The sequence below is a fragment of the Pongo abelii genome, chromosome 1 (assembly GCF_028885655.2).
Source record: "Pongo abelii isolate AG06213 chromosome 1, NHGRI_mPonAbe1-v2.0_pri, whole genome shotgun sequence".
Classification (NCBI taxonomy): domain Eukaryota; kingdom Metazoa; phylum Chordata; class Mammalia; order Primates; family Hominidae; genus Pongo; species Pongo abelii.
Genome location: NC_071985.2, coordinates 162,727,211 through 162,854,626, shown reverse-complemented (window position 1 = coordinate 162,854,626; position 127,416 = coordinate 162,727,211). Strand labels below are relative to the sequence as shown.

Genomic DNA, 127,416 nt, shown 5'->3' with positions numbered 1-127,416 from the left:
CCAGGTTGGGTAACAGCAAGACCCCATCTGTATCTGTAAAACAGTAATTTTTAAAATGTAGCCTTTGGTGCCTGGGACATTAAATGATAGCTGCTATTTGATTATGGGGCCCTTAAAAGTTATGTAACTAATAATTTGTGTAGGGGGTAATGTTAAAAGCACGAAATAAATTGCATACCTTTTATTGAAAAGGCCGTGTTGCCCTTACTGTTTTCATGAAGATGGATCTTAGGTAAGTTTCTTAGTGGCAATTCTATACATGGAAGACAAAAATGTAAATAGGCACTTGGGAAAAGGAATAAAAGGAAGGAGAGGATAAAAATTATTGTTAACCTTGGAGCTACATCTTAAAACTGAGTCAGGTTCTGGAGTGTGCATTATACAGCTTATGTCATGCAGATTACAGTATTAATACATCAAATTTATCTCTAGCAAAATGATCACTTTCAATTGGGCACTAGATGAAGGGTTGGATCCATGCATGCTGTTTGTAGATTGATACACATCTTTTCAAATGGAATTGAGATTTCTTTTCCCTCAGTCTGTCTCAAAACCAGCTAATGCATTTCATCCCTGTGCTTAAACTATTTTTTCTAATCAAGTACATGTGGTTGTGTTTTAATTAAATATGGGTGTAATGGAATTGTTACTCGTACTTTTAAAAGCATTCAGAATGTCTATTAAGGTTTTATTAGCAGAAGCAGTAATTATACCTTTCTAAATTTCTCAATGAGACAATATTTGGAGTGGTAGATATTTCAAATTTCAACCTGTTTTACTCAGTTTCTATTCCCATTTTCATTTTATGTCAAAGTATATGTGAAATTTATTTAGACATTCTTAGCAAAATATCTTAGGTGAGTACCATGACAATTCTTTTATCAGTGGTAATATTCTTTAGAATATACTTAAGGTTTATCATAGAAGATGGTTAGCAGTCTTGTGTGTGTGTGTGTGTGTGTGTGTGTGTGTGTGTGTGTGTGTGTGTGTGAGACGGAGTTTCGTTCCGTCATGGTCGTTGCCAGGCTGGAGTGCAGTGGTGCAATCTTGGCTCACTGAAACCTCCGCCTCCCGGGTTCAAGCAACTCTCCTGCCTCAGCCTCCCGAGTAGCTGGGACTACAGGCATGCACCACCATGCCCAGCTAATTTTTGTAATTTTACTCGAGACGGGGTTTCACTATGTTGACCAGGATGGTCTCCGTCTCCTGACCTCGTGATCCGCCTCCCAAAGTGCTGGGATTACAGGCATGAGCCACCGTGCCCGGCCGATGTTTAGCAGTCTTAAGACAATTTACAGAGTCTGATATGACTAATATTTTTAGGTGACCAATAAAATGTTCTTAAAAAATAATGGAAGTGACACATTCACATTCTCAGATTTCTCAATTTATTAAAGGTTATTTTTGCAATGCACTGTCACTAAAATTAGTACCATGATGTCTTCTTTTAAAAAAAGCTAGTTAGGGCTGTGTGCGGTGGCTCACGCCTGTAATCCCAGCACTTTGGGAGGCTGAGGTGGGTGGATCTCTTGAGGTAAGGAGTTCAAGACCATCCTGGCCAACATGGTGAAACCATCTCTACTAAAAATACAAAATTAGCCGGGTGTGGTTGTGCATACCTGTAATCCCAGCTATTTGGGAGACTGAGGCAGGAGAATCGCTTGCACTCAGGAGGCGGAAGTTGCAGTGAGCCAAGATCACGCCACCCTACTCCACTGCACTCCAGCCTGGGCGACAGAGCGAGATTCTGTCTCAAAAAGTAAATAAAAATAAAAAGCTAGTTTGCTAAAATATGGTTTGCCCATGAGAAATTGAAGGTCTAGGGTCACAAAGAATAGAATGTTCCAAATGATGTTTAATATCATTCACATTCAGTTATCCCAAAATGTAATTTAAAAAATTACTTTCTAGCAGGGCGCGGTGGCTCACGCCTGTAATCCCAGTACTTTGGGAGGCCGAGGCCGGCAGATCACGAGGTTGGGAGATCGAGACCATCCTGGCTAACACGGTGAAACCCCGTCTCTACTAAAAAGACAAAAAATTAGCCAGGCATGGTCTCGGGCGCCTGTAGTCCCAGCACTTGGGAGGCTGAGGCAGGAGAATGGCGTGAACCCAGGAGGCAGAGCTTGCAGTGAGCCAATATCGCGCCACTGCACTCCAGCCTGGACGACAGAGCGAAACTCCATCTCAAAAAAATTATTTTATGATGGGCATGGTACCTCACACCTGTAATCCCAGCATTTTGGAAGGCCCAGGCAGGCAGATTGCTTGAGCCCAGGAATTCAAGACCAGCCTGGACAACACAGTAAAACCCTGTGTCTTAAAAAAATACGAAAATTAGCCAGGCATTGTGTTACGGACTTGTACTCCCAGCTACCTGGGAGGTTGCAGTGGGAGGATTGCTTGAGCCCGGGAAGCGGAGGTTGCAGTGACCCAAGATTGCACCACTGCACTCCAGGCAAAGCGACAGACTGTCTCAAAAAAAAAAAAAAAAAAAAAAAAAAAAAAAAAAAAATTGGTTGAGCTTTCTGCAAATATACTAAATGTAATTTTGACGTTATATTAAATGTAAAAACTGCTTTTTTTATTTACTAAGTTGACAAAGTTAAAATGTGTTCATTTAGGCCGGGCACGATGGCTCACGCCTGTAATCCCAGCACTTTGGGAGGCTGAAGCGGGTGGATCACGAGGTCAGGAGATCGAGACCATCCTGACTAACACGGTGAAACCGGTCTCTACTAAAAATACAAAAAAATTAGCCAGGGTGGTGGCGGGCGCCTGTAGTCCCAGCTACTAGGGAGGCTGAGGCAGGAGAATGGCGTGAACCCGGGAGGCGGAGCTTGCAGTGAGCCGAGATCACGCCACTGCACTCCAGCATGGTGGACAGAGCGAGACTCCGTCTCAAAAAAAAAAAAAAATTGTTCATTTAAATACCAAATTTTGGAAGACAAGTATCAAGTAGATTAAGAACATTTTTATCTTTCCACAAAATTAATATATCAGTCAGGATTCAGAGAAGCAGAACCACTAGAAGATATACTTTTTAACAGATATGACATCAACAATAGTGAGACCTAGTTAAGCAGTTTGTAAGGCTTCATCTTTGCATCTGATGCTGGAGGTTGAAGTTCATTTTAGGCAGTTGGAAAGCAAAGGTGAATGATTGAGGGAGGGATGGTGGCACTAGGAGGAATAAGCTGGAACCAGCCACAAGCACAAGCTAGAACCACAAACATGGACTGACACTCTGGTCAGATCTCGCTGCTTCTGACCTTGGTGGCATGGATGTCCTTCCAAAGCCAGGACACTTCATCATGCAGCAAAATATAGCTGGCCCATGAGTCTGAGAAGCTGAAGGAGGATCTGGGGACAGTGGAACAACTGCAGGCCCAACTGCAGCCTCATCCCAAAGGAGCAGCAGATAAGCCACAATGTGTATGAGCTACAAAATTTATTTCACTTCAGCCCTCCAAAACTCCTACGTTATCCATATTCATTAGTCATGCACTGCATAATGTTGCCTCATTTTGGTCGACAATCGACTGCATATTGGATTGCGGTCTCATAAGATTATAATGGAGCTGAAAAATTCCTGTTACCTAGAGACATCGTAGCCATTGTAACATCCTAGCCCAGTGCATTATGTGTTTGTGGTGATGCTGGTGTTATACAAACATACTCTGCTGCCAGTTGTATAAAAGTATAGTACATACGGTCGGGCGCGGTGGCTCACGCCTGTAGTCCCAGCACTTTGGGAGGCTGAGGTGGGCAGATCACGAGGTCAGGAGATCGAGACCAACCTGGCTAGCACGGTGAAACCCTGTCTCTACTAAAAATAGAAAAAATTAGCCAGGAGTGGTGGCCGGTGCCTGTAGTCCCAGCTACTTGGGAGGCTGAGGCAGGAGAATGGCATGAACCCGGGAGGCAGAGCTTGCAGTGAGCCAAGATCGCGCCACTGCACTCCAGCCTTGGCGACAGAGCGAGACTCCGTCTCAAAAAAAAAAAAAAAAAAAAAAAGTATAGTACATACAGTTATGTACCATACATAATACTTGGTAATAAATTATTACTGGTTTATGTATTTAGTATTTGTTGCAGTATGTGTGTTCTGCTGATTAAAAAAGTTATCTGAAAAACAACCCCAGGCAGGTCCTGCAGGAGGCATTCCAGGAGGTATTGTCATCACAGCAGATGACAGCTCCATGCATGTTATTGCCCCTTAAGACCTTCCGGTGGGACAAGATGTGGAGGTGGAAGACAGTGACATTGATGATTCCTACCCTGTGTAAGTCTAGCATAATGTGTGTGTGTGTTTTAGTTTTTTTTAAAAAAAGGTTAAAAAGTAAGGCCAGGCCCGGTGGCTCATGCCTGTAATCTGAGCACTGGGAGTCCGAGGCCAGCGGATCATGAGGTCAAGAGATGATTGACACCATCCTGGCCAACATGGTGAAACCCCGTCTCTACTAAAAATACAAAAATTAGCTGGGCATGGTGGCATGCACCTATAGTCCCAGCTACTCGGGAGGCTGAGGCAGGAGAATCACTTGAACACAGGAGGCAGAGGTTGCAGTGAGCCGAGATCACACCATTGCACTACAGCGAGAGACTGTCTCAAAAAAACAAACAAAAAGGTTAAAAAGTAAAAACAAATTTTATCAAATAGAAAAAAGCTCACAGAATAAGGATATGAAGAAAGAATATTTGTGTATAGCTGTACAATGTGTTTTAAGTGAAGTGTTATTACAAGAGTCAGTTTAAAAATTTAAAGCACTTTGGGAGGCTGAGGCGGGTGGATCACCTGAGGTCCAGGAGTTCAAGACCAGCCTGACCAACAAGGTGAAGCCCCCGTCTCTCCTAAAAATACAAAAATTAGCCAGGCGTGGTGACAGGTGCCTGTAGTCCCAGCTACTTGGGAGGCTGAGAGAGGAGGATTGCTTAAACCCGGGAGGTGGAGGTTGCAGTGAGCCGAGATTGCGCCACTGCACTCCAGCCTGGGTGATGAAGAAAGACTCCGTCTCAAAAAATGTATATAAAATAAATAAATTAATTAAAAAACTTATAAATTAAGAAGTTATAGTAAGCTAAGATTAATTTATTATTAAAAGAAATTTTAAAAATATATTTAGCGTAGCTTAACTGTATGTTTATGAAGTCTACAGGAGTGTACAGTAATGTCCTAGGCCTTCACATTCACTCACTACTCTCTGATTGGCTCACCTAGAGCAATTTCCAGTCCTGCAAGTTCCATTTATGCTAAGTGCCCTATACAAGTATACCATTTTTTATCTTTCTATATCATATTCTTACTGTAGTTTTTCTATGTCTAGATACACAAATACATTATAAGTATAATTTGTGTAATGCACAAATTGTGTTAGAATTGCCCACAGTACTCAGTACAATAATATGCTGAACAGTAATATGCTGAACCGGCTTGTGGCCTCGGAGCAACAGGCTTTATCGTATAGTCTAGGTGAGTGGTATGCTCTAACACCTAGGTTTGTGTAAGTACACCCAACATGGTTCTCACAATGACAAAATCACCTGATGCATTCCACAGAACATGTACCTATCATTAAGTGACACACAACTGTATTTAGAACATCCCAATTACTGTCATCCTTCTTTAGTCACCAAGAACTCTATATATGGGAGGTACAGGTAAATAAGTGGTGGGTTTTCTTTTTGGTTTTATGTTAGACAATGTTTCTACTCTAACCTAATTAAAGTCATTTTCACTGCAAAACATGATGAAAACCAAGAATGATTAACAAGCGCCTTTCTTAGAAGGTCTTAAGATTTTGCTTCAATATTTTTCAGTGTGTGGAAAAAGCAAAATTGTAATTCTATGTACCATAGGTACCATTATGACTGAAAGTATTACTCTTCTAAAATGAACTATAACAATTAAAAAGCTCATCACAAGGTAAGTTCACTCCGTAAGGATGGTTTGTATGATGTAAAAAATGTGATACTTAACATGTTATGAAATTTTTAGGTGGCAACCAGAGTTACTATTGCCTCAGATTTCTGACATAAAATGCTTTGCAAGAGTAGTTTTGGCTAATTTACAGTATACAAACAATCATGGGCTTTTACCAAGCTTAGTTCTGCTATCTTTACAAGTGACTTAATACCTCCTGTCCATTTCTCTAATGGGGGCAAGTTTTACACCAGTTGTTTTTCTCTAGCATGTTTGTAAATATGGGTAATATCAATGAGCAGAAGAAAGCACCTTTAATTCAGCAGTTAAACAACACAGGTTTGGACTGCACGGGTCCACTTACATGCAGATTTTCAACCGAACCCCTAACCTCCATGTTGTTCAAGGGTCAACTGTACTTATTTACAATATTTACTTCAGTCCTTTCATGGCCTGGAAACAAGATCTTTGTCTTCTGCAGACTTAGGGAAAACTAGGAAGAGGGCTCATTAAATAATCATTATTCATCGCCCTCCCCCAGGGTGTGAATAATAAACTGTATGTGAATACTACTATAAAAACCCATTTTTATTAGCATGAGTGGGGCTTAATTCCAGTTCTGAGCAGAAGGAAACAGTTTTTCATCTACTAACATGTATCAGCAGACAGATGTGACAGTTTCCAAACCATCATATGTACTTATACTCACAAAAATCAGGGCATCTACTTCGTACTACCCTTTTATGAAGTTTGGCAATTCTCTGTATGTGAATGTCTACAGAGGGCAAATTGTCTCATCAGAGAAATTATTTTCTCAAAGATGGAAACCATATCTTCTCTGGATACCATACCAGTGGACAAGAATATTAACCATTTCTAAACGGCCATTGAAGCTGACTATATGATGGTCCCCCTACCCAATTTAAACAGTTTCAAAATCACAAATGGAGAAGAACATAAAGAATTTTGTGTACCTATATTGCAAAATCTTGATTTTTCATGTGGTATTTTGAAAACATATGGTGTTTTGACTTATTCATTGGAAACACTGCATATAGCTTCATTCATTAACTGGATTAAAAGGCACATTTCGAAAAATCTTCATTAAAAGTAATACTGTGAAAAGTTTATTTGCATCGATTAATTCCTTTTTTCACCATCATAAGAGATATTGACATTTGTTTGCTCTTTGTGATCAGAGAAAAGACATTTTGGAATGGATAATCTGTTTCTACCATTCTTTAAAGAAAAAAGCTTTAAAAACAAAATTCAAGTGCAAAAATTTCCAGTAGTCTTCCTACCTCCAGTGTACCCCAGCAAAATATTCATAGCTGTGCTGTTAGGAAATTAATCAACCACAAGCTTCGATTACCCACGTTTTTTTCCTCCCTAAGGTGTCTATACTTATGAAAACATATATAGCACATTCCTGAAAGTATACCATATTCCTACAAAGGGAGCCTAGAAGCAACAGTGATCACTGCCTTTCAGTGTCTCCAACCCCACGTAACCACTGATAGGATAATTCAGTCTCTAAGTCATTTGATCTACCCATTTCCTAAATAACAGGGATCAACTTCTATTCAAGAAAGCTAGTCTGGGTTTACTAACACGCTCCCCCAAAATTCAATAGGTCCATGTAAGGTAGTAATTAGGTCTTTCAATTTTTAACTATGATTATTTTTCTTCATTATAAAATGTATTTAATGTCAACATATGCAATGCATGTATCAGTATGGAAGATGCAGCTTTAAAGATGTTTATTTAAAATTTTTCTTACGGTTTATGCTTTGGATTTTTAAATCTTATTTTCAATAAGGGTCTCTAAACTCCTTTCAAATTACCTAAAATCCTGGAAAAAGTTTAAGCTACTGGTCGGTCTAAAAAACTTGACAGATGCATTCTTGAGACATTCATCAGGATACATTTTAAAAACATCAATCTAAGTAAGCTCTTTAATACAACATGATACTTTATAACTGTTATACATTAATCCCCCTAATTTATTTTCATACTTGGACCTTCAAACTATCTTGGAATAAATAAGAAAAATTTTAAGTGCAAAAATGAGTAATACATGATTTTATCACTTTGGGGACAATGAAATCAATATTTTCCTGTGATTTAAAAAAAATAATAGGAGTAATCAATCTTGTGTATACTTCTGGACTTTAACTTGTAACAAATATATTCTGTTAGCATATAAAATGTTTTTATCTTATTTTGAAAAGATTAAATATGTAGGGTTGTCCAAAATATGTGTATTGTTTTTTAAAACTGACACCAATGCATCCATATTCTACTAAAAACAAAATAATCAGACTGATGTGCACTTATTAGGAAGCAAGTTTAAAAATTTGGAATTTTTTTTAAAGTGCTGAGATTTGGAAGAGGAATATCTTTAAACATGCTAACCATTACCTTATGATGAACATAACAAGGACTCAAACTCAAGTTTAGAAAAAAAAAATAGAGGTTCTATGAAAGGAAGATTAGTAACAAACATTCAGGTAAAAACAAATAGCACCACAATGAATTGCACTAAGGTGCTAAAGGAGGTACCTTATTCCCTGCAGAGTGAACGCTCCTTCTGAAATGTATTGCAACGTATAAATGCAATTGTTTAATGGTTACCATTTGGTTCATTCATCTACAGAAAATTGCATTCCTTCTAGTTCATTATATTGAACAAACATTCAAATTACTGAACTATACATAATGTTACATAGTTTACATTTTATGAAAACAAAGCTCGAAGGAATATTTATAAATGTCACCTTGCATAAAGATGACAAGTTTAAAAGGGCTCCATATCTCTTAAGACATTTAATTTACGTTAATGGTCCAGGAGTGTTTTAGATATAGATATAGATATAGATATATTTATATGCATATATATTTCAACAAGAAGTGTAAAAATTTTTAAAAACAAATCACAGCACTCATAGCTGCTTTACATACGAAGGTCTTAGGGTCATTAATGTGTCAAACTATTACATTTATAATATGTATATTTTTAAAAAGACCAAAAATGGCACATCAGAAAACTCGCTGAAATTCTTATTAGAGGCCCATTTTACTGTATCGTATTACTGATGTGTCGATTCAATGTGTAATTCCCTTTTCTTCACTGAAAGCATTTGTCCCTTCTATTTGGATCCACTTCTAGAGTCTCTGTATTTTCTTTCCTTGGTTAGACGGCATCCTTTTCCACGTCAGTTAAAGATCAGGAAAACGGCTTGGGTCTTCCTTGTAGTCATCAGGTATAGTAAAGATGGAGCCATCAAATTCATCGTATCGAAACTCCTGAAAAGTCACAGTGGCTGTGATTGTGGGAAACACAGGTATATCTACAGAGAGAACATCAATGATAACATTGTAAAATCAAATGTTAATATTCATAGACTACAAAATACTATTGGAGATGTCCATATTCCTTAAAATGTAAAAAAAAAAAAAAAAAATACTCAAGAACCAGAAGAATTCAAATATATGTAGTACTGAGTGTGTGTTTCAGGGAGAGTTCTGGGTATTGATTAGTGAGGAGAAAAAGACATTCAGGCATCCAGCATTATATTGAAAACTCAAGATCCCATGCCTTCCTAGTCTTAAGAATATAATGCCAGATTCTACCGGTCTTTTTTTCTTTTTCTTGGGGCAGAGGGACAGCTACTTTTGTACTTTTTGCATTCTGACTTTTTTCTCTTCAGATTATAGTATATTTACTATTCTCACTCTTTGAGCTGATTTATTTTCATTCTTACTAGCCCAAGTAAAATACTCTAATCCTTTTTTGTTTTAAAACATTAAAAACAACGCATCACTTAAATATGTGGAATAAAAACAGTCTCATCAGAAATGGAAAAATATCATACCACTACAGCCTAATCTTCCAAATGAAATATATTTCTAGCTGAAATTGTTAAGTAAAATCTAGCAATTAAAATGAGCAAGTTAATGATTACATAAGAATCAGAGTAAAATAAATAAAATGAACAAATACATTAAATTAAATGTTTAATTTTATTCCTCATATGAGTTACTGACATGAGTACAAATCATAAAGCCTGGATTCAGATTCCTATAAATCATTTTACTCATGAGCCTCAGGGATTTCATATGTAAAATAAAGAAACTCTGAAATTCCCTTAAAACTCTGAAATGAGGTTGGGTGTGGTGGCTCACACCTATAATCCCAATACTTTGGGAGGCCAAGGCAGGAGGATCACTTGAGTCCAGGAGTTCAAAACCAGCATGGGCAACATAGGGAGACCCTGTCTCTATTTAAAATAATAATAATAAATCATTTTAAAAAAAACTCTGAAATCAGTATATGAAAGCTAATTCAAGTGTCTACCTAGGGTAAGGACACAAAGTAAATTAAGTCTAACTGATATAAGCTAGTATTCTATTGCAGAAAGTTATGTTCTTATGTAAAAAGGAAAACAAAATACCTTAATTAGATTTAAACACAATAATCAACATAACAATTATAGAGTTTCTAGTTATTTCTGGGGGAAGAAATTATTCCTTTGTACCTACTATATGCAGATGCTATCCTAATCCAGGGGTCTGTACACTAAGTCCTATTGCCAGGCCTGTTTTGGTAGGGCCCATAAGCTAAGAAAGTATTTTACATTTTTAAATGTTTAGGGAAAAAAAAGAATAGTATTTCATGAAGTGAAAATTAGGCTGGGCGTGGTGGCTCACACCTGTAATCCCAGCACTTTGGGAGGCTGAGACAGGTGGATCACTTGAGGTCAGGAGTTCGAGACCAGCCTGGCCAACATGGTGAAACCCCATCTCTAACAAAAATACAAAAATTAGCTGGGTGTGGTGGCGGGTGCCTATAATCCCAGCTACTCAGAAGGCTGAGGCAGGAGAATCGCTTGAACCCAGAAGGCGGAGGTTGCAGTGAGCCAAGATTGTGCCACTACACTAGAGCCTAGGGAACAGAGCAAGACTCTATCTCAAAAAAAAAAAAAAAAAAAAATTACATGAAAGTCAAACTTCAGTGTCTGTAAATAGCTTTTTTGGAACACAACACGCCCACTCATTTACTTACTATCTATGGCTGCTCTCATTCTCCAAAAAGAGTAGTTGTGACAGAAACTATGGAGCCCACAAAGCCTAAGATTTTTTATCTTTCAGACAAAGTTTGCTGACCCCATTCTAGGTTTTGGATACACATCACTAAATAAGAAACAAAATTCATGCAATTATAGAGATTACACTGGTTGGGAGGGGCAGACAACAAATAAATGATGATGAGTATCTAGAAAAAAATAAAGCATGACAGCAGAATAGGGAGTCTCAGTGTTGGGGGTACGAGCTGTTGAATAGGGTGGCCAAAGGAAAACCTCAATGAAGGGACTTTTCAGTAAAGACCTGAGATAAGAACAAACCATGCAGTTGCCTGGAGGACGAAAATTCCAAATAGAAGAACACAAAGTACAAAAGCCCTAAAAGGAGGTATCTGGTTTAATCTCAGAACAGCCAGGAGGCCAATGTGGCTGCAGCCAAATGAATGAGAGGAAGATTAGCAGACGATGAGGTCAGAGGGGAAATAGGCTGCCAGATCAGGTGGGGTTTAGGCCAAAAAAAAGACTTCAGCTTTTACTCTGGATCAGGTGGAAAGCCAATGGAAGGGTGTGACCGGGGTAGTACTATAACTGGAGTTTTGGCAGATGTAATGAGAATATAATACAAGGTGACAAGAGCGAAGAGGGAGATGTGCTCCAGAAGGAGCAGCCAGAGAGGGAGGAAGAAAACCAAGAGAGAGCCTATCAAAGAAGTCAGAGGAAAATGCAATAACTTGTCTCAGTTACTCACTGAGCCAAGGACTTCAAAATAAGAAAAGTCAAATCTTGAAGAGATTAATATAAAAACAGAAAAGTTTCTGCTACATCTAACAATAAGGATCAATAATAAATAAACAGGAAGAGAGAATCTGTAATGAACTAAGGAAGTGAGTATGCTTCTTATTTTGAGACAATTACAGATTCACAAGCAATTTTAAGAAACAATACAGGCCAGGCACAGTGGCTGACACCTGTAATCCCAGTACTTTGGGAGGCCAAGGTGGACAAATCACTTGAACTCAGGAGTTTGAGACCAGCCTGGGCAACAAAGTGATGAGACCCCATCTGTACAACAAATACAAAAATTAACTGGGTATGGTGGCTCATATCTGTGGTCTCAGCTACTTGGGAGGCTGAGGTGGGAGGATGGCTTGAGACTGGGAAGCGGAAGTTGCAGTGAGCCGAGATCATGCCACTGCATTCTAGCCTGGGCAACAGCGTCAGACCCTGCCTCAAAAAAAAAAAAAAAAAAAAGAAAAGAAAAGAAAAAGAAAGGAAGGAAGGAAGGAAGGGAGGGAGGGGAAAGAGGATGGAAGGAAGGAGAGAGGGAGGCAGGGAAGAAGGAAGGAAGGAAGGAGCAAGCAAGGGAGATTTCCTGTAGCCTTTATTCAATTTTATCCAATTTCCCCCAATGGTAACATCTTACAAATAATATAATATAAAAATCAGGATATTGACAGTATAGTAAAACATGATGAATATTTCCATAACCACATGTTGTCCTCATGTTGGATCCCACAGTGTTGTCCTTTTATAGCCACAATTGCTTCTCTTATGCCTCACCCCTTCTATAGTCCCCGGCATCCACTCAACTGTTCACTGCCACAGTTGTTTTCACTTCGAATACTTTACATAAATGGAATCATACAGTATATAATTTTTGGGATTGGCTTTTTTCTACTCAGTATAATTCTCAAGCAATTCATCTAGGTTGTTTCATGTATTAACAGTTCATTCTTTTTATTGGTGAATAGTATATCCCATGGTATAGGTGTATCATTGTTCATTTACCTGTTGAAAATTGTAGTTTTGGGCTATTACAAATAAAGCTGATATAGAATAAACATTTGTGTACTTTTTTTGTGTGTGTGAACATACTCTTCATTTGTCTGATCTAAATGCCTAGCAAACTAACACAGCTATTCTAGCTTCTTTGCCTTTCCATCCAAATTTTAAAATAATCTTGCCTATGTCTATAAAAATATCTTGTTGGGATTTGTCTCTCAGTACTGCTTTATCTATGTTCCACAAATTTTGATATGTTGCAATTTCATTTTCATTCAGTTTAATTTATTGTTTTATTTCCTTTGAGACTTCCCTTTGACATATAGATTATTTAGAAGAGTGCTCTTTAAGTTTCCAAGTGTTTGGACATTCTCTTGTTATTTTTCTAATATTAATTCCTAGTTTAATTCCATTGTAATCAGAGAACATACTTGGTATGATTTTCGGTTCTTTTATATATATTCAGGTTTGTTTATAGCCAACATGGTCTACCTTGGTATATGTTCCATGGGCACTTGAAATGTATGTGTATTCTGCTGTTATTGGGTGGAGTATTCCATAAATGCCAATTAAATCCTTTGGCTTATGATGTTGTTGATTGTTCTACATCCTTGCAAATTTTCTGTCTGTTGTTATATCAACTGTGGAGAGAAGGGTGTTGAGTCTCCAGTTATAATTGTGGATCTATTTTTCCTTTCCATTCTTTCAATTTTTGTTTCATCTATCTTGCAACTGTTACTTGGTATATATACATCTAGAATGGTTACATCTTCTTCATAGATTGACCCTTTTATCGCTAAATAATATCCCTCTCTGTCTCTAATAATTTTCTTTGCTCTGATATCTGCCTTGATTTTAATATGGCCAATCCTGTTTTCCTTTGATTAGTGTTTGCATGATATATCTTTTTCCACTCTTTCACTTCTAATCTGCCTATATCATTATATTTCAAGTGAGTTTACTGAAAATAGCAGACAATTGGATCATGGTTTTTTTTTTTTTTTTTTTTTTTTTATTGAAACAATCCTGCTCTGTCACCCAGGCTGGAGTGAGTGCAGTGGCGTGATCTTGGCTCACTGCAACTTCCGTCAGCCTCCTAGGTTTAAGCAATTCTCCCACCTCAGCCTCCCAAGTAGCTGGGATTACAGGGATGAGCCACTGCATCCAGCCTGGATCATGTTTTTTAATCCACTTTACCAATCACTATCTTTTAATTGGTATATTTAGACCATTTACATTTAATGGCATTATTAATATGTTAGGGCTTAGGTCTGCTATTTTATTTTTTGTTTTCTGTTCATTCTCTCTGTTCTTCATTTCTCTGTTTTCTTTTTCCTGCCATTCTTAGGTTACCTATTTTTTAGAATTTAATTTTAATTTATCTATGGTGTTTTTGAGTTATCTCTTCTTACAGCTTCTATAGTGGCTGCTCTAGGTATACATTATTGTGTGTATGTGTGTGTGTGTCTGTATCACAATTTCCCGGTGTCATAATTTTACCAACTCAAGTGAAGTAAACTTATCTCCCTTTATGTCCCTATACCTTCCCCCCATTTAAAATATAATTGTAAATAGAAAGTAAGAATAGAGAGATAAAAGTAGGCTTTCAAATAGCTTGGCTGTGAAAAGCAAAGATTAAAGCAAGTGCTGGTGGAATTACAGGTGTTTTTTTTGTTTGTTTTTGTTTTTTAGTTTTTTTGTTTGATTTTAAAAGGGGAGAGACCTGAGCAACCCTAACAACTGAGAGGAAAAATGCAGTAGAGACAGGTAGAAGGAAAACGAGAAATATGAAGTGACTCATGCAGCTAGCTTTTTTTGTTTTTCCCCTTGAGACAGAGTCTTGCTCTGGTTGCCCAGGCTGGAGTGCAATGGCGTGATCTTGGCTCACTGTAACCTCTGCCTCCTGGGTTCAAGTGATTCTCCTGCCTCAGCCTCCTGAATAGCTGGGATTACAAGCACCCGCCACCACACCTGGCTAATTTTTAGTAAAGACAGAGTTTCACCAAGTTGGCCAGGCTGGTCTCGAACTCCTGACCTCAAGTGATCCACCTGCCTTGGCCTCCCAAAGTGCGAGATTACAGGCGTCAGCCACCGTGCCTGGCGATACAGCTAGCTTTTTAAAAGAGCTGGGAGGAGAATAGATCCATAATACAAATGAAGACATTACTCAAGCTAAGAAGAGGGGCGCCACTTCCAGTGAGATAGGAAGATGAAAGAAAAGGTTGGGCTCGGGGCAGAAAAATCTTTATGGGGTGTTGGAAGTAGTGAGGGAGGTCCCATTTCTGATATTCTCTTTTTGTATCCAAGGAAGTAAAAATCATCTGCGCTTAGGTTGTAGAAGGAAGTGGTGGGGGAGGATGAAGATTTGATGATGAAAGAGGGTCAAATTTAGTCTTTGAGCAAAATGACAGAAGAAGCCAATCAGAGAAAAGACCATTCATAATCAGCACTTAAAGCTCTGGCTGATTCTGAAAACATGTAATTGTGTTAACAATAATTTCCAAATTTTTATAATTTATCCTAGTTGTGTTTTTTATCCTAAACGTAGAAAAAGAAATGGTGAAAGATTAAACATACACAGGAGGAAGTTTTACAGGGTTGGTTCAAAAGAAGGACAGAGAAACAAAAGAGAAATAGTTAAATAAATACGCCATAACTTTAAGTATACAAGCAAAAGATTATTCCTTGTTAAAAATGTGGTTCTACATCAAAGAAATGCCTGCAAAAAAAGGATTGCAGATTTTTTTCTTCTCATATAATGAAAATATTTCCTTTGCATAAAAATAAATGTATTGTGGGGTTTGATTTGGGTTTAGAACTTAAAAATAGATGTGAATACAGAGATAGTTTGAAATTCTCATCTGTTTAACTCCTGTTCTCTATTCTGGTTTGTCATGGGTCTCTTAACAGTACCTAGAAGGGAGTCTAAAACTTGAAATATTTACCTCACCATAGAAAATGGCAATGGAGTTTTAAACTTCTGCAGAAATGCTAACACAAAGATCCCTTATGGCTATGGCACACAGCTCTGAATTGCATTAGTTTTCTAACCATTTCTGCCTAAGATCTTATCACTGATTTCTCCAAGTAGACACTGGATTCCTAGTGCTTTTGAATTGCAAAGGGCAACTAGAGTGACATTTTGAAAATCATTTATTTAAAAGTCATTTTTCATCTAGAAAATGTTTATTTCCAGGTGTGCAAAATTGTGAAGATCAGGTTTAATTTTTAGCAATGAAAACATTTTGGCCTAAGTATTCTGAGATGTGGTTTTAAAAATATTGAATAAAACAAGATACATCTGAAGAATTATAGCACTCATTAAATACTGAGTGGCTGAATTGATGGATAGTGTTAAAGGATCTCCTGAAGCTTGAATTAATGCTAAATCTAAATCTAAACACCCAAAACACCTTTTAATAGTGTCTTCTTCCTTGGTTTCTCATACGTTAGAAAACTATATGCAAAAATGAGTGTACTATTTCTAAAGATCATTGCTTAAGATGAAATTAAACATTTAGGGCTGAAAAATAAAACGTATGAGTATTACTTTATCCATCAACAGTAACTGCTTACTCCAGAAACATTCCCACTACACAGAAACTCGAAGCATAGCTAAAAATCTGGGCTAATATCTAGTCTCCCTATTTCACATGAAAAACAATATTACAGTACATCATTAGTTTACCCACACTTATCTTGTGTGAAATAGATCCCTTACATTTAATTTAAATCAAATAGAGTAAGAATTCTCATCAGGCACTTTAAATATTTGACAAAACATAAATAAATGCATATAATTACTGAAAAACTTTACAAAAATGTAAGCAACTAGGACATCTATTTTCCTTTAAAACAGCAGCCCCCAACCTTTTTGGCACGAGGGATCTGTTTCGTGAAAGATAATTTTTCCACAGACTGGTGGGGGTCGGGGAAGGCTTTGGAATGAAACTGTTCCATCTCAGATCAGGCATTAGATTTCATAAGGAGCATGCAGCCTAGATCCCTCACATGTGCAGTTCACAATAGGGTTCATGTTCCTACAAGAATCTAATGCCACGACTGATCTGACAGGAGGCAGAGCTCAGGTGGCAATGCTCACTAGCCTGCCGCTCAGCTCATCTCCTGCTGTGCATCCCACTCCTAAAAGGTCACGAACCAGCAGAGGTGTTGGGGACCCCTGCTTTAAAAGAAATTGCTTATTAAATGTTAATAAACAGCTCCATATTCCTAATGGACACTAAAATTACATCTAATTTTTTCTCTTACCTAATTTTACAGGAAAGCCTGGAGGAAGCTTCATCTGAACAAATTCTCTAAGCTTGTTAAAGTGCTTGAAGGGAGCTACTACTTCTAAAACATTCAATAATCTGAAAAATGGAAGAAGAAAAAAATGTTTTCATTGTTCAAATTGCCTTGTGTCCTTACGCTTTTTAACTACATGCTTCAAACTTGGACAGTAGTATTGACTTCCAGATACTAAGGATGAGTAAATTACAGACTTTATTCCTCCTTTTTACTCTATAATGGTTTATAACTTTTGATTGTGCAGGCATAATTTTCACAATTGTTTGATTTCAGGTCCATATTTAGATAGACTCAAAACTAATAACTAGATTCACTGTTTGGGTGGCTGATTTCCACTGCCAATTTATTGTGTGTGTAAAAGGCTCTTATGTGCTTAATATTCCTTGATTTCCTGAATATTTGATAAATGATTGCTTCTTATCTTTATATTTAAAGGGAAACTTGACTCACATAAAATTTCAGGTTGTACTATCTTTCCCTCTGAACTATAATTTCATAATATCTCTTAGCATTCTATATCATATTAGTCATTATGCTATAATTTCTTTCATCTTTTGGTTGGATGGATTTCTTTTTTAAGTAGTAGTAGTTTTCTTTGAAAAAAATCCTACTACTGCTATGTTTCTTGAATTCTTTTGTGCTTGAGAATATCTTCAGTTGCCTCCATACATAAATGAAAGTTAGAAATACTGACAGATCACACTTTTGTTACTTCAGAAAAGTAAAGATATATGAAAAAATGTAAGGCCAGGCTGATTTTACCCCTTTTCTGCCCGGATGCCTTTGGATTTCTTTATCAACAACTGAAGCCCAATAGTTTGATCAGGATAATTTTTGTTACTAATCATTCTGTATCAATTTTTCGTGGAACCTAATGTCGTCCTATAGATTTAGTTCTTCATTACAGAGAAATTTTCTTCTATCATATTTTGAATATTATTTTGGTTATACTTGGAGGCCTTTTAAGTAAAACATGAATGACTCATATTGAACCATTTTTGTCCTCCATATCTACTGCTTGTGTAATTTCTTTAATCTCTTCTACTGAATTCACCAAGAGTTGTCAAAATTTAATTTTCAGTTACATCTATTCTGTTCATTATTGTTTCTATTGTATTTGTTTTGTAATAGTGCCATTTAGTGCTCAATTTATTTCCTCAGCTTTACAATCTCCTTTTCATTTCATTTTACTGTCTTATATTCTCATCTCAGAAAGATCTACTTTACTGATTTCGTGTTCTTTCTTGTTTTCTATGGCATTTATAGGTAATTTTCTTTTCTTTTTTTTTTTTTTTTTGACCTTTTAGAACAAATTATTTGTCTGGCATTTGTATGCTGTGTTCTGTATTTCTTTTTTTTTTTTTTTGAGATGGAGTTTCGCTCTTATTGCCCAGGCTGGAGTGCAATGGCGTGATGTTGGCTCAACGCAAACTCTGCCTCCTGGGTTCAAGCGATTGTCTCAGCCTCCTGAGCAGCTGGGATTACAGGTATGCACCACCACACCCGGCCAATTTTGTATTTTTAATAGAGACGGTGTTTCTTCATGTTGGTCAGGCTGGTCTCAAACTCCCGACCTCAGGTGATCCACCCACCTCAGCCTCCCAAAGTGCCGGGATTACAGGCGTGTGCCACCGTGCCCGGCTCCTTATTTCATTTTCTCTTTCAAGAGTAGTGGTTATAACTGCCACATTTTATAAATTCTAAGATATTCTTTTTTTTTCATGTAACATATATGAAATTAGGATAACTCCTAAAATTGATGACATCTTAATATTAGCTGCAGTTTTCTTCTTTATTAGCAAGTAGAATATAAAATTGGTGAATCTTTGGCCAGGTGTGGTGGCTCACATCTGTAATCCCAGCACTTTAAGAGGCCCAGGTGGACAAATCACCTGAGGTCAGGAGTTTGAGACCAGCCTGGCCAACATGGTGAACCCCATCTCTACTAAAAATACAGAAATTATCCAGGAGTGGTAGCACATGCCTGTAGTCCCAGCTAGTTGGGAGGCTGAGGTGGGAGGATCACTTGAACCTGGGAGGCAGAGGTTGCAGTGAGCCGAGATTGTGCCACTGCACTCCAGCCTTGGCAACAGAGTGAGACTCTGTCTCAAAAAATAAATAAATAAATAAAATAATAAAATAAAATTGGTGCATCATTGAGTCAACTGGGTCCTAGATATGACAAATTTTGGCAGATGTGTATGTGTGGCTAACTCTCCACATTTTCTGAGACTTATCTCTCTCTGACATAACTTGAGGGCTGTATAGAACAATCTATCTACTTATCTAAAGCCTAGATATGGGTAAAGCTCAGGTATGTATGTACTTTTTTAAAAAATATGCACCCTGCTCTCTTCTCCGATCATTTTTAAAAAATGTATTAGTCCGTTAAAAAAAATTAATGCATTAGGCCAGATTTGAAAGGGAAGGAACTAGTAAGAGAAAATCGCCCAGTGCTTCATCTCCTCCCTCCCACTTTAGTGAGGAGCCTAAAACCATAGTTGTATCAGTCAGCTCTTGCTACCCATCTCTCATTCCAGCCATCTCTCCAAATTGAGTATTTTTAAAAAGGAGCATCCAATGAGTACATGTTTGAGAGGATATATTCAATATGTTTACCATAATATTGTTGAAAATGGTGACAAACTACAAATAACCAAAATGTTTATCAGTAGATGAATGATAAAATAAACAACAGTATATCAACACTACAAAATAACAAGGAAAAAGAATAGACGAAAATATAATCACTGTAAAACTTCAAGACACACTCATTTTTTCTTTTCTTTTCTTTTTTTTTTGAGATGGAATCCCCAGGCTGGAGTGCGGTGGCACGATCTTGACTCACTGCAACCTCTGCCTCCTTGGTTCAAGCGATTCTCCTGCCTCAGCCTCCCTAGTTGCTGGGATTACAGGCATGCGCCATATGCCCAGCTAGTTTTTGTATTTTTAGTAGAGATAGGGTTTCACCATGTTGGGCAGGCAGATCTCAAACTCCTGACCTCAGGTGATCCGCCCACCTTGGCCTCCCAAAGTACTGGGATTACAGGCATGAGCCACCACGCCCAGCCAAGATACACTCACTTTTAAATGAAAACAAGGAACACACAGAAGAAAACGTGAACCATTCCCCCATTTTTATTTTAAAAAATGCAAAAACATGGATAACTCTAGACAAAAATACAACAAATAGTCATTAACTATTGATGTGTTAAAATATCACATTTTATTCTGTACATTTCCATACTTTTGGATTTTTTTAAAACAAGCATGTATTCACGTATTACTTTTTATAATTTAAAAACCTACTCGGCTGGGCGTGGTGGCTCACGCCTGTAATCCCAGCACTTTGGGAGGCTGAGGTGGGTGGATCACCTGAGGTCAGGAGTTTGAGGCCAGCCTGGCCAACATGGCAAAACCTCATCTCTACTAAAAATACAAAAATTAGCCAGGCATGGTGGCAAGCACCTATAATCCCAGCTATTCGGGAGGCTGAGGCAGGAGAATCGCTTGAACCTGGGAGGTGGAGGTTGTGGTGAGCCGAGATCGCGCCACTGCACTCCAGCCTGGGCGACAGAGCAAGACTCCATCTCAAAAAAAAAAAAAAAATTCTACTCAAAAATTTATCTGGTGAAAGTAGTAAAAATCAATACTTTTGCGAACCAGAAAATTTCTAGAACAGTACACACACTATCAAGGCAATGGCTATTTGCTTTTCATTTCAAAGGTCTCAAATGCACCACTGGGGTGCAAATATTATTACAGCCTTTAGGGTTTAATAGTTTCATTCATAAACATTTGTAGTTAGTAACAAACTTACAACTCTATCCCTAAGGGAAATTCCTGGCTCATGGCTATCGTAGCTTTAAACGTTTTCTTACTCTCTTTGCACACCAATTCTCTACCCAGATGAGGAGCTCTAAAATGGGAGGAAAACAAAATGTTAGGAAACGTTTTCCATAGTCTATCACCTTCCTAAGAAGCATCTGTCATCTTTCAATGACATTCATTAATATTTCAATTTTTCTTACTCTGTCTACAGAAATAAAATCATGCTAAAAGGGAATAAGATATGTATAAGAAATTAAGACAAGGGCAATAAAAAAGAATAGCAAAGAGTAAAAGTTCAGAAATTATCAGATCTCAGCTAATTTCACATTGCATAGAATTTTAATAACCACTATTTTTAGGAATAAAGAAAATCATTAGTAAAAAAATTTTTAAGGTATCACTGTATATCTTTAAAGTCACTTATTCAATTCAATCTTCCTTACTGTCTATTACAGCCTCTGCATTGATCAATAAGAAATATTGTGAAGAATAAGGAATTCTATATTAACTATTATCAAAAGAAAATTATCAATTTAGCATAAAGATCTAATTGGCTTTTATTTGCAATTCTAGCACAGGACAATACCTAATTCTGTAAAATAGAATGCGCGTTCCAATAAGCTGAAAAGAGGAGGTTAGCTTTATAGACTGAAAAGGCTGAAGTGGAAACAGTGGGGAAAAAAGGTGATCTGGTTATTTCAAAGTTGCTTTCCTTATACAGTTAAAAAAACAGAAGACTTAGTTACTATGTTGACTCAGGTTGCCTGGAACGTTCTTTTCTTTTCATTTTAAACTGGCCTATTTCAAAGTTCAGTTTAATTATGTAGTACTTAGCAGAAGTAACTACATTCTGGTTTGGTATGGTCTGCTGGTGCCTAGTGCATGCAGGAGGCTAATCTAATACAATAATACCCTCATAAATTGTGTTTAACACCATAAAATGTTAAGGTCAGGCGCAGTGGCTCATAGCTGTAATCCCAGCATTTGGGAGGCCGAGGCAGGTGGATCATTTGAGCCCATAAGTTTGAGACCAGCCTGGCCAATATGGTGAAACCCTGTCTCTACTAAAAATACAAAAATTAGCTGGGCATGGTGGAGCGCACCTGTATTCCCAGCCACTCAGGAGGCTGAGGTGAGAAAATGGCTTGAACCTGGGAGGCGGAGGTTGCCGTGAGCTGAAATCACGCCCACTGCACTCCAGCCTGGGCGACAGAGCAAGACTCCGTCTCAAAAAAAAAAAAAAAAAAAAACTATAAAAATATTAAGATGGAAACATCTTGGAGAATTTAGAAAAATACAACAAAACTTTCAATAAGAAAAAAAAATGACAACTTCTTCCTAAACAGGAGCAGGAAAGTAATATTTTATATTTTATTCTCCACCAAAAGGAAATAATGGTTGGCCAGGATACGCTTTTTACTTATCTATTTATTAAAAATAAACTCTGTATTCATTCATCATTCTTTTAGTCAATAAATATAAACTGAGTATGAGCTATGTGGTAGGCACTCTACTGTTAGTAATATTACATCAGCAAAAGTCCTATGGAAGGACAGTGAGAAGTAGTCTAGCATAGGTTGAAACTAAAGGATAATGACAGGTGAGGAACTTGGAAAGGCAAAAAGAAGATAAATAATGAATGGCCTTGCACACTATGCTAAAAAATCAGGATAATCACAAAATAGAAAAGCTCATCATACAATGGGAAATCTCAAGTAAGCAACTGTCCTGTGCAATTTCCTACATCATATTTCCTTAGAACAGTGTCCTTTAGTTTTTTAGGTGTGTATAAATTGACAGGAGGGATACAGAAAGATCTACAATCATTTGCAAAGAGGGTACATAATTTGGGACACTTTGCCCTTATCATATTTAATCCATATTTTTAAAAGGTAGAAGAATTGCTTCAGTCAAAGATATACCAATAATTCTCTCCAAAATAATTTACACCAAAATATTCACATACTCAGTTTTTACAAATTATTCTTTCTAAAAACCAAATAACACATAAACAAGAAAAAAACTTACTTTCCATTTTCAGCAGATATATATTCTTCCCATGTAATAGTGTTCTGAGGAGGAGGTGTAAGAGACTGTCTTCGAATCGGCTGCCAAAAAAAAAAAAGAAAGAAAGAAAGAGGGGTGGGGGAGAAAGAAAAATGTTATTTTTTAAATATAAGATTAAAATACATCGTAAACTATTAAAACTAACAATCTACTTAATCTCTTCAATATAATACTTGAAAAGGTTCCTTCCAAGATCATTCCATGGTGATTTAAGCTCTATTGGTAATATTTATTATCAATTTTTTTTAAATCCCAAAAAGACAAATATCAAAATAATAACACCCATTCATTCAATGTTTCAATCATCTAAAATGTTCCTGGCATTATACTAGCTGCTGAACATGGAACTAAAAAGAAGTGTAAAAACTAACTCTGGGCCAGGCATAGTGGCTCATGCTGGTAATCCCAGCACTTTGGGAGGCCAAGGCGGGTGGATCAGGAAGTCAGGAGTTCAAGATCAGCTTGGCCAAGATGGTGAAACCCTGTCTTTACTAAAAATGCAAAAGAATTAGCCGGGCGTGATGGTGAGTGCCTGTATCCCAGCTACTCAGGAGGCTGAGGCAGAGAATTGCTTGAAATTAGGAGGTGGAGGTTGCAGTGAGCCGAGATTGTGCCACTGTACTCCAGCCTGGGCGACAGAGGGAGCTCTGCCTCAAAAAAAAAAAAAAACAAAAACTCTGATTCAAGGAATTTACAATTCAGTTGGAAAGAAAAAAAAAAATACAGACATGAACAGTTAACCAGAAATATAAAAGAGCATATTATTAAAGGCCAAATGAGATGATAGAAAATAGAAAATATATCAGAAAAGATAGCACTCTTCTGTGGGTAATGATCAAGACTATGCAATTGGACTTCAGATTTAAATGAAGATGAAACAGAGAAAATTAAAGGTAAAACACACAAGAAGACTGATTTAAACTCAGATGGGAAGTTCAAAATGGAGATCAACAGTAGATGGTAAAAACTGCAAAGGTCATATTTTAAAACTTTCACCCTATCTTTGCTAAATATGAATTTCAATCACTGTAAGATGAACTGGCAATAAGGAACTAAACTCTGGAGCAGAAAAGGAAATTGGAAATTCCTGGGCCAGGTGCAGTGGCTCATGCCTGTAATCCCAACACTTTGGGAGACAAAGACAGGAGAATCACTTGAGCCCACGAGTTTGAGATCAGCCTAAGCAACATAATGAGGCTCTGTTTCTTAAAAAAAAAAAAAAAAAAAAAAATTAGCTGAGTGTTGTGGTGCGTGCCTGTGGTCTCAGCTACTTGAAAAGCTGAGGCGGGAGGATCACTTGAGCCCAGGAAGTTGATGCTGCAGTAAGCCATGATTATGCCACTGCACTCCAGCCTGGGTAACAGAGTAAGACCCTGCCTCACAGGAAAAAAAAAAAAAAAAAGAACTGGCCAGGTATGGTGGCTCATGCCTATAATCCTAGCACTTCGGGAGGTCAAGGCAGGTGGATCACTTGAGGTGAGGGGTTCAAGACCAGCCTGGCCTATATGGTGAAACCCCATCTCTACTAAAAATACAAAAATTAGCCAGGTGTAGTGGCTCGCACCTGTAAACCTAGCCACTCGGGAAGCTGAGGCAGGAGAATCACTTGAACCCAGGAGGCAGAGATTGCAGTGACCTGAGATCACGCCACTGCACTCCAGCCTGGGAAACAGAGCGACTCTCTGTCTCAAGAAAACAAAACAAAAATAAACCTCGTAAATAAAAAAAAAATTTTTTTTTCAATTGCTAATGAAAACCTAACAGGACTATGGAGCAAAAAGACAATAAGTGAAAGACTAATACAAATAATGAGATGTTAATAACATTGAGAGGGTCTCATTCAAGAAACGTGGTTTTACATATAATTAGTGTAAGATGTTAATGAGCTGTATATTAGAGTTGTTAAAATCAAGGATTGTTAAAACATAAAATTGAGTTAGAATCCCAGCTCCAATACCTGGTAGTTGTGTGAATTTGGGCAAGTTACTTTCTATTATGTCAACTTAACTCACTTGCAAAATGGGAATTGGGCCACTAACTCATAGTTAAAAATTAATGGAGATAACGTATGTAAAAATCTTAGTGCAGGTCAGGTGTGGTTGCTCATGCCTATAATCCTGGCACTTTGGGAGGCCAAGGCAGGTTGATCCCTTGAGTTCAGGAGTTCAAGACAAGCCTGGGCAGCATGGCAAAACCCCATCTCTACAAAAAATACAAAAAAAAAAAGTAGCCAGGCATGGTGGCGCACACCTGTGGTCCCAGCTACTTGAAGGGCCGAGGTGGGAGGATTGCTTGAGCCCAGGACATGGAGGCTGCAGTGAGCTGAGATCATGCCACTGCACTCCAGCCTGTAGGACAGAACATGACTCTGTCTCAAGAAAAATAAAAAAAGAGAGAGAGAGAAGCAGTAAATGGAGGAAAAGCTTTTTCTCTACCCTCCGTTTTCTGCCTAACTCCAGAGTATAAATTTTGCTTCACTGGAGATAACTCTATACTCTTACTAGCCCAGTGACAGCACCAGAGGAATTTGCAAACAAACCTTACTCCTTTCCTGTCCTTGGAAACCTAAAATCACTTACATTTGTCCTGTCATTTCTCTACAAATTTATTGTTCTTTGTTGAAGATGCTATATAAGTAGAGTTCTAAGCCACTATTTTGAGCTACTTTTTTTTTTTTTTTTTTTTTTTTTTGAGACATAGTCTCGCTCTGTTACCCAGGCTGGAGTGCAGTGGCACAATCTTGGTTCACTGCAACCTCCACCTCCCAGGTTCAAGCAATACTTCTGCCTCAGCCTCCTGCGTTGGGATTACAGGTGTGCATCATCAAGCCCAGCTAATTTTTGTATTTTTAATAGAGATGAGGTTTCATAATGTTGGCCAGGCTGGTCTCAAACTCCTGGCCTCAAGTGATCTACCCAACTCAGCCTTCCAAAGTGCTGGGATTACAGGCATGAGCCACTGTGCCCAGCCCTTGAGTTACTTTTCATTGGGTTTCTTGTGTGGTGTACAGCACGCATTAATAAACTTGTTTGCTTTTCTCTTATAAATCTGTCTTTTGGTATGAGAGTCCATCTCAGCTAAGAACTAAGTTTGGAAGAGGTAAAGTTTAGTTTCCCTTACAGTATAATGGAGGCCAAAAGAAAAGACTGCTTCAATATCACACTACAGAGACTTTGAGGAGAAAGAAGCCTGAAAAAGCCATAAATTTTGATGGTTAGAAGTCATTGATGATCTCTGAGTAGCAGCCGAGGGATGTGGAAAGAAAGGAAACAGAGTTTTTTAGTATCAGACAAGATGAAAGACAATGTTCTTTCCTTGAGAAGCTTATCAAGAGACACAAAAAGTAAATACTTACAATTGAGGGTGACAGGGGCTATGATATAATTGAGGATGACAGGGGCTATGATATAACTGAGGGTGACAGGAGCCACAGAATGATATAAACATGCACAGAAGAGGTTTATGACAGACTAGGGTAGCCAAAAGACGTGGACTGGTTGACTCCTGAGTTGAGGAGTCTAAAAGAGAACAAAAGAACTGGTTGAAGGAACTGGGGAAAGCAGAATGGTGAGAAAGCATGACATACTGGGAAATTGCAAGTGTAGTGTGTCTAGTTGTACGAGTAGTATACATGAAGATTAGTAGTAAGAGACAGAAGTGGCCAGACACAGAAGAGAAAAAGTAGCCTGAAAGGGTTTTACGTATGAAGTAGATCACATTTTACTCAGGAAGCAATGGACAAATATTTTGAGCAATACAATATAGTAGCTAAAACACCAATTGTGGAGCCAGAGTGATCCAATTCTGGCTTCGACAATGACTAGCTGACTTCGAACAAATTATTCAACCTCTTTTGCCTCAGTTCAGTCAACTATATAACCTCAGAGGGTTTACTGTGATGATAAAAATGGGCTGTTAAATGCAAAGTGCTTAAAACAGTGCCTCACGCATAGCAAGTACTGTATACATTTTAGTCACTGAGCATAGCCATTACATGATTCAATCTATTTTCAGGGTGATTACTCTGGTAGCAGTGTATTTAGGAAGCTATTTCAGTAATCCAAATGAGAAATGATAAGGGCATGTTGTTTAAAAATGGAAGGACAGAAAATAGACTAAATAGACCCAAGAGATCCTTAGGATTTTGTGATTGATCAGATATAGAAATAACAGGAAAGCTAAGAAGTCTAAGAAATTTCAGGTTGCCGGCTGGGGTAAATAAGGAAATAATGGTGTTACTACCTAAGACACAGAAAAGAGGAAGGAGGAAAGAAAGCATTATCTGATTTAGACACACTAAATTTTAGACATCTATGTTTATCCAAGTAGAGGTAGGCAAAAGCACTATAGATGTGGTGATATGAAGGAAGACTAGAGTTAAAGGTATATATCTGGTTGACAGTTACAAGTGTTTATGTACTCACTGATGAGATGTCAGAGATTGCTAGTTGTCTCCCCAGTATCTGTTGTCCCATTAGTCTTTGTAAAAGAACCTGTCTTCCAAATTTTTGGATGAGCACATGACTTCCTAGAATAGACTTCTTTTCTAGAAATCCTTGCAGCTAGGTGTTATCATGTGACTAAATTCTTTTTCTTTTTTTTTGAGACAGGGTCTTGCTCTGTCACCTACACTGGAGTGCAGTAACTCAGTCACACCAAACTGCAGCCATGACCTCCTGGACTCAAGTGATCCTCCCACCCCAGCCTCCTGAGGAGCTGGGACTACAGATGCATGCCACCATGTTCAGCTTGTTTTTACTTTTTTTTTGTAGAGACAGAGTCTCACTATGTTGCCCAGGCTGGTCTTGAACTCCTGAGCTCAAGCAATCCTCCCACCTTGGCCTCCCAAAGTGCTGGGATTACAGGCATGAGTCACCATGCCCGGGCTAAATTTTAACCAGTGGGATGTGAGCAGAGTGATGTGTACAACTTCAGAATGGGTTCTCAAACAGAATAGGAATGCCTTCTCCTTTCTAATTAGCACTTTGGGAGGCCAAGGCGGGCAGATCACCTGAGGTCAGGAGTTCGACACCAGCTTGGCCAACACGGTGAAACCCTGTCTCTACTAACTACTCAAGAGGCTGAGGCAGGAGAATCGCTTGAACCCAGGAGGCAGAGGTTGCAGTGAGCTGAGGTCATGCTGCTGCACTCCAGTATTGGGCAACAGAGGGAGACTCCATCTCAAAAAAAAAAAAAAAAAAAAAAAAAAAAAGAATTACTATTCCTGTTGGCTGGAATATGAAACTGGTACGTATCGTTTTTTTTGAGATGGAGTCTTGCTCTGTCACCCAGGTTGGAGTGCGGTGGCGCAATCTCGGCTCACTGCAAGCTCTGCCTCCCAGGTTCATGCCATTCTCCTGCCTCAGCCTCCTGACTAGCTGGGACTACAGGTGTCTGCCACTACGCCCAGCTAATTTTTTTTATTTTTTAGTAGGGACGGGGTTTCACCATGTTAGCCAGGCTGGTCTCAATCTCCTGACCTCGTGATTTGCCCGCCTCAGCCTCCCAAAGTGCTGGGATTACAGGCATGAGCCACTGTGCCCGGCAATATAAATCATCTTATACCATGTGGATGGAAGGCCACATCCTAGGAATGGCAGAGAAAACAAAAGAAAAAAAGCTGTCTGAGCAGAGCAGAGAAAAACCACACAAACTCAGATTTTTACATGAGAGAAAAATAATCTTTTATCTTGTTTAAGTCACTGTTCTTTTGAGATTTCTTATAAGCGCCAAATTTATATCACAACCAATACTAAATTCCAAATTTACAGGGGGAGATTATACATAATACTATGACATGTAGCAATGGCTTATCAGTAGAATGACGAAGAGGCTTAAAAGCTAGTTAATGACCCTCACAAATGCTGTGGCAAAACATTAGGTAAAATAGTATCTAGTGATATGCTAGAAAGCAGAGAGACATGCGTTAATAGAACCTTTAATTTTAGGGGAAACCGTTGGAAACGTTTAAGATTGCTGCTCCAACCTATAACCACAGCAAAGACTAATCCCATACCCAATGAAATCTCTCTATATTAATATTTTTAATATTATATATATAACATTTTCATGGTAAAGACATATTTGTCACATGATTAGATAACATGGCATGTCACATCATTATATTTTTTCAGGTAATAACTTTTCCAAATAAGTTTCTACCATTTCCAAATAAATTCTTTCTAAACAGTACATTATACATTCCCCATCTTAGTAAAAACTGTAATCAATGTAATTTAACCTTTTATTGAGCACTTTATCTCATCATTATAAATATCAATTATCATATTCTAAAAATGTCTTTCTAGTTTAAGTTTATTCTAATTAGTCCTTTATTTTTTTTTCAAGGAATCCCAAGTAGATTCAAAGTCCTTTATTATATACTGACACTTCTAGCTGAATCCTTCAGTGCCTCCTCTATACTGATGCCATGGCTATCTAATGAAACAGGAAGACATAAAGGTTGGTGCGATACCAGATAACTCTTTAATGTTATTTTGCCAAATCAATCGGCTCTGTAATTGAAATGCCTTCAAGCCTTTCCCTCATAATTAAATGTAAAACTTCTGATGACTATTTTCCTTGAAGCATATAGGAAATACTTTATTTCTAGGTTTGTTATTATTCTAATATTTTATATGGCAAAGCTTTCTGAAAGTTTAAGATATTCATGTATTTTATTATGTATTCCTATTTAGATTTTTAAATAAAGAAAAAAAATCCATGCCAGGTGCGGTGACTCATGCCTGTAATCCCAGCACTTTAGGAGGTCAAGGCGGGTGGATACTGAGGTCAGGAGTTTGAGACCAGCCTGACCAATATAATGAAACCCCGTCTCTACTAAAAATACAAAAATTAGCCGGGTGTGGTGCCCGTAATCCCAGCTACTCAGGAGGCTGAGGCAGGAGAATTGCTTGGAGCCGGGAGACGGAGGTTGCAGTGAGGTGAGATCACGCCATTGCACTCCAGCCTGTGCAACAGAACAAGAGCGAGACTCCGTCTCAAAAAAGAAAAAAAAAAATCCATAATCATGAATAGGGCTTAACTCAATATTCTGAACATATAGTTGGCACAGTATAAGTGCTTTTATCAATGACTCCGACTAAGGTATAAACGGAGCATTGTTCCCTACTCCAATGATAACTGGTTACAACAAGGAGCTAAAAATACGAGAGCAAGTACCCATGATTTAAGAATTTCTGAGCACTTAAATTTTGCTATCAAAAATTTTGTCAAAAATATATACTAAACACTAGAACCACATCTGGGAAGGAAGAGAAAAAAAAGCAGAAGAGGCACAGTAAAAGTAGTCAAATGGCAAATAATTCCTTCTAAATACTACCTATAAGCCATTTCTTGCAGAAATCGAAATAAAATTTTGGCTGGGGATCGGGGACAAGAAGAAACCCAAAAGCTATTTATTTATAATAAAGCATATAAATTCATTCCAAAAAGGAGTAGACATTTATTTTTAAGAATGGAAATTCTACTAAAACATGGCTTTAAAATATATAATTTTAATGTATTTTGAAAAAATAATAAATCATATATTTTCTAGATTTTTGAAACTTTTAATAATTCTCCAAAATCAAAAATATATTTTTTACTATTATGTGCTCTACTAGTTTTTACTACATTTACCAATAACATATTCCCAGGATCATTTCTTAAGGTTTTCCCCACTCTTTCCCGACTTCAACTTCCCAGTATTTTGAAAGAATTGCTAAGACATGTTAATACCTGGATACACAGAAAGAAGAAACTATAACAAAGACAGACTAAGAAGCGAAGAACTTACAGCAAGAACAGGCTTGCAGTCAGGTTCCTAACATAAAAGCCCATCTCTGCTTCTCTATCTTCGTAACTCAGACAAATTAACTTACTTAAACCTCAATTTCTTTTTTATAAAATGGGCAATGGCACTCACTTCTTTAGGTCATTACAATAACTAAACCAGATAATATATGGAAAGTACTTAGTACAAGGCCCATGCTAACAACTTCAATGTTTTAAGCCAATATCAATAAGAAAGAAAACTTTGTTGAGGTGTATATGAATTCAGTTTTTGTTGCTGTTGTTTTCTTTTTTTAGCCAGCTATGAAAGACATCCAATAAATGTCATTTTTAACCTGCAGAAGCTGAAATTGAGCTCATGGCACTCAACTCAGAATAGGCCACTGGAGAATCCTTCATTACTCTCTGATAAAATATAATGCTTTCCACACAACTGTCATTAATTAAATACATCCGAGTTACTAACATACAATTCACCATGACTTGACAATTAATACAGCATATGTCTATTTCTACACTTGATTTGTTCTTATATTGTCAGCTGTGACCTTGAAAGTGTCAATTTTCAATACTGATTTATAATGTCTTTTTTTTTTTGACATGGAGTCTCACTCTGTTGCCCAGGCTGGAGTGCAGTAGCATGATCTCGGCTCACTGCAACCTCTGCCCCTGGGTTCAAGCAATTCTCCTGCCTCAGCCTCCCGAGTAGCTGGGATTACAGGCACGCACCACCATGCCCACGAATTTTATTTGTATATTTAATTGACATGGGGTTTCACCATGTTGGCCAGGCTGGTCTCGAATTCCTGACCTTAAATGAGCTGGTCGCCTCAGCCTCACAAAGTGCTGGGATTACAGGTGTAAGCCACTGCACCCAGCTATAAGGTCTTTTAAAACTTTAAATTTTTAAATCTAGTTCACCATTAAAATGGGAATGTCTCTTGAATTTATTTGATAGGTCTCTCCTCTTTCACCCCCTATTGTTTAACCTCACATTAAATAATAGAGTTAAACACTTTTTTTTTTTTTGAGACACAGTCTCGCTCTGTCGCCCAGGCTGGAGTGGGGTGGAGTGATCTCAGCTCACTGCAACCTCCGCCTCCCAGGCTCAAGCAATTCTGCCTCAGCCTCCAGAGTAGCTGGAATTACAGCGTGCCACCACGCCCAGGTAATTTTTGTATTTTCAGTAGAGACAGGGTTTCAGCATGTTGGCTAAGCTGGTCTCGAACTCCTGACCTCAAGTGATCTGCCTGCCACGGCCGTGCCGGCCAAGTTAAACTTATATATACCTTTCTTAAAAAGCTTATTATGTAGGCTTAAAAGAACTGTACTCCTAAAATTATAAGCAAAATGCATACAAACATTTATTTTCTTCTTTAATGCCCACTGTTACATATATATAAACTGCTAACAGTTCCATGCTGCTTTCCAGGTGTTAAATTCTGTGTCTCTGTCTAAGAGAAAAAACAACACACAGCTACCGGTATCTTTCTATAATTAGACCTATCAATTCTATTTTGTTGTTCTTGCATCCTATACCTTACCTAATTAAACCAAATCAAATTATATGTATTGATGAATATCTGATAGAATTACTATTAATATTTTCTTTAAATTTCTTCTAAAAAGATTTATAATTGAACTCTGAGAAGATTCTCAAATGCAATTCTTCGATTCCTCCTTATCAAAAGTCCAAATAACATATAACAAGGCACATTTTCTTTATTCTAAAAAAAATTAAAATATAATCTTAAAAGGATTACTATGCTGACAAATAACAACAAAATCTTGGTTCCTAGTAATTATTAAATGACTTAAGTCAGGTTGAAAAATAAGAGTAATTTTTTTTTAATTATTTTTTTTTAATTTTTTTAAAATTATTTTTAAAATTAATTTTTTTAAAAAAATTAATGTTAGTATAAAAAGTCCCTTCTAAGATCAAGAAAAAGCCATGTGCACCTGCTCATACCATTTTTATTCACTATTATACTGGTCTTACTTCCCAGTACAGTGAGGTAAGAAAAACAAATAAAAGAAATACGAACAGGCAAGGGAAAAGTAAAACTATCTTAATTATCTGATGACATAAGCATTTGTAGAAAATCTTAAGTAATATACAAAAGACTACAGAATAGGCCAGGCACGGTGGCTCATGCCTATAATCCCAGCACTTTAGGAGGTCGAGGCAGGCAGATCACCTGAGGTCAGGAGTTCTAGACCAGCCTGGCCAACATGGCGAAACCCCGTCTCTACTAAAAATACAAAAACTAGCCGAGCGTGCTGGTGGGTACCTGTAATCTCAGCTACTCCGGAGGCTGAGGCGGGAGAATCGCTTGAACATGGCAGGCAGAGTTGCAGTGAGCTGAGATTGTGCCACTGCACTCCAGCCTGGGGGACAGAACAAGACTCTGTCTCCAAGAAAACAAAAAATAAAAATAAAATAAAGACTATAGAATATATAAATGCAGAAATATAAAAATTACATTTATTTCTATGTATAAAAACAAACTGGGAAATGAAATTTAAAGACAATCTTTTATGATAGCCTCAAAAATATTAAAAATTTACCAGATAAATTTAATAAAATATATGTAAGATTTATACACTGAACACTTCTGAGAGAAATTACAGAGAATCTAAATAAATGAAGAGATACACCATGTTCATCAAACAGAAGATTCAATATTGTTAAGATATCAAGTCTCCCCACATTGATCTATAGATTCAACACCATCCCTATACAAATCTCAGCAGACAATACAATGGAGGAGGAACAGACTTCTCAAAAAATGATGCTGGAGCAACTGGGCATCCAAGGCAAAAAAAATAAATAAACCTTTGACCTAAACCTCATACTTTCCACAAAATTAATTCAAAATGGTCATTTCCTTAAATGTAAAATATAAAGATATAAAACTTTTAGAAAAAAAACACAGGAGAAAATTCTAGGAACCTGGTGCTAGGCAAAAAGTTCTCAGATTTGGCATGTGACATAAGATAAAAAATGATATATTGGATGTCATCAAAATGATAAACTTTTTTTCAATGAAAGCCCACTTTGAGAAGATGAAAAGACAAGCTACGGAGTGAGAGGAAATATTTGCAAAACACCTATCTGATGAAGAATTAACATCTGGAAAATATAAAGAACTTTGGGCCAGGCATAATGGCTCATGCCTATAATCCCAGCACTTTGGGAAGCTGAGGTAGGAGGATCCCTTGAGCCCAGGAGTTTGAGACCAGTCTGGGCAACACGGTGAGACCTTGTCTCTACAAAAAAATAAAAAATAAAAATAAAAAGTTAACTGGGCTTGGTGATGCATGCATGTAATCTCAGCTACTTAGGAGACTGAGTGGGAGGATTATTTGAGTTGAGGCGGTCAAGGCTGCAGTGAACCAAGATCGTGCCACTGCACCCCCGGTCTGACCAAAACAGTGAGACCCTGTCTCGGAAACAACAACTTTGAAAACTCAACAGTAATGAAAAAAAGAAAATCCAATTAGGAAAAGAGCAAAAGGCATGAAGAGACATGCTACAGAAGAGGATATACAGATAGCAAATAAGCCATGAAGAGATGGCCATTCAATATCATTAGCCATTAGGAAAATGCAATTAAATCAAAATGGGATTGCATTGAACACTACAGAATGAGTAACATAGAAAATAATGACAGTACCAAAAGCTGGCCAGGATGTAGAAAAACTGGATCATTCATACACTGCTGATAGGAATGTAAAATGAAAAACACTTTGGCAGTCTCTTACAAAACTAAACATTCAACTAACTACCACATGACATAGAAACAACACTCTTGGGCATTTATCCTAGAGAAATGAAGACTTATATTACATTCATACAAAAACCTATATGTGAATGTTTTTTGCAGCTTAATTCATTATGGCCCAAAACAACCCAGATGTTCTTCAACATGTGAATGGTTAAACAAACTGTGACTAATACCATGAAATACTACTCAACAAAAAAAAGAACAAACTATTGATACATACAACTTAGATAAATCACCAGGGAATTATGCTAAGTGAAAAAAAAAAAGCCAATTTCAAAAGGCTAAGTACTATATGATTCCATTTATAGAACATCCTTGAAACAGCAACACTAAAGAAATGGAAGAACAGATTAGTGATTGCCAGGCATAAAGGACAGAGAGAGGCTAAGGGGCAGCAAATGTGCCTATAAAAGAGGAACATGAGGGACTGTATGGTGGCAGACATCTTCTGTGTCTTGAATACAAATGCCAATATCCTTGCCATGATACTGTTCTACACTTTGGTAAGACATTATCATTGGGGGAAACTGGGTGAGGCATACATGGAATCCCTGTATGATTTCATACAACTGTATGTGAATTTACAATATTTCAAAATAAAAAGCTTAATTTAAAAAAATTCAAACAGGCTTTTATGTTGAAATTGATTTATCTACAGATTCAACATTATCCCAATCAAAATCCCACCACGTTTTTTATCTTCTGTAGAAACTGACAAATTGAATTTAAATATTCATCAACTATAAAGTTCAAAATCCTATGGTTCATATGGGAAGTGTTTCCTTTAATTTCTGATTAGAAGTTGAAAGCTTAATTATTTAATTTAATATTAATTTGTTTCCATTATGTAGCTATCTGGCATTAAACTATGTTTTAATTTCAACTTGCAAAGTACAGCTGCTTAAAATGTTACTTAAAGACCTCTTTAACTATCCAAATACATCCGGTTACAACCTCTGCCCTTAAGAAAATCAAGTTGTCTATCGTAAGTTTAAATGTACATAAATCAGACCAGAAGAGGCAACTGGCAAACAGTCCATGAAACAGCATTCTATAAAGTCTTATTTCCATATCTTATCCCAGATTAGTTTGTTGCCCAAATTATTATTATTATTTTTTTGAGACAGTCTTGCTCTGTCACCCAGGCTGGAGTGCAGTGGCACGATCTCGGCTCACTGCAAGCTCTGCCTCCCGGGGGTTCATGCCATTCTTCTGCCTCAGCCTCCTGAGTAGCTGGGACTACAGGCGCCCGCCACCACGCCCAGCTTTTTTTTTTTTTGTATTTTTAGTAGAGATGGGGTTTCACCATGTTAGCCAGGATGGTCTCGATCTCCTGACCTCATGATCCACCCACCTCAGCTTCCCAAAGTGCTGGGATTATAGGCCTGAGCCACCTCGCCCAGCCTGTGTTGCCCAAATTTTTAAAAAAGTAGCAATAACCACCAACACAACAAAATCACTTTTTTCAAAAGAACTTTAATAAAATTTAAATCACAATATAAGTCCAAAGAGATGGGCTTTTGTCTGGTCAACAATGGGAGAAGATAGCAGCCCTGTCAAAGACTGAGCTCAGCATTCCCGCTATTAATTCATCTCCACTTCTATTTCCCGACTGCATTTTATCCAGTATTTCCTACTGACCAAGAGATCAGTAAATACTAGCAGGTCCTGGAAAAATGAAGTCTGGTGAAGCTTTATCCCAAAGTCAGAAGAAAAATGAGGAGCACAAATGAGATGTGGCAGGAAGGGGATAAGATCACACTAAAGTGGCATGATCACAATTTTAAACATTTTACATAATGTACTCAACTAAACTATGGCTGATTCACTCAATATATGATCTTTCTAAATATTAAAATGTTTTACTGACAAACATAGTATTACCATGAATTAGTTGAAATCTGCCATACTATTCTGGAAACTCTGATCACCACTAAAACATAGAATCCAGGACAATACTATAGGGAAAGGACTAAACATTCCAGCAACTCAAGCCTCTTTGTAGTATGTAGTAGCCTTTTAACCTTTTTATAACTGTGACTCACAATTTATATTACAATCCGGCACTCACACATGTGCATGTTTATACAACACACACACTCTTGAAACTATTGTTTCATGAAGTAGTAATGACTCTCATTATGTGTAATGTGCTCTGATTTTTCTTTCTTTTTTTTTTTTTTTGTGACAGGATCTCACTGTGTCATCCAAGCTGGAATGCAGTGGCAGTGGCATGATTATAGCTCATTGTAGCCTCAGTCTCCTGGGCTCAAGTGATCGTCCTGCCTCAGCCTCCCAAGTAGTTGGAACTACAGACTCATGCCACTGTGCACAGCTGATTTTTAATTTTTTTAATTTTTATTTTTTTGGTAGAGGCAGGGTCTTGCTCTGTTGCCCAGGCTGGTTTCCACCTCCTGGACTCAAGCAATCCTCCCACTTTGGCCTCCCAAAGTGCTGGGATTCCAGGTGTGAGCCACTGTGCCTGGCCTACCATTTTTATTTAGATACTAATTTTTTTAAGTATTGCCAACAACTGAGGGGAGAAAAGGAAAAAAAAGTAGTCATGGACCACTAAATTAATTTCTTATAACCTACTAAAGGATCCCTATATTGCAGTTTGAAAAACAGTGCTATACAAATGGCAGTAAAATGTTAACATCTGGGAAATTTTTTCTTTTTTTTGAGATGGAGTTTCGCTCTTGTTGCCCAGGATGGAGCACAATGGCGCAATCTCGGCTCCACAACCTCCACCTCCCAGTTTCAAGTGATTCTCCTGCCTCAGCCTCCTGAGTAGCTGGGATTACAAGCATGTGTCACCATGCCTAGCTAATTTTGTAGAGGCGGGATTTCACCATGTTGGCCAAGCTGGTCTTGAACTCCTGACCTCAGGTGATCTGCCCACCTTGGCCTCCCAAAGTGCTGGGATTACAGGTGTGAGCCACCGCACCCAGGCCCATCTGGGAAATCTTGATGAAGGTGTCCAAGAATTCTTTGTATGACTCTAGTATTTTTTTGGAATTATAAAATTATACAAATAAAAAATAAATTTAAGAATGCATCTAATTCACTTCACAGAGGAATAAGATTTAAGAAGCAATTACCATGTCTCATACATCTTTTATTTCCTAATTTCTCCTCCCCTTTCCTTACTGTCACACAATTCTTTGCATATAGCATGCTTTCAGTAAACATATGCTAAACAACAAATATATGGGAAGGTATAAGTCAGAGATGACACCATGAAGTAGGTGGATCTTTAGCTGGGCCTTCAAAGCAGCGGATTTTGATTAGCAAAGCAGAAAGAATTAAGCACCTGTAATCCCAGCTACTTGCGAGTCTGAGGCAGGAGAATCACTTGAACCCAGGAGGCGGAAGTTGCAGTGAGCCAAGATCTTGCCACTGCACTCCAGCCTGGGCGACAGAGGGAGACTCCGTCTCTAAATAAATAAATAAATAAATAACACTAGGGGCCAGGCACAGTGGCTCACATCTGTAATCCTAGCACTTTGGGAGGCTGAGGCAGGAAGATCACTTGAGGTCAGGAGTTTGAGACCAGCCTGGCCAACATGGTAAAACCCTGTCTCTACCAAAAATACAAAAATTAGCCAGGCCTGGTGGCAGCGCCTGTAATCCCAGCTACCTGGGGGGGATGAGGCAGGAGAATCACTTGAACCCAGGAGGCAGAGGTTGCAGTGAGCCGAGATCGAGCCACTGCACTCCAGCCTGGGCAACACAGCAAGAATCTGTCTCAAAACAATAATAATAACATTAGGTTTCACGCTTTTAATCTATTTATTAATGAAGACTCAAAGATAAAGTACAGATTCACAAAAAAATCCCAAAAGACATTTTTTTCTTTTTCGTCGTCTTCATAATAATGACATCAACGAAATGAAGATTCACAGAAAAAGGAAACACATAGTAAATAAAAGCTGTGAGTATATTTATATACTCACCAAGAGTGAATGCCACCAAGAATGAAATCTATCCCCCCTCTTCTTAGAAAAACTACAAATTAGGAGAATTAAAAATTATACCTCAAAATTCTGTTCCATTATGTTTCCACCTTTACTCAAACTCTCCATGATGGCCTTATTTCGAAGAATATCCTCTTCACTGAGATGTTCTCTTCTTTTCCTTGATTCTAAAACAAGTCCATTCACCAGATAAAAGTCTGCCAAAAAGTTTCCTACTCTTTCCTAAAACAAAAGCAAATATTTAAAAGTAAAATTTTTAGGTTAAAAAAAGTGTCAAGGTAATATATTTTCCATAAATATGTAACATGTAGGTGAAAATCAATATTCCTTTGGTACTTGAAATTATCAAATTATTTTACATTTTCTAGGTTTATACAATATATACATCTAAGTTATTCAATAAGTTAAAAAATACACAAAAGCATACACTTCAAATCAGTAAAGAGAAATTTAAAATACACAAAAATGTATGGTAGTTAATTTGCAAATGATTTTAAATAAAATTGCCATATAGCATTTCTTTAGATCCTACTCCCAAGTAGCACAAAGCTATCTCAAAACTATTGAGCTGGCAGTCAAATATCACGAGTAACAAGGAGGGGTCAGGGATAACACTGTTCCCATTTTATAGATAGAAAAAAAGTGGAATAAAAAGAAATAAATAGTCCACGTCACATAAGAATCTCTAGTACAACCAGAATTAATGACCTATTCAAATTCTCTATTCTCTAACAGGCACCAAACTTCAAGTTACAGCTGCTTGTTTTCAACAAAGAAAAGAGTACCCTTGCTCACCAATACAATTAAAGTGTTTTAGGGAAACTCAAGTGGTATAAAGGACATCAAGAAAAGTCATTACTTTCTTTCAATAAAGTCCTCTTAAACCTTCAACATTAACTTTTACCTTTTTCAGACCCACAGGTATTCAGAGTTTGACATACCTTCCTTAAAAAAAACAAAAAAAAGATAAATAACTTACTGAAAACAAGCTTCCCATTTCTATCTGCATGTAAATCACATGTCTCCACCCTGCTGCTGTTTACTGACATTCCAAAACTACATGTTCAGAGTTGTGTTCCAGTCCACCTTGCAAAAAAAGCAAAGCATTCTGCACCTGTTTCTACCTACAAAATGGGAACCATAAGTATTAACTGACTCCCTCCTTACCTGTCAAAGATTTAAGAAGATCACCTAGATGCTTCAAGAGCTTTGAGCTGCTTAGCAGTAGTACTAGATGATTAGCAGTTTCAATTTTTATCTTCTCTTGAAGTGATCCATCTAATGCTGCCCAGAAGAACAAAGTACAAACAAATAAGACTTTAAAGCCAACAAATGGACTGCAATGTAGGACCTCACAACTGAGAATGCTATAATGCCATTAGGCTTAGAGAGGAAAATCAGTGAGCTTAGATTTCCTAACAGATTTCTGTGGCTGGGAAATAACCAGGTGGTAATTATCAGTTTTTGAAACCGTATAATGAAAAACCACTTAGTAAATGTAAATTATCATATCAACAAAATGTTAAGTGTGTATTCCCCATTATCCAGCCACTTAATTTCTTGCTACTTATAATAGGCAAAGGCATGTAAAAGGATGATAAACACGTCATTTATAATAGCAGAAAACTGGACACAAATATGTGTCTATTCATTTAAATGTCCAAAAACAAGACTGAATAAGTTACAGTATATCCATCATATAGAATACTATGCAATTGCTAAAAAGAGTGAACTAGCACTACATGTACTGATAAGAGAAGACTTCTACAACATACTAAAGAATGAGGAAAAAAAGCTAGCTGCAAAACAGTAGATGCGATATGACATGACACTTTATGAACAAGTAAGCATCAACAACAAAAGACTATTATTATGAGCTCATATTTATGTATGGAGACCATAAAAAAGGTCTGGAGGATATAATAACTGGTGACATTCTGCAAGGGGATGTGGGATGTGGGCAGTGGTCAAGGAGGGCTTTTTAGCTTTATGTATAAAGTTACATGATAATTTTATGTGTCAGCGTGGCTATGCTATGATGCCAGGTGTTTGGTCAAACACCAGTCTAGATGTTGCTGTGAAGGTATGTTTTAGATGTGATTAACAATCAATGGACTTTAAGTAGAGCTAATTACTCTGCATAATGTGGGTGGGCCTAATCTAATCAGTTTGAAGGCCTTAAGAACAAAAACTGAGGTTTCCAGGAAAAAAAAAGCAATTCTCCCTCAAAACTGCAACACAGAAACCCTGCTTGAGTTTCCAGCCTGCAGATTTCTTTTTCTCTCTTTTTTTTTTTTTGGACAGAGGTTCACTCTGTCACCCGGGCTAGAGTGCAGTAGTGTGATCACTCACTGTGGCCTCAACCTTCTGGGCTCAAGTAATCGTCTCACCTCATCCTTCCAAGTACCTGCGACTATAGGCTTGTGCCACCTCAGCCATCTACTTTTTAAATTTTTTGTAGAGTCAGGGTCTTGCTATGTTGCCCAGGAGGCCAAGCCTGAACATTTCTAACTCAAGAGCACAATATCCACTCTTCACTAAATTTCCAGCCTGCTAGATTGCTCTACATTTCAGATTTGCCAACTCCTACAATTTCATGAACCACTCCTCAAAATAAATCAATTTCTCCCTCCTTCTCCTCTCCCCCTTACTCTTTTTTTCTTCCTCTCTCCACTCCCCTTCTCTCTATCTATTGGTTTTGTTTCTCAGAGAACCCTAATAATGCTATTTTTCTTATTTCTCCAGCGAGAATATATTCATTTCACTGTGTATAATAAAAATAAATATAATTTTTAACAGAAGTCAATCTTGAACCTGACTTGATGTGGTCACTTACTGCTAAATTTAAAATTTTATGAACATGCTTCTTCATACAGCTCATTCAATTTTTTTTAATTTTTTCATTTTTTTTTTTGAGACGGAGTCTCACTCTGTCTCAGGCTGGAGAGCAGTGGTGCCATCTCAGCTCACTGCAACCTCCATCTCCTGGGTTCAAGCGATTCTCCTGCCTCAGCCTTCCGAGTAGCTGGGATTACAGGTATGCACCACCACGCCCGAGTAATTTTTGTATTTTTAGTAGAGACAGGTTTTCACCGTGTTGGCCAGGCTGGTCTCGAACTCCTGACCTCATGATCTGCCGGCCTTGGCCTCCCAAAGTGCCGGGATTACATGCATGAGCCACCACGCCTAGCCTCAAAATTTTTCGAATATATATTTGAATAGTCTTATATAACCTCTTGCTGACAGATACAATGGGAATTATGGAAATAATTTACACTAATGGGGGAACTTCCACTGAGATTTGATTTAACATTTCTACAGTGTTGCAGAAATGTAAGGTTATTTAATCTTAGTCATATGTATAGAATACAAGAAACAAATATTAAGTCAATGAGAAGTCTAAAGTAGGGAGAAAAACAGGTTCAGGGAAATAGAGTCAAGTTTATCCCTTTTTGTAGTCTTCTTATCGAATAAAGCACTAGAAATAGAATGGAATCATGTGAAAACATTGTTCCCTGTATAGTAACAAGACAGCTAGCAATAAGAGTCCTTCCTGACACAGAATTCAAATGAGCTCAGCTTTCTTTCCTGAATTCTCCAAGGACACATTCTGACTCTAACCATCCATTATAATTCCTTATCGGGATTCAAGGAAGAGAGAAAAAAACTACTTGGAGACAATTCTGTTAAGCTACTTCTTGCATTTCCATCACATTATTTTGGAAATATTAAATACCGAACAATGCTTAAAGTTTAAAAATCTAGATTTACACATACTGTTTTATCTTCCCGAAAAAGCCATCCTGTCTGGGCACGCGTGAAAGAAATTGATTTTGTTGATAAAGTTGCAGAGTAAATATCACTGCTCATTAAAATATCCACCTCTTCTTCTGTTTCCATCTCTGATTCCTGGGATGGGAGCAAAAGTTAAATATAAAAATCTAGGTTTTTCAAAAGTTCGTAGTGCTACATATTAAAATATCAACAATTATAATGTTACCAATTTTTAAAGACAAAAAGGATAGTTTCTAAATAATGTGAAGTGTTACTTACTCTAAAAAGAATTAATGTTTAAATTGTACATATTAATATCTTCTCTAAGTTAGTATTATGACTAATTATGAATCTATAAAAGCAGGACACATGAAATACAGTACTATTACCCTGTTACAGATATGTAACGGAAGCAGTACTAGATCACCCATTATAAAACTGTATAGTCCATAGAGCAATTTTTAAAAACAACTTTAAGAATTAAGTTGACAGATCTGAGAAAAAAGCCCAGATAAAGGATATTTTTCTTTCAACATAGATTAATCTTACTTTAGTTCTTTTTAATGCAAAGATCCATCACTGTCATTTGAGCCTTTCTTTCCCAATAAATTGTAAGTGGAAGAAGGGAAGGAGAGAACAGAAGGGAGGGATAGAAGAAGGGAAGCAGCAGAGAGAGAAGGAAGGAAAAGAAGTAAGAAGGGATCTTTTCTGTATTCCTTATAAAATGGAAAGGAATCCATAAATATCAACCGTGATTTCTAAACTTAATGAGTAGTCATGCTTCAGGTTTTATCCTGTACATATTCCCTAGTGCTGGTATATAATAATTGAGCAATAATTATTTTTTATATGAGAAAAAAGGAAAGTTTTGTGCTTGCTTCAGGGACAGAAGACTAAACGATCAAGTATAGAAGAGTAAGTGAGCAGGTATAAGATGAGATTCTATTCCATAATACTCCAAGAGAGATACCCTAACTAATATTTAAGACGTTATAAGGAAGAAAAAAGGCAAAACCTAGGGAGTTGTCTGGAGAATAATAACTGTCCCTAGGGTTTACAATAGTTAGAGGCTCCATTCTCCAAACCTCCTTATTTCTAGGTTCCCAAGAGGCCCATTTTCTATTCTTCACCATCTAACTTTAACCTACATAGAGTCCCTTTCTGTTTTTTTGTTGTGGTTGTTGTTTTTTGAGACGGAGTCCTGCTTTGTCGCCCAGGCTGGAGTGCAGTGCCACAATCTCGGCTCACTGCAAGCTCCTCCTTCCGGGTTCACACCATTCTCCTGCCTCAGCCTCCCGAGTAGCTGGGACTACAGGTGCCCACCACCATGCCCGGCTAATTTTTTTATTTTTAGCAGAGACGGGGTTTCACCGTGTTAGCCAGGATGGTCTCAATCTCCTGACCTCATGATCCACCCACCTCGGCCTTCCAAAGTGCTGGGATTACAGGCATGAGCCACCGCGCCCGGCCCTTTCTGAATTTCCAAAAACAATACCATTGGCGACCGGGCTAAGTGGCTCATGCCTGTAATCCCAGCACTTTGGGAGGCAGAGGCAGGCAGATCACGAGGTCAGAAGATAGAAACCATTCTGGCTAACATGGTGAAACCCTGTCTCTGCTAAAAATACAAAAAAATAGCCGGGCATGGTGGCACACGCCTGTAGTCCCAGCTACTCGGGAGGCTGAGGCAGGAGAATCACTTGAACCCGGGAGGTGGAGGTTGCAGTGAGCCGACATCAATCACGTCACTGCACTCCAGCCTGGAGACAGAGAGAGACTCCGTCTCAAAAAAACAAAAAACAAACAAACAAAAAAATAGCAATGGCTTGGGCCTGGGACAGTACCATTTCCTCTACCCCTACAAGTAAAGAATGCAAAATCTTGGTGTTACTGCTAAAGCCGTAATAGGTGAAAATGTATTCCTGGTAACCCAAATTAATTCTGAACACAATTTTCTTTAAAAAAAAGTTAGGTTGCAGTAGTTAAACAGAACTGTTAAACACTATACTTCAAATATATTATGAATCAACTAGAATTTTATATATTAGCTTGGAAACTGAACACTGTATAACCCATTGTCTATGAGCAAATTTGCCTTACATTTCAAACATCCTATTTTCAATAAACTTTTGGAACAGAATTCTTATATAAATCATAGACTATCTCTTAACCACATCACTGAAAAAGATCTGCTGTTTTAATTAATTACATTGCTTCAACATTTAATGAAGTTATTACTTATACATACATACATATTAGGATAAACAACAAGTATTCTCTGCCCTAAGGAATACTGCTCAAAATCTATCTTTCCTGTATTGTAGGCATTATAAAATACATAATACATATATGTATGTATACATACATACCTTAATACCAGTACATACATACCTTAATACCTTAAAACTGGTACCCTTAATACCAGTTCTTTGGTAATACTATGACATTCACAAATACTTATGGACTACTAGCCTTAACTTCTAGCTTCTCTTTCAAGACCCTATTTCCAATTCACTTATTGCCTAGTTGGCTAACCTGTTGTCATTTCATAAGTAAGAGGTCAAATTATTTAATAAATATCTGAGAGTCTCACATATGAGTAAGCAAACTATAATCAGCTGCCTATTTTTATGAATAAAATCATAATGGAATATACTCATTTATTTACATATTGTCTGTGGCTGCTTTTAACAACAGCAGAGTTGAGTAGTTGTGACAGAGGCCATATGGCCCACAAATATATTTTAATATCTAAAAATATTTATTATCCCTTCCTTCACAGAAAGAGTTTAGCAACCTATAGCGTAGAATGTACTGATGCTGTATTAGATACCAGGGAATACAACAAAAAGAACCCCATGCCCTTGAGGAGCTTAGACCAATAGAAGGGAAAAAAGCCATGTCAGTAAATGTAACATTAGAAGCTTTATGGTTCCAGATTTAATAGGAGCATAAGGACAACAAAAGTCATTTGGTGGGAGAGAAAGTAACACCAAGTGCATGCCCTACAGGTGTGAGGGTGCAAAAAGAAAAGCATTCCAGGAAGTGGAAAGAACATGAACAAAGGAATAAAGCCCCAAATAGCCTGGCACATCTGACAAACTGCCAAGAGTGCAGTATGAGGGTATCTAAAATAGCAAGGTAAGAAAAAGGCTAGAAAGGTGAGCAAAACTCAGGTGACAAAAGGAACCATGCCATGCTAAGGAGATTAGATTTCACTCTTTAGGTAATGGGGAACTTTTTAAGTATCTCTAAGTAAGTAAGGTTTCATAAATGTGTTTCTAAAGTTTAATGTATCTCCAACATGTAGGATAATTTAGAAGCAGATGAGAAGGGAGCCAGGAAGATCATTTATAAGACTTTCCAATGGTCCAGTTGAGAAATAATGAATATTTAAATTACAGTAGTGACAGTGTGAATAACAGAGGAATAATAATGAGACATTAAGGAGAAAAAAATGACCAGATATGTGCTCTGATGAGAAAACATAGAGTACAAGAAAAGATATCAAAAATAACTCCTAGGTTTCTGACTGAATAGAGAATGACATCATTCTTCAAAAGAGGAAAAACAGGAAAAAGAGCAGGTTTGGAGGAAAAGTAGTAAGGTTAGTTTTAAATAAGGTGAATTTTGAGGTACCTGGGAGACACACATGATATCCATTAGGCATTTAAACAGATAAGCCTCTACTCAGAACTGTACGGACACAAACATGTATTTGTAAATCATCAACCTATAGGACTGTGGGAATGGAAGGGATTATTCTGGCAGTTTGTAAAAATGAGAACCACATCAAGGGCATATCAATGGTTTTTTTAACACAAAGATATGGCATGAGAGAAGGAAAATCATGTCATACTCGAAGAGGGAAAGGACAGAGAAAGGAAAGGCAGCCAAAGAGTTAGGAAAAGTAAGACTGCAGACAGAGCCAAAAGAAGTATTCATATTAAGGAGATAAAATGAAGATGGTCAACAACATTAAAAGAAGGTAAGATAAAAAGATAATACATGGTAAAGGTCCAGCACAGGTTCAACAAATGAAAAGAAGCTGGAGTTCATTGATCTAGGAGATAATCAGTTGAATTCTCAGCAGCCTCAATGGACTGGTCAAGATGGAGACCAGAGGATAGAAATATAAAAAATGAAAACAGGCCAGGCACAGTGGCTCACGCCTGTAATCCCAGCTCTTTGGGAGGCCGAGGTGGGTGGATCATTTGAGGTCAGGAGTTTGAGACCAACCTAGCCAACATGGTGAAACCAAGCCTCTACTAAAAATACAAATACAAAAATTAGCCGGGCTTGGTGGCGGGCGCTGGTAGTCTCAGCTACCCTGGAGGCTGAGGCTGAAGAATTGCTTGAACCTGGGAGGCAGAGGTTGCAGTGAGCGTAGATCACGCCACTGCATTTCAGCCTGGGTGACAGAGCAAGACTCCAGTCTCAAAAAAAAAAAAAAAGAAAGAAAGAAAAAGAAGAAAGAAAAGAAAGCTAGTGGTCAGGAAACTATAGCTTTAGGAACAAACCATCTCAATTACACCTTAAGCTTTTAAGCAAATTATACTGAGGTTTGGCTAAAAACCTATACTTTTTTTTTTAACGATTTAAAGGAATATTGATAAGACAACATGCTCACCTCATGATGTATTCGCTGATAAACTTTTTGTTCATTGTCTAATACTACAAAAGACTCAGAGGGCGCCGCATCCCCATTGAAAATGAAGCTTAGATCCCCTCGTTGGCACTTCATGTCAGTAAAGTCTATGAGAGTTGTGTCAAGCCTGTGAAACGTGGGTAGATGAGAAACTCTGACAAATATAATTTTGATAAAACTTCACTAATAATTAAATAAGCTGTTCCTTTTAAACTCAAACCAAGATGCTAATACCATATTGCAAAGTCAAATTTATAGATAAAAACAAATTTATAGATAAAAACTAAACTTAAAATATTCTATTAAAAAACAAAACTACTTAAAGATATAATCCATTTTAGCTATATTTCACTTTTCTGAATATATATATATTTTCTGAACATATATATATACACACATATATCTATATATCTATATATATATACACACATATATCTATCTATATATATATATATACACACACACACATACACACACATATTTCACTGACCCAGAAAAAAAGATGTTTCCCCATATTTGGGGTATTTCCCTTTCTGCTCCCTTGTTTCCTACCATTTCCCTTACTGTAGCTACTCAATAAAAGTGAACAGGGAAGGAAGAAAAGGAATGCAGACCTGTCTGACATTATTCGATCCCTTTAAGACCAGGTTGCTAGCTCAGCAGAGTATTTAAGACCAGACAGCAATGGATGGACCACATTCTTGGAATTGAGAACTCCTCTTTTGATATACACCCATACGTTATGCCTAACCATCTGATACCAAACCTTGCTTTATCCTTCAACTTGATAAACCATTTAAATTCTTGGCCTCTGTATTTGACTTCTCAGATTTGGACTAATACTCTCTTTCCCAGCCAATATCTCCACACCCTGGAAACCTTACAGATCATTCTGTATCTAATACTCATGGATTCACACATTTGTGTGTTTACTGTGCTCTTTAGTAACCTGGACCTGTCATGGTCTAGCCTAATGCGCTGGTCTCAAACAGTATTCCACAAAGCACTACTTGCCGAAATTAGGAAAAATACTGAAAATAAAAAGTTTACAATACACTGACGTGCTTCAATCTTGCACATGGCTTTATAAATCACCAGATCAGGATCACCCCAGCTAATGGCTGCTCAAAACACACAGTCCTAAAGCCAAGAAACTGGTTGGCCCTGCAGTCAAGAGATGCTGATCACATCCCCAGGAAGATCCTTTAAGGCTCCGTGAAAAATCCACCCTGGCTACTGAATTTCTAATGCAACTGTAAGAATTCATTACTCTGTAGGTTTTTCAGTTCTCATCACAGACAAGGCAAAGTGAGTTGGTACTCTTGGTTTCCCTAGACAGGAAAAACAGAAATAAAACATGCCTCACATGCTGCATGAAAATAACTAGGGTTACATAGAATTTATCATCAAAATAAATAAATCTAAGAATGAAAGTGACTCTATTGATAATTCTGCCAGGAAAACAGGGGTGAGCCAGAGCAAAGAGGGAAGTATGGTTGCCTTATGTATCAAGAAGCCCTAAAAAAGTAACTCATCAACTCACATGGGGGTGGCACGGGGGGGGGGCCTGCCTGTTGCTTTATAGCTGAATTCTAGATTTTAGTCCACTCCCAGAAGCTAGAATTCAGCTTTACTATTAAATAACACCTATCATTGCTTGAGCATGTGTCCTAAAAGAAAACAGTATTAAAAGGGACTCTTCCCCTATCTCTATAAGATGTGGGCTCCTGATAATACCAAAAAGGAACAGATCATTTTATATGTAAGTGCACTATTTTGGCTCCAAGCTTCAGCTATCAGGGAATGTTATGCTCTACATAAAAGAAGAAATGGGCTAAAATAGTCTTCTGCCTCCATTCCCTGCTTGCCCATCGTAGGTGAAAGTGGTAGTGGGTTGCCAAGAGTGGGGATGAAAAGGTGAGTAAAGAGATGCACAGAAAGACAGACAAAGAAAGACAAAGACAGACTGACATGGTGACCTTTGAGATTTTAGGTCTAGCGATATGTAAAATTAGTTATAGAAACTTCCCAGTTATATAAATTGATACAGCCTATTTTTATTTCATCTGTGTTTCTACAATTTTGCAATAAAAACGGTAATACATTTTCTGTATATCCCTGATATATTAGATGACCTGGTAAGCTGCATCACATATGCCTCAATAAATAATGTTAATTATCACAATGACATTTTAAAGTCCTCACTAGTCCTTGGCTTTAAGCCTATGAACCTAAATATTTTTAATTTTTCCCATGTAATTAGCCATGAAGAACAATAAGTTCTTCATACAAATGCAAAGATTTGAATAGAAAGTATTATTTTTAAGAAGAAAGCCTGAAAAAATGCCAAATAACACTGAAAAAAGGAACTAAAGGCTTCACTTCAAACAAGAAAATCCTGAAGTAAGACAAAGTGTGCAAATATACTTTCAATCGGTGATTACAGATTACCTCTTAATTATTTGTATTTATGGTCAAAATCTTTGTTAGTACTCTCAAGAATAATGTTGCTCACACTTTCCTATTTCTACTAAAGTATTAGTTTCTCTTTGATACCAGAGAAGACATTTCAAATGATTACATGGCTGCCATGAAATAAAAGTCAACTTAAAGATTTCTCTTTGAATATATTTTAAAATTTAGCTTTATTAAAATGGTGTTAAAAAATTGTCTTATGACATTTAAAATACCAAGTTTTTATTTAATGTTAACAGATTTTTTCCTTTAGATTTTTATCACCTAGGCAAAAAACCTTTTGTCATACATCCTAAAAGCTATCCTCTCCATTAATCTGGTAAGCCTTGTTTGACGAGAGCTTTAGAACCTATCACATTTGTCCTTCATCCTTAGTTACTAGTAAGCCCCATGTCTAGTATCTTGCTAAGTTACTAACTTCCCCTTAACCTACAATCTTTCTCACAATTTTTCTCAACCAGGCTTTTCCCTCATGTTCCTGTTTTAACTTTTGTGTGTGTGTGACAGGGACTCACTCTGTCACCCAGGTTGGAATACAGTGGCACAATCTCGGCTCACTGCAGCCTCAACCTGCCGGGCTCAGGTGATCCTCCCACCTCAGCCTCCTGAGGAGCAGGGACTACAAGTGCGTGCCACCATGCCCAGCTAATATTTTGTATTTTTTGTATCGACAAGATTTCATCATATTGCCCAGGTTGTGTTTTAACCTTTTTGGTTTTATTACCTATAGTTATTATATAATGTGTACTAAAACATTTACTTTAAAAAGTCATATATAAATGTGAAACAATTTTTTTCAAAGAGATTGCTTCTTGCCTTAACCTAGGACTCAAACAGAATAAAAACTTTATTTTTTCTGAGACAAGATCTTACTCTGTTGCCCAGGCTAAAGTGCAGTGTCGTGATTACGGCTCACTGCAGCCTCAACTTCCTGGGGTCAGGTGATTCTCCCACCTCAGCCTCCCAGGTAGCTGGGACTATAGGCACGTGTCACCATGCCCAGCTAATTTTTAATATTTTTTTGTAAAGACGGGGTTTTGCCATGTTGCCCAGGCTGGTCTCGAACTCCAGGACTCAAGTGATCTACCTGCCTCAACCTCCCAAAGTGCTGGGATTACAGGCATGAGTTACCACACCCGGCCTAAAACTAACTTTTTAAACTATCACATGGAAGATAATAGTATCCTCCAAAATTGCCTACCATCTTTGGCAAGCACCTATATTAAAAATGTCTAAGTTAATGAAACCATAATAATTGCTAACAAAAGGCTGCTGAATTAAATCCACATCAAAAATCCTTTCCTACTTAATTTTTCTTCTATTTTTCTGTATTTTCCAAGTTTTCTGTAATGACAATGCATTTAAGGTACATGAGCACTTTTATAATTAAAACACCTGAGGAGGTTTTTTTTAAAAAACACACTGGGTGTGATGGCTCACACTGTAATCTCAGCACTTTGTGAGGCCAAAGTGGAAGAATCACTTGAGCCTGTATGTTCAAGACCAGCCTGGGCAATATAGTGAGACCCTATCTTTATTATCTAAAAAAAGAAAAAAAAAAAAAAACCGAAACATCTACCTTAACCAAATTCTATTGCTTAAGGATAATTACCCTAGAACTTACTTCCAACTAAAAGTTATTGCTTCACTAATTCAAAATACTAAACAATGAATTTCTCAGAAATAGCTGATTTTTTAAAACTTCTGCTTTGTGTCATGGTGAGAAGAACAACGAACAAGAAGTCAGAAGTCCTGGTTCAGCCATTAATTTGTAAAATGCTCTTGCAAAAAAAAAATCACTTAACTTCTCTGAGCTTTCTCATCTCTAAATGAAGACTTTATATGAGATAATCCTTCAAGTTATTTCTAGTTCTAGACCCTTAAACATTCAAATTAATATTCTGGAGATATACAGACACACACATACACAAAATTATATATATATACATGTATACTATTTATAAATATACCAATATATGCACATATATATAAAAGTTGGCATATTAACTAGCATTATATATACTCTACAAATAGATAATTTATAAATATGGCTATATTATTATAAAGCAAAATAAAGAATGATAAATGTAAAATTCTCATGTAAGTTAAATAGATGTATTTTCCATCAGATTCAAACATTAATCTTAGTTATAAAAGGAACAGAATAGAAGGAAATTAAAATTAGCCTCAAAGTATTCACTGGAATGGATAGATCAATGAATGAACAGATGAACGGATGCACGGATGAGTAAACAGGGGAAGGAAAGATATGAAAGAGATGGAGAAAAAGGCAAGAATTGGGTCTTCCTTATGTGTCCCTTATTCCTTAATAAATCCAGGATCAGGAAGGTAACCACTGTAAATCTTCTTAATATTACATCAAGATCCTCACTGTTTGCCTTCTAGATAGTCTGTAGTTAAATAAGAATAGTATCTATGCTTTATTCAAGATTTTATGTATTTTCCACTTTGAGTTTGTTCTCTAAGTAATAAAAAAATAAAAAAAGGTTCTATGTATTTGGTTTTTTATCTATTATGTCTCAAACGAGATAAAATATTATGACTCTGTTACAGCATTTTAACATCATAAAACACATGTAAATTATGATTAAAGGGGAAAAAATCTTCCTCTAAATCTCAACTTTCTTTTACTGAGAAAAAAATCAAATCACCTTACCTGATATTGATACCTTGTTTGTATATTTTACATGCATCAGAAGGCAGAATTCGGGAAAGTAAAGGCACTGTATTTTTAAAAACAAAAGGTAAAAAATAACTACTAAATTTTGAGATATTTACAAACTTTTAAATTAAAAGAGTAATGTGACATTGTTATCAAATTATAATAATTTCCTTTCAAATAGTATTTTTCCATTTAAAAATAAAAAAATACAAAAGGCAATTTTGAGCAACTTCAAATATCTACTATTTACTTGTAATTTCTGTATAGTTTACTATACTCCCATCCCACCCACAAACAAGGGTAGCAGAGTCAATATGGTGCCACTCAGGTACAGATTGCATATTATAGATGAGTAAACAATACCCTATAGTAACTAAACCCTCCTGAATGGGTAACCAGATAGACCTGAACCTTATCTAATTTTGTAAATATAATTTGCAAAAATTGCAGTAAAGTAATGTGTATAATAGAAAGAGACATCTTTGAAGTGAGACAGTTAAATTTGAGTTTGAATCCCAAATATGTGCCTAGGTTATTTAGACTCAATGTACCTGAGTTTCAAAATCTGTAAAATGGGAATCATACTATTTATCTATAGATTTCTACATTCCTACGTTGCTATCTATAGCTCATATACATGCCACAAGCCATATTCTGATAGTTTTTTATTATTTATTATCTGCTATTTTGGGGAGATAGGAGTTATTCTATGGATAAATAAAGCTGCATAACAGGCTATAATAAACTACCATGTACAAAGAAATTAAAAAAATGTGAAGCTCAAAATTCTTGAAATTAAGACCATATCAGAGGTACATGTGTACATAAGTGTGTGTGTATCTGTCTGTGTGTAAGATATAGCAGATATATCTTACAAAATTTAGTGTTTTTAAAATGGGCGATAAATTAACCTGAGTTAGAAACAAAGATTGTAGAGAAAATTAAAGGCTAATTTCTTAGTTAATTTTTTCAAAAGCATCAACATTTTCTAATTAACATTAAAGATAAATATCTAATGCAGGCCCGGTATGGTAGCTCACACCTGTAATCCCAGCACTTTCAGAGGCCAAAGCAGATAAATTGCTTGAGCCCAGGAGTTCAAGACCGGCCTGGGCAACATGGCGAAACCCCATCTCTATCAAACATACAAAAATTAGCCAGTCTCATAAACCAGTCTCAAAAAAATAAATAAATAAATAAAATTTTTAAATAAAAAAAAAATTTAAATGCTGTAAAAGAAAAAAGTACCTAATGCTTCATGACTCCTTTAGATCCTTAGAAACCATTTAATCCAAAATGACTTCCAGCACTGAAAACTGTTTTCTGAATTTTAGTGCAAAAATAAGAAAAGTTTATTGTCCAGAGAGAATATCAACGAGTTGTTGCCCTAGTGAAAGAATATAAGAAATCTTCTTCTGACAAAGATTTTCCTTTCTCAGCTGGGCACGGTTTGGCTATAACTGCAGCCATATGGGAGGCCAAGGCAGGAGGACTGCTTGAGCCCAGGAGCTTGAGGCTAGCCTGGGCAACATAGCAAGACCCTGTCTCTACAAAAATAAAAATAGAAAAATTAGCCAGGTGTGGTGGCAGGTACCTGTAGTCCTAGCTACCTGGGAGACTGAAGCAGGAGGATCACCTGAGGCCAGGAGTTGAAGGCTGAAGTGGGCTATGATCGTGCCACTGCACTCCAGCCCAGGTGACACAGCAAAACCCTATCTCTTTGAAAAAAAAAAGAAAGAAAGAAAAAACTTTTTTGAAACAAAAATTGAGAAGAGCAATAATAGTGTAATTCTATAAATGATCAAAGTTCTTTCATGCTCATTAATTGAGATCCATCCTGAATTAAGTATTTGGTGTAGCATGAACCAAAGATGATTAAAAGTAGATAGCACTCCAACTTAAGTTAATTTAACTTCATTAGATCTCATTATTTATTTTTTTTTTTAAAGACGGGGTCTCCCTATATTGGCCACGTTGGTCTTGAACTCCTAGCCTCAAGCGATCCTCCCACCTCAGCCTCCCAAAGTGCTAGGATTACATGCACAAGCCACCATACCCAGCCAACTTTATTATATCTTTTGAAGTAATTATAACACCCTACAAAAACAGAATTTAATATCATACACTAATACTTTTATTAAAAATCAGGAAAGGAGGAAAACGGTAAGGCAGAGAGAAAACAAGTTGAGGACTGAGAGCAAAAGCTAAGAAAAAAAAAGAAAAGGGCCAGGCGCGGTGGCTCAGAGGCCTGTAATCCCAGCACTTTGGGAGGCCGAGGCGGGCAGATCACGAGGTCAGGAGATGAAGACCGTCCTGGCTAACACGGTGAAACCCCGTCTCTACTAAAAATAGAAAAAATTAGCCGGGCGTGGTGGCGGGCGCCTGTAGTCCCAGCTACTCGGGAGGCTGAGGCAGGAGAATGGCGTGAACCCAGGAGGCGGAGCTTGCAGTGAGCCGAGATTGCGCCACTGTGCTCCAGCATGGGCGACAGAGCGAGACTCCGTCTCAAAAAAAAGAAAAAAAAAAATTAAAGAAGTTAAATTATTGAGAAAAAAAAAAAAGATTTCTGATAGATTTTAATGCATTCCAAAACATAGCGATTTATATTTTCCCAAGTCTGAAATAACTCTTTTTCTTCCCCACGTAAGTTAAACAACCAACCTATTTCCTAAGTTACCTCAGTATAAGTTTAAGCACAGTATTCCAAGAGTAGCATAATTCACTAAACAGAAAATAAAAAGAGAGTTTTTAAATTTAAATTTTCATTTGGCTACCACTTACTCCCCAATTTTTTTTTTTTTTTTTTTTGAGACAGAGCCTCGCTCTGTCACCCAGGCTGGAGTGCAGTGGCGCAATCTCAGCTTACTGCAAACTCCGCCTCCCAGGTTCAAGTGATTCTCATGCCTCAGCCTCCTGAGTAGCTGGGATTACAGGCGCCCGCCACCACGCCCAGCTAATTTTTGTATTTTTAGCAGAGACGGGGTTTCACCATGTTGGCCAGGTTGGTCTCAAACTCCTGACCTAAGGTGATCCACCCTCCTCGGCCTCCCAAAGTGCCGGGATTACAGGCGTGAGCCACTGCGCCCAAACTACTCCACAATTTTCATAAGAGTTTCTAAGCTTAATGTTTTCTATCTATAATATACAAATAATAGGCCGGGCGGATCGCGAGGTCAGGAGATCGAGACCATCCTGGCTAACACGGTGAAACCCCATCTCTACTAAAAAAAAAAAAAATACAAAAAATTAGCCGGGCGTGGTGGCGGGCGCCTGTAGTCCCAGCTACTCGGAAGGCTGAGGCAGGAGAATGGGGTGAACCCAGGAGGTGGAGCTTGCAGTGAGCGGAGATCCCGCCACTGCACTCCAGCCTGGGCGACAGAGCCAGACTCCGTCTAAAAAAAAATAAAATAAAATAATAATAATAATATAATAATATACAAATAGTCTCAAATGCAGGATAGATTGATTCTGTAGACAACAAATAAAAATAGAAAATTAGTTTTTTAGTTAAAATGTGATATATGCATAATGCAAAATTTAAAGTAGTGATCATATTATAAATTATTTGACACTTTATAGTATACAAAGGCCTTTCTTCAAAAAAATGATTTTATTTCATATACACCAAAAGAAAGTTTGCAACAGGTGGGGTAGTTAGTATTATCCTCATTTTAAAAATGAAGAATCAAGCTCAGAAAACATATAAAATATGTGATTTGCAATGTCAAATACTTAGGGGCCGGTATTTCTGATTCTAATTCAAAGCTTTTCTATACCTAAAAACCCAGGCTGGAATATTTCAGTTACCTTCAAACTTGTTACTAAGTCTGTGGCTATTTTCTCTGAAGTCTGAATATAAGTAACAGCATAAAAAAGAGTGTGCTCTACTATCTCAAAAGTAAACTCACCCTGATTTCAGTATTTCTTGGCTTCCCCTTATTTTTCGCTTGCCTTTTTAAAAAATATTCTGTGTTTTGACAAGGGAAAGAAATATGCCAAAACTCTAATTAAAGTTTGATCATAAAATCTAATAAAGGATCTAGGCTATCTATAAGCCAATGGGTTTTGTTTTAGAATTATACGTGACATCTAATCATCACGTATTAATAGCTGTGACTTTAAATCAGTATAATCCTTTATTAGCAATGAAACAGATGTGCTGACTTTTTGCATCAAAGTCAAGTTCTCAAAGAAGAAATACTTTGGACAACTGTCTCAGTGGTTACTTGAGGAACTCAATTATGCAACATTTATAATGTATTGTTTATAACTGTAGATATATACACAATTTTAGAAGTGATTGCATGTATTTATATTTTAGCATAATTAAAATATCACTTTTAAAATATTTTATAACATTTTGTTCAGCAATATACATTGACTATTTTAGAATTCAAACCACTAATGATTACTAAGAGAATCAGTTAAAGAGCCAAAATACTCAAGGGACAACCCAGTTTAGGAACACAAAGCAGCACTGGGGTCTCCCCAGATGGGAAAAAAATGGGGTAAAAAAGATAGTGTTCAGGTTTTAGACCAATCTAACTTGGAGCTCCTTTACTACACAAGTCTACTATAAACCTGTTTTTCTATGTGTTCTAGGACACCAGGACTCCTGAATGATATATAAGGCATAAAAGCAAGATGGGACTATTAGAGTAACAAGACTCCATAATCTTTAATAGAGACAAACTAGCCTGATGAGCTAGAGTTATAAAAATGTGAGAAAAAACTGATTAAATTTAGAATTTAAAATTCTCTATACAAGGATTAAACACACTAGAAAAACCTTAATCATCCATGCCATAAAGTATTATGCAGCTGTTAAAATTAGTGAAGTATTTCCACCTGAAATATGGTAAGATGCTTACTATGGGTTGAATAAAAATGATGGCTGGGTGTAGTAGCTCACGCCTGTAATCCCTATACTTTGGGAGGCCGAGGCGGGTGGATCATCAGAGGTCAGGAGTTCGACACCAGCCTGGCCAACACGGTGAAACCCTGTTTCTACTAAAAACATAAGGCGCACGCATGTAATCCCAGCTACTCGGGAGGCTGAGGTATTAGGATCACTTGAACCCAGGAGGTGGAGGTTGCAGTGAGCTGAGATCGCGTGACTGCACTCCAGCCTGGGTGACAGAGTGAAACTCCCTCTCAATAAATAAATAAATAAATAAATATGTCAATTTGCATAATGATATAACAATATGATTCCACGGCAGAAAAAAAACATAATTCTGAGGGGTTGTGTGTGCATAGATATATACACAAACACTTTAGTAAGCACTGAAAAGCATTTGAAAATAGTCATACGAAATGTTAACAATGGTCACCTCTGGGAAGTGGTAACAGGGAAACTTAAAAATACCTGATTAATTTTCTATAATGTTCAAAACTTTTACAGTGAATATTCTATTAAAAAGATTAAAATCTTAGTAAACTCAGGATAATTTTAGTATTAAATGATAATGTGTATTAGTCAAAGCTAACTAAAAAGCATAATACAATTTTTAGAAATGTATACAGATGTTATAAAATCAATGTTTAAAATTTACATAAGCTGTAATTTACATAAGCTGGGGAGGAAGTCTGATTTGTATCTAAAAGCTCCAAATAAAGAAGGCAGTTTATCAAAAATATAATTGGTAGAAAATTATTACTTGTTGAAAAGAGGCCAGATTCTTAAGACAGTAAAAAACTACTATTTTTTCATACAGTAGAGAGAAATAAGCGTTAATGGACTTCAGATTTATGGCTGTGTTTACTTTTTCAGAAGAAATCAGAAGATGTAAAGGAATTAGAAGAAATAACAAGTATAATTGTTAATTAAAGTTTAAATCTGGTAACTTCCTAGGCATTTTACTGCTATATGGTATATTGTATAACCTATTTTCTTACTGACGAGTTGAAGCTGAATTTGCAAACCCAAGTGTATTGTGAGAATATCATAACTTCCTCAAGGTTAACAAATGTCAGAATGTAATGTTTTAAATTAAGTTGCATTTATTGACCTCCCATAGATCAGGCCTAAAACTGTGAAATTTCTATTACTTTTTTTTTTTTTTTGAGACAGAGCCTTGCTCTGGAAATCCCACTACAAATTGCCTGGGAAGAGCAGTAGCAGCACTGGCTGGGGCTAAGTACTGTAAGTAATTTTCATTTCACAGTCTAGAATTTGTTTTTAAATGTATAGAGAAAACTATAGAGCCACAGAATGTAGAACTAAAAAGAAACAGATTTGCTAGTTCAAAATTCCTATTCTACTGACTTTGAATTCTTTGCCCAAAGTTCCTCATTTGGTATAATATGCATACATGCCTGAGCGACAGAGTGAGACTCTGTCTCCAAAAAAAAAAAAAAATTAATTTAGATGCTTTAACAAAAACTCACATAAGCTCATTATGTCTAAACCTTTAGAGATTACATTTTTTTAAAATCTTTAAAAACAACAAAATTTAGTTGTTTAGTTAGTAAAATAAAGGTCACTAGACTCAAACTTCATATTTGGATATGAAAATTTTCTCTCCAGTGGACTCATGTTTAAAATGAGGAGGAGAAAAACCTTGTTAAGGTAAGTCAACAAATGACTGCAAAAAAATCTAGGGCAAAATTAGCGTCTTTCATAAGTCACTGGAATCAACGTTCAACCAAATAGTATGTAAAGAAAGTGCCTATAAAGTATGCAAAAAGCAAAATAATGGAAAGACAACAAAATATACATAAACAAAAAATGTTAACTAAATTCTCTACATTCAGAGATCTAAGTACTAGATTTCAAATGTCCTTAAATTCAGTAGTCCCATAATCCCATAATTAATTTTCTTTTCTGAAAACTCCTTGCATTCTATTATTAAATTTTAAATGCTGTTTGTAAAACAAAATTCTTAAAACTAAAAGTACCATTTTCAACCTTAAAAATATAAACTATTGGCCAGATGTGGTGGCTCACTTCTGTAATCCCAGCACTTTGAGAGGCCGAGGTAAGAGGATCGCTTGAGCCCAGGTGTTCTAGACCAGCCTGGGAAACACAGTGAGATTCCATCTCTACAAAACATAAAAATAATTAGCCAGGTGTGATGGCATGTGCCTGTGGTCCTAGCTACTCAGGAGGCTGAGCGGGGAGGATTGCCTGAGCCCAGGAGTTCGAGGCTGTAGTAAGCTATGATCGTAACACTGCACTCCAGCCTAGGCAACAGTGAGAACTTGTCTCAAAAAAAAAAAAAAGATTTATTAAAGTTACTAATCAAGTTGGAATAACTAAATATTATAGGGCTTTATAACGATTACAGTCAATGTCATGAAAAATACTTTTCCTCACAGCAAGTATTAAATTTGTTATCCTAACATTTCTATATGATAGGTATTTTTGTGCTTGCATTTCTGCATGAGTACATATTTTATAGTAAAACATAGCATACTCTTACCCCAGCTTTGAAAATCCCAGTGAAGTTCTAGATAAAAGTCACCTAGCTGAAAAATGAAATATGAATAATTACTAAATGCACCTTAGTTAAAAGTTCTTATGCTTTAAAAATATGGCTATTCCTTAAAACATTATAATACATACATTACTATACTTAATTACAAAGGAAAATATGCACCTGTATATTTTATAAGAATATTTTAATTACATAGTAACATATCTGAAACTGGTAAGCATTTAAATTTGTATCAATAAATATTACACTTCCCAGTATAAACAAAATAACAATAATAATAAATATTATTTTTTAAATAGTTGACTTTAGAAGTGTTATTAAAAATTACTACCAAAATGATTATTTGTATAACCTCATAATGGCATTTAAAACATGGCCCTTTGTAATAGAAAATATTTTTCTGTAAAGGGATAATACAAGTTTATTAAACCTGAAACATGTCATCATATAATATGTATGAAAAAAAAATTTTTTTTTTTTTTTTTGAGATGCAGTCTCACTCCATCGCCCAAGTTGGAATGCAGTGGCATGATCTCAGCTCACTGCAACCTCTGCCTCCTAGGTTCAAGCAATTCTCCTGTCCCAGCCTCCCAAGTAGCTGCGACTACAGGCACCTGCCACCATGCCTGGCTAATTTTTTCTTTTTAATTTTTAGTAGAGACGGAGTTTCACCTTTTTGGTCAGGCTAGTCTCGAACTCCTGACCTCAGGTGATCCGCACACTTCGGCCTCCCAAAGTGCTGGGATTACAGGCGTGAGTCACCATGCCTGGCCGAAAAAAAATTTTATTTTGCAAATTAGAAGCTAGACACCAAAGATTATAACTGTTAAGAGTATATATTCTAAATATAAGTAGAGCATTACAAATACAGCAACATCAACAAGTTAGTCTTTCTTTTTCAAAAAGTGATAAAAGTGAATGTTAATAGTAGATATCATTGCAATATGAGTAAAACATTTTTCTGGCTTTTTCTATATTTCTTCAGATCTTAAAAAAAAAAAAAAAAGCACCATTAACAGAGACAAGCTGTCATCATATCATCATGACAGGTCTATCTTTTTCCCACAGTTCTTTCAGGCAGCAGAAATACAGAGACGAGAGTAACAATAGAAAACAAACCACTCTCTTTTGTGTGCCAGCATACCCAACCTTACCACGAGGAGGTAGGACAGATAAAAAGAGTTTTTGTTACATAAAGAATATACAGGCCGGGCACGGTGGCTCACGCCTATAATCCCAGCACTCTAGGAGGCTGAGGCAGGCGGATTGCTTGAGCCTCAGGAGTTTGAGACCAGCCTGGGCAATATGGTGAAACCCCATCTCTACTAAAAATACAAAAAATTAGCTGGGCGACAGAGTGAGGCGCTGTCTCCAAAACAAACAAACAAACAAAACTGCCACTTCTAGTAGCAATGGCTTTAGCTGTAGAGAATCTTCTAATTCAAAGGCAAAGGAAAATTATTGCCATTAACTGACTTCCCTCCTTTTTTTTTCTTTAGAGCTCTTATCTAATTTATTGAAAGTAATAAATCTTTATCTTCCTAGTTCAAAGTGAGGTGTTTCTACTAAGATCACATTCATACACTATAATTATTGCTTAATTTAAGCATGATTTTTACCATTTTTTGGCCCTTAATAAGTGAGAATTTAAATTGTATTAAGAAAAAAATGCTTAAAACTACACTTATAATTACTCCCAAGGTGCAAAATTAACAAAGAAATATAGCTTACCTCTTTCAGGGCTTTTAATAATCGAGGTCGTTTTTCTTCAACACTTTCCCTGGATTGCTGCTTAAGCTTCCTCAAAAGAGCTGTAACTAAAGTTTAAATTTTAAAAATAACTAATTTAAATTTTCATCATGCAGTAAAAACACCACTGGCTTATTATACAGATAGACAGATAATACATGTACACATATGTGCACGTGCATGTGTGTGTGTATGTGCGTGCATGTGTATGTGTGTGTGTGTGTGTATCTACATCTACAATATATTTTGAAAGGCCAAAAATCAAAGAGCAATGTTTAAATTACTGAAGGCCTCTTGGAACAGTAAAAGAAGCTGAGACATAGAAGTCAGACAACATGGGACCTATATAGATAGAATAAGTTAGTAAGTAAGTTTAATAAAACTGGTATGATCCCCAAAGAATGAGAAGAGATATTTCAACATCAACCTACACCATATTCACACTAGCTTTTACTAGTTTTTTAATTATCAGTAACGATTTACCTAACTGTGCCAAGATAAGCAAACTCATTCAGATGATGCAATGTCCTAATAGAACACTGACCTCAAGGAAGATCTCAAAAACAACAGATCTCAAAAATCCCACTGGAAGCCACTTTTCTAAAAACATATAATTACCTGCAATTGTTACCAGGTGTATCTGTTCTTTTATCACTGGAGGATATACCTTCACATACTACCAGCACAGTATAAAAAATACAAAAATGAATATTATTGTACCTGGAAAAAGAACTTCTGAATCTAAGAAAACCTAAAGTCCTCCATAGTGTATTTTCAATTACTGAGATTTAAGCACATTGCTGAAGTTCAAACCCCAGCTTTACCACTTAGTGGTTGTGTGTAAACTTGGACAAGTTACTACTTAATTTCTCTAAACTTCCTTTTTTTTCCTCTCCTTTGTCAAGTAAGAATAGAAGTAAGGGCACAGTGGTCTGCACCTGTAGTCCCAGCTACTCAGGAGGTTAAGGTGAGAGGATCACTTGAGCTCAGGAGTTCGAGACCAGCCTGGGAAATATAGTGAGACCCCCCATCTTTATTTAAAAAAAAAAAAAAAAATTAGCCAGGGCTTGATGGTGTGTACCTGTGGTCCTAGCTACTTGGGAGGCTGAGGACAGGAGGACTGGTTGTGCCCAAGAGTTTAAGGCTGCAGTGAGCTATGACCACTGCACTCCAGCCTGGGTGACAGAGCAAGACCCTGTGCCTATAATTAACTAAATACAATTTTTATCTATTAGAATGAAGGTCTAAAATTCACTGGCAAAATCAATCAATTAATCCTTAATATTTATCAAAATAAGAAAAAATATTAGACTTGAATGAAATAAGCACAGGAAAAAATAAGAACATGGAAAAATGTGCATCGGGGAAATATATACATCTATATATGCTAGTTTCCTCCTGATTCTAACATGTTTTTCATATACATACATATACATATGCGTTGAGGGCTTTTTAAAAATCAGTAAATTATTTTTACTATTTCACAGCGTGCATTCTTATAAACCACTTCAAGTCCCATGTGGAATGCAGAAGCAGAAGGCGAATAAAAAAAGAAGGTAGTGAAAGCCTGGACTAGATTTTTTTTTTCCACATAGGCCCAAAATTAGGAAAAATCTAGGCAAGCATGTAAAAATAGTAGGAGCTATTCTTATTTTTAACCACAGGTCTAACTAAATTCCAATATATTTTAAAAAGCCAAAAATCAAAGAACAATGTTTATATTATTGAAGGTGTCTCAAAATAATCAAAACTAAGACACAGAAATCAGGAACGCAGGACCTAGTTTCAGTTCTACCATTTACTAGCTCGGTGACCTAAATCAATAATTCCCAAATATGAACCTACATTTCTGTGCTCAATTGTTTCAGTTTCCAATGATATACAGAAAATGAGAAAAAATGTGTACTAGAATGAGTTTTTTCTTAATAAATTTTTTTAAAGACTATTCTTCCTACTTTTGGTTTCAAATATCTTTTTTAAAAAATAAAATGTGGATCACAAAAGACAGTAGTTATCGTCTATTTTATAAAGTTCTGATAGTCTAAAATGAAAAAGTTAGATTCCCTATATCAATCACCAGTAAAAAAATTTTTTCTGGTCTGTGAGATCCAAAAAGTCTGAGACTCAATGACTTAGATAATCATTTAAAGATTCAAGTATGAATCTGACAAACTTTCCTGTTCATTATAATTTAACTTTAATGTCAAAGTTATATTACCCAAATGTAGTACAATTCTTTTTAATGGTCATTGTTTTCCACTATAAGCTCAAGTACCTTAATAAATCTTATTCAATCTACCTTGCCTTCAGATTGAAATGGACCTCAGTTGAATGCAGAGAATGAGAAGAATTCAATTCCTAGATAGAAAGGGTCTTTCAATAAAAAGCAGAGGCTACATATTTTTTTATCAGCCTGATTTTATTAACTAAATATAATTCTAACTGACTGAAGGCATTCAGTAAATAATGACCAAACATCATTAAAAAAGCTGAAGGCATTCAATAAATAATGACCAAACATCATTAAAAAGGTAATGGCAACCACTGTATATACATAGTATAATAACATATGCAAAGAGATTCCCTTTTCTATATAAGACTTCATATTGAAAAATACCATAAACTCAAACTTCTTATGGATGCACATTCAGAAAGCAATTACACAAAATTACCAGTATCCTTTTTAGGGATCAGTATTTGTATTCCCATATTGTAAGAATTTTACTAATACTGATTAATAATGAAGATTAAAATTAGCTTTAGGGGATTTAGGTGATAAGAGAATTCATACAAAGACTCAAATGCAAAAGTCCATAAACCACAACTAATTTTACTTTCTCCTTCCTCCTTCTCCGACTGAAGTTTACGGTTTGACCTAAAGCTTTTGGAACTATGCCCTACTGCTCCAAGTATTACTTAAATCTGTTATCTTTTGCGCTTCTCTTCCTTCTAAGCTCCAATCTATTTCCTGCTTCCCACTTGGACAATTCTACATGATGTACTACAGTTGATTCAAACCCAACAAATCTAACACAAATTAAAGACCATACTGCTCTTGCTCCTATAGTCTATATATCAATTAAGTAATGAAATCACCATCAATCCATAATAGAGACCTTAGAGTTACTCTGAATCATTCTATCATTACCCATATCCAAGAGATAATCCATTCTGTTAAATCAATCTTTTTTTTTTTTTTTTTTGAGACGGAGTCTCGCTGTGTCGCCAGGCTGGAATGCAATGGTGCAAATCTCGGCTCACTGCAACCTCTGCCTCTTGGGTTCAAGCTATTCTCCTGCCTCAGTCTCCAGAGTAGCTGGGACCACAGGTGCGCGCCACCATGCCCAGCTAATTTTTGTATTTTTAGTAGAAACGGGGTTTCACCATGTTGGCCAGGATGGTCTCGATCTCTTGAAACCATGATCCACCTGCCTCAGCCTCCCAAAGTTCTGGGATTACAGGCATGAGCCACCACGCCAGCTAAATCTTTCTTTTAATTACTTTCTGATCTATCCCTTCCTTCTCTAAAAACACTATGTCTTTAAGTCAAGCTTATCTCATTTGTTCCAAAAATGTTTTTTTCTAAATATCTCTTGCCTCCCTGACTCCACTGTGTTAATTAGAAAGTCTTCTCACTTATCTAATAATATCAATCCCTGCTTTGAAGTCTTCTGGGGTTTTGCAGAGACTGGAAATTGGGATTAAAATCTTGAATAGCACATAAAGCTGATATCAGTGTGGTCCTTTTATCATTACAACTTCATTTCCCAACACTGGTCTTTGCCCCTTCATCCATCTTTGCCATGTATTATCAAGAAGCCAAATACAGGGGCACGGTGGCTCACAACTGTAATCTCAGCACTTTGGGAGGCCGAGCCGGGTGGATCGCCTGAGGTCAGGAGTTCGAGACCAGCCTGGCGAACATAGTGAAACCCCGTCTCTACTAAAAATACAAAAAATTAGCTGGGTGTGGTGGCGGGTGCCTGTAATCTCAGCTACTCGGGAGACTGGGGCAGGAGAATTGCTTGAACCTGAGAGGCAGAGGCTGCAGAGAGCCAAGATCGCGCCATTGCACTCCAGCCTGAGCAACAAGAGCGAAACTCCATCTCAAAAAAAAAAAAGAAAGCAAATACATATTGTTCCCTAGCATATGCCTTGTTTTTTTATATTTCCATGCTTTATACACATTCCACTCTCGCACAGTAGAATGCCTTTACCCACCTTTTTAACTTCTAAAATCCTTTGAGACAGCTTTAATAACCAAACACCTTGCTAAGAACCTGAATAACTTTTCCACTCATCTGTTTCCCCCCAGGACTTTGTAAATAAATACTTCAGAATGCCACAGAATATTCACTGGTCTCTCTCCCTAAAGTAGGATGACTTCCTCAATACCAAAGTTAATGGCACTTCCTGACTATGTTTCTGACCCATGTAGTAGGTATTCAGAACACAAACAGACAATTCCTGGCCTCATACACTCTGCCTAAAGGGAATGGGCAGAGTTCTGACACAGTATATGAGCAGAGAAAACTTCCTTGTACTTGAGCTGAGATCTGAACAATCTTAAGGAGCTGTGACAAAAAGAGGGGGATATATAAGTATGAGGAGTATGAGAAACCAAAAAGCCAGCAGAGCTGACACACAGAAAGCCAGATGGAAAGAACAAGATGAGGAAGGAGACAAGGAAGTGATACTATCATACTGGACCTTATAAACAAAGTTAGCAATTTTGGTCTTTATCCTCGGAACAGGAGGTTTTAAAGAATTTTACGTAGAGAATAATATGACCAGAAGACGAAACTAAAATATAACAAAATATTAACAGTGGTTGTCTTTTTTTTTTCCTTGAGACAGGGTCTCGCTTTGTCCCAGGCTCCAGTCTGGAGTGCAGTGGCACAATGTCGGCTCACCACAGCCTCCCAGGCTCAAGTGGATCCTCCCATCTCAGCTCCCAAGTAGCTGGGGCCACACGCGCACATCACCATGCCTGGCTAATTTTTGTATTTTTTTGTAGACACAGGTTTTTGCCATGCTGCTTAGGCTGGTCTTGAACTCCCGGGCTCAAGCAACCCACCTGTCTCGGCCTCCCAAAGTGCTGGGATTATAGGCATGCCCCACCACACCTGACCCAACAATGGTTATCTTTGAGTGATATTATTTTCTTTTTTTCCCCTATAATTCCTAATTTTCTACGATGAATGTCATCATTTTCTTATAAGAAAAAACATTACAAAGTTTTGAAAACTCAGAGTTGTGATAAATAAAAGTCCTACTATAATACTTTACTTTTTCCTTTTTTTTTTAGACAGGGTTTCACTCTGTCACCCAGGTTGGAGTGCAGTGGCGTGATCTCAGCTCACTGCTACCTCCACCTCCCAGGGTCAAGCAATCCTCCCACCTCAGGCTCCCACATAGCTGGGACTACAAGCACACACTACCACACCAGCTAATTTTTGTATTTTTTGTAGTGTTGGGGTCCCCCTATGTTTCCCAGGCTCAAGCAATCTGCCTGCTTCAGCCTCCCAAAGTGCTGGGATTACTGGCATCTAATATAATACTTTTAAGAAAAATTTTGATTCTTGATACACAGTCTCGAATTTTCTTTGCAGTTTTTATTCATCTCTTCATGAATTCATTAAACAAATATTGTACCAGAGATAAAGGGGTGAATAAGACAACATATGCATGACTTGAAGTCTCACAAAGCTTATATTATCAAGATACACAGAGTAGGGAACACATACTGAAAAATTAATTAGAAGTATGCAACATATTGTAAAGGAAAAGAACAAACCACTTTGAAAATGTACAAGAACTTAACCTACTCTAGAAGTTGAGGAACGCCTTCTCTCAAAAAGAAATATAAAATTGAAGGCTAAATGAAGACTTCTAGTTCAATGTAAGATGGCAAACCAATAGGAACTGCTGTCTCTCCCTCCACATTAACACCTTTGATGTGCCACAAAACAAGACACAGGCCGATAGAATTCCCAAAACTACCATAACGTAAGTATACCATGACATAAGTCTGCACAAACTGTGAGCAACTTCTGGAGAGACAAAAGACAACTAGATCCCAGAGTGCATAAAGAAAACAGAGCTGTCTAGATCAGAGAAAGCTAGGAACCATGGGTGAGGGATAAATTGTGGGAAAAAAAGGCTTTTTAGTTGTATCCATATCTCTATCTCATACCGGTCTGGGCTGATCACTGTTTACCAGGTAACCACTGTAAGGCAGAAAAGCAACATTATCTTGAAATTTTATTATTAATTAGTGAAATGATTCTAAACAGTCTCTGACAAGTAGTTTGCATTGTCTGTTTTGTGGTACAAGAATGTTAGCAAAATTATCAGAAATCAGAAAAAATGGACGAATAGGTCACAAAGTTTTTGCCAATAATTAATAATATTAGATTATCTCTGATTTTTCAAAAAACATAAAATGTTAATGTAACACAAGCCAAAAAATCAAAAACTTAAATCACAGTGCTTAAGATAATTTCAAAGTACAGACATAGCCGGGCATGGTGGCTCGCGCCTGTAATCCCAGCACTTTGGGAGGCCGAGGCAAGTAGATTACCTGAGGTCAGAAGTTCGAGACCAGCCTGGCCAACATGGTGAAACCCCATCTCTACTAAAAATACAATAATTAGCTGGGCACTGTGGCAGGCGCCTGTAGTCCCAGCTACTCAGGAGAATCACTTGAACTCAGTCTCAAAAAAAATAAATAAATAAAAATAAGTACAGACATATGTTTAACACCATTATATATTTATATTAATATTTCTAATAAACTGTAAGAGATATTCAATTAATTATCCTTTAAGTTAGCAGTTAAGTATTTGTTTCATGTGATGGAAAGTAATGAAAATATAAGCACTGAGCAATTATGGTTATATAATTACATAATAATGAACAATAGGATATTATTTAGAATGGCTAAGATATCACTCTACATAAGAAAATCACTTTAAGAACAGACCTCAACTATCTAAGCCTCAATCTTTTACCTTTAAATTGACTGTTAAATATCCTTTAACTAATTTTCCATGAAAATTTTGTTTATTGGCCTTCCCAATAATTATGAATTCTTAAACAGAAGAGACCAGGTCTTTTATTTTCCACATCTTAATACACGCACATGCTTTATAGTAAGGACTCAGTAAATACTGATTCTGAGTAAAAGAATCCTTGAGGCCGGGCGCAGTGGCTCACACCTGTAACCCCAGCATTTTGGGAGGCGGAGGCTGGTGGATCACCTGAGGTCAGGAGTCCAAAACCAGCCTGACCAATGTGGAGAAACCCCACCAGCCTGACCAACGTGGAGAAACCCCATCTACACTAAAACTACAAGATTAGCCGGGCGTGGTGATGTGTGCCTGTAATCCCAGCTACTTGGGAGGCTGGGGCAGGAGAATCGCCTCAACCCGGGAGGCAGAGGTTGCAGGTGAGCCTAGATTGTGCCATTGCACTCCAGCCTGGGCAACAAGGGTGGAACTCCGTCTCAAAAAAAAAAATAAATAAAAGAATAATGGAAAGTCACAAAAGTCACACTAGACAGAAACCTAGAAGCCAATCTCGTTTCCTCTCCATTCTGTTAATTAGTTAGAAAAATCAGAGGAAGTTTCTTCAGACCAGTTGTTGCAACTCTTATTATCAGTTTCTTTCTTTTTTTTTTTTTTTGAATGGTTTTATTTTTTTATTTATTTATTTTTTCTTTTATTATTATTATTATTATACTTTAGGTTTTATGGTACATGTGCGCAATGTGCAGGTAAGTTACATATGTATACATGTGCCATGCTGGTGCGCTGCACCCACCAACTCGTCATCTAGCATTAGGTATATCTCCCAATGCTATCCCTCCCCCCTCCCCCCACCCCACAACAGTCCCCGAAGTGTGATGTTCCCCTTCCTGTGTCCATGTGTTCTCATTGTTCAATTCCCACCTATGAGTGAGAATATGCGGTGTTTGGTTTTTTGTTCTTGCGATAGTTTACTAAGAATGATGATTTCCAATTTCACCCATGTCCTATTATCAGTTTCTTTTGGATTTGCACATTTTTTATCTTTTCCTTGAAATAATTCTAGGATTGGTATTGTTTCTTGCTCTCATGAGGGTCTCCTGATATTTGTCCAGAAAGGACAACTGTCAATGTATAACAAATAAAAAAAAAACACTCATTTTAGTTGTTAAAATATTACAATTTTATCTCAGTAAATCTTAGACCCAAATATAACTTCACCATTAAAAGTTGTTTATAGGCTGAGCACGGTGGCTCATGCCTGTAATCCTAGCACTTTGGGAGGCCGAGGCGGGTGGATCACGAGGTCAGGAGTTTTAAGACCAGCCTGACCAACATGGTGAAACCCCGTCTCTGCTAAAAATACAAAAATTAGCCAGGCAAGGTGGCAGGCGCCTGTGATCCCAGCTACTTGAGAGACTGAGGCAGGAGAACCCCTTGAACGCAGGAGGCGGAGGTTGCAGTGAGCCAAGATTGTGTCATTGCATTCCATCCAGCCTGGGTGACAGGGCGAGACTCTGTCTCAAAAAAAAAAAATTTTTGTTTATAAAGTTCAGGAAGGTCCACAAAAATGTATGTGTGGTACAATATATAGCTAAATAATTTTTTTTTTTTTTTTTTTTTGAGACAAAGTCTTGCTCTTGTTGCCCGGGCTGGAGTGCAAGGGTGCGATCTCGGCTCACTGCAACCTCCGCCTCCCAGGCTCAGGCGATTCTCCTGCCTCAGCCTCCCGAGTAGCTGAGATTACAGGCGCCCACCACCATGCCTGGCAATATTTTTGTATTTTTAGTAGAGACGGGGTTTTACCACGTTGGCCAGGCTGGTGGTGAACTCCTGACCTCAGGTGATCTGCCCACCTCGGCTTCCCAAAGTGCTGGGATTACAGGCGTGAGCCACCGTGCCCAGCCTGCCAAATCTTAAGCGCCCAGAAGAGCCCAAAACGTAGCATCAAATTAAGACTGAATCTATGTAACATCCTAAGAGAGTTCCACATTATGCATTTCTTTAATAAAACTGCCAACGTTTTTTATTTCCTTCCACAAAGTTAGATTTAATTGATCATTTTCAGCCTAAAACTATAAAGATAATATTATCAGCAAGATAATATTCCTATTCATCCAGATTAAGTTTTGTAAAATTTTCCACTATTGAGATATACTTGACAAAAATAAGATCTGTATGTGAAGTTGAAAAAAATTATGGGTAGGAGGAGGGAGAGTGGAATAACTCAAAATTCAGCATATTATCAAAAAGAATATGACATGTTTTAGAAATACTCTTTTAGTGACTAAAACAAAATAGAGCCAGTCTTCTTCCTTGCTTCCAGCAAAATCTATACCTACCAACTAAAGCAGATAACTATTGTAACACTATGGTTACTTTTAGTTCCAATAATGGCCTATATAATTAAGCAGTTGCCAAAAAGGACAGTCAGGTATCAATTTTTTTTTTAAAGTCCTGTATTATGGATAAATTAAAAAAAATCAGAGAACATCAGTAAGGTAGAATGCTGCAAAAGAAAAAAAATTCCTAATTTTAAATGTGATTCTTCAATTCTTTCTGTGTTCCACTCAATGTTCAAGTTCCTAAGTCATGAATAATTCACATGTAAGCTTACACATAATTGCAAAAGTTCATATTATGGCAAGTTACAATGAATGAAGAATATTTCAAATGCATCACTTCATATTTTTAGAAGATATATCAACAACAATAATTCATATTGCTTACTCATCTGTCTATCTCCATAGCTGATGGCTTCCGCCAGAGGGCTCCATCCCTGAGCATTTTTCACCTTGACTGGAGCATTGTGAGCCAAAAGTAAATGGGCACATTCTGCAATATAAAGCAGTAATAATATCAAACATCATGCAATTTTTAGAATCTCTAAATATAAATATATAAAAGTTTAATATACCAAATTAACATAAATAGATGAAATAAACACTGTACCATGTAGAATTATGTAATTTGAAAAATTTCTATGTATCTAACTAAACCAGGTAATTTCAGATCCCTAGATTTAAAAAGTATCCATTCTACTGCCTAAAAATAAATTGGATCTCTCTGCAAAGAAGGTATCATGTTCCCTAATAATTATTCCCAAGAGTATTTTTTTAATGTTTTCATACTCTAAAAGATAACCCAAGAACTTCACGAGTGATTTACATGCAAATACCTATCAGCTAGTAAGACCCAAAAGAGGATTTGTATGTCCATAATGTCAAATAGAAAGTTCATTTTTTATTTCAGAAACAAAAGTGCTTTCAAAAAGAGTCAGTAATGTTTCCAATAAACATTTATTTTTCAAATTTTATAATTGTTATGGTTTGGAAAAATGTTCAGAAAAAGGGCAGAACTTGGCTTATGATACAACGACAAATCTAGATAGTTTTTCAAATAATCAAAAGAAGTCTCAGGTATAGACCTTTCTATAGGTTAAGAAAACTTTTTCTTTAATTAAAAAAAAAAAGTTGGCCAGGCGCGGTGGTTCACGCCTGTAATCCCAGCACTTTGGGAGGCCGAGGCAGGCAGATCACAAGGTCAGGAGATCGAGACCCTCCTGGCTAACACAGTGAAACCCCATCTCTACTAAAAAATACAAAAAATTAGCCAGGCATGGTGGTATGTGCCTGTAGTCCCAGCTAAATGGGAGGCTGAGGCAGGAGAATCACTTGAACCCAGGAGGCAGAGGCTGCAGTGAGCCAAGATTGAGTCACTGCATTCCAGCCTGGATGACACAGCGAGATTACATCTTGAAATAAAATAAAATAAAAATTAAAAAATAAAAAGTTTATTTAACAGGAAAAAAGTTAAAACTGAGGCCCACGCCGGGCACAGTGGCTCATGCCTGTAATCCCAACTCTTTGGGAGGCTGAAGTGGGCCGATCACCTGAGGTCGGGAGTTCCAGACCAGCCTAACCAACATGGAGAAACCCCATCTCTACTAAAAATACAAAATTAGCCGAGCATGGTGGCACATGACTGTAATCCCAGCTACTTGGTAAGCTGAGGCAGGAGAATTGCTTGAACCCGGGAGGTGGAGGTTGCAGTGAGCCGAGATTGCACCATTGCACTCCAGCCTGGGCAACAAGAGCCAAACTCTGTCTCAAAAAAAAAAAAAAAAAAAAGACAGCCATCCATCCATTCATTCAATCAATAATTCAGCAAATATTTACCAAATGTCCATTATATGCAATTTCTAAATACCAGATACTAGATAAGGTATTGCTATCGAAGAGCATAATTCCTATGTTGGAATATAACATGTAAATTAATAACTAGAAAAGAAAAATAATGCAAGATCATGATAAGTGCTTTAAAGAAATGAGTGTTAAGACAGTGTAATGTGGGTTGGCTAAGGTGGAGAACAAATGGCACTACTTTAGCACTATTACTAGTGATAGAAGAAATAAATATACTAGCAGGGAACTTTATTACAATAATGTAAAATAAATACAGAAATTTCATAGCAGTTTTCAATCCGGTAACAGTATATAAGAATATATGTACGCGAATGTTTATTTTAGTGTTGTTTGTATGGCAATTATACTGGAAACAAAGTGAATGTCCGCAGTAGGGTAATAATAGACATGTTGTATCTACATTACAGTAATAATATACAGTCATTTTTTAAGACTAGAGTCATATCAAAAGTACAGAGAAGCCAGCTTGAATGGTTAGCCAAATTTGGGAAATTTAGCATCAAAAAGAATAATGGCTAACTAGTTATAACACATTGAAAAAAAAAACTGATAAGCCCATAACAACATCAAGAAATAAAAGGGTGGGCAATAAGTTCTTACTTACAGAATAATGCAACACTACCTAATAAATGTAGAAGAAATGATAAAATTAGAAAATTTAACATAATACCCCATGTAATAACTGGTTTAGGCAAAGGTCTTTATTGAATGCTAAAGCCACTAGGTAAAAAGCTTTATGCTGGGAATAGGATATTCACATGGAACCAAAGTATTGTCCCAAGAATATTTACTAATAACAAACAGAAAAATGTTCCTTTACAATGGATATATTTGAAGATTATGACTTAAACGATCTAACTTAGTGGCAATTAATAATGAAATAATCTGATACTATGTGTTTCCAATGTGCTATATGTAAAGTTCCTAATATCACCTATGAAATATTCTATCCAGAAATGTTTAACCTGAATCTAATAAAGCCTCTATAGCTGATTTTCAATTCACAGAAAAAACAAAAGATAAAGAACAGGTTAAGAAACATGGAGAGAAAATGATTAGGCAAATCTGAGAGAAAGGACATTCTACAAGTTAACTGGTCAAGACTTTTCAAAAAGTTGGGCACGAAGGTGGGGAAAAGGTGAGCAAATTGCTCTAGATTATGAGACATAACAACCAAATGCAGTGAGTGACCCTCAACTGGGTCATGTTTCAGTATAAAAAACCTATAAATGACATTCTGGGAACAATTGGAGAAATCTCAATATGCATTGGGTATGAGATGATATTTTAACAATATCATTAATTTTCCTTGGTGTGATCATGATAATGTGGTTATGAAGGAGAATATCTGTATTCTTAGAGGTGCATGCTGAAGTATTTGCGGGTAAAATGTCATGATATCTACATTTAGTATTCAAATGGTATAACAAAAACAATATATATAAATAAAGGCCAGGTGCAGTGGCTCATGACTGTAATCCCAACACTTTGGGAGGCCAAGGGGGGCGGATCATCTGAGGTCAGGAGTTTGAGACCAACGTGGCCAACATGGTGAAACCTGTCTCTACGAAAATACAAAAAAATTAGCCAGGCATGTTGGAACTGGCCTGTAATCCCAGCTACTACGGAGGCTGAGGCAGGGGAGCTGCTTGAACCCAGAAGGCGGAGGTTGCAGTGAGCCGAGATTGTGCCACTGAGCAAGACTCCAACTCAAAAACACAAACAAATAAAACAAACAAATAACAACAAAAAAAATTTATATATATAAAACATACAAAGATAAAATATGAAACAATGTTAATTATTGAGTCTATGTGGAAAGCATTTGAGTGTTTGTTGTGATAATCTTTCAATTTGGGGGGTATATTTAAAATTTTTTATAATAAAATATTGAGAAGGATAAAGGAATTAAATAAATCAAGAAAAGGAATCAATTAGAGCCATCCCAACAGGCTTAAAGGAATTTTCACGGTGTACTGCTAAGTGATACAATTCATCTGCTCAACACAGAAGTATACAATGATTGCATTGTTTAAAAAGGAATGAGTAAGCCTAGGTGCAGTGGCTCACACCTATAATCCCAGCACTTTGGGAGGCCAAAGTGGGCAGATCACCTGAAGTCGGGAGTTCAAGATCAGCCTGGCCAACATGGTGAAACCCCATCTCTACTAAAAATACACAAAGTAGCCAGGTGTGGTGGCACACGCCTGTAATCCCAGCTACTTGGAGGCTGAGTCAGGAGAATCGTTTGAACCCCGGAGGCAGAGGCTGCAGTGAGCCGAGATAGCGCCATTATACTCCGGCCTGCACAACAGAGAGAGACTCTGACTCAATAAATAAATAAATAAATAAAAGGAATGAGTAAAAAACTACATACATGAGTGTGTATGTTCAGACACATGCACAAGTATTTCTATATAATAATAAGCATAGAGAAATGTATGTAAGAATATCCAGCAGGTTTTAACATGTGTTACCATATTTATTGGGAAGGGGATTAGTAAGAAGAGGGGATGATAGCCAAGATAAAAAGAAATTTTTTTTTAAAAGAATAAAAACGAATGGACCCATCTCCCAAAAAACCATTGGGTTTTGTAAATATGTTTGTATGTATACATGCATAGGGGAATGTAAACATGTAAGATATCTACAAATTTCTATAGCTATTTCATGGTAGACTTTTGAAAGAAAAGAAAAATATGGCAAATTACTATCTGTAGGGATTCTACTTCCATGAAAACAAAGTCTCTGTGTTGTAAGTAAAGAGTACGATATGAAAGGATATCCATGAGGCTGTAAATGTTAACTACTTCAAGAAAAAAAAAAGTAGAGAGATGATGCTTTTATGTATCTATGTATTGTATGATTTCAACTGTTTCAACATGCATGTATCAGCAACCAAAAAAATCATTAAAGAAAAAAATAGGCCAGGAGCAGTGGCTCACACTTGTAATCCCAGCACTTTGGGAGGCTGAGGCAGGTGGATCACGAGTTCGAGACCAGCCTGGCCAACATAGTGAAACCCTGTCTTTACTAAAAATACAAAAATTAGCTGGGCATGGTGGCCCACGCCTGTAGTCCCAGCTACTCATGAGGCTGAGGCAGGAGAATTGCTTGAACCCAGGAGGCGGAGGTTGTGATGAGCCAAGATTGCATCACTGCACTCCAGCCTGGGCAACAAAGGGAGACTCTGTCTCAAAAAAAAAAAAAAAAAAGAAAAAGAAAAAAAGATAATATAAAAATATTAAAAAGCAGGTTGCACAACAATATCTAAAGGAATACCTCAGAATTCATGTAAGATTTATACATTGTGCTAGACACATATCAACATTGTTTCTGATATGCCACAGACCCAGCAGAAAAGATGCCCTTCACTCACTAGTCACAACTCAACTGAAGTAGAGATTAGCAACTAACAAAAAATCAGATAATCATAGATATGCTAATAACCTATGACACAGTCTTATAATTTAAAAAAAAAGAACTGGTGGCCAGGCGCGGTGGCTCACACCTGTAATCCCAGCACTTTGGGAGGCTGAGGCAGGCGGATCAGGAGGTCAGGAGTTTGAGACCAGCCTAACCAACATGGTGAAACCCCAGCTCTACTAAACATACAAAAATTAGCCAGGGGTGGTGGTGCACACCTGCAATCCCAGCTACTCAGGAGGCTGAGGCAGGAGAATCGCTTGAAACCAGGGAGCAGAGGTTGCAATCAGCTGAGATCGCACCACTGCACTCCAGCCTGGGTGGCAGGGTGATATTCTGTCTCAAAAAATAAAAAACAACCAGATCAATCGAATGTCTTCTCTCAGTAATGTTAACAATGCATAATAAGAAAAGAAGGTAGTTAACAACTAGGCACTAAGGCTTAAAGAATGCATAAATCCGCCAGGAAGAACTCAAGACAAGGACTATGAAAAATGCAAATTATGAGGAATAGAAATCACACATTTAGACCGGGAACAGTGGCTCATGCCTACAATCCCAGCACTTTGGGAGGCCAAGGTGGGCGGATCACCTGAGGTACGGGGTTTGAGACCTGTCTGGCCAACATGGCAAAACCCTGTCTCTACTAAAAATAAAAAACTTAGCTGGACATGGTGGCATGCGCCTGTAATCCCGACTGCTCAGGAGGCTGAGGCAGGAGAATTGCTTGAACCTGGGAGGCGGAGTTCAGTGAGTGGAGATCATGCCACTGCACTCCAGGCTGGGTGACAGAGTGAGCCTCCGTCTCAAAAAAACAAACAAACCAAAAAAAAAAAAAAAAAAAAGAAAAAGAAATCACACATTAATAAGTAAGAACTATAAAGATGATCAAATATAGATAGAACCAGTGAGAAAAATAGGACAGTTGGAAACAACAGAATATCTACAGTTATTAAAGTTAGAAACCATATTAATTCTAAAGTTACTTTAAGAAAAAATAAAAAAATGCAGATCCAAAAAAGACTGAAAATGAATTAAAAGCTGCAGCAACTGGTTTGAAAAACCTTTCTCTCATATTTTCAACCAAAAGGATAAGAATTAAAGATTAGTTTTTCTATATCATCTCGTAAAACTTCCTGAAACCTTCCTTAATTAAGTATAATATTCTTCATTTCCATCCAAATCCACAGTTCAATAACCTCCCACGTGACATCACTAATATCAGTCAATGGACTCAGAAATTCAGAAAAAAATCAGTCTTCTGTGGTGAAAAACTAACGTTATTCAGTAGGTTAAGATGAGTGAGAGAAGGAAAGCATGTAGAAGTATAAAAGATTCTCTTTACCTCAGTCAAAATATTATGTGAACGCCCTGGGAAATTTTGTTGTGTTTACAGACAAGTGCAGAAACAGAATGTGCCCTTCAACAATGAAATCACTAAAGGTACAGTGTATCTTAAAAGAAGATAAAAGGGAATAGACTATCTAGGCTGAACAATGATATAATGTAAAAGCAATGTATAGAACACTAAGTAGGCCAGGCACAGTGACTCACACCTGTAATCTCAGCACTTTGGGAGGCCGAGGTGGGTAAATCATCTGAGGTCAGGAGTTTGAGACCAGCCTGGCCAATATGGTGAAACCCCATCTCTACTAACAATACAAAAATTAGCCGGGCATGGTAACACACACCTGTAATCCCAGCTACTACTAAATGAAATCACTAAAGGTACAGTGTATCTTAAAAGAAGATAAAAGGGAATAGACTATCTAGGCTGAACAATGATATAATATAAAAGCAATGTATAGAACACTAAGTAGGCCAAGCACAGTGGATCTGTAATCTCAGCACTTTGGGAGGCTGAGGTGGGTAAATCATCCGAGGTCAGGAGTTCGAGACCAGCCTGGCCAACATGGTGAAACCCTGTCTCTACTAACAATACAAAAAATAGCCTGTAATCCCAGCTACTACTAGGGAGGCTGAGGTGGGAGAATCGCTTGAACTCAGGAGGCGGAGGTTGCAGCCGAGATCATCCCACTGCACTCCAGCCTGGGCAACGGAGCGAGACTCTGACTCAAAAAAAAAAACAAAACACACACAAAGTATAAAGTAGATGTTTTATTTTCCACTACATATTCCAATCTCACTCTTGTGCAACCAAATATAAAAAATATCAACAGACTTTCAAGTTTGTTTGAGTTATTTTAAAAAGAGAATTATACAAACACATACATAAAGATCATAAGAAAAAAAGCAAAAAAAGGGTGCACAACTGGAAAAATGTTAATGGATCAGTATGTAATCAGTTGTGTCTACTCTATTTGAAAAGGATTCAGAAACAACAAATACCAACATTATTTGCAGATCCTGAATCATCTAACCAAGTGTTTCCCAAAATACATCCCACAGAACTCTAATCTGTCAAGATACTTGTAAAAAAGAGCAAACATCAAATAACTGTGGGGAACTCTGACCACTATGTCCAACACGTGCCCCAACTTGAAACATTACAATGCATATTAGCATATCAAATTTCTAACAAGTTCCACAACGAAGAAAACTTTTTAACTTTTATTTACCTAATATTTTTCAAATTGATTTGCTCTGGAAACTCTATTTTCTTCTAAATACCTTTCGATATCCCATAAAACTAATGTGGTTTTTCTCCTGTACTTCAATGGATGCAAAGAAACTAATGTTTTATAAAATATATTTTAATTTGTTGTTGTTGTTGAAACAGAGTTTCACTCTGTTATCCAGGCTGCAGTGCTGTGGTATGATCTCGGCTCACTGCAACCTCTGCCTCCCAGGTTCAAGTGATTCTCCTTTCTCAGCCTCCCAAATATCTGGGATTACAGGCATATGCCACCATGCCTGGCTAATTTTTGTATTTTTAGTAGAGATGGGTTCTTGCCATGGTGCCCAGGCTGGTCTCAAACTCCTGGCCCTAAGTGATCTGCCCGCCTCGGCCCCCCAAAGTGCGAGGATTAACAGACGTGAGCCACCACGCCTGGCTGAAATACACTTTAAAACAGGCTGATATAAACCTATGATGAAGCATAATAGTACATCTATCTAAAATTAGAATACCCTCTGTGAGAATATATTTGAGTGGAAAAATAAAATAAAATTAGAACCCTAAAACAGAGATGGCAGATAGGCTTCATTTCACATTCAAATCCTGGTAAATCCATATTAACTACTAAAGTGCTAAATTAGGAAGGATTCCAGAATAGCAATCAGATTTGGCAAGTTGCATGTTGGCCAACTTTGATACAGACCATATCCTTTCTGAATGGTTCTTAGTGAAAAAGAGGGCAAAACAATACACCATTAAAACAGATTTTAGAGCCAGGCACTCCCAAATCGAAATTAAAACTTGGCTACTTTACTCTGGGCAAGTTTTGGGGCTAATGTTTTTCTTCCATAAAATGGAGATAATAATAGTACTTCACTCACATGGTTGTTGTAAGAGTTAAATGAGTAAATACGTGTAAAGTACTAGGAAAAGCATCTGGTATATTGAAAATAATAAATTCTAGTTATTTTTTAAAGTTCCAATCCAATGTTCTTTGAAAAAAAAAAGCGTAAGTTTTTATTGATCAAATTCAGCTGACTATATCTGACATATTTTCACCAAGGTTGCCAGAGATGTCAATCATGGCCTGCCCTATCCACATTCCTGCTAAAGTAAACATACTTCCTCTGTATTCCTGATTCCCTCTCCTACCCCCAAATCTCACCCAAGTCAGTCTAGCTAAAGCTAATTTCACAGAAGCAAATACCTATCTTAAAGACAGATAATTCATAAGTCTGCCATCACCCATCACTTGTGGCTTGGCTTGAGATAAACTGGACCAATCAAACTTTTTGCTCAGAAATTTGGGAACCTAAGAAACCCATCTAGTTAGCAGTGAACACCAGAAAGTCATTAAAACTTAGGATCCTAAAAGAATTATTTTAGGTCTGTTCAATTTCAGTAAACAGAAAAAGTCAATCACGAAAAAGGAGAATACCGCAGATATAAAGAACAGCAGACACACCATAAGAGATTGAAAGATGATAAGGACATAGACAGGAGAATGACTGATTCCTCCAAACATCTTGGTTCCCACTCTTCCTGAGACCTGGCTGGTCCCTACTTCTTGAGTTTCTCTAATGTGTAGCCTTTTAATGAATACTTCTTTACTTAGAAGTTACTCTAGTTAATCTTCCTTGTTAAGAAGAAAAAAAAAAGCCATAACTATAACATTGAAGATACAGATTTGAATCACCAATTATATAGAATTAAAATAAAAATTAAGGTCAGGTACAGTGACTCACATCTGTAATCCCAGTGTTCTGGGAGGCCCAGGAGGGAGGATTGCTTGAGGCCAGGAGTTTGAGAATAGCCTGGGCAACATAGCGAGACCTCATTTCTAAAAATAAATTTAAAAGTTAGTTAGGTATGGTGGCATGTGCCTCTAGTCCTTGCTACTTGGGAGGCTGGAGACGAGAGGATCACTTGAGCCCAGGAGTTTGAAGCCGCAGTGAGCTAGGATCGCACCACTATACCCCAGTCTGGGCAACAGAGCAAGACCCTGTCTCTAAAATAAAAATTATATTATCCTGTGGATCATATGCTTCATTTAAACATTTGAACTTAAAAGTCAAACTAGCAAAAGAACTTTGTTTTTCAACAAAACAAGTTCAAGCCAGGGCAACACAGTGAGAACCTGTCTTTACATAAAATGAAAAAATTAGCCGGGCATGGTGGCATGTGCCTACAGTCCCAGCCACCCTGAAGGCTGAGACAGGAGGATCACTTGAGCTCAGGAGTTCTCAAGACTGCAGTGACCCATGATTGCATCATTGCACTCCAGCCTGGGGAACAGAACGAGACCATGTTTCAAAAATAAAATAAAGGCCAGGCACGGTGGCTCATGCCTGTAATCCCAGCACTTTGTGAGGTCAAGGCGGGCGGATCACCTGAGGTTGGGAGTTCGAGACTAGCCTGACCAACATGGAAAAATCCCATCTCTACTAAAAATACAAAATTAGCCCTATAATCCCAGCTACTCCGGAGGCTGAGGCAGGAGAATCGCTTGAACCCTGGTGGCAGAGATTGTGGTGAGCCAAGATTGCACCATTGCACTCCAGCCTAGGCAATAAGAGTGAAATTCTGTCTCAAAATAAATAAATAAATAAAATAAAATCAAAACAAGTTCTAGCAATATCCCTAGGCCCATACATTCAGATCAAATGTTTACACTGACAGATACATTATACCATATAACAACAACAGATGTTCATAATGATACTTCTAGATCATTGAAAAAAAAATCTTAACAGAAGTTCATTAGCCTGTCTAAAAATATACAATTATATTTCTTTAAAAAATTGTATCAGCTGGGCGCGGTGGCTCACACCTGTAATCCCAGCACTTTGGGAGGCCGAGGCAGGCGGATCATGAGGTCAGGAGATCGAGACCAGCCTGGCCAACATGGTGAAGCCCTGTCTCTACTAAAAACTCAAAAAATTAGCCAGGCGTGGTGGCACGCGCCTGTAGTCCCAGCTACTCAGGAGGCTGAGGCAGGAGAATTGCTTAAACCTGGGAGGCAGAGGTTGCAGTGAGCTGAGACTGCACCACTGTACTCCAGCCTGGGCAATAGAGCGAGACTCCGTCTCAAAAAAAAAATTTTTTTTACCTAACACATTTAAAATATAAAAATCTAGTACTCAAAGGATTGCTATTCAGCTATCTAAAATTCTCACTTTCCAGAATAACCGGGGATCTAAATAACTAAAGTTTTACTGCACTTAGGAATAACCTACAAAAGTAGGTATCTTTTAAATCACCTGCCTATAAGGTTTTTTAATTAAATAATGAATACTTTAATAAATAATAAACAAGTATTAAGTTTTTGCAATTATCTACCACACAAAAGGCTCAACTTATGACTTTATATATATAAAATATTATATATTAAAAATCATATAAAACTCTAATATGAAAAGTATAATAATAAATCTTAATATTTAGAAATAAGTCTTCTAAAATTACAAATTCCTGCTTGATAAAACAACCAAGTGAGGGGAAAATAACATAGTTTCAAAAGACATAAAAGTTAGTACAGGATTTCCACCAATACTTTTTAAAAAGGGCTATGGAAAACAAGAAAATATTTACTAATTTCAATATACTAAATTCTAAGTTCAATTAACAAATAAAATGAGTTTTTAAAAACTCAAAAGACAAAATTGATCTTAAAAATTTTAAACTGACTATATATAAATGAAGTTAAACATAAAAAAGAAAATATTTACTAACCTTTATTTCCTAACATCACAGCAAGGTGTAAAGGAGTATTTCCTAAAAATAAAATAAAATAAATAAATTAGAAGGTGTAAAAACATAACAACATTTACTTAAAAGTGGTTTCAGCTCCTTCAGAAATTTCACTGGCAGATTTTAAGCAAAAATACTGTGACTGCGAAATAATATTGCTTATAAAGCAAATTTAAAGTCAGAAGATACCATGATTTCTGAGTACAATGTACTCTCCAACCCCTCCAAAAAAAGGATATCCATTTTGAGATTTATTTTTCAAACAGATTTCACAGATTCCTTTTGTTGCTAATTTCTCTTTCACATTATTCTTTGTTCATTTAGCAAACAATTTAAATATCTAGTCATCCTTGGGGACAAAAATCAGTAAGACAGAATCCCAGTCTTCAAGTTGTTCAGAAAGTCTTCTGTTAGAGACAAATATGAAAATAAATAATAATTATTATTTATTAAATAGGAGTATAGCCTGACCGTGGAACACAGGGCAGAGCTCATAACTTTGCAGAGAGTTAAATATTGAAGAATGGACCACACTGAAATGAGCCTTAAAGAATTTGTTAGAAATCTGTAGGCAAACAAAAGCAACACTGCCTAACATTCCAGATTTTTTTTTTTAAGTTATCCAAATCACCACTCAAGTGCAGAAACAATTTATATTTGGGAAACAAACAAACAAAAAGTTATTATTAGTGGGGGTGAAGAAGTTACAGAAAACAGTAAAGAATGATATTGGAATGATGAGCAAAAGACAAAGACTTGAAAGCTGTGCTATGAAGTTTGGACTACATCCTATAGTTGATGTTATAGAATGACAAATTTAATTTCAAAATGATACCCTAAGCCATACTTATGATCTAAATATTAAACCAACAGTAATATTTGAAATTAAAAAGTCAGTAAATAAAATTTGCTAAATTTCACATATTAGCAATTTTACAAAAGTCATCACATTAATAATTATGACCAAAATGATAAGTGAAACATTACCAAGGGATCACATGCAGGACATAAGAGATGTGCATGTGATAAATTTCAGTCTCAGCTTGACAAGAGATCGGCCATGATTCAAACACACACACACACACACTTTTGCTCAATAAAGGCAGAATGGAATGGGAATTGTTGGCAAAGTCAGCAAAATACTATTTTGAGCAAAATTTAGAAAACAGCACAAATAAATTCACTACACTAAAGTCATCTCCATGGCCGGGCACAGTGGCTCACGCCTGTAATCCCAGCACTTTGGGGAAGTGGCAGGCAGATCACCTGAGGTCAGGAGTTCAAGACCAGCCTGGCCAACATGGTGAAACCCCATCTCTACTAAAAATGCAAAAATTAACCAGGCGTGGTGGCACCCGCCTGTGATCCCAGCTACTTGGGAGGCTGAGGCAGGAGAATTGCTTGAACCATGGGAGACAGAGGTTGCCGTGAGCCAAGGTCACTCCATTGCACTGCAGCCTGGGCGACAAGAGTGAAACTCTGTCTCAAAATAAATAAATAAAATAAAATAAAATAAAGTCATCTCTGTAAGTAATTTTACCAAAAACAAAACAAAACCCTGGATTACAGAAAATCTCTTGATCTTAACTAGGGACAAAAAAACAAGACAGATTTGGAGATATAAGTGACATTATGTTTTTCAGAAACAAGAACTGGAGGTACAAATTTCCGTTGGTACTTGGTACTTTAATATGAAAATATGCAATGAAGAAAGCATCTTTCAGCCAGGCGCGGTGGCTCACGCCTGTAATCCCAACACTTTGGGAGGCCAAAGGGGGCAGATCACCCAAGTTCGGGAGTTCAAGACCAGCCTGACCAACATGGAGAAACCCCATCTCTACTAAAAATACAAATTAGCCAGGGGTGGTGGCGCATGCCTGTAATCCCAGCTACTCAGGAGGCTGAGGCAGGAGAATCGCTTGAACCTGGGAGGCGAAGGTTGCGGTGAACCGAGATTGCGCCATTGCACTCCAGCCAGGGCAAGAAGAGCGAAACTCCGTCTCACAAAAAAAAGAAAAGCATCTTTCATTATAGGCAGTTTTATATATGAATTTAGTAAAATTGATTTCTCTCTCCTCCCACGAAGAAATTGCATACCTATCTCATGAAGACATTAAAGAAACCACCCCTCCCCTCACAAACAACTCTATGTCTGCAAGTTTTCAATTTTATCCACAGGACGTATAAAGTTAGAGACACTCAAGTGAATTTTCCGCATTAGGAACTCCCAGTAAAGCACAGTTTTCCTCCTACTACTAACGAATATGTTCAGTTCAAATAAAATGAAAATGTTTAAGAACAATTTTTTTTTTTTTTGTGAGACAGAGTCTCCTTCTGTTGTCCAGGCTGGAGTGCAGAGGCCGATCTGGGCTCACTGCAACCTCTGCTCCCGGGTTCAGGTGGTTCTCCTGCTTCAGCCTCCCAAGTAGCTGGGATTACAGGCGAGTGCCACTACGCCCGGCTACTTTTTATGTTTTTAGTAGAGATGAGGTTTCATCATGTTGGCCAGGCTGATCTCAAACACCTGACCTCAGGTGACCCACCCGCCTCGGCCTCCCAAAGTGCTGGGATTACAGGCATGAGCCACCACGCCCGGCCCTTAAGAACAATTTTAAACACAGTTATACACTGATAGATTAGGAGCCGTCTGTGGGTCAGATTCATAAACTATTCAGTGCCTTCAGTCTTCAGCGTAACACAAGGTTAAAAAAATCAACATGAGCAAGTAACAATTTCCAATTTGATTGGTCTAGAATAAGGTCCTCTTCCTTCTTTTCAAAATATTGAACTAAATTTCCTAAGTTTGCATTTACATTCGATGATAATTTACCAAGACCTAAAAGTAGTCCTAAAAAGCAAACTAACTTGCCCGGGAGCGGTGGCTCACGCCTACAGTCACTGTACTTTGGAAAGCTGAAGTGAACATCTCACTTGAGGCCAGGAGTTCAGAACAGCCTGGCCAACATGGCAAAACCCCGTCTCTACTAAAAATAGCCGGGCGTGGTAGCGCACACCTGTAATCCAGCTGCTTGGGAAGCCGAAGTAGAAGAATTGCTTGAGTCCGGGTGGCAGAGGTTGCAGTGAGCCGAGATGGCGGCATTGCACTCCAGCCTAGGAAACAAAATGAGACCCTGTCTCAAAAAAAAAAAAAAAAAGCAAACAAACTTGTTGACAATTTGGTGCTAGAAACAAAAGGTCAACACCAACTATGCCAAAACCAAAGCTTTACTTTGAGCTATCATTCTTTTTTTTTTTTTTTTTTTTGAGACGGAGTCTCCCTCTTGTCACCCAGGCTAGAGTGCAGTGGCACGATCTCGGCTCACTGGAACCTCCGCCTCCCGGGTTTCAAGCAATTCTCCTGCCTCAGCCTCCCAAGTAGCTGGGATTACAGGTGCCCACCAACATACCTGGCTAATTTTTGGATTTTTAGTAGGGACGGGGTTTCACCATGTTGCCCAGGCTGGTCTCGAATTCCTGGCCTCAAGTGATCCGCCCACCTTGGCCTCCCAAAATGCTAGGATTACAGGAGTGAGCCACCGCACTAGGCCTTCTAATTCCTTTTTATGTGCATTTTGACAAACCAAATTTTTCTAGCATTGTTTATCACTTTTCATTTATTGGCATAAAATTTGTTCAAAATATCCATTAATGATATACTATGACATTTGAATTTATACTGATGTAACACTTCTGATTCCTAATATCTGTTATTTGTGCCTTCTTTTTCTCTTGATCAGTCTATTATTATTATTATTATTATTTTGAAACAGGGTCTTGCTCTGTCACCCAGGCTGGAGTACAGTGGCAAAATCATGGCTCACTGCAGCCTCAACCTTCCAGGCTCAAGTGATCCCCCCATCTCAGCCTCCCAAGTAGCTGGGATTACAGGCACACACCACCACACCCAACTAATTTTTTTTTTAATTTTCAGTAGAGATGTCTCACTATGCTGCCCAAGCTGGTCTCAAACTCCTGGACTCAAGCAATCCTCCCACCTTGCCCTTCCAAAATATTGGGATTACAGGCATGAGTCACTCACTGTGCCTGGCCTATTAATTTTATTCATCTTTTCAAAGAACAAAGTGTTGGCTTTGTTGCTCTATTTTTCTAATTTAATCATTCCTGCTCTTTTATTACTTCTATTTTATTTGGGTAAAATAAACTCAAATTGGGAAACTAAGCAACTTAAAATTGTTCTTCTAATTTCTTAAAACAGATTTGATGATTGATATTTCAGCCTTTTTCCTAACATATCTACCTTTTGAAAAATGTCTAGCTTATCTGCACTGCGATCAGAGAATGGGCAGTGTAATTTCAATCATCTGAAATATGTTGAAATTTGCTTTATGGTTGAGTCTGACCAAGTTTTGTAAATGCTGTCTATATCCTGAAAAAAAAAAAACTTTTTAATCTGCAGTTGTTGGGTTCAGCATTTCATAAAGATCCATTTTAATGGTGTTGTTCATATTTTTTATATCCTTATTGATTTGTGGTTGTTGTTGTTGGCTTGTTTGGTTACAAAGAGAGGAATGTTAAAAATCTCCCACTATAATTGGGGGTTTCTATGTCTTCTTGTAATTCTAGCAAGTTTTGCTCGATATATTTTGAAGCCATGTTATCAAGTGCAATCAAACTTAAAATCTTCATAGATTTTTGGTTAATTGAACCACTTTTCATTGTGAGACATGCACCTTTTTCTCAGATAATGTTTTCTGTTTTAAAACCTATTGGAGGCGGCCACGGTCGCTCATGCCTGTAATCCCAGCACTTTCGGAGGCCGAGGCAGGTGGATCACGAGGTCAGGAGCTCAAGACAAGCCTAGCCAATATGGTGAAACCCCGTCTCTACTAAAAATACAAAAATTAGCCAGGTGTGGTGGCGCACGCCTGTAGTCCCAGCTACTCAGGAGGCTGAGGCAGGAGAATCACTTGAACCCAGGAGGCGGAGGATGCAGTCAGCCAAGATCACGCCACTTCACTCCAGCCTGGGCGACAGAGCGAGACTCCATCTCAAAAAACAACTATCAGGATATTAACACCATTAAACCAACTTTTTTGAATTGGTATTTGCATGGAATATATTTTTCAATCCTCTTACTTACAACTTTCTAACATCCTGATGTTTTAGATATGCCTCCAACTGCATGCAGTTGGGTGTTTTTATCCTACAGTAATACAATATTTGTCTTTTTAACTGAAGCATTTAATCCAGTTTCACATATACTTACTGATATATCAGGGTCTAAATCTACCATCCTTTTGTGTTTTCTCTTTTTTATTTTTTTTTGAGAAGTTTTCATTCTGTCACCCAGGCTGGAGTAGAGTGGTACAATCTCGGCTCACTGCACCCTCCGCCTCCCAGGTTCAAGCGATTCTCCTGCCTCAGCCTCCTGAGTAGCTGCGATTACAGGCGTGCACCACCACACCAGCTAATTTTTGTATTTTAGTAGAGACAGGGTTTCACCATGTTGGCAAGGCTGGTCTTGAACTCCTGACCTCAAGTGATCTGCCTGCCTCAGCCTCCCAAAGTGCTGGGATTACAGGCGTGAGCCACCGCCAGCCCAGCCCCTTTTTGTGTTTTCTATTTGTTCTGCCTGTTCTATATCCCTTTTGCTTGTCTTTCTTACCTTCTTCTAGATTGACTATTTTTATTATTCCATTTTGTTTTTTAATCTATCTGGAAGGTATACATATTTTATTTTACTATAGCAGGAAAGTGGCATGATACAAATTACATTTTAAAATCATTCTTGTTCTCATATAAAGAATGGATTGGAGGGGGACATAGGGAGACCAGTTATGAGTCTGGTGCAATATTCCCAGGAAAAAAATATAATTAAAATTGGTCAGTTTCAATGTGGTGGCAGAGACAGAAGTAGACTGGTTCAAAATAACTTGCTAATTATATGTGTATGGGGAGTAAGAAGTGGTGAAACAAAGAATGATCTCAGTGACTGGCTTCAGCAACTAGATAGTTAACGATGTAATTTAAAAGAATGGGTGGCCAGGTGAAAGGGGAGGAGGCAGAAAATGATAACTCCATTTTGGACAAGTTAATTTTAAAATAACTCTGAGATTCCAAGTGAAGACAAATACAAAATCTAGAACTCAAAGGAGAAGTATAGGCTGGAGATAACACATTTGGCAGTAAAAAAGAAGAGACAGGCCTGGAGCAGTGGCTCATGCATGTAATCCCAGCACTTTCGGAGGCAGAAGTGGGCAGATCATGAGGTCAGGAGTTCGAGATCAGCCTGACCAACATGTTGAAACCCCATCTCTACTAAAAATACAAAAATTAGCCGGGCGTGGTGGCGCATGCCTGTAATCCCAGCTACTCAGGAGGATGAGGCAGGAGAATCACTTGAACCCGGGAGGCAGAGGTTGTAGTGAGCCGAGATCACCCATTGCACTCCAGCCTAGGTGACAGAGCGAGACTCCAACTCGGTGGAGGGGGGAATAAAAAAAAGAAGAGACGTTTATAATCAAATGTATAAATTCCTGAATATCCCTTTTTGTCTCAATAGTGGAAGAGGTAGCAATAGTTCCCTTTCTTCACTTCTCTATCTTTCAGAGAGAAAAAGAAGTACCATGCTCCAAATGGTAAAGAAAGAAAAAGAAACACAAACACACACACACACACACACACACACACACACACACACACACACACACGGAACTGATAACACTTGCTGCTGCCCAGGAGGGGAACTCGATAGGTAGACATGGGTGAAAGGGAAACTTTTAACAATGTATCCTTTTATTTTTAAGAATTCTAAAGCATGTGAATGTTATATCTATTCAAAAAAATTTTAAATTTAGGTTAAGGAGAGTCCACCAGAGTCTAGACAGATAACCTAGGTGAAGAAGTCAAGGTGTCCATGCTCCTGGATAATTATCCTTTGTTTTCTTAACCACTCAAGAACATAGAGAAAAGCGGGGGTAAAAGCATCAGTACCTACTGAAGTTACAAATGAAACCTTCCATTACAAGTCCAAATTTTAATCATATTATCACAAGATTTATGAACTAGAAGTCAGTTCAACAATTCAATCCCTCTTTTTACAGATAAGAATATAAACAGAAATACCTTCTACTATGATGCCAAATATTATGCTGTGCTAATTCAATATTTTAAATGGCAAAATCATCATCATGATCACCTGGCTAACAGTGAATTTACTGGATTCACCAAGTATATCATAAAACTAAAACTAAGTGCTCCAACATTCTAGTTACTTCCATCTACTATCTCCTCAGTTTTCTATGTCCTCAACCTGCTGCTTAAGCTAATTTATTACACAAAGGATAATAAAAACATAAAATAAATTTTGCTATCCACTTTTCATAATGTACTTTTTAAATCTGAACTTGAACACCTTCATTCTAACTTGGTAAACTAAATCGAATTGTTTTGTCGAACAAGTGAAAAACATCCAGTAATATTAAGACCACTTTAGCTTTTAGGTATGTTTGTTTGTTTGTGACAAAGTCTCTCTATTGCCCAGGGTGGAGTGCAGTGATGCCATCTCGGCTAACTGCAGCCTCCACCTCCTGTGCCTCAGCCTCCTGAATAGCTGGGATTATAGGCGTGCACCACCATGCCCGACTAATTTTTGTATTTTTAGTAAGGATGGAGTTTAGCAAAACTATGTTGGCCAGGCAGGTCTCAAAATTCCTAGCCTCAAGTGATCCGCCCACCTCAGCCTCCCAAAGTGCTGGGATTATAGGCATGAGCCACCGCACCAGGCTAACTTTAGTTTTAAAATATGTAAAAAACACTGGCCGGTACAGTGGCTGGAGCCTGTATTCCCAACAGTTTGGAACACTGAGGCGGGAGGATTGCTTGAGCCCAAGGAATTCAACACCAGTCCATGCACCATAGGGAGATCTTATCTCTACAAACAATAATTTTTAAAAATTAGCTGGGGGCTGGGCATGGTGGCTCACGCCTGTAATTCCAGCACTTTCAGAGGCCGAGGCGGGTAGATCACCTGAGGTCAGGAGTTCAAGACCAGCCTGACAAACAAGGTGAAACCCCGTCTCTACTAAAAATACAAAAATTAGCTAGGTGTGGTGGCAGGCGCCTGTAGTCCCAGTTACTTGGGAGGCTGAGACACAAGAATTGCTTGAACCCAGGAGGCGGGGGTTGCAGTGAGCCGAGATCGTGCCACTGCACTCCAGCCTGGGTGACAGAGCAAGAGTCCATCTCAAAAAAAAAAAAAAAATTAGCTGGGCATGGTAGTGTGGTATGCCTGTGGTCCCACCTACTCAAGAGGGTGAGGTGGGAGGATTGCCTGAGTGTGGGAGGTCAAGGCTGCAGAGTCGTGGTCACACTATTGCACTCCAGCCAGGATGACAAAGCGAGACCTTATCTCAAAAAAAAATGAATAAATGCAAATAATCAATAGAATGGCTGGCATTTAATGGGTATCTATTAAATGTGTTGGGCACTATGCTGGATACTTCTGATACCTTATTCATTTAATTTGCTCAATAATCCTATGAAACAAATATTATTCCTATTTCTCAAGAAGAAAAATAGACCTAATAATAGTTATTTTCCAAAATTACATACCTAGAAACTGGGACAGTTCATGACACAAAAATTTATATTCTTTTTACTGTATTAACAGTTTTCAAGCTTTTGAATCTCAGGACTCCTTTATACTTCTAAAAATTATTAAGGATCCCAAAACGTTTTGTATAGATATATCTATTGATATTTACCATATTAGAAATTAAGATTTTTAAAATTTTAAATGTATTAATTTTAGAACTATAATACTCATTACCTGTTAATATAAAATTTCTTATGAAAAAATTAACTACATTTTCCAAAACAAATAAGTGACATGAGCAGTCTATTTATAATTAAATTATTTAATTAAAAATAAAAATAAATTACGTTTCTTTAATGTCTGGCTTAACAGAAGACAGCAGCTAGGTTTTTATATATGCTTCACACAAATTCACAGTTGATAAGAGTAGCAGTATTTTAATACCCTTTTCTGATATTTTTCTTTGCTACTACACCAAAATTCACTTCTTAAAAGTTGGTTGCACAGCTGGGCGCGGTGGCTCATGCCTGTAATCCCAATACTTTGGGAGGACAAGGCAAGCGGATCACCTGAGGTAGGGAGTTTGAGACCAGCCTGACCAATATGGAGAAACTCTGTCTCTACTAAAAATACGAAATTAGCCGGGCGTGGTGGTGCATGCCTGAAATCCCAGCTAATCGGGAGGCTGAGGCAGGAGAATCGCTTGAACCCAGGAGGCAGAGGTTACGGTGAGCCGAAATCGTGCCATTGCACTCCAACCTGAGCAAGAAGAGCGATACTCCGTCTCAAAAAAAAAAGATTGCAATGTGAAATCTAAAATTATATAAGTAAGTTTTTTGTACTGTGTTACACTGAAATATATTGGTCTGTCTTGTGCTTTGAATGGATCTTGTACCGATGCATGATTCTGTAACACCATGCATTGATCATCTGAAAAACACCGGTTGACCAGGTTATGGAAATCTTCAAAGGTTGACATATTTCACTGTACAATAGCAAAAAAACCGTATTTGGCAATATCACCTCCAATCTGACTAGAACAGTCTTTTATGTACTGGGAATCCATCAAGCTTACCATGGTAGAGATAAGTTCTTCAAATTTCTACTTTTCATTTGAAAGCTTCAAATTTTCATTCACAACAAATAACTGTCACTTGTTTTCCCTGCAGTCATAGGTTTACTTCATTATTTTCCAAAAAATATTTGCCATATATTCAAACTGTGATTAACTGTCGTTTGTCTGTAAACTGTTCTTTAAAGTAAAAATGGTGTTCCATGAAAAAGGTGGCTAGCTCAGCTTACACTCAAATACCCCTCAAACTTTTTTCTAATACTTTTTTTTCTATTTTTCTTTTCTTTCTTTTTAATAGAGACGGGGATCTCACTATGTTGACCAGGCTGGTCTCGAACTTCTGACCTCAAGTGATCCTCCCATCTCGTCCTCCCAAAGTGCTGGGATTACAGGTGTGAGCCACTGTGCCTGGCTTCCCCACTCAGTTTTGCAATGTTTTCCCTTATTTACCCAGTCAGTATGCAGCAGAGGAGCAAAAGGCACAATCCCAATTATGTCACAAATACCAAAAAAGCATGTACTCAAGATTAGGATGTAATAAAATTCATAATTTTTACAGTTTCATCAAAAACATTAAGTCAAATTGGCTTGTTTTAATTTTTAAAAATTAAAAATTAATTTGCATGGCAGTGAACAATACAATGACTACCAGCCCAGTTTGGTACTTTGACTTGCACTAAGATGTCAACAATTTTACTCACCAATGCTTTTGAACCACCAATGAAAATGTCTGCAGTGAAAAAGGCAAGCAATGACTAGATATTATAAAAATAGTTTTGACTTTGTGCACCCCCTAACTATAGAACAAAGCAGGAAATTACAAGTACTAGTACAGAGCTCCAGATTCTACAGACTCCTTCAAGTCTCATCCAAGCAAGCAGTAAAAGGGGATAATTTCTGCATTTTCTTTCAAAAATGCTAATATACTACTAAAATATACACACCGTATCATCTGACATCAAATCCAGCATCAACTTCTACCGGCTCTATCTTCTTATCACCCTCACAGTTTCCCCCCAACTATAGTAGCTTTTTATACTGACCCTTGCCTCACACAACAGCCCGAGTAAGCCTTTTAAAATCAAATTGTGTCAGCCGGGCGCGGTGGCTGACGCCTGTAATCCCAGCACTTTGGGAGGCCGAGGCGGGCAGATCATGAGGTCAAGAGATCGAGACCATCCTGGCTAACATGGTGAAACCCCTTCTGTACTAAAAATACAAAAAAATTAGCTGGGCGTGGTGGCGGGCACCTGTAGTCCCAGCTGCCCCGGAGGCTGAGGCAGGAGAATGGCGTGACACCGGGAGTTGGAGCTGGCAGTAAGCCAAGATCGCGCCACTGCACTCCAGGCTTGGCAACAGAGCGAGGCTCTGTCTCAAAAAAAAAAAAGGCAGTTCATAGAGAAGCACGGTCTCAAACTCAGATCTGACTCTGATCTGATCAGTACAGAAAAGGCAAAAGACTTTTTCCCTTTTTCCTATCCCTATTTTACATACTTCAGTGTTGCTCTAAAACTGATCACCCAGCTCTCCCTCAAGAAAATAAATGGTATAGGAACAGAACCATATTGTTTGTCTGCCTGGCCCCCATCCAAATCTCTAGGAACTGCACTCATTTTCTGGAACCCAAGCATTCTGATAATTACATTGCACTCTGAGTTAAAGTAGATTTCTATGACTTAAGAATGGCATTAACTTGGGGCAGCTATCCTACCGAAAACTCAATTTTCCAATGAGTCCTCTAGAATTCAGGATGCCCAGGACCCAACATCACAAATCATCACCCATTTCTGCTACCTTTTTTGCGAAAGCTAAGAATTTCTATTCCTATTGCAGCCCAGTGTAGAAAAGGGGAGAAGAGGATCCTCCCTCCCTTTTAAGACACAGCTCTGCAGATGTGTTCTTATCACAACATTTGTAAGCAGTGGGTGAAGTTCTATAGTACTAATGGTGACACCATCAGGAAACACAGCCACTTAACCCAAGGACAGTCCTACTCTGTTGGAGATGCACATGGGGAAGAAAGACAAGAAAGAAGGAAGATGACATTCATCTAATAATGAAGATCAACTAAATCAACCCTGATCAATGGAGTAACATTTCACCACCAAATCACCCCCACACCCAGGTAAGGTGTATAACACACTTTAATGTGTTATAAACTTGAGCCTCTAGACACCACTTTCTTCCTAGGGGAAACTGAGGTCTGTCCTACAAAACATAAAGCAAACAAACAAACATAAAACTACTAATGTTCTTTTAAACACAAGCCATCATTTTAACCCTCTCCTGGTTAAAATTGTTCACCAGTAGCTAAAATTTTTTTTTTCCATGCAGAGATTAGCTTTATAGTCACCTCTTCTAAAAGAGATCTATTACGTATTATTCTTTTGTATCACCCATCACGAAGGTTTTAGTGACTAAAAGTAGAGAAAAAAAATCAAAAGGAAGATATGAGATTTATACAGAATAAACCAAAATAAACATACTGTATGGCCATCAAATAGATTATTCTATCTTCTCAATCCTCAAATGCACATTTTTTTTTTTTTTTTGAGACGGAGTTTAGCTCTTGTTGGCCAAGCTGGAATGCAATGGTGCAACCTCAGCTCATCCAAACCTCCACCTCCCGGGTTCAAGCGATTCTCCTGCCTCAGCCTCCCGAGTAGCTAGGATTACAGGTGCGCGCCACCATGCCCGGCTAATGTTTTGTATTTTTAGTAGAGACGGGGTTTCACCATGTTAGCCAGGCTGGTCTTGAACTCCCGACCTCAGGTGATCCACCTGCCTTGGCCTCCCAAAGTGCTGAGATTACAGGCGTGGTGAGCCACCACGCCCAGCCTGCACCTTCTTAATCTTTCTGAAATTGAGATTTTTTCCAATCGCTGGCTAAAGAAATCTGCCAGCCATGAGGCAGAGATTTTACACATTAATCATTTCACTGTCACTTCCCTGAGGTACCTGCATCAGCAGGAATATTCTCAACTGAATTTTAACTTAAATTCGAAATCTCTAACATTGTGTGAAATAGCTTCAAGAACATATTACAATGAAAATATTACAAGTAAATATGAAAATTAACAAGGAAAAATGAAAATTAACCATATATAGAGAAGATGGCTTGTCACCTGCCAGGCAATGTAATTAAAGGCAGGAGAAACTGCCAAATTTCTCAGAATAAATCAGAAATTTTTCACATCTAGGAAAGGCTGGCTTGAGCAATTCATATGTTCAGGACTTTCATCACTTTGGCACCTAAAAGCTTCTGACTAGCATCCAAGAGAAGCTGCTTAGCTTAAGGACATTTAACTCAAGGGAAAAAACAAAATTACAAGTCTAACCAATTGGAAGTACAGTCAAACCAAGAAAATCTTCTATATGTTTCATAATCTCAGTTCTCAATAAGTAAAATTATTATCAATTATAAAAAATGTCTTGTCATCATGATCCTTTGCCAAACTATCAATGGCAAAAATTGATTCAGAAAAATCCTTACCCTCTGACTGTGGAAAAAGGCTTAGATTCAATCTTTCAATTCTACACTAAAGAAAAAAGTGGTATATAACCAGACACAGAGTTCCATAATTTTGTGTACTTTTAATATTTCTTCCCCACCCAAAAAACAGCTGTTATTAAGTGATGAGTCACAATCATTTAGCATATTTGAATACAACGTATACATGATTTTATAGCTGTTACTGTACTTAAACGTACCTCAAGAAATATGTTTGGACCCAGAATACAATACTTCACAAAATAATTGATGACTCAAAAAAAAAATTCCTACTCAACCAATATTTTACCACAAAAGTAAAAGCTCTATCCTTTCTTTTATTCAAGTCAGTAACTTGCAAATGCACACACACACCAAAAAATTTTACCAAATCAGAGATAGTTTAAACTGAAATAGCTTATGAACTGAACTAAATAGTGACCAAATTAGGATTCAACAAGTTCTCCAGGTACAATAAAGGACCAAAACTAACAAAATAAAATGTAATAGATCTAAAGTCCTGCGTTGAGCTTAAAAAAATAAATACAAGAAAGGACAGAATGGAAAGACAGCAGATCACTTGAGAAAAAAACATAATTAAAAAATTAACATACTCTTGGCCAGGCATGGTGGCTCATGCCTGTAATCCCAGCACTTTGGTAGGCTGAGGTGGGCAGATCACTTGAGGTCAGGCGTTCCAGACCAGCCTGGCCAACATGGTGAAACCCTGTCTCTACTAAAAATACAAAAATACAAAAATTAGCTGGTGTGGTGGTGCATGCCTGTAGTCCTAGCTACTCAGGAGGCTGAGACAGGAGAATTGCTTGAACCCAGGAGATGGAGGTTGCAGTGAGCCAAGATTGCACCACTGCACTCCAGCCTGGGTGACAGAGTGAGATTCCATCACAAAAAATAATAACTAAATTAACATACTCTTGCACTGCATAACTATGTGCTGATTTACAGCAATATAGTCTCCCTGTTGTCTTTGCTCACAAGGCTAATATATCTCCAGCAACAAGGTTAGTTCTGGGCACCATCTTCTAAGGGAAGAATTAACAAACAAGTTCTACTAAACGATGATGATGAAGATTTTCATTTACTTATTTAACACACATATAGTATTCACTATGTTTCAGGGACTATTCTAAATACTTCACAAACAATGTGATGAGGAATGGATACAAAAGTTAGGAATATTTAACCTGAAGGTAATCTTGCCAAATATCTAAAGGGCTATCATGTGGACAAAGTAGCCCATTTATTTGGGCCGTTATATAAAAAAGAAATAACAAACAGGGCTAAGAGATCTGGGCTCCACAGAAAAATCGGAGCTGTCCAATGGTAGAATCTCTTTACAAGGCTCTTGTAAGGAACAAATGAGAAACAAATATATTAAAAAAAATACATTAAAGAACTTTGCTATAAAACACCAACGCACATTATGAGAACTGACTTCCGTGCAATATAGTGGGTCCTAATCAATAGAAATACTTACAAAGAGGTTCATGATATGCTTTGGAGTCCTTGCTATGATTCATAGCTTTGAGATTTATACTATATAACTTTAGTGACGTTTCCTTGCCTCTCTAGGCTTTACTTTTCTTATTTTTAAAATGAGTATAAAACTATCTGCTTTGGGCTTGGCACGGTGGCTCACGCCTGTAATCCCAGCACTTTGGAAGGCTGAGGTGGGTGGATTACCTGAGGCCAGGAGTTTGAGATAGGCCTGGACAACACAGTGAAACCTAGTCTCTACTCAAAATACAAAAATTAGCCAGGCATGGTGGCACATGCCTGTGGTCCTAGCTACTCAGGAGGCTGAGGCAGAAGAATCGCTTGAACCCAGGAGGCAGAGACTACAGCAAGAGCAGATCATTCCACTGCACTCCTTTGCAGGGCTGCTGTGAGGATTAAATGTTACAATGTATGTAAACACTTAGCACCCTGCTGACCCACTAGATAAATTGTATCTATAATAAGGACAATAATCATCACTGTCATCATCATCATGTTGTGAAAGGAATCCTTATGGTGAACATAAAACTATGTAATACATGGTATAATTGTCTGGCTCTATTATGTACCTGTATGAGTGTCTTATTCTGCTATGCACTTATGTTAAAACAATCCAAAGAGAATATACAGCATTTATTATTTTATTTTATTTATTTATTGAGACGGAGTCTCACTCTGTTACCCAGGCTGGAGTGCAATGGAGCGATCTGGGCTCACTGCAACCTCAGCCTCCAAGGTTCAAGTGATCCTCCTGCCTCAGCTTCCCAAATAGCTGGGATTACAGGCATGCACCACCATGCCAGGCTAATTTTCGTATTTTCAGTAGAGACGGTGTTTCGCTATGTTGGTCAAGCTGGTCTTGAACTCCTGACCTCAGGTAATCCACCCACCTCGGCCTCCCAAACTGCTGGGATTACAGGTGTGAGCCACCGCACCTGGCCAAGCTTGCTTTTGTTTAAGTGATTTTATAAGTATTTATCTTCTATAATTTTAAAGGAAAAATATCCTAAAAATCTAAAAGCATCCAGGTTAGTAAAATGTCAAGACTAAAAGTAATAATGTATCAGAAAAATCTACGAGGCTATGGGAGAAAAAAAGACTTAATAAGAAGCACACTAAATCGAAGCCACAGTTCCTAGGACACCTCACTGTAGGAGATGAGCATGTACACATTGCAGGGGGGAAAGCAATTATATTTACCCCAGGTATGTGAACCACTGGTTACATTAATCAGAAACATCAACGATATAAGGTCAGCTAAACATAATAAAAACCTTCCTTTAAAAAAGTGAATTTCAGGGCCGGGCGCTGTGGCTCAGGCCTGTAATCCCAGCACTCTGGGAGGCCGAGGCGGGCGGATCACAAGGTCAGGAGATGGAGACCATCCCGGCTCACACAGTGAAACCCCGTCTCTACTAAAATTACAAAAAAAAAATAGCCTGGCGTGGTGGCGGGCGCCTGTAGTCCCAGCTGCTCGGGAGGCTAAGGCAGGAGAATGGCGTGAACCCGGGAGGCGGAGCTTGCAGTGAGCGGAGATTGCACCACTGCACTCCAGCCTGGGCGACAGAGCAAGACTCCGTCTCAAAAAAAAAAAAAAAAAAAAAAAGTGAATTTCAGTAGGCTAAGGACAAGCGTTTAAGAGTATACAGGATTCTAATTACTTTGAACAGAATTTGAACTTAAACAAATGTACTCCTAAATGTTGAGTTGAAGAAGACATGGAAGCCCAACAATCCTGTAATTCAATACCTTCAGGGATATTCATCCATCTCTTCTTTCAAAGGGAGTTAACTCTCAAACCTTTTATCTGTTTCAGGGATATTTCAATGTAATGTAACTATGGCTACTATGTAGACGAAATTTGAAAAACTTCCTAATAATTGACTAATAAACTGAAGCTACAACCCATCTCCCACTAACAACTGTTTTCTAAAGCGTTAGTAAAGAATTACCATCATCAACAAACAACATTATCCTTCTACTATAATAGTAAAATGATTAAGTAATTTAAATGTAGGAATGAAAAACTGGCTGCAACTTTAACATCCTTTTTTGGGGATTTACGATAAATGATAGGTGGCGATTTTATTACAATTACAACATTGTAAATTCTGAAAACAAATGCAGTTGTTGGAGAATTATACAGCCAAGAGAAATCTTACTCGTTTTTTTAATCTGAATTTTTGTCCTAAAAAGCCTACGATCCAATGGAATTAAGGAAGCTTATTTCACAGGCAAATATTTCATTGATACGTATATCATTTTGAGCACAAAGTTGGTTGAGTGTGTTCTAACTGAATGTATACAATTTTCATATTAATAGCAGAGCGATCAACAATATTTGCCAACTACCCAGTTTAAAACGGCCTATTAAATGTTAAAATGTCAGTGTTCACATTAGTCTTCAATAATAAATTTACTGTTGCTTAAAAGTCAACTCAGTCACATTACTTTTTAGAATTAAACAAAAAATTCAGCTGACAAGGCAAAAAGAAATGGTCAATATAGACTAAGATAAAATTACTATAAAAATCATAATACTATTTTTAGTCACAGTCATCAAGATGAGACATTACTATTAGCAATTATCTACTTAAAACAAGCAAAAAATCGAATATCTACTCCAACAAAAATCGGCTGTTGAGAAGTCACTTTAACTGTTCTAGGTATCAAATACCAACAAATTTCTACTGTGTGGCTTTCAGAAATCAAACATTCTAAGTTTACTGAAAGCAGACAAAAAAGAAAACCTGGTGGCAGGCAGAATCACAACCAGTTGCAGTCAAGATGGGATCTCTACGTGAGCAATGAAGGGAGGAGGGCAATTTATGTGTTCAAAATTTAAAATGCCAAGGTGGGGGGAAGGGAGAGAAATAAACATATATAGCTCCATAAACAAAGGGAGAAAACCAGGTTGGGTGAGAGGCAACCTAAAATTTCTGACAGTCCAGAATCAGCAAATCGAATGCCTGTCTCAAACAAAACAGCTTCTCACCACAAACTCTGAAGTGGGCAAGGAGGATACATTCCTTTGCACCCACAAGAACCAACCCCCTGACCACTGGCACGCTAGTACTGAGTCGATCATGATTTACCGAATGGCCCGGATGATGGGCAAAAAGAAGAGTCTGCTGGAGGGGGCCTAGGATTCCAGAAGCTTGGGGAGGCACACCCTAGGCTCGGGGAAGGAGAGAGGTGGAGAGGGGCTAGCACTCCTCACCGTGATTATCTTTCTGCCCGATATTGTGCGTGCGGATGAGAGAGGAGAGTCTCCTCACATCCCCCTTGAAGACGCACTCGTGCACCGGGTAGTGTGCGGGGCAACTGCCTCCATCCGCGACGACAGCAACGGGGTTGGTGCCGGCCAGAAGGGCCGGGGACTGGGAGGTGGCAGTCACGGAGGAATTGTGCAACGGCAGAGCCGGGGCGCCGGGGGGATTGGATGAGGCCGGAGCTGCCTTCAGCTGTAGCCGGTGGTGATGGTTACTGAAGATCTTATGACAAGCTTTGCCGCCTTTGCCAATCCTGCTTCTGGTAAAGGTGCCGCCGAGGGCAGCCGCCGCTTCCTCATCCCCGGGCTCCAGCAGGTCTCCTTCTTCTTTGCTGGGCTTGTGGTCCCTCCGCAGTGAGCGGATCTTCTCCCCAGTCATCGCCGCCGCCAGGGGCAAGGGGGGGAATCGGGAGGCTCACCGCTGGCGACGGAGCTGGCGCTGCGGCGGCACAAGGCGATTAGAGCGGTGGCCAAGAGCCTCCAGCGCAGCATGAACTCCCACTGAGCCCCCGAGCCTGGGACAAACGCATCTCCCGGGGAAGAGCCGGCTCTCGCCTAGGCACGAAGGGACGCGCGCTCGCTGGGGGGAGCTAGAGCTCAGGTGCCCACGACACCAGGATCTCAGTCTCGCCGTCGCAGCCGCCGTCGCTGCCTCACATCGAAAAACAGGGCACGGCCATCTTCCTCTTGCTCCTCTCGCGAGAGCTCCCCCGGGAGTGAAGACAGAGGAAACACCGCGATAAGTGAGCCACCCGCTCCCTCCCTCGCACCTTCTATTCCCGGAATCACTAGGCGCCGGCGCCTCCGAGGCAGCGTGTTTCCGCCCAGAGCTGGAGTCTCCCAACTGCCAGCCGACCCCGAACCCGCACTCCCGCCAACCGCTCTTTTTGTGGGCGGTCGGAAACCACAGTCTGCGTTGGATATGTTCGGTGCATGTTGTAAACAACCACTTAAACCCTCCGGATCTGAGCCTCCCGCAGAGGAATGCAGAATGACGCCACGGCACGCAGGATGTGATGTCACTGAGATGCACAGGATACTCAATCAACATTTACTGAGCATCTACTTCGTGCCATATGTACGAAGCTAGCAAATATGTACAGCACCAGTACTGATTGCAAGGAGCACTGTAGAAGAAGAGTGACAGCCAAACAATTAAAAGCGGAGGCGGGGAGGTGGGTTGCACACAAAAAAGGGAGGGACGAATTTTAGTGTTGAGTTGTCAGGAAAGTCATAGAAAAGTTTAGGTGCTGACTTTGGAAAATGATGGGCTGTCCAGCAAACGGAAAGAGGGGAGGCCACTCAAATATTTATTAGATGAATGAATTTCGGGCAGATGTCAGAGTTAACATATATGAGGGTGGGGACACTCAAGGAGGGCAAAGGATCGTGTAGCTGAAATACAATTGTATTAGTTCATGGCCAACTTCAACCTAGTGCCAAACTCTGAAGAAATGTAAATCTGCCAACCATAAAACTTTAACAAAGTAACTAAAGCTGGCCACTGAGGACGTTAAGGATGGGGATTAGCAAAACATCCTAAAGATCTTCGTCCATTTAACTCTCCAAAGTCCCCCTATATTCTGAGAGCAAATACTTCAGATCTCTCTTTTTTTTTTTTTTTTTTTTTTGACAGAGTCTTTGTAGTCCAGGCTAGAGTGCAGTGATGCAATCTCGGCTCACTGCGACCTCCACCTCCCAGGTCCAAGCGATTCTCCTGCCTCAGCCTCCAGAGTAGCTGGGATTATAGGCCCGCGCCACTACACCAAGCTAATTTTTGTATTTTTAGTAGAGACGGGGTTTCACCATGTTGGCCAGGCTGGTCTTGAACCCCTGACCTCAGTGATCCGCCAGCCTCAGGCTCCCAAAGTGGTGGGATTACAGGCGTGAGCCACTGCGCCCGGCCAGATCTCTTATTTCTTAAAGTTTATACTACCGCTAACTCATCTCCGCAAACAAACAACTCTATGGGCCTCTCTTAATCCTCTCCGGTCACTCAACTTTTCACCTGCAATTTTCTTCCCAGTCTGTTCAGATAAATCTCTTTCTTCCTCTTCTTTCTTTTTCGGTGGAGTGGAGAGTTCCGTTTATGTTAAAACATTACCCAATCAGCAGTTCAAAGCATCCTCTTGAGACAGCAGTAGAGACTGAACAGATACATGCAATAATATTTGCTTCTTCCACAATAGCCAATATTTATTGTTAACGCTAAGCCAGGCAGTATGCTTGGCACTTTATATGCTGTTATCTCACCCTGATTAGCATTAATAGCCTCACTTGACAGTTAAAAAAACTTGCCCGATACTTCAATGCTAGAATGTGGTACAGTCAAATCTGACAGTAAGGCTAGAGAGAGAGGAAGGGCCAGGTCATGCCGGGCTTTGTATGTCATCTTAAAAGTTTACACTTGGCCGGGCGCGGTGGCTCACGCCTGTAATCCCAGCACTTTGGGAGGCCGAGGAGGGCGGATCACGAGGTCAGGAGTTCCAGACCACCCTGGCCAATATGGTGAAACCCTGTCTTTACTAAAAATACAAAAATTAGCTGGGCTTGGTGGCTTGTGCCTGTATCGCAGCTACTCGAGAGGCTGAGGCAGAAGAATCGCTTGAACCCAGGAGGCAGGGCTGCAGTGAGCTGATATCGTGCCCCTGCACTCCAGCCTGGGGACAGAGTGAGACTCCGTCCAAAAAAAAAAAAAGAACAGTCTTTTTAGAGATCTTTAAACAGGGAATAGCATAATGCAATTACCTTTTTAGAAAATTCAGTCACTCAGGCTGGATGCAGTGGCTCATGCCTGCAATCCCAGCACTTTGGAAGGCCGAGGCGGGTGGATCACTTGAGGTCAGGAGTTCAAAACCAGCCTGGCCAACATGGTGAAACCCTGTCTCTTCTAAAAATACAAAAATTAGCCGGGCGTGATGGCGGGTGCCTGTAGTCCCAACTACTCGGGAGGCTGAGGCAGGAGAATCGGTTGAACCTGGGAGATGGAGGTTACAGTGAGCCAAGATTGTGCCATTGCACTCCGGCCTGGGTGACAAGAGCAAAACTCGGTCTCAAAAAAAAAAAAAAAAAATTAAAAAAAAGAAAATTCAGTCACTCATACTTTAGAAAAGTATGCATCAAGAACAGAACTTTTAAGAAGTATGCAGTAAATCAGATGATGAGAGCATGAACCAAGTTAGTAAGAGTAAGGCAGAAAAAGGTTTGAGTTTTTTAAAAATGAGTTCAATCTTAGCATATTGAGTTGAAAGTTGCTTATCTGTAGGGACTTAGATGGTCTACATTTTAGATATTTGCAAGTGATCCTTAGGCTGGATTCAGAAGTTATCATTACACAGTAATTAATGCTCCAGAAGTGGGTGAGTTCCCCAAAGAAAAGTTTATAGAATAAGAAATTAAGAAGGTCCATATAGAACAAAATCTTGAAAACACCAATATTCAAAGCGTGTGTATAGGGAAAGTGGCCAGCATCCTATTACTAAAAACCTACACCAAATAATATACCATTATACTTGTGAAGTATTCTATCACTAGAGTCTGAATTTGAAATTTTTTTATTAGTGGCTGTCACCCATGGATGTCACCCATGGAATGTGGAAACTCATAAGTATCCCTCCAGTAAAATCAAACACCATACATATCAAAAATAATATTCAGGCCAGGTGTGGTAGCTCATACCTGTAATCCCAACACTTTGAAAGGCCAGAGCAGGAGGATCACTTGAGGTCAGGAGTTTGAAAACAGCCTGGGCAACATAGTGAAACCCCATCTCTATCAAAAAATATAAAATATTAGCTACCTGTGGTGCTAAACACCTGTAGTCCCAGCTACTCAGGAGGCTAGGGTGGGAGACCCACTTGAGCCTGGGAGTCCAAGGCTGCAGTGAACTAGGATTGCACCACTGCACACCAGCCTGAGTGACAGGTATCCTGTCTTTAAAAATACATAAATAAATATATATATATATCATCTTTTATTTATTTATTTATTTTATTTATTTTATTTTATCTTTGAGACAGAGTTTTGCTCCTGTTGCCCATGCTGGAATGCAATGCTGTGGTCTCAGCTCAATGCAACCTCCGCCTCCTGGGTTCAAGCAATTCTCCTGCCTCAGCCTCCCAAGTAGTTGGGATTATAGGTCTCCACCACCATGCCAAGCTAATTTTTGTATTTTTAATAGAGATGGGGTTTCACCATGTTGGCCAGGCTGAGTCTCAAACTTCTGACCTCAGGTGATCCGCCCACCTCGGCCTCCCAAAGTGCTGGGATTATAGGCATGAGCCACCACACCAAGACTTATTTTTTGTTGTTTTTTTGAGATGGAGTCTCATTTTGTCAGCTAGGCTGGAGCACAGTGGCGTGATCTCAGCTCACTGCAACTTCTACCTCCCATGCTCAAGTGGATCCTCCCACCTCAGCCTCCCAAGTACTGGGACTACAGGGCCGGGCTAATTTTTGTAGGGACTGGGTTTGGCCATGTCACCCAGGCTAGTCTCAAACTCCTGGACTCAAGCCATCAACCCACCTTGGCTTCCTGAAGTGATGGGATTACATGTGTGAGCTACTGCCCCCAGCCCATTCATTATTATTTTTATTTTTTATAGAGACTGTGTCTCACTATGTTGGTCAGGCTAGTCTTGAACTCCTAGGCCCAGGTGATCCTTCCACCTCGGCCTCCCGAAGTGCTGAGATTACAGGTGTGAGCCACTGCACTTGGTCCCATCCATTATTTTTAAGAGCTTGTAAAAATGACAGAAATGTAAGATTACAATATATTATAAAAAAATGATAGAAATATGATTGTAATACATTATGAAAAATACAAGGATTGAAATTATATAAGCTCCCAATACAATATAGAAAAGGAAGTCATTAATTCTATTTGGGAAAAATAGAAATTGGATGATCAGAAAAGCTTTCTGGGGCTGGGCGTGGTGGCTCATGCCTGTAATCCCAGCACTTTGGAAGGCCGAGGTGGGCAGGTCACTTGAGGTCAGGAGTTCAAGATCAGCCTGACCAACATGGTGAAACCCCATTTCTACAGAAAAATACAAAAAGAATCAGCCAGGCATGGTGACATCTGCTTATAGTCCCAGCTGCTCGGGAGGCTGAGGCAGGAGAATGGCTTGAACCCAGGAGGCAAAGGTTGCAGTGAGATTGCACCACTGCGCACACCAGCCTGGGCGATAGAGCAAGACTCTGTCTTAAAAAAAAAAAAAAAAAAAAAGAATTACATCAAATTTTATCTCTTCTTAGCACAAGTATTTTTTTTTAACTTGGCATAGAATTCAGAGCCAGGAAATTTTGTTGAACTAACCTTCCAAATTAAATTTAGCATGTCATTCTATTATGAACGTATGCCACAAACCACAATAGTATTAGCATTAGTAGTACCTGTGACTTCACAACCAAAAAAACCACAGGTATTTTCATTTCACGTAACAGTTGCTGTAGACAACTCAAAATTTCATTTATAGTCATTAGTACCTCTAAAATTATCTTAATAGGTATGCTCATTGCTATATCTTGTTCTTTAATTAGTTAGTAAAGAAGCATATACATTACTGTATTACAAATTTGCTTTTAAAATATTTTGTTAGCTATTTCAATACTCAGAATTTCCTTTTAATCCAAAATATTTTATGCATTTAAAAACACTGTTCTGAAAATGGGTCCCTAGGTTTCTCCACACTGCCAAAGAGTCAATGGCACAAAAACAGAAGTTAGGAACTTCTTCTTAGGAATCTTTGATGATACCTGCCCATTCGTCTCCTTTTCTCTCCTATCCAACAAACCCATCGTTCTGAATTAGGTGTCCCTCCTTTGTCTTCTTTCTGATTTCCCATTGTAACTTCTGCATGCCTCCTTGATATTCTTGTCTGGTCTCAATTAATCCTTGGAGCTCTCTGAGCACTGGAATCATGCTGATCATTGCTGTATGCACAGTGCCCTATAGGGAGTGAATGCTTAATATTAATAATAAGCAGTTGTTGAATTAATCAGTCTATTAGAACACAAAACCCCAAGTATCTACAAGGTACTAAGGCAACTGCAGACTCAGTAATGAGATGCTAAATAAACTTCTTAAATAATCCCAATATAACTACACTGAAATTAGCTGCTACACTCTTGAATTCTTACATGAAGCCAAAGAGTAGATACATCATTTAGGACTTTTTGTTTTTCATATACAAGTAACAATAAATTCAATTGAAATAGGGTTAAATTAAAGGAATGTATTGACTTACATACCAGAAAGGTGCAGAGATAAGTCTTCAAGAGTGGCCCCTCAGGATCCCATGTCAGTTTTTCAGTGAATCTCTCAGTGTTTCTCTCTGTATGAGGAGGCTTCCCCAGGCCAGCTTCCTTCAAGAACACAAGATAGCTGCCAGCAGGTAAAAGCAGCCACGTGCTTCCTTCTTAAGGTCCAAAGGAGTTACTGCTCCCACATAAATCTGGAGTATGACAGTCACAAGATAACTCAGTCCAATCTGTGTCCCAGAGAATGGTGATTGGCTCGAGCCTTGGTTATCTGACAAATCCCTGTGAAGGAGGGTTACTCAGATTAGTTTCACCCAATCAGGATTGATCTTAGAGCCGGAGGTGGGGCCCAGCTCTCCAAACAGTTAACTGTTTCATAATGGGAATGAGGTGGGGAATAATGTTGGAGAGACAAATGCAAGAGTGGTCAGCAAAAGTACTATATCCAAAGACTTAAAACAGGATTTTACTTCAAAAAAATCTGTTATCACAGTGTCTTGAATTCAATATGATAAAATATGTAGTGATTATTAATTATATCGATATGTAATGAGTAAATCACTGGTAAACACTGTATTTACTTTTTATTCAAATTTTACCAAGATAGAATGCAATCCAACAATTCAAGTATAGAACTAAACTACCGGCCAGGCGCAGTGGCTCACGCCTGTAATCCCAGCACTTTGGGAGGCTGAGGCGGGTAGATCACCTGAGGCCAGGAGTTCGCGACCAGCCTGGCCAACATGGCGAAACCCTGTCTCTACTAAAAATACAAAAATTAGCCGGATGTGATGGTGCACCCCTATAATCCGAGCTATCCGGGAGGCTGAGGCAGGAGAATCGCTTGAACCTGGGAGGTGGAGGTTGCAGTGAGCCGAGATTGTGCCGTTGCACTCCTGCCTGGGCGACAGAGCTAGACTCCATGCCAAAAGGAAAAAAAAAACAAAAACTGGAAACTAAACTACTGAATTTGCTAGGTAATACTCTGTAGTTCTACAAATTAGCAAATTAATTTCTCTCCTGGTGTACTTAACCCAAATAATGCTCAATTTGCCTTGAATAGCAGAAAGCTTCTGAAAAATGAATGTTTGTCAACTTTTTCTAATGAGAGTTTTGTTAAGTAGTTTATCTGCTCACCAACACAAAACACTGACTAGACAGTTGAATCTGGCTCTAAGAAAGAACATTCTGAATTTTGCCAGAAATTTATGTATCTGTATTAGCCCTACACAAAGGACCTAATCCCTGTCCTCGTGTCTTCATTTAACAAAAGCAGTAGTATGGTAACATGAAATACAGAACAACAGTACTGTACAAAATAAAATCTCACTCGTTATATTTTTTAAATGTATCAACAGACTTCCAATTAGGATCTGTAGTTACTAACCTTACTCAATTCTCATTGCATTGCATACTAATAATGTTTCTAATGTAAACATTAGTGCAAGTTTAGTCTACATCTTTTTTCTTTCATCTTCTCTGAAGATTTGTGTTTTATATTCTCACAATAATCTGGAATATGATTTCCTACACTCCACAATGGTTGAACAAGATCTAGGAGTCTTTTGTTTGATAGATGACAGAGCTATCTAACTAATGAGGTAATTGTCTCTGAAATCTGATGACACAACAGTACACTGACAGATGAAAATAACAAACCATGTAAATCAATACTTTCTTCACACATTTTACTTCCATCTCCCTGGGACTCAGCATTTTTCTCTTTCCTCTAAATCTGCCCCCTTCCTTTCTCAGAGGCAATGCAGAGCACTTTCCCTTTCTTCTACAGTTTCTGATCAGTGGTTATCAGTGATTTTGTAAAATTTCTCTTAAGTAATCAGAAAAAAATCTGAGAAGCAGGGGTTGCCAAGGAAACCAGAGCCAATAACAGCTGGAAGTTCCTGAAGGAAGAAATTCCTTTGAGACAGAAAAAACCTACAGATTGATTTGGAGGAAGAGGGAGAAAAAATGCCAGGAGCACAGTGAAAGCTGAGTCAATGAGATGAAAAGGATCAGATAAAGTAAAACATTCATAATTAAAATTATTTTTAGATCGACAAAGGCTAGAAACAAGAGAATTAGAACAGAGAGAGGAATAGGTTTTTTAGTGAAAGAAGAGGTTAAGACACAATGGGTAGGTCCAACACTTTGGAAGACTGAGGCAGGTGGATCACTTAAGGCCAGGAGTTCGAGACCAGACTGGCCAACATGATGAAAACCCATCTCTACTAAAAACACAAAAATTAGTCAGGTGTGGTGGTGCATGCCTATAATCCCAGTTACTATAGAGGCCGAGCAGGAGAAATGCTTGAACCTGGGAAGCGGAGGTTGCAGTGAGCCAAGATCCAGCCTGGGTGACAGGGCAAGACTGTCTCAGAAAAAAAAAAGGCACAATGGGTAGTGTGTAAGAGATTAAATGGTATAGATAGACAAGGGTCAGTACATGTGTCCATAGCTTCCTAGATATGTCTTATTTTAAATTACTTTATTGCTCAGAATATATGTAACTACATTCTGTATCTGTAGTCTAAATACTCCGGGCCGGGCACAGTGGCTCACGTCTACAATCCTAGCAGTTGGGGAGGCCGAGGCGGGTGGATCACCTGAGGTCAGGAGTTTGAGACCAGCCTGGCCAATATGGCCAAACCGCATATTGTATTTTTAGTTTCTCCTAAAAATACAAAAATTAGCTGGGCGTGGTGGCAGGCGCTTGTAACCCCAGCTACTCAGAAGGCTGAGGCAGGAGAATCACTTTTACCTGGGGGCAGAGGTTGCAGTGAGCCGAGATCATGCCACTGCACTCCAGCCTGGGTGACAGAGCAAGACTCCATCTCAAAAATAAAATAAAATAAAAATTCCTCAAGAACAACTAACTCAAAACTTCCAAAATGAAACTCATCTCCATCAGCAATCTCACTGACCAAATCCATATTTCACTTCTCATTACCTTTGACTCCTCCCTTGCCATGAGGCAGGAAAATAGGATCTGGAGGCAGGGAACATAAGGCCAATTCACACTTCAGCTATGACAGGAAATATCCTCTCCATCAGGTGTATGCTGTAAATAACTTTGTAATTTTACTTCATCCTGTCCATTTACATAGAGTGTAACACAAGTAACCAATGGAATCCTCTAGGGGGTATTTACGCTCCCAAAAAAATCTGTAACAGGTCCTTTGAGCCCCTGTGCTGCTCCCACGCTGTGGAGTGTACTTTCATTTTCGATAAAACCCTTCATTCCTTCCTTGCTTTGTTTGTGCGTTTTGTCCAATTCTTTGTTCAAGATGCCAAGAACCTGGACCCCCTCCACCGTTAACAGCTATAAACCCCACATTCAACCAGTCACAAAATCTTGACCTTTCTACCTACTGCAGAACTGTAAAATGGAACTATTTCTCTTGATTTTTCCACTGCTGATGAAGAGTCAAACTCTGTGAAATATTTGAAGAGATTTATTCTGAATCAAATATGAGTGACCATGGCCTGTGACACAGCCCTCAGGAGGTCCTGAGAACATGTGCCCCAGGTAGTCGGGTGCAGCTTAGTTTTATACATTTTAGGGAGGCACGAGACATTAACCAAACACCTTTAAGAAATACATTGGTTTGGTCCAGAAAGGCAGAACAACTTGAGGTGGTGAGGGAGACTTCAGGCTATTGGTAAATTTATTTGTTTTTGTTTTGTTTGAGACAAGTCTCCTTGGGACACCCAGGCTGGAGTACAATGGTATCTCAGCTCACTGCAACCTCAGCTTCTTGGGTTTAAGCAATTCTCCTGCCTCAGCCTCGTGAATAGCTGGGACTACAGGCGTGTGCCACCATGCCTGGCTAATTTTTGTATTTTCAGTAGAGACGGGGTTTCACCATATTGGCCAGGCTGTTCTTGAACTCCTGACCTCGAGTGATCTGCCTGCCTTGGCCTCCCAAAGTGCTGGGATTACAGGCCTGAGTCACTGTGCCCGGCTTATAGGTATATTTAAACATTTTCTGGTTGACAATTGGTTGAGTTTCTCTAAAGACCTAGAATTAACAGAAAGGATTGTCTGGCTTAAGATAAAGGATTGTGGAGACCCAAGTTCTTATTTGCAGAGGAAGCCTTCAAGTACTAGGCTTCAGAGAGAAGAGATTGTAAAATGTTTCTTATCAGACTTAAAGTCTGTGCTGATGTTAATGATGAAGAGGTATAATGAGGCATGTTAGACCACCACTTCCCATCAGCACCTGAAACAGTCTCTGCGGTTAAATTTTAAGAGCCGTGAATGAGGAGGAAGTCCATTCAGATAGATAGTTGGAAGGGGGATCTTAGAATTTTATTTTTGATTTATACCACTAGCCATATTTGGGTTCAGGCTACTATCACTTGAAACTGTCTCCTAACTGATCTGTGACTCCCATTTCCCACCTGTGCTTGCACACACAAAACCTCACATCACTCACCCCTTGGATTGCCAGATGTATCAAATAAAATTACAGGACACCCAGTTAAATTTAAAGTTCAAATATACAACAACTTTTTAGTATAAGTGTATCCCAAATAGGACAGGGATATTTGTAATACTTGAGATATTGTCCCGTGCAGTATTTGGGATGTACTTACACTAAAAAAAAAAAAATTGTTGTTGGCCAGGCGCAGTGGCTCATGCCTGTAATACCAGCACTTTGGGAGGCCGAGGTGGGTGGATCATGAGTTCGGGAGATCGAGACCATCCTGGCTAACACAGTGAAACCTCGTCTCTACTAAAAAATACAAAAAATTAGCCAGGCGTACTGGCGGGTGCCTGTAGTCCCAGCTACTTGGGAGGCTGAGGCAAGAGAATGGCATGAACCCGGGAGGCGGAGCTTGCAGTGAGCTGAGATGGCGCCACTGCACTCCAGCCTGGGCGACAGAGCAAGACTGCATCTCAAAAAAAAAAAAAAAATTATTGTTTATCTGAAATTCACATTTACCTGGGCACTTCTGTAAACCAAAAATAAAATTGTAAAGCCCCCCAATCATCTGAATGGACTTCCTCCATGGCCAGGGAGCTCTTAAAATTTAACCTGAGAGGCTGGGTGCAGTGGCTCACGTCTGTAATCCCAGCGCTTTGGGAGGCCGAGGCAGGCGGATCACCTGAGGTCAGGAGTTCGAGACCAGCCTGGACAACATGGTGAAACCCCATCTCTACTAAAAACACAAAAATTAGCTGAGCATGGTGGCAGGCGCCTGTAACCCCAGCCACTTAGAAGGCTGAGGCAGGAGAATCGCTTGAACCCAGGAGGTGGAGGTTGCAGTGAGTTCAGATTGTGTCATTGCTCTCCAGCCTGGGTAACAAGAGTGAAATTCCATCTCAAAAAAAGAAGAAAAAAATTAACCTAAGACTGCTTGAGGCCATGATGAGAAGTGGGGGTCGGACCTGCTTCATGATACCTCTCAGGCATTAACATCAACACAGACCTTAAATCTGACAAGAAGCATTTACAATCTATTCTCTCTGAAGCCTGCTACCTGGAGACTTCATCTGTATGATAAAACTTTGGTCTCTGCAAGCCAGACATTTCCTTTCTATTGATCCCAGGTATTTAGATAAACTCAACCAACTGTCAACCAGAAAATGTTTAAATCACACTGGAAGCCCTCCCCACCCACCACTTTGAGTTGTCCTGCTTTTCTGAACCAAACAATGTATTGCTTAAATGTATTTGATTAATGTCCCATGTCTCCCTAAAATGAGTAAAACCAAGCTGCTCCAGGACCACCTGGGGCACATGTTCTCAGGGCCTCCTGAGGTCTGTGTCACAGAACATGATCACTCATATTTGGCTGAGAATAAATCTCTTCTAATATTTTACAGATTGACTCTTTTCGCCGACACCTTGTATTTCATCTGGCAACCTTACTCACCCCTCAACCATTTGTTTGAGTTGTTTAGAGTTATGGATTTGGTTAAAGTACAAAGCCAAATGTGTGGGAATAATAATGCCAAATTCAAGATAGTGGTTTCAATGGAGCACGAAGGAGAAAAACACCATCAGGGGTATATAAGAAAATTCTACTGTGTGTGTTTGTATTGTATATGTATTTTTAATTTTTGCTTTTTAGGTTTTTCCTCTTTTTAAAGAGTACTTATGTGATTTTTTTTTTCTGTGATAGGTCTTGTCAACGGAAAGGGGTCCCTATCCAGACCCCAAGAGAGCGTTCTTGGATCTCTTGCAAGAAAGAATTCGAGGCGAATCCATAGAGTAAGGTAAAAGCAAGTTTATTAAGAAAGTAAAGGAATAAAGAATGGCTACTCCGTAGACAGAGCAGCGGCACAGGCTGCTCAACTAAGAATACTCAGTTATTTCTGTATACCCTAAACAGGGGGTGAATTATTCATGAGTTTTCCAGGAAAGGGGTAGGCAATTCCTGAAACTGAGGGTTCTTCTCCTTTTTAGACCATATAGGGTAACTTCCTGACATTGCCATGGCATTTGTAAACTGTCATGGTGCTGGTGGGAGTGTCTCTTAGCATGTATTACAATTAGCATGTATTATAATGTATTATAATTAGCATATAATGAGCAGTGAAGATGACCAAGAGGTCACTTTTGTTATATATAAAGTTTTGGTGCCGCAAAAGAAGTAGCACTTGAATATAAAATTTTCTTTTTAATTCTCAGCAAGGCAAGTTACTTCTATATAGAAGGGCGCACCCTTACAGATGAAACAATGGTAAGCACTCATTTGGACAAGGGAAGGGAAGGGGTTCTTATCCCTGAAGCACATGTCCCCTGTTGCTGTGTCATTCCCCTATTGGCTAGGGTTAGACTGCACAGCCTAAACTAATTCCGATTGGCTAATTTAAAGAGAATGATGAGGTGAGTGCGTTGGTGGGAGTCAGGGCAGAGCAGGTAGCAGGTAATTGGAATGAGTTAGGGTGGAGCCAGTGATTGGAATGTAGGGTGGAGCAGGTGATCAGAATGAGTCAGGGTGGAGTAGGTAATTGAAAAAGATTGCTCTATGAGGAAGTTTAAAAGTAGAAGGCAAAGAATTGAACATACTGACATATTAATTCTTTGAAAAGAAATTTAGAACTCATATCTAATACCATCTTGCTTTTGGTGGGTTTTGGATGGCTTCTTTGCCGCATGCTGTTTTATCAGCAAGGTCTTTGTGACTTGTATTGTGCCGACCTCCTTAACTTCCTGGGAATGCAGCCTAGTAGATCTCAGCCTTAGTTTACCCAGCCCCTATTCAAGATGGAGTCACCCTGTTTCAAACACCTCTGACAGTCTTGCTCTGTCACCCAGGCTGGAGTGTTGTTGGTTCACTGGAACACGAGTACTTATGTTTTATTTCTTAAGCTTAGTGATGTGTGTCAGGCCTCTGAGCCCAAGCTAAGCCATCATATCCCCTGTGACCTGCATGTATACATCCAGATGGCCTGAAGCAAGTGAAGAATCACAAAAGAAGTGAAAATGGCCGGTTCCTGCCTTAACTGATGACATTCCACCACTGTGATTTGTTCCTGCCCCACCTTAACTGAGCGATTAACCTTGTGAAATTCCTTCTCCTGGCTCAGAAGTTCCCCCACTGAGCACCTTGTGACCCCCACCCCTGCACGCCAGAGAACAACCCCCTTTGATTGTAATTTTCCTTTACCTACCCAAATCCTATAAAATGGCCCCACCCCTATCTCCCTTCACTGACGCTCTTTACGGACTCAGCCCACCTGCTCCTAGGTGATTAAAAAGCTTTATTGCTCATGCAAAGCCTGTTTGGTGGTCTCTTCAGACCAACGTGCATGACATTTGGTGCCGTGACTCAGATCGGGGGACCTCCCTTGGGAGATCAATCCCCTGTCCTCCTGCTCTTTGCTCTATGAGAAAGATCCACCTACGACCTCTGGTCCTCAGACCAACCAGCCCAAAGAACATCTCACCAATTTTAAATTGGGTAAGCGGCCTCTTTTTACTTTCTTCTCCACCCTCTCTCACTCTCTCAACCTCTTTCTCCTTTAAATCTTGGCACCATCCTTCAATCTCTCCCTTCTCTTAATTTCAGTTCCTTTCCTTTTCTGGTAGAGACAGAGGAGACGCGTTTTATCCATGAACCCAAAACTCCAGTGCAGGTCACGGACTCAGGAAGACAGTCTTCCCTTGGTGTTTAATTACTGCGGGGATGCCTGCTTGATTATTCACCCACGTTTCAGAGTTGTCTGATTACCGTGGGGACGCCTGCCTTGATCCTTCACCCTTAGTGGCAAGCACAACTTTCTTGGGGGGCAAGCACCCCCCACCCCTTCTCTCCGTGTCTCTACCCTCTCTTTTCTCTGGGCTTGCTTCCTTCACTATGGGCAACCTTCCACCCTCCAGTCTTCCTTCTTCTCCCTTAGCCTGTGTTCTCAAGAACTTAAAACCTCTTCAACTCACACCTGATCTAAAACCTAAATGTTTATTTTCTTCTGCAATACCACTTGACCCCAATACAAACTCGACAATGGTTCCAAACAGCCAGAAAACAGCACTTCCGATTTTTCCATCTACAAGATCTAGATAATTCTTGTCGTAAAATGGGCAAATGGTCTGAGGTGTCTGATGTCCAGGCATTCTTTTACGCATCAGTCCCTCCCTAGTCTCTTTTCCCAATGTGACTCGTCCGAAGTCCTCCTTCTTTCCCTCCTGCCTGTCCCCTCAGTCCCAACCCCAAGTGTCACTGAGTCTTTTCAATCTTCCTTTTCTACCGACCCATCTGACCTCTCCCCTCCTCCCCAGACTGCTCTTCCTCAGTTCACTCCCCGCCAGGCTGAATCAGGCTCTGATTCTTCCTCAGCCTCTGCTCCCCGACCCTATAATCCTTCTATCACCTCCCCTCCTCACACCAGGTCCAGCTTACAGTTTCATTCTGTGACTAGCTCTCCGCCACCTGCCCAATAATTTCCTCTTAAAGAGGTGGCTGGAGCTAAAGGCATAGTCAAGGTTAATGCTCCTTTTTCTTTATCCGACCTCTCCCAAATCAATTAGCATTTAGGCTCTTTTTCATCAAATATAAAAACCCAGCCTGGTTCATGGCTCATTTTGCAGCAACCCTGAGAAGCTTTACAACTCCAGACCCTGAAAGGTCAGAAGGCCGTCTTATTCTCAATATGCATTTTATTACTCAATCTGCTCCCAACATTAAATAAAGCTCCAAAAATTAGATTCTGGCCCTCAAACCCCACAACAGGACTTAATTAACCTCACCTTGATGGTGTACAATAATAGAGTAGAGGGAGCCAAGTAGCAACATATTTCTGAACAATTCCTTGCCTCCACTGTGAGAGAAACCCCAGCCACATCTCCAGCACACAAGAACTTCAAAATGCCTAAGCCGCAGTGGTCAAGCATTCCTACAGGCTCTCCTCCATCAGAATCTTGCTTCAAGTGCTAGTAATCTGGCCACTGGGCCAAGGAATGCCCGCAGCCCGGGTTTCCTCCTAAGCCATGTCCCATCTGTGTGGGACCCCACTGGAAATTGGACTGTCCAACTCCCCTGGCAGCCACTCCCAGAGCCCCTGGAACCCTGTCCCAAGGCTCTCTGACTGACTCCTTCTCAGATCTTTTTGGCTTAGCAGCTGAAACTGATGCTGTCCAATCACCTCAGAAGCCTCCTGGACCATCACAGATGCTTTTGGTAACTTACAGTGGAGGGTAAGTCCATTCCCTTCTTAATCAGTACGGAGGCTACCCACTCCACATCACCTTCTCTTCAAGAGCCTGTTTCCCTTGCCTCCATAAGTGTGGGTATTGATGGCCAGGCTTCTAAACCTCTTAAAACTCCCCAACTCTGATGCCAACTTGGACAACATTCTTTCATGCACTCCTTTTTAGTTATCCCCACCTGCCCAGCTCCCTTATTAGGTCGAGACATTTTGATTAAATTATCTGCTTCCCTGACTATTCCTGGGCTACAGCCACACCTCATTGGCACCCTTTTTCCCAGTTCAAAACCTCCTTCACATCCTTCCCTTGTATCCCTCCACCTTAATCCACATGTATGGGAAAACTCTACTCCCTCCTTGGTGACTGATCATGCACCCCTTACCATCCCATTAAAACCTAATCACCCTTAGCCTGCTCAACACCAGTATCCCATCCCACAGCACACTTTAAAAGGATTAAAGCCTGTTATCACTTGCCTGTTACAGCATGGCCTTTTAAAGCCTATAAACTCTCCTTACAATTCCCCCATTTTACCTGTCCAAAAACTGGACAAGTCTTACAAGTTAGTTCAGGATCTGTGCCTTACCAACCAAATTGTTTTGCCTATCCACCCCGTGGTGCCAAACCCATATACTCTCCTATCCTCAATACCTCCCTCCACAACCCATTATTCTCTTCTAGATCTCAAACATGCTTTCTTTACTATTCCTTTGCACCCTTCATCCCAGCCTCTCTTCACTTTCACTTGGACTGACCCTGACACCCATCAGCCTCAGCAACTTACCTGGGCTGTACTGCCGCAGGGCTTCACGGACAGCCCTCATTACTTCAGTTGAGCCCAAATTTCTTCCTCATCCATTACCTATCTTGGCATAATTCTTCATGAAAACACACATGCTCTCCCTGCCGATCGTGTCCAGCTGATCTCTCAAGCCCCAACCCCTTCTACAAAACAACAACTCCTTTCCTTCCTGGGCATGGTTGGATACTTTTGCCTTTGGATACCTGGTTTTACCATCCTAACAAAGCCATTATATAAACTCACACACACAAAAAACCTAGATGACTCCATAAATCGTAAATCCTTTCCCCACTCCCCTTTCCATTCCTTAAAAAACAGCCCTAAAAGCTGCTCCCACACTAGCTCTCCCTAACTCATCCCAACCCTTTTTTCATTACACACAGCTGAAGTGCAGGGCTGTGCTGTCGGAATTCTTATACAAGAGCCAGGACCGCACCCTGTAGCCTTTCTATCCGAACAACATGACCTTACTGCTTTAGGCTGGCCCCCACATTATTCTGGATACCGCACCTGACCCCCATGACTGTATCTCTCTAATCCACCTGACATTCACTCCATTTCTCCGTATTTCCTTCTTTCCTGTTCCTCACCCTGATAACACTTGGTTTATCGATGGTGGTTTCACCAGGCCTAATAGCCACTCATCAGCAAAGGCAGGCTATGCTATAGTATCTTCCACATCTATCATTGAGGCTACTACTCTGCCGCCCTCCACTACCTCTCAGCAAGCTGAACTCATTGCCTTAACTGGGGCCCTCACTCTTGCAAAGAGACTACGCATCAATATTTATACTGACTCTAAATATGCCTTCCATATCCTGCACCACCATGCTGTTATACGGGCAAAAAGAGGTTTCCTCACTACACAAGGGTCCTCCATCATTAATGCCTCTTTAATAAAAACTCTTCTCAAGGCTGCTTTACTTCCAAAGGAAGCTGGAGTCTTTCATAGCAAGGGCTATCAAAAGACGTCAGATCCCATCACTCAGGGCAACACTTGTACTGATAAGGTAACTAAAGAAGCAGCTAGCATTCCAACTTCTGTCCCTCATGGCCAGTTTTTCTCCTCAGTGGTCACTCCCACCAACTCTCCCACTGAAACTTCCACCTATCAATCTCTTCCTACACAAGGCAAATGGTTCTTGAACCAAGGAAAATATCTCCCTCCAGCCTCACAGGCCCATTCTATTCTGTCGTCATTTCATAACCTCTTCCATTTAGGTTACAAGGTTCTAGCCCGTCTCTTAAAACCTCTCATTTCCTTTCCATCGTAAAAACCTATCCTCAAAAAATCACTTCTCCGTGTTCCATCTGCTATTCTACTACTCCTCAGGATTTTCTCAGGTCCCCTCCCTTCCCTACATAACAAGCTCGGGGATTTGCCCCCACCCAGGACTGGTAAATTGACTTTACTCACATGCCTCAAGTCAGGAAACTACAATACCTCTTGGTCTGGGTAGACACTTTCACTTATTGGGTAGAGGCCTTTCCCACAGGGTCTGAGAAGGCCACCATGGTCATTTCTTTCCTTCTGTCAGACATAATTCCTCAGTTTGGCCTTCCCACCTCTATACAGTCTGATAACGGACTGGCCCTTACTAGTCAAATCACCCAAACAGTTTCTCAGACTCTTGGTATTCCGTGGAAACTTCATACCCCTTACCATCCTCAATCTTCAGGAAAGGTAGAACAGACTAATGGTCTTTTAAAAACATACCTTACCAAGCTCAGCCACCAACTTAAAAAGGACTGGACAATACTTTTACCACTTGCCCTTCTCAGAATTTGGGCTTGTCCTCAGGATGCTACAGGGTACAGCCCATTTGAGCTCCTGTATGGATGCTCCTTTTTATTAGGCCCCAGTCTCATTCCAGATACCAGCCCAACTTGGACTGTGCCCCAAAAACTTGTCATCCCTACTATCTTCTGTCTAGTCATACTCCTATTCACCATTCTCAACTACTTGTAAATACCCTGCCCTTGTTTACACTGCCGGTTTACACTTTTTCTTCAAACCATCATAACTGATATCTCCCGGTTTTAACTCAAACCGCCACCCTTAAGTCTCTCTAAAGTGGATAGATAATCTTTGCTCACAAGGTACACTCCAATACTTTCACCCTGATGAAGTCCTATTCTTTACTTTTATACTCACTCTTATTCTCGTTTCAGTTCTTATGCCACCCTCTACCTCTCCCCAACTATCTCCACAATGTTATCAATCTCACTCACTCTCTCCTAGCCATTTCTAATCCTCCTTTAACAAACAATTGCTGGCTTTGCATTTCTCTTTCCTCCAAAATCACTGAGGCCTTGACTTACTCACTGCTAAAAAAAAAAAGGGGACTTTGTATATTTTTAAATCGAAAGTGTTGTTTTTACCTAAATCAATCTGGCCTGGTATATGACAGCATAAAAAAACTCAAGAATAGAGCCAAAAAACTTGCCAACCAAGCAAGTAAGTATGCTGAACCCCCTTGGGTACTCTCTAATTAGATGTCCTGGGTCCTCCCAATTCTTAGTCCTTTAATACCTGTTTTTCTCCTATTCTTATTCAGGCCTTGTGTCTTCTGTTTAGTTTCTCAACTCATCCAAAACCATATCCAGGCCATCACCAATCATTCTATACAACAAATGCTCCTTCTAACAACCCCACAATATCACCCCTTACCACAAAATCTTCCCTCAGCTTAATCTCTCCCACTGTAGGTTCCCACGCCACCCCTAATCCTGTTCGAAGCAGCCCTGAGAAACATCGCCCATTATCTCTCCATACCACCCCCCAAAAATTTTTGCTTTCCCAACACTTCAATACTATTTTATGTTATTTTTCTTAATAATATAAGAAGACAGGAATGTCAGGCCTCTGAGCCCAAGCTAAGCCATCATATCCCCTGTGACCTGCATGTATACATCCAGATGGCCTGAAGCAAGTGAAAATCACAAAAGGAGTGAAAATGGCCAATTCCTGGCTTAACTGATGACATTCCACCATTGTGGTTTGTTCCTGCCCCACCTTAACTGAGTGATTAACCTTGTGAATTTCCTTCTCCTGGCTCAGAAGTTCCCCCACTGAGCAACTTGTGACCCCCGCCCCTGCACACCAGAGAACAACCCCCTTTGACTGTAATTTTCCATTACCTACCCAAATCCTATAAAACGGCCCCACCCCATCTCCCTTTGCTGACTCTCCTTTTGGACTCAGCCCACCTGCAGCCAGGTGAAATAAACAGCTTTATTGCTCAAACAAAGCCTGTTTAGTGGTCTCTTCACTGGATGCGCATGACAATGTATATGCAGATTTTTAATATTACTATGCATTTTGTGTCTGTGAAATATTTATAATAAATTTTTTAAGTCTTCAATAGAGCACTAGACAAACTCTAAAGAATCTAACATGGATTACAAATGCCTTCACAGTTTTGCTGACCTTGTTTATGTCTCTAATCTTGCCACTTTCAGTTTGTACACTATAGTTTGGTCATTCATATTTATTCCTCAGAAGATCTCCAAGCCTGTGCCTGTACTCTGCTCTGTTTCCCTTCCTCTTCTCATTGAGTCTCACCTTAACTGTCAATATCTTCTCTGGCACCTTGTTTGTGTCTAGGTTAAGTACTTCTATGTACTCCCAGCATATTCATTGTTTTCTTTTTCTTTTTTTTTTTTTTGAGACGGAGTCTTGCTCTTGTTGCCCAGGCTGGAGTGCAGTGGTGCAACCTCAGCTCAGTGCAACCTCCGCCTCCTGGTTCAAGTGATTCTCTTGCCTCAGCCTCCCGAGTAGCTGGGATTATAGGCACCCGCCTCCATGCCCGGCTAATTTTTTGTATTTTTAGTAGAGATGGGGTTTCACCATGTTGGCCAGGCTGGTCTCAAACTCCTGACCTCAGGTGATCCATCCGCCTCAGCCTCCCAAAGTGGTGGGATTACAGGTGTGAGCCACTGCGCCCAGCCCAGAATATTCATTACGTTCACCGTCACTTATCACTTATTCATAAATTGTAATTGCTGACTTTCTTCTCTGTATCTCCCATTATAATATAAGTGTCAAAAGCATGCAGACTGTGTCTTATTCACCCTAATATCCCTGGCCCCTGCTTAGCGTCTTGGACTAATGGACCCTCAATAAATATTTGCTCTAGGAATTAATAATGGGATGGTTTATTTCACATTCTTGAGGCAGCTATAATTTTACTTTTAATGTGAAGCCATTTTATAATCAGTATTTAGATGAAATCATAAAGTCCTATCATCCCATAGTGTGTAGATTTGAAATCACTACTTGGAATAAAGTTCTTGCCTTTCATTCATATTGCAAAGTTTGGTTTCAACATCATCTGTCACCTAAACTACATCTTGATTTAGTTATTAGGATTAGCGCATCATTTAAGTGTTCATTGTCAGGCCTCTGAGCCCAAGCCAAGCCATCACATCCCCTGTTACTTGCACGTATACTCCCAGATGGCCTGAAGTAACCGAAGAATCACAAAAGAAGTGAAAAGGCCCTGCCCCACCTTAACTGATGACATTCCACCATTGTGATTTGTTCCTGCCCCACCTTAACTGAGTGATTAACCCTGTGAATTTCCTTCTCCTGGCTCAGAAGCTCCCCCACTGAGCACTTTGTGACCCCCGCCCCTGCCCACCAGAGAACAACCCCCTTTGACTTTAATTTTCCATTCCTTCCCAAATCCCATAAAACGGCCCCACCCCTATCTCCCTTGGCTGACTCTCTTTTTGGACTCAGCCCACCTGCACCCAGGTGAAATAAACAGCCATGTTGCTCACACAAAGCCTGTTTGGTGGTCTCTTCACACGGACGCACATGAAATTCATCACACTCTACTTTTGCAGCTTCCAAAATGGTATTATCTGGGTCATTTTGAGGCATGATCAAGAGTAGAAAAATAAGTCAAGCGATCATACAGTTAATGAGGGCATCTTGTTGTTAAAATCAAAACCTAATGTGGATCCTTGACTTGTTATGAACATTTGGCTCAGGGAATGCAAAGGGCTATTGTTTGGAGAATAGTGATTGACAGTCAAGAGACTTATATGGTGGCCCTTACTACAAGGGACTTACGATTTTCCGTAAGCTGGTCCTTAGTGTAACAAGTAAAGAAATCTAATTTTGTCAGCACATTAACAATGGGTCTATTTTCCAGGGATGGGCTAGAGATAGGCAAGAATAAAAGACTAATATATCAAAATTCCAATCTAAAATTAATGGTTGAGTGGACCAGAATCACTCATCAGCACATCCCTGTAGATAAACTGCATACAAAGCCAAATAAGCAGAAGGCTGCTTGGTGAACATGGGATACAGAATAAGGGGAGTCAGTTGTTTCATTACAATGTTTAATGGCATTGCGTTTTGAAAGCCTGATGTGTCCTGTTCCATGGGAATGAAATTTCTGTGACTCAGATGAAGACTCACAAAACCTGAGAAGCACCATCCCCCTCTTCACCAACCATACCTTGCCAGATGGCCAGTGACAACTTGGGCCTCTGTGACCCCTTTTTCTTTGCATTCCTGGATGAATAACATCCCATCCCCCAATCATATGCATCTGCTTGTCAGTTTTTTCTTTTTGTTATATTAGAACATTCAGTGTGGTTATTGCTAAGTTGGTCCCAGCAAGCCATTATGTCTCTTTAGATGATTTTTGCAGATCTCTATTCCAATTCACTGTGTGATCATTTTAAATTTTTAACTTTCAAATAACTTTGCTTATTTCTATGATTCTTATATTTTGAGGAAGCATTTCACTTCAGTGTCTGTACACTGAAAACACAAAATTAAAAGCAGAATATTTTTAATGTTTCATCTTAGGGAATAGGAATTAGGAATATTACTAATGATGGGATCTACTCATTCGAATATTTATTAGACATTTTAAACTATTCTTCTGCATGGGCATACATACACACACACATATATGCACACAATATAGGGCAATTATTCTTAGTTCTTAAAGCTTTTCTAATTAGCTCTTAACCACAGATAACACAAGAGGAGGGGGAAGGAGAGCAGAAAGAAAAGGGGAAGGAAAAGAAGAAGGAACTTAATCATCCAGATTTATATTAAACAAAATATATTGCAACGTGTGTATAGCTTCAGTTTGACGAAATCAGTCTCTAATATTTAAGCCCCATCCAGCTGTTTTTTTGTTTGTTTTTGAGACGGAGTCTCACTCTGTCACCCAGTCTAGAGTGCAATGGTGCGATCTTGGCTCACTGCAACCCCCACCTCCCATGTTCAAGCGATTCTTCTGCCTCAGCCTCCCAAGTAGCTGGGACTACGGGTGCGCGCCACCATGCCTGGCTAATTTTAGCAGAGACAGGGTTTCATCATGTTGGCCAGGCTGGTCTCAAACTCATGACCTCAGGTGTTCCACCTGCCTTGGCTTCCCAAAGTGCTGGGATTACAGGCGTGAGCCACTGCCCTGGCCTTTTCTTTTTTTTCCAGACAAGTCTGGCTCTGTCGTCCAGGCTGGAGTGCAGTGGCATGATCTTGGCTCACTGCAGCCTTGCCTCCTGGGTTCAGGCAATTCTTGTGCCTGAGCCTCCTGAGTAGCTGGGACTACAGGTGCCCACCACCACGCCTGGCTAATTTTTGTATTTTTAGTAGAGATGGGTTTTCACCATGTTGGCCAGGCTGGTCTCGAACTCCTGACCTCAGATGATCCACCTGCCTTGGCCTCCCAAAGTGCTGGGATTACAAGCGTGAGCTACCAGGCCTGGCCTAACCAGCATTTTCTATTGTTCTTTATTTCTGAATTTTCAACAAGTCCTAGATATGTGCTGTTGTTTCTTTCGATGCTCCATTGTATGCTGTACAAGGATTATTTCATTTTGAACATAATTTCAGTTTGATGCTATGGCTATTTATCATATGTGTTGCTTTGCTGTACCTCCTTTTTTTTTTTTTTGAGAGAGAGAGTTTCACTGTTGTCACCCAGGCTGGAGTGCAACAGCTTGATCTTGGCTCACTGCAACCTCTGCCTCCTGGGATCAAGCAATTCTCCAGCCTCAGCCTCAGGAGTAGCTGGGATTACAGGTGCTCGCCACCATGCCCAGCTAAATTTTTTTTGTATTTTTAGTAGAGACGGGGTTTCGCCATGTTGGCCAGGCTGGTCTTGAACTTCTGATCTCAGGTGATCCACCCACCTCGGCCTCCCAAAGTGCTGGGACTACAGACGTGAGCCACCACGCCCGGCCTGTACCTATTTTTTTTTTTTTAACATCCAGCTTATGTTACTTCAGCATCTCTTTACTTTTATCTTCACTGAAGCCTTTTTTTTTTTTTTTTTGCTAGGAAAATGAAAAATTTAAATGTCATACAACATTGTATTAGATTGATTTGCTTTTTTTTTTTTTTTGAGATGGAGTCTTGCACTGTCGCCTAGGCTGGAGTGCAGTGGCACAATCTCAGCTACCTACAACCTCCACCTCCTGGGTTCAAGTGATTCTCTTGCCTCAGCCTCCCAAGTAGCTGGGACTACAGGTGTACACCACCACACCCAGCTAATTTTTGTATTTTTAGTAGAGACGGGGTTTCACTATATGTTGTCCAGGTTGGTCTTGAACTCCTTGACCTCAGGTGATCCGCCCACCTTGGCCTCCCAAAGTGCTGAGATTACAGGCATGAGCCACTGCACCCAGCCCACAAAACTGTATTAGATTGAAAAGACATAAAATTACTCTGTTAAATTTCTATAAAAGTTTCTCAATACTTATTCTTAACTTCTGATCAGTAACAAATAGTTCTTTGACGGGTACTGATGTCCAAACTACATTTTGAGTAGCACTATCCTGTAAAATCGGAATTATGATTTCTATTTTTTGTTAAAAACAACAACAACAACAACAGAGGCTTGGATAAGTAAAGTAGCTTACTTGCATTTGTTGTTTTTCTTTTTTGTTTGTTTGTTTGTTTTTGAGACAGAGTTTAGCTCTTGTTGCACAGGTTGGAGTGCAATGGCGTGATATTGGCTCACTGCAACCTCTGCCTCCTCGGTTCAAGTGATTCTCTTGCCTCAGCCTCCCAAGTAGCTGGGATTACAGGCGTGTGCCACCATGCCCAACTAATTTTTGTATTTTTAGTAGAAATAGTGTTTCACTATATATTGGCCAGGTTGGTCTCGAACTCCTGACCTGGTGATCCACCCACTTCGGCCTCCCAAAGTGCTGGGTTTACAGGCATGAGCCACCGCACCTGGCCCAGCTTACTTGCATTTATTCAGATAATTAATGGCAAAGACCAAATTTGTACCCAGGATTGATTCCAGGTTCTGAAGTTTTAAATAAGCATGATATAATAATTCTGTTCTATAATGTTTCGATAAGAATTCTAAATTTGTGCTGCCCAGCAACTGCTAGCCACACATGGCTTTGTAAATTTAAATTGATTTAAATCATATAAAACTAATTTTATTTCTTCAGTTGCACTAGTGACATTTCAATTACTGAAAAGCATGGATGTCTAGTGGCTACCATATTGGATAGTACAGAGAGAGAGCATTTGCATCCTCACAGAACGTTCTATAGGACTGTCCTGCTCTAGAATATCAATAATTTATCTTAGAGATCATTTGTTTAACTTATAAGTTTGTATTAGGTACTTTTGGGTTGCATGGTTGGCACACAACAACACTCCCTCCCTCTTCATGAAATTTCCCTTTCATCCCTAAACAATAAAACAAGGCAGATTTTATCTTCCATGACTCTCTGACCCATCTCATCAGTCATGGCTGATTGAACCAGCTAAAGCCAAGCCAGATACATGTGTCTTTTATCTTTAGGAGAAAATGTATAGAGATTTTAAAGTAATTTACTTTGGTGAAAAAGTAATAATAATTTAGTAATTTGCTAATTAGCTAATCCCAATTATGTTGGGTTTCTTTTGTTTGTTTGTTTTGTTTTGTTTTGTTTGTTTTTTGAGACACAGTTTCACTCTGTCGCCCAGGCTGGAGTGCAGTGGCAGATCTTGGCTCACTGCAACCTCTGTCTCCTGGATTCAAGCAATTCTCATGCCTCAGCCTCCCCAGTAGCCGGGATTGCAGGTGCACATCATCATGCCTGGGTAATTTTTTGTATTTTTGGTAGAGGCGTGGTTTTGCTGTGTTGGCCAGGCTGGTCTCAAATTGCAGACCTCAAGGGCTCCACCCACCTCAGCCTCCAGAAGTGCTGGGATTACAGGTGTGAGTCACTATACCCGGCCCCAATTATGTCTTAAGAGGAAAAAAAATAATAAAGGCCTACAAAGGGAAATTGGACCTAGGGTCTCAAAGAATACTCAGTCTCAGGTGAAACAACTATAGTCAAAAGATGAGGCTGCATTGTAATAACATGGGGGCATGTAACACTCTGTGGATGAGATGAAGGAGGGGTAGTTACCAAGGAAGAGGAACTAGTCATGAGCTTTGTACGTGTACTTATAGCACAATGAGTGTGTACTTACTACCTACTAAACTTTTTTTTTCTTTTTTTGAGACATAGCCTCACTCTGTTGCCCAGACTGGAGTGCAGTGGCACAATCTCAGCTCACTGTAACCTCCACCTCCTGGGTTCAAGTGATTCTCATGCCTCAGCCTCCCCAGTAGCTGGGAGTACAGGCGTGAGGCACCACACTTGGCTAATTTCTGTACTTTTAGTAGAGACAGGGTTTCACCATGTTGGTCAGGTTGGTCTCCAACTCCTGACCTCAAGTGATCCACTGGTCTCGGCCTCCCAAAGTGCTGGGATTACGGATGTGAGCCACAGCACCTGGCCTACCTACGAAACATTTTTAAATTTTACATTTGTTATTTCATCCAAAGATCCAAACAATCCCAAGTTTACAAATGAAGGAAATGAAGCAACTGAGACTTACAGAATGTTATAAGGCATAGTTAAAAGCCTTGGTTGTTGCTGAAACTTCATACTACTGTTGTGGGAAATTGAGGACCTGAGAGACCTATATGGAGAACAGGAGGATTGTTTATTTAAGGTACGTATCGGCTCAGTGGATTCACATCTAAAGAGCTGAGCATTGAACAAAGACTGAGCGGGGTTTTTAATGAGCAGGCTTACAAAAGCAAAACAGAGACAGTTAATTATATGATAGGTCACATAATCTGTAGCATAGTGTAACTTGTGGCCTTGCATAGCTGGTGGCCTTGTAGCTGCATTGAAAGAAATACAAGAACTGGCTAAATACAGACATTTGTAAAACATAGTCATGCTTAAGAAGCCAGGGACAGGAGTAACAGTAAAGGAATTTGTCTTTCTCTTTTTTTTTCTTGTAACCTTGCTCTGGAGGGGCGGGGTGTCTGGAGCCCATTCCTTTGACCTTGGCTTCTCAAACAGCGTTATCTTATAACTGTCCTTGAAGTGAGCTTGCTAGGCAGAGGAAAACATATTCTTTTCTTTTTAACCTTTGTCTTGCTTTTTACTTTTCTTGGAGTGAGTGAGTGCATATTTATTTTTAAATTTCTAC

General features: G+C 38.8%; 2 protein-coding genes across 3 annotated transcripts; one reads left to right on the top strand and one right to left on the bottom strand.

Annotated features, from left to right (window-relative positions):
• Positions 1 to 7,023: 7,023 nt before the first annotated feature.
• Positions 7,024 to 101,514, bottom strand: ANKRD13C (ankyrin repeat domain 13C). Of its 2 annotated transcripts, XM_024245218.3 has the most exons (13): positions 100,167 to 101,514; positions 82,292 to 82,333; positions 71,081 to 71,185; positions 61,305 to 61,390; positions 59,559 to 59,604; positions 52,129 to 52,195; positions 46,959 to 47,103; positions 42,332 to 42,463; positions 38,615 to 38,776; positions 22,957 to 23,036; positions 20,918 to 21,016; positions 17,059 to 17,159; positions 7,024 to 9,273 (listed from the first exon to the last, which is right to left on the bottom strand). In XM_024245218.3, the coding sequence occupies exons 1-13, from the start codon at positions 100,594 to 100,596 to the stop codon at positions 9,143 to 9,145; spliced, it is 1,626 nt and encodes a 541-aa protein (XP_024100986.1). In that variant the 5' UTR covers positions 100,597 to 101,514; the 3' UTR covers positions 7,024 to 9,142. The 2 variants fall into 2 exon arrangements, with proteins under 2 accessions (XP_024100986.1, XP_024101003.1); XM_024245235.3 differs by lacking the exon at positions 17,059 to 17,159.
• LOC100935835 (putative uncharacterized protein ANKRD13C-DT) lies at positions 101,140 to 101,429 on the top strand. Its single transcript, XM_024245246.2, is given in 2 exon segments — positions 101,140 to 101,260; positions 101,263 to 101,429. Coding segments are annotated over 2 exon segments (288 nt in total).
• Positions 101,515 to 127,416: the final 25,902 nt, after the last annotated feature.

Excerpts from the sequence above, each read along its gene's own strand:
- ANKRD13C (XM_024245218.3), bottom strand. The coding sequence starts at position 100,596 with ATGACTGGGGAGAAGATCCGCTCACTGCGGAGGGACCACAAGCCCAGC. Across the intron at positions 42,464-46,958 it reads ATCAGCGAATACATCATGAG|GAATCAGAGATGGAAACAGA; the intron begins GTGAGCATGTTG and ends CTCCCATCCCAG. Across the intron at positions 38,777-42,331 it reads TTTTTCGGGAAGATAAAACA|GAAAGAGTAGGAAACTTTTT; the intron begins GTATGTGTAAAT and ends CTTTTGTTTTAG.